We start from the raw sequence: 132,393 nt of genomic DNA, 5'->3' as shown, positions 1-132,393 counted from the left end.
ATATGCCTAAAGTGGTGAGATTTATGGGATCGTCAGACATTATACAGCAGTCCAAAGCATACTGCAAGGAAAATCATATTCTACCATTAGGTAATTAAACGAAATCTTATTGGACATTTGGATAATTATGTCTGCTATTCACGTCTTTGGCAAATGAGGAAAAAAGTGAGGAGAAAATTGTTTGAAGAGATGAAAAGCACCCTGGTATTTATGTTTCGGCACCTTACAACACCTTACAACATCAATTGAAAACGTCTTTTCGCCCCAGTATACATATACCATTAGCTTTGTTGTACACTTCGGGCGAGATGACTACATACACGAAAATAATTTGGACAGCTTTTTCAAACTATTTCGTCCCCAGTCAAGATTCTGGCAGTGCTAATTTCATTGGCCATCTTGACGTGACCCCTAAAGGGATGTTCTCAGATCCTCTTATCCAACGTGGTGATAATAAGAATCTGTGTTTTAATCAGATTGAATTGTTATGAACTGTTTACACGTTCACTTGTTTCTGAATGATTTTAAAAGGTGTACCTCTAATTGCCCTATCCGTGCCCACTCCTGCTATATGGACTTAGAGCCATTTGTTTGTTTATGCATGGATTGTAATAAAATTTGGTCAGAAATTGTTTGTTTGTTTGAGTTTTACAGCCCATCGACAACTAAGGTAATTTAAGGCCAAACTACAAGTCATGTATTATTTTTAAAGATCCAAATAAAAGATACATAATGCACATTCTAGTAAAAAAATAAAACACAGATTGCAAATTTTGATTTTTTGCAAAGATTGCTTTGGATTAAATAGTTTTGGTTAGAACACATGAGAAAACTCGTGCACAATGTTGATGAAATGAGTTGATTGGATAAGATGAAAAAAAAACGTTCGGATAGAGACATAATGTAGGGTTTGGAACGGAAGTGTATACTATCATGGCACTGATCCGCCTGGAGCAGAAGGTGTAGGCCCAAGTAGGAGCAAGTAACGATAAATCCTTTAGATCACTAGTTGTTTAAAGTTTTACATGAAATGTAGCGAACTTTGGTAATAAAAATCCTCTCGGAAAGGGAAACAAAGTTTGTATACGTCTTTACCCTGACCCTTCTGGGAAAGAAGCGACGGCGTAAACAGGTAAGTTCTCTAAATTACGTAACTACTACTGTAACCTTTGACCAGAAACTTCCTCTTGCGAAGTGAAGCAAAATTTGTATAATTCTGGCCTCACTTTTGGCCTTCCGTTGAGCGCTCGCCCCTGATAGGTAGGATCTGGGTTCATTCCCTTGCCGAGACACACCAAATTATATAATAATGGTCGTTTCTAATCCTACTTACGTTTTGCAGTATAATGTGACTTACGTTTTGCAGTATAATGTGACCGGATGGGGTCTGGTGCTTGGTGTTTTCGGCGGCATGCTTCAGTAATGTAGCATTATAAAACAGGCACAAGAACATAGTCATTCAGATCCCCCGCCAATGGAGATATCAAAGCTGAAGTAAGTTTGATTGTGGACTTATGTGTATGAAAAAAACCCGGAAAAATGAAGTTGAGCTAAAGAAAGATGGAGTATAATTCAAGTAGAGCGGGGCTGCAGTTGTTGAATCAGGTATACAGCCTTGACATTTATATTAGACTTTATGCACAAAGATGGGTGGAGTTTTGCAAAGTAACATTTGCCATTTACCTTGATATTTTCAGCAATGTTTCCATGGTAACGGAAAAAGTGCAAAAAATGAAAACCTAAATATAGAAAAAGGTACTACTTGACCATAAAAAGAATGTGTCTATGAAGTTTCGTGAAAATATCTCTGCTGGTTTTAGAGTTATGCTCCGGAAATGAACCTGCTACCGAAATATATATTTTCAGCAATGTTTCTATGGTTATTATCACTACGTTTGGTAAGAGATAAGAGTATTGAGCAGAGTGGTTATAAGGATCTGTATTTCAATCAGATTGATGCAACGTCGTACCATAACATTTAGGAGTTTCATTTTCGAGACGCGTAGTGATTTTCATGAAATAAAGTTAAAAACCAACATTAACTCAGGTGCGAAAATCTAGCATGGCTTGACTGAGAACTATTTCTGAACATCATAGAAAACGGTGGTCCACTTCCAGGAAATACCAACACGAATCACAGAACATTTGAAAATAAATTTAATTACTTAAAACCATTGTTATCAAATTAAATAGCCATCAAATCCGTTTCGATCATTTCCTGTTTACACGCAATCTGATTAAAATACAGATCCTTATTATCACTACGTTGGATAAGAGTGGTTATAAGGATCTGTGTTTTAATCAGATTGGTTTACACGTAGTATGTAAATCTGAAGGTAATATGGGTAAGCTTTGCATGTACTCTAGTATTATCACAACAGGCCTAGTTTAAATATCGTGTTTCAGCCGGAGCCATGTGGCCTTCGGCCTCTTGTTTTTTGTTTGTTTTGTAATTGATTTAAGGATGTATTCTGCTGAGAGGTCAAAAATTTCTTGAAAAAAACAATTTTTTCTCTTATGACTTTTTTGAAAGAGGGGTTATAGACAAACATATGATGCGAAAAAAATATATGTTGGTGTACTTATTTTTTCTGTATAGTATCTTGAAAATGTCTACTTCCATGAAAAAGTCTATAATGAACAATAATTATTAAGATAAACAAAATATAAGTTTCGGTTTATTTTTCTTCTTCCAATTTAGTCACGACTATGTCATAGACAAAGTTTGACCAAAAAAATTTAAATGAAAATACATGAGTTGCCATTTGTTTCTTATTTTCATCCGGGTTATGATTGATCATGTATACCTATCGCATGATTTAAATACATTATTTTAGCTTTTACTACTAAAATTTAACCAAATTGTTGTAAATACATCTCCAAATTTTCTCATATGATAAAAGAGAAAACCAAAAAATGACAGAGTTATCATCCCTGGCTCGATTAACCGAACTCTTTTTTTTAATTTATATCATTTTTCAGCTACAAATAGAGACAATGAGAATGAGAATCATATATAATTTTGCAACTTTTTTCATGACTGAAAGAACTACAAAGTACAGGTCTTACTGCTATTATATTAATATTTATTTTACATACTTAAAAATGTTGTAAGTTTGTTGAATATACTATTTTTTTTTAATTTTTATTGTATTTTTTTTTAAATTTCATCTATATGTATATGTATTTACCATTTTATTGTTTTCACAAGAAGAATGAATGTCGGAGAAGAAATATCCATTTCTGATGCTTCATAATTCCTTATCCAGTTCACTAGTATACAGAAATACTTAATTAACCAATGTTTTATTTACTTCACCTTACAGCTAACAAGTATATATATATATAAAGAGCCATTGGTCACGACACAACAAAAGCGCTAGCAAGAAATTTTGTTGTTGTTATTTTTCTTATATATAGTATACGTGTATATTACATATATGTACATATATGTACATTGCATGTGAGAGATACTAGATATCAATGATTTTAGCACCTGAAATTGTCTTCATTAGCAGGAATAAGAAATTAACTCTAGACTATTCCTATACATTTGTAATGGTTCTGGATCAGGATTAGGTACAGTAGTTTATCAGTAAATTTTTAGGTCATCTGACCCGAAGGGTCAGGATGAGCTTATGTCATGGCGCGGCGTCCGTCGTCCGTCCGTCCGTCGTCCGTCCGTCTGTCCGTCAACATTTCCTTTAAATCGCTACTGGTCATAGAGTTCTGCATGGATTGTAACCAAATTTGGCCACAAACATCCTTGGGGGAGGGGAAACAGAACTTGTATAAATTTTGGCTCTGTCCCCCCGGGGGCAGGAGGGGCGGGGCCCAATAGGGGGAAATAGAGGTAAATCCTATAAATCGCTACTTGTCCAAGAGTTCTCCATGGATTGTAACCAAATTTGACCACAAACATCCTTGGGGGAAGGGGAACAGAACTTGTATAAATTTTGGCTCTGACCCCCCGGGGGCAGGAGGGGCGGGGCCCAATAGGGGTAATAGAGGTAAATCCTTTAAATCGCTACTTGTCATAGAGCTCTGAATGGAATGTAACCAAATTTGGCCACAAACATCCTTTGGGGATGGGGAACAGAACTTGTATAAATTTTGGCTCTGGTCCCCCGGGGGCAGGAGGGGCGGGGCCCAATAGAGGGAATAGAGGTAAATCCTTTAAATCGCTACTAGTCATAGAGTTCTACATGAATTGTAACCAAATTTTGCCACAAACATCCTTTGGGGAAGGGAAACAGAACTTGTATAAATTTTGGCTCTGACCCCCCGGGGCAGGAGGGGCGGGGCTCAATAGGGGAAATAGAGGTAAATCCTTTAAATCGCTATTAGTCATAGAGTTCTGCATGGATTGTAACCAAATTTGGCCACAAACATCCTTGGGGGAAGGGGAACAGAACTTGTATAAATTTTGACTCTGGCCCCCCGAGGGCAGGACGGGCGGGGCCCAATAGGGGAAATAGAGGTAAATCCTATAAATCATTTCTTGTCCTAGAGTTTTGCTTGGATTGTGACCAAATTTGGCCATAAACATCCTTGGGGGAAGGGGAACAGAACTTGTATAACTTTTGGCTCTGACCCCCTGGGGGCGGGAGGGGTGGGGCCCAATAGGGGAAATAGAGGTTAATATTAAAATTCCTTCAGAAAAGAAACAATGAACCTGTATTCAGAACATTACTTGGCATTACAAACCAGATGACCGTTAAGGCCCTTTGGGCCTCTTGTTGGTGTTTCAAGTTTGTCTTTCTCCTAGTGTCACATTACAAGTGCACGGAGTCTATATTATCCTGCTAAAGACGGCTGAAAGACGTCAATCTCATCACACACATGGAAACTCGACCGACATTGTTTACATTCCCGGTCATTGCGCCGATATACGATATGTTGTCAAATGATACTAAAAGTATAATACAAATAAACACTTGTGACTTCATGGAAAATCATATTTAGTTTATTTTTAAAACAGTAAATACCTAAATAACAAAACCTATTTTAAACATGGTTCACGTCATCGTAATGTTGCTAAAGAGTTACGTCCCTTTACACGGATCAGTTCACGTAAAAATCCTCAACAGAAAAATACCTTATTTCAATCTACCGCTATAATATAAGCGCTAAAAATGCTTTTATCTATAAATTAATAAAAAGTGTTTTAGGGCTTTCCCTCACCATGTTCAGATCTACATTGACGGATCAAAAAATGGTGATAATGTTGCGGCAGCATGCTGTAGATCTAATCACTGCTCCTCTATCCGACTCCCGGATGTTGCCTCCATTTTCTCTGCGGAAGAACTGTGTGAAAGAACTTTGTTATATCATTGTCTTTGTTTTTGAGACGCTTGGAAGTATACGGTATTTACAGGCGTCGGCAAGATGTTGCACTATTTGTGTTGAACGCTGTGCTTTCCTTTCATGATTCATTTAGGCTATACTTTGGCACACAATGTATGCCAACATTTAGTAGCTGTATTTGTATTTAGAGTGACGAACGATGTAGCGCAGCACCCGCTCGCCAAAAAATGCAAGTCCATTAGGGATAACGTTTGTCCGTTTCCATATATCGTGATAATATTGACTACTTAACGATTTATTAAAAAAAAAGTTACATACAGGTCCTAATAACTGTCGTTTACCTTCTTTTGATAATTCACCACTAGTCATATCGGGTCTGGTTGCTTTAGAAGCATCTTTCATATCAATGGCGTACAACCTACACTTAATCCTAAACTGTCCAGTCGGAGAGACCGCAGAGAGGAAGTTGTTCTCTCTCGGCTCCTAACTGGACACACATATTTTACACATTCCTATCTATTGAGAGGGGAGGATCCTCCCACATGCCACGCATGTGATTCTCCTCTCACAGAGGAACATATTTTAGTGCACTGTATTGATTTTAAGCACATACGAGATAAGTACTACGATGTCTCCGACATGTACACTTTGTTTCATGCCGTGAGACATAATCGTATTTTTAATTATCTCAAAGAAATCGGTATTCTAAACAAAATATGAACGTTTCATCAACTTTGTGCATGAATTTTCTCATGTGTTTTAGCCAAAACTATTTTATCCCATGCAAAACTTTATTTTTATCAAATAAACGTTTACAATCTGTGTTTTAGTCCTTACCTGCCTTTTCTTACACTGATCTTTTATCCTGATAATAATGCATGGCTTGTAGTTTGGCCCTAAATGACCCTAGTTGTCGATGGACCGTAAAACTTAAACAAACAAACAAATGGCGTCAGACACGTCTTGGGGTGTGATATTGATTTCACCAAGTTTGAAGGTATGATTTTCATTGATATTTGTTAGAGTTTGATGTGAATTATCAAGTTCAGTTTGTTAGACAAAGTAGTCATTAATTATATTGGCTTTTTCTTTGGTAGTAGTGTATTCGATATTATTGTAAGTCAAGAAGGAACATAAATGGAAAAAAATAAGACATTTTTGTACCATAGAGTTAGTAAGATAAGTAATATTATTGTATATTCAACTTTAGTAAGGCAATTTGTTTTGTCAATTTGCTATCAAATCATTTTTAATTATTAATTATACAATGTGACAAGGCAATTGGATGCAACACTCAATGGCACTGCCAGAGAGTTGAAACAGGATTAAACAAGAATACTATATGAGGTAAGTGACTACATACAGTGTCGTAGTTAGAATTTCATTTAACCTGTCATTCACTGGCAATCGAGACACCATTGTGGACATTTGTGAGGACATGTCCATATGGTACAAGATCTCTCTCGCGACGGTTAGAGATCCTTTTACCGGAGAGATTTTTGATGAAAATTTTACCGTTAAAAGTCCAGGTTTGCAGGATCGTTTTGGATTTAACTAAGTTTCTAGCGTGAAAACATATGGAATTTCTAATCTTTGTGAGATCCTCCTTGACTACAATGTTCTTACAATCTGGAATATTCTTGTACTGTCTCCTCACCACCATGAGATTCCGTTTGGCCTCGCGACAAGCCAACCGAGCAATTATTTATCACAGTTTGTTGTTACAACGATTTGTTGTCCTCTGGTCCGAGACCAGTGCCAGGATTTTGCTGACTGTTTCAATTATCATTTCAGGTGCGTTCCCAACACCACTGCTCTCGTCAAAACCGGAAACATCTAACACATTCTTTGCGTTTGGATTGTTCAAGGTCATTTAATTCATGTGAAAGATGGTCATTTTCGGATTTAAGCACATTAATTTCAGCTCTGAGTGGCGTTATTTCGTTGTTGACTATAGCCTGTATATCAGGTAACATTATATTTCTGACACTGAGGGGAATTTGCTAAATATCAAAGTTGGACAACGTGAGTACGTGGGGCTGTGAGGCTGTTGTAGACATGAGTTGTGACTGTGTCTGGTTTTGGACCTGTGAGACACCTTGGGATGGGGCCAGCAAAGACGACCCTTTGAAATTGAGTTGCTGAGGCGGGATATAATTCTGTAACAGGAGAGGAGAACATGCCTGGAAAATAAACGAAAAACTAGTTAAGCACAAAGTAGAGCCAAAAATCTTAGTTTTTGCGAGTTTTGCCAAATACACCGTTGTTACCCTTGCCTTTATGAGTAAAACTTTCCACTTTAATTATTTTTTATATTTTTAACTTGAAGTAAACTTTCCAAAGGTGGTAATAGTGTAAAGTAAGTAACTTTTGTAACTGAAGAAAAATACTAAATCGTCTTCTCCTAATTTTGATAGTGAAAAAATACCATTTGTCGGCGGTGGAGCAACAAGACCTGGAGCTGAAATCAGAATCCCATTTAAAAACAAAAGCAATTATTCCTCAAGTTCCTGGACACCAAAATCTAGAATAAGATTGTTCACGCTTTCTGTTATAATCATATGCAAAACAATCAATAGTGAATTCGCCAAAAAAAAACAAAAAAATCTCATGTGTGACGTTATGCAGTTTATCTTTCCGACTGTCTGTCTTCAGAATAACCAGAGCGTTATCGGTGTTTATTTCTTCCGACTTACCTGGTTAATTGTGCCTGATAACCCTATTTCCTTCTTCTAGTACTCTCCAAGTGGAGCTTACGTACCGCTCTACATGGTCCCATGTCCCATACATATCCTGGTTGTCAAAATGACATCCATCATCGGTAACCAAATTGACAATAGCTGTTAATAGGACGTTAATTAATCAAACAAGCAAACAAACAAATCGGTAACCAAAGAAAGGCCTAATAGTAATGACGTTTAAAGGTAGGCAACTCAAGATTTCAAATCTCTAGATGGAAGTGGGCGTAGTAATTTCAACAGATAGTTCGCAACGTCAACCAAATAAAAGACTTTTGCAAACACATTTAAATCTTATCTTTTTATAAATCATGAAAACAAATATAATTAATCATCATTTATATGGCCCCGCAGGTAGGGCGTTAGAATTGTACCTGCTGCCCCTATTTAATGATCGTAAAAGGCGACTAAATTTAGGATCTTATCTTTTCCTTTCTTCCTAACTGACTTATATTTCCTAATGCCACCCTTGGCACTGCCTCACTTTTGGCCTTGAGTTGAGCGTTCGCCCCTGTGAGGAACGCTCTGGGTTCCCCCCTGGCCGAGACACACCAAAGTCTATATAAGTGGTAGTTTCTGGTCCTGCTTAGCGCTCAGCATACAGGGAGTGGGACGACTGGTTCGCCCGTTGTCAGTATAATGTGACCAGGTGGGGTGTGTTGTTTGGTGTCTTCGGCGGCATGCTTCAGTAATATAGCACTATAAAAAGGGCAACAGTTCCACTATACAATAAGACACAAAATGAATATACCGCAGTCTCCCGAAACACGCACCTCGCACAACATACATAGGAGGCCGTCCTTACATGACCATAGCTGTTAATAGGACGTTAATTCATCAAACAAACAAAAAATCATCATTTATAGCTTCAATTTTTAGATGAACTAAGAAAATCTACTGCGGAGGAATAGATAAAGAAGGCGTGTGTGTGAATTTCGGGAATACATAATATCTGAACTAAGATCAAAATTAAATAGTTCTAGTAAACATCGGAAAACATCACTGATTGCGTAATTGTCGATTATCGCTGTGACAAGTATTGTACATGTGTGTTTTATTATTTTTACCATCAATTAGGGTATGAAAGTAATAAAACAGTATTTAATTTTCATTGCGGATTCTTATTGTTTTAATGTGCTCAGGCTTACTTAGCGTACCTATGATTGCTGTTTCACAGCATCATTAAAACACGCCATCAATATCAATAGAATCCCAAAAAATGCTCGAGAATAACAATTTCGTTGTCAACCTTCATACTTCTTCCTCTTGACGGTTCTCTGAAGAGTTTTTTTGAATGTTTCTATATGCTCGCCCAATTACAGCTCGCACCACCGGCACAACTTTAAAAACATGGTCTATAAATGTGTTGCACACTTCTTGAGTGAGTCGATCTCGCCAGAAGACATGTAGGAATGAGATGAGCTCCTCCTTGGTTGTTGGCTTGCGTTCCGGAACGTCTCTCTTTTCAACGTGTTCCACACCATCTCTATTGGGTTCAAAGCACAACTCTCGGAAAAAAGAATAATGTTTTATTCATTTATGTAGAAAATGTAGTCTCTATGACAATTGTTATTACATTAATAATTAATCACGTTTTATCAAATGATGTATGAAAGTTATAATATCCCCCATTTAATGCGTCGAGTCGTGCATTTATTCAAATTGATCAATACGTTCAATATTTTTTTAGTCCAAACTAACACCAACCAACAACCCCCTCCCCCAACACACATACACTCTCCATCACGCACACTCTAAACACAATATACAAAAAAAAAAAAAAAAAAAAAACACTAAAATGTTCTTACCAGCTGGTCATTTTCATCAGTTGATGATTTTATCCGTCATCAATTGGCGGGCATGTAATGATGTGTGCTTAGAGTCGTTGTCCTGAACAAATATGTGGATATCGGCGAACTTCCTCTGTATGAACGGATGAAGGGTATTATAAAGGATTTCCAACACGTAGAAGGTCTTCTCCATGATCCCTTCAAATATAAGTGGTGTCTTACCTCAACAGCTAATTCCTCCCCATAGTTGTATCTTAAGAGATTGTTTCGGTCTACACTGGGGAGTAGCAATTCCGTTAATTGGTCTGTTATGTTGTCATGTAGCTGAATGGTCGACTCATCCGTGAATATTGCGTCACCGAAATTTTCATTTATCACGATCAATTCTAGGCAAAACTCAAATTGTTTTAAGTTATTTGTTTGTTAGTTATTTAGATTAATTAACGTCCTATTAACAGCTATGGTCATGTAAGGACGGCCTCCCATGTATGCTTTCTGTTGCGTGTATGTTGTGGAGATTTTGCAGCTGTCCAACCTGCAGCTGCGACGATTTCAGCATCGTCCTATCGCTGACCTTAAGTCCACTTTCTGGCAGGTTTTTGATCAAATCCTTTGAAGACATAGTAGATCTCCTCCGAGGTTATCTTGCCCATATCGGATATGTTCTTTTTGCAACTTGATTGAATTCAATTGGTCGCCCCTATATTTGTCTGACAGCATAAAAAAGTTCCAGTTTGATAGGTATTTATAACATTGAGCGTTCATATGGGTTTTCATTTTTCTTCGCGTTCTTGAGTTTACATACGGAATATCGTCGTCATCCCCGTCATCAGATCTGTTTGCATCATCCAGATTCCATACTTGGTATTCTTGGATTTCAAGAATGGTACAAGACTTCAAACAATCTGATTAAAATACAGATCCGTATTATCACTACGTTGGATAAGAGGATCTGAGAACATCCCATTAGGGTCACGTCAAGATGACCTTTGAAAATGGCCAAACAAATTGGCACTGCCAAAATCTTGACTGGGGGGCGAAATTGGAGGTAAATCCTTTAAATCGGTACTTGTCCTAGAGTTCTGCATGGAATGTAACCAAATTTGGCCACAAACATCCTTGGGAGGGGAACAGAACTTGTATAAATTTTGGCTCTGGTCCCCCGGGGGCAGGAGGAGCGAGCGTTCGCCCCTGTGAGGAAGGCTCTGGGTTCTGTCCCCTGGCCAAGACACACCAAAAGTCTATAAAAGTGGTAGTTTTCTGCTCCTGCTTAGCGCTCAGCAAACGGGGAGTGGGACGACTGGTTCGACCGTTGTCAGTATAATGTGAACCGGGTGGGGTGTGTTGCTTGGTGTCTTTCGGCGGCATGCTTCAGTGATATAGCACTATAAAAAATGGGGCAATAGTTCCACTATACAAGAAGGCATAACATGAATATACCGCAGTCCCCCAAAAAACACGCCACCTCGCACAACATACACGCAAACACACCGCATACATAGGATGCCGTCCTTACATGACCATAGCTGTTAATAGGACGTTAATTAATCAAACAAACAAACAAGGGGCGGGGCCCAATATGGGAAATAGAGGTTAATCCTATAAATCGCTACTTGTCCTGGAGTTCTGCATGGATTGAAACCAAATTTTACTACAAACATCCTTGAGGGAAGGAAAATAGAGTTTATATAAATTTTGGCTTTGACACACTGGGGCAGGAGGGGCAGGGCCCATTATGGGAAATAGCGGTAAATCCTATCCATATAGTTCTGCTTGGATTTTAACTAAATTTTGCCCAGAAGCATCCTTGGGGGTTAACAGAATTTGTATAAATTTTGGCTTTGACCATGGAGCAGAAAGAGTGGGGCCCAATAGGGGAGTCGGAGGTAAATATTCAAATTCCTTCAGAAAAGAAACAATGAACCTGTATTCAGAACATTACAAGGCATTACAAACCGGGTGAGCGATACAGGCCCACTGGGCCTCTTTTTTATATATAAATAATTCAGATATTTTCTTTCTCACTAAGCAATGGTCATAATATATATATAACTGCAACTTAAGTGCAAGCAAACAATATCTAGAAAATATCAAATATTTCTTTCAGATTGTACAGTTTAACCCGATCGAAGTTGAGTTTCTCTCCGTCAGGTTGGAAAGACAGATGTGTATGTATGGCAATTAGCAGAAGATATTTCCGAAATCAACTAAGATGGAATTACAACAGTTTTCCATTGTCCTTCAAAAGACTCCAGGGGAAGATTGGTATTCATTTCCTATATGATCCAGTTTTGTCAATCTTTATTGAATCCTGTTCAATGAGCTATATACTTTTGAACCAATCTGATTAAAATAAAGATCCGTTCAATAGAGGATCTGACAACATCCCATAAGGGGTTCGGAGGACATTTATATCATCTGAAAATCTAAATGCATTTTTTACACCTTGCTACGTCAATTGTTAACGACCGGGTGGGGTGTGTTGCTTAGTGTCTTCGGCGGCATGCTTCAGTGATATATTACTATAACAAGGGCAACAGTTCCACTATACAAGAAGACACAACATGAATATACCGCAGTCTCCCAAAACACGCACCTTGCACAACATACACGCAACACGCTGCATGCATGGGAGGCCGTCCTTACATGACCATAGCTGTTAATAGGACGTTAATTAATCAAACAAACAAACAAACAAAAGTCGGGAAGTTGCGCAATATCATTGGTACTAAACGTACACGGGACTATAAGGTCCCTTTCATGTCATAAAGAATTCTGACAATTTGTATCAATTAATTCAACGCTTAAAACATCGAAAACTTACCAAGATACAATATCATACATTGCTTTTCAAGATATTGCGCCAAATATATATTCGCTGCGGAACTAGTCTTTCCATGTGCATCGGCATTCATAGTACTTCAGAATGGTACAGTCTAGAAACCTCCGAACGATATTTCGCAACTTCCGGTCTAATGGAAGCTGGACAGGGCGGGATATTTGTAACCTCTCGTCAAAATTGCTTTAAAATGCGGTTAAGATCTTAGAACGAACACGAAACTACTGTGGATACAAAAACTAGAACATATAATGAAACAGTAGCAACAGTTTCGACGAAGAAATAACAAAAGTAAGTGTTGTTAATATTCGTTTGAAATTGGCGCAGCTTCTTCCCTTGTGTAATGTATGTAAATAGGTGTGACCTATCTTATATATATCATCAATAGTAACAAGGCCCTGTGGGCGAACCAGTCGTCCCACTCCCTGTATGCTGAGCGCTAAGCAGGAGCAGAAACTACAATTTTTATAGACTTTAACAAACCATAACCAAGTTATATGTGTCGTAACTGTCGTATGTTCTCATTTCAATTCACTATAGATGTAAATATAATGATTCCTGTCACTTTTTGTGAAAAAGATCTATCAAAAACCATTTTCTGCTCTTATTTATATATAATAGTAGTATTATTGAAAGTACTGAATTCTCAAAATGTTTGAAGGTTTTTGTGATGGATAACATATTAAAGCATATCCTAATAATTGACCATAAATAATACAACACATATAACTTTAATAAAATAAATAAACCACACATTAATAATTTATTAAATCACAACTGAACCATTGACATATATACACAAACTGTACTAATGATCTAAATACACGACAACTGAACCCTTTATAAATAGAAAACACGACAACTGAACCTTTTAGTAAAATAATGCCTATCATATTCTTTATGTATAAAGAAATATGTTATTTTCATGGTACAATAAGTAACCATCTTATTAAAGTATCCTAGACTAATACCTAGCGTTAAAAAGTGTCTGAGAAATTAAATGTGCACAATGACTTTTTTACCCAGTTGTTATCTAGCTCATCGAAAATGACAAACAATTTCATAGATTCAATAAAGATTGACAATATTGCTTCATTTATGAATTAAAACACCAATCTTCCCCTGGAGTCTTTTGAAGGACAATGCAGAACTTTCGTTATTTCATGTACCTCGACTTCAGAAATGTCCTCTGCAAATGGCCATACATAAGTGTCCGTCTTTCCAATCTGACGGAGGAAATTGACCTCGATCGGGTCCAACTGTACAATCTGAAATAAATATTGGATATTTAGAAATATAGGATATTTTTTTCAAAAATGTTTGATTGCACTAAAGTCACAGTTATATATGTATTTTGAACATGGTTAGTTTGCATACGAAAATACCTTAATTATATAGATATATATAAATATAACTAACAAGTTTGACAATGATTTGTACTCCATGAAAAATAATTATTTTAGTGTTAGAATTGTGTTCTCATTCATTAATAAAATAATTAGACTAAAGGCAACTCTCATATTATGGTAGCTTAAGGTATTATGCATATATGTGGGACCTGTTTTCATAATAAAATGTATGTTTTTCACTTACCTGTCCATAAAACAAAACAGACTTCTTTCCGTTCGTGACTGGAAACGCCACCTCCACAAAGTCATGAAGCCTGGATAGAAAAATTAAATATTAAATAAAATTTCTGATTAAGTAAAAACAAGTTCCTATTGGAAATTAATTCAAAATAAAATCACCAATAAAACAACCAATCTATATTAGTTATGATAATAAAACAGGAACAAGAATGTGGAATAATAATAAATTGAGCCGAAAAAATATCATTTTAACTTGAAATGTGACCATGCTTTCTATGAGACTTTTAAAGATCACTGTCATTGATAGCTTACTTTATTGTGAGTGTTTTGCTGGGGGGCCACTCCACACTGATCGTCATCTTCATTGTCACCTTCAACACCGTTGTCACAATCACCGCCATCATCTTCATTGTCACCTTCAACACCGTTGTCACAATCACACGTTTTCACCTTCAACACACCGTTGTCACCTTCAACACCGTTGTCACAATCACCGTTGTCACCTTCAACACCATTGTCACAATCACCGTTGTCACCTTCAACACCGTTGAAAAACAGGTGATAGAGGACAGGAAAAACAGGCTCAAGGAAACAAAACAGGAAAAAATGAAAGCAAAACAAAAAATCCAACAAGAAAAAAATAAAATTGAGCGCAGTGTTCGAGGAATGGGTGGGGTTGTATGATCTAGAAATGAGATAGATAGTCTTATTAATACTAGTAAAACAATCAAAACAAAAAAAGAAAGACTCGGATATCAACTGCTATTTTGTAAGCATTTTTTTAGATATACAAGTATCTACATATGAACATATGAATATATAATATGTATAGTGGAACTGTTGCCCTTTTTATAGTGCTATATCACTGAAGCATGCCGCCAAAGACACCAAGCAACACACCCCACCCGGTCACATGATACTGACAACGGGCGAACCAGTCGTCCCACTCCTTGTATGCTGAGCGCTAAGCAGGAGCAGAAACTATCACTTTTTATAGACTTTGGTGTGTCTCGGCCAGGGGACAGAACCCAGAGCCCTCCTCACAGGGGCGAACGCTCAACTCAAGGCCAAAAGTGAGGCGGTGCCAAGGGAGGCATTAGGGAAGATAAAGTCAGTTAGGAAGAAGAGAAAAGATAAGATCCTAAATTTAGTCGCCTTTTACGATCATGCAATAGGGGCAGCAGGTACAAATTTTAACGTCCTACCTGCAGGGCTCTCCCAAAAAGCGCATCCCGCACAACATACACGCCCAACGCACCGCATACATGGGAGGCCGTCCTTACATGACCATAAGCTGTTAATAGGACGTTAATTAATCAAACAAGTTTTTTGTCAAATAACAAGAGGCCCATGGGCCTTAACGGTCATCTGACTATTAGTACAATACAACATAGTCGTTAAAAGATTTTTAGCCTATTTGATCTCTGTGACCTTGATTGAAGGTCAAGGTAATTCATTTGAACAAACTTGGTAGCCCTTCATCCAAGCAAGCTACATGCCCAAATATCAGTACCCTTGGCCTTCTAGTTCTTGAGAAGAAGTCATTTAAAGATTTAGCCTATTTGACCCCTGTGACCTTAAATGAAGGTCAAGGTCATTTATGCTACATGCCCAATATCAGTACCCTGGGCCTTCTGGTTCTGAAGAAGAAGTCATTTAAAAGATTTTAGCCTATTTGACCCCTGTGACCTTGAATGAAGATCAAGGTCATTCATTTGAACAAACTTGGTAGCCCTTTATCCCAGCATGCCACAGGCCTAATATCAGGTCTCTAGGCATCTTAGTTATTCACAAGAATTAGTTTAAAATGATTTTAGCCTATTTGATCCCTGTGACCTTGAATGAAGGTCAAGGTCATTTATTTGAACAAACTTGGTAGCCCTTCATCCCAGTATCCTACCGGCCAAATATCAGTACCCTGGGCCTTCTGGTTCTTGAGCAGAAGTCGTTTAAATAATTTAGCCTTTTTGACACCCGTGACCTTGAATGAAGGTTAAGGTCATTCATTTGAACAAACTTGGTAGCCCTTCATCCAAGCATGTTACAGGCCCAATATCAGTACCCTGGGCCTTCTTGTTCTTGAGAAGAAGTCGTTTAAAGATTTTAGCCTATTTGACCCTCGTGACCTTGAATGAAGGTCAAGGTCATTTATTTGAACAAACTTGGTAGCCCTTCATCCCAGCATCCTACAGGCAAAATATCAGTACCCTGGGCCTTCTGGTTCTTGAGAAGAAGTTGTTTAAAGATTTTAGCCTTTTTTTACCCTCGTGACCTTGAATGAAGGTCAAGGTCATTTATTTGAATAAACTTGGTAGCCCTTCATCCCAGCATCCTACAGGGCAAATATCAGTACCCTGGGCCTTCTGGTTCTTGAGAAGAAGTTGTTTAAAGATTTTAGCCTTTTTGACCCCTGTGACCTTGAATGAATGTCAAGGTCATTCATTTGAACAAACTTGGTAGCCCTCCATCCCAGCAACCTACAGGCCAAATATGAGTACCCTGGGCCTTCTGGTTATTGAGAAGAAGTCGTTTGAATAAAAAGTTTTACGCACGGCGCACGACGACGGACGGTGCATGATGACAATAGGTCATCCTGACCCTTTTGGGTCAGATGACCTAAAAAGTCATTATTTGGTTACCTATTACAAAAATCCTTTGATGGTATGAAACACTGTTGCAAATATGTTATAGTTTGTTTGTTTTTATAAGGCTTTAACAAGTCGAACAGCAAGTGCTATGCAGTGCACTACGGTAATACAGTAATGAGGTTTAAAGGGAGGCAACTCGAGCTTATAGATTGGAAGATAATCTTAGTAATTTCATCAGATATAGTTCGGTTTACTACTGTAATATAGCAGTGTTAGGGCTGTACATGTTTTCAGAAATGGAATTAATGTGTACTAGAGATTGATGTAAAATTTCTATATGTATTTGTTTGATTTGATCTTAGTTAAATAATTAAAAGGTAGCAATACATAATAAATTAGTGCAATGAAAGGCCTAATATTAATGACGTTTAAAGGTAGGCAACTCGAGATTTCACATCTCTAGATGGAAGTGAGCGTTGTAATTTCAACAGATAGTTCGCAACTTCAACCAAATAAGACTTTTGCAAACACATTTAAATCTTATCTTTTTATAAATCATGAAAACAAATATAATTAATCATAATTTTTAGATGAACTAAGAAAATATACTGCGGAGGAATAAATAAAGAAGGCGTGTGTGTGAATTTCGGGAATACACAAGATCTGAACCAAGATCAAAATTAAAAAGTTCTAAGCAAAACATCGGAACACATCACTGATTGCGTAATTGTCGATTATCGCTGTAACAAGTATTGTACATGTGTGTTTTATTATTTTTACCATCAATTAGGGTGTGAAAGTAACAAAACAGCATTTAATTTTCATCGTGGATTCTTATTGTTTTAATGTGCTTAGGCTTACTTAGCGTACCTATGATTTCTGTTTCACAGCATCAATAAAACGCCATCAATATCATTAGAATCCTAAAATATGCTCGAGAATAACAATTTCGTTGTCACCCTTCATACTTCTTCCTCTTGACGGTTCTCTGAAGAGTTTTTTTTAATGTTTCCATATGCTCGCCCAAATACAGCTCGCACCACCGGCACAACAGAAGAAGGAATGAGATGAGCTCCTCCTTGGTTGTTGGCTGGCGTTCCGGAACGTCTCGTTTCACCATGTTCCACACCATCTCTATTGGGTTCAAAGCAAAACTCTCTGAAAAAGATTAATATGTTTTATTTATTTATGTAGAAAATGTAGTCTCTATGACAATTGTTATTACATAATTAATTAATCACCTTTTATCAAATGATGTATGAAAGTTATAATATCCCCCCTTTAATATGTCGAGTCGTGCATTTATTCAAATTGATAAATACGCTCAATATATTTTAGTCCACAATAACACCAACCAGCAACCCCCTCCCCCAACACACATACACATCCCCATCACGCACACTCTACACACTCCATCACGCACACTCTACACACAATATACAAAAAACCACTAAAATGTTCTTACCAGCTGGCCATTTCCATCAGTTGATCCCTGGCCCTGAAGATAGGGCGTTAGAATTGTACCTGCTGCCCCTATTGCATGATCGTAAAAGGCGACTAAATTTAGGATCTTATACTTTTCTATTCTTCCTAAAACTGACTTTTTATCCTTCCTAATGCCTCCCTTGGCACCGCCTCACTTTTGGCCTTGAGTTGAGCGTTCGCCCCTGTGAGGAAGGCTCTGGGTTCTGTCCCTGGCCGAGACACACCAAAGTCTATAAAAGTGGTAGTTTCTGCTCCTGCTTAGCGCTCAGCAAAAAGGGAGTGGGAACGACTGGTTCGCCCGTTGTCAGTATAATGTGACCGGGTGGGGTGTGTTGCTTGGTGTCTTTCGGCGGCATGGTCCAGTGATAAAGCACTTTAAAAAGGGCAAAAGTTTCCACTATACAAGAAGACACAACATGAATTATACCGCAGTCTCCCGAAACACGCACCTCGCACAACATAAACGCAACACACCGCAATACATGGGAGGCCGTCCTTACATGACCATAGCTGTTAATAGGACGTTAATTAATCAAAAACAAAGATTTTATCCGTCATCAATTGGCGGGCATGTAATGATGTGTGCTTAGAGTCGTTGTCCTGAACAAATATATGGCTATCAGCGAACTTCCTTTGTATGAACGGAAGAAAGGTATTATAAAGGATCTCCACCGTATAGAAGGTCTTCTCCATGATCCCATCAAACATAAGTGATGCCTTACCTCGACGGCTAATTCCTCCCCATAGATGTATCGTAATATATTGTTTCCGGTCTACACCGGGGAGTAGCAATTCACGTTAATCGTCCTGTTAGGTTATAGGTAGCTGAATGGTCGACTCCATCCGTGAATAATTGCCGTCACCAGAAATTTTCATTTATTCGCAATCAATTCTAGGAGCAAAAACTCAAATCTGTTTTTAGTTAAGTTGTTTGTATATGTTAGTTAGTTAGATTAATTAACGACCTATGAACAGCTATGGTCCATGTAAGGACGGCCTCCTTCCCATGTATGCTTTTCTGTTGCAGTGTATGTTGTGGGAATTTTGCAGCTGTCCAACCTGCATTGGGCGACGTATTTTCAGCATCGTCCTATCGACTGAACCTTAAGGTCCCACTTTCTGGGCGGTGTTTTGACCAAATCCTTTGAAGACATAGTAGATCTCTTCTCCGAGGTTATCTTGCCCATATCGGATATGTTTTCTTTTTTCAACTTGATTGAATTTAATTGGTTTTCGCCCACCCTTTAGTTTGTCTGACAGCAAACCAAATAGTTCCTAGTTTGATAGGTAATTTATAACATAGATTATATTCTTAGAGTGAAACATTCGATCTAAATGAAGTATGATGAGGTTGGTGCGAATGAACAAATCTCACTCATGGCGTTAATTGAACACGTCCAAATATACCCATGAAGGCACCTTGAAATAATTTTCTTCTAAATCATGATGAAAAAGGATATTGGGACTTTAATAGTGTATACCTTTGTTTGATTAATTTAACGTTCATTTCAGGTATTCACATCCTTTTCTATCCTCAATCTGACTAGTATGTATACCTGAGCCACGATATTAGTTAAATTCAAGGAAAAACATTTCATGGCCAGAGGGCAGAATTAGTGTCCAGGAGCGGCTAAATACACATACAACCTAATTTGATCGCGATCAAAACACGGGATTTCCACCTATGTAATGATATAAGTACAAAGATATTCTGAATAAAGTTGTTGTACTTGAAGCCTTTTACCAAACTACAGTTGTGTCATGGACGTGAGGTTGGGTTTAGGGAACTCGCTCTACATGTCTTGATTCTTCACAACAACAAAAAAACACATATGTTTGTTATGAAGATCTTCGACCAATGGAGAATAACTCGTACAATTAGATGACGATTATCTCCGTTTGGCCACATAATGTAAGCTCATCACATTCGTACATTCAACGCACAAAATCGCCGAAAGGAGCAATAACCGATCGAAATAAAGAATGGCGGGACGAATAACTTAGATGAATGATGATTACAAAACTATATATATCCAGTTGCATATTGGTAAACACGTATCCTTCCTTCTATCTGTTAAAGTAGTCTTGTGAAAAATTCAAGTTCCTATTTAGTGGGATTTTAATTGAAAAGTTTTGGTGTATTCATGTTATGTACATGTATATATTTGAAACTAACATAAACTGATTTTGTCATAGCAATATGTACTTGCTGGCGGATTAGGTTTTGGTACATGTACATGTACAAGTAGACAAAAAGGGACAGGAGAATCAAAACCAAAAATTGATTTTTGAAAATCTCCTTTTTGGGTAAAAAAAAATTCATATATGGAATGAATGGATTAAAAAAAAATCATAGCGGATATGAATAGCAGAGGTTTTCTACATATCTCATGGTGCTCATTAGCAATTTATCTTGTGATTTATGTCGTACCGACGTTATCTTGGACAAAGGGAAATAACTCATACGATATTGTCGTATTGATAAGCTGATCAATTCATGAGAATGTAATATTCATAGTGTCTTCAAATATAGCGATGTGAATGTTTTGGAGTGTGCTGATTGGATATATTCATTGTGCATCAGTTTCAAATTTTAATGTTTAATGTGTGGGTTAGGCAAAAAATGTACATGTAGATGTAAAATTTGTAAAGGAATTTTGAAATAATTGTAAATCTGTTTTCTGACAGGAATCTCGAGATTCCAAATAATTTTGGCTTTTAATAAGTATTGTATATTAATATTGTGTCGCATAGGTTCAAAACCCCTGTGCCTGTAATTCACAACGCGGCCATGCATGCTCCCTTGTACAAATTTAGTCTATTACCTGTATATTTCAACTTCATTTTATGGATATCCATCAGTCATATATGTATCAACAAGCAGCGGCGTAGGAAGCGGAGGGGGGGGGGTGCAATTAGCTGGGTGCGGGGCGTGGGCGCGAGGGAGGGGGGGGGGGTGCTACGTAAATATTGAGGATCTTTGCCCCCTTCCCCCCATTACGTTTCATCTTCTTTACACCACTGACAAGAGTTAGGACCTATTCTCAGAAAAAACTACCAAGGCGTAATGCTCGACGTACATGTGTCATTGAGTAATACTGCCACAAAGATAATTTGGCGAAATCACATAATTAGCGATTATCGATGACATAATCAGGTATATCAGTATTAATTCTAAACAGTATTCAATGGGGAAATTATAAGAGTGCATGGGAGTATGTGAGCCTACATCCTAAATAGATACTCCCGAGATTCAAAATTTCAGTTTAAACAGTACTGAGATTTTAGTTCAAAATTTGTTTTATGATGACCACATCAAAGTAACTTTGGGATGGTTATCCCGATGTACGGAAACGTAACTCTCTGTTTCCGCTGTGGTGCAATCATTGTAACAAAAAATTCCAATACCCTTCAGACAGAATTGATTTTTCTCATCGTAGTATGTCTTCTAACAACACATTATTCAAATGAAAGAACAAACTAAAGAAGTGAATAAGATAACTATACAAGTATCAATTACTACAAATTCTGGAGATTTCTTCTATTCGCATTCAAAATGCCAGTCAAGTGTAGCTTTTCTACTACATTTGTACTTCAACTACAATTAGAAGACAAAGCGAAAATGTCCAAGATTGAAAGAAGGGGTGGGGTTGAGAAAATCTTGAGAACCCTTGCCCCCTCATTACGTTACAACTTTCCTGCGCCACTGCTATTTCAAATTACACGAAAGTATATATTATGTGATTGGCGAAAAACAATTTCTAGGGATATTTAAATTTTCTTATCGCTTCCTATTGAACGTTTTACGAAGTTATAAATCTACTTTGTATATAGTGGTGCCTTGTCTTACGTGACGATGATTGTTTCAAAGCTTTTTATTTGTTTAATCTGTAACTGTATGCTAACAAATCTTTGGTACAAAATGTGTCAACAAGTCACACCTGTAGGTCCGTTTTTGAAGTTGATATTGTTTGCGCTCTCTATGAAGTCAACATTGTTTGCGCTTTGCGCTACACCCCTACACATGGGAGTCAAGTTTTTGGATATCGTTACAAAATGCTATTTAGCATTTGAGGAGGAGCTTGAATACAGTTCACTGTATTTCGTTACCAAATTGATCATAAGTAGGACTATTTATCATTTTGATGATTTCAGTATCAATTCATATATTTATTACTAGGAAGAGTAGATCCGTGTGACTTGTACGTATTGTTATATACGGTACACACATAACATGTCTGGGGTTTGAAAATCTAAAGAAACTAGAACGAAAAAAAAAATGAAATTCTGTAAATGAAATATTGAGAGTAAGATCTAGCACCCATGATATCTAATATTTTTATGGAGGCGTGTATACGTTCCCATGATCACCGGAACACCATACATGTACCTTGGCAATCCTATCGACAATCTCCATAACATTGTAACGCACGTTGTGTATTGTGCAGAAGTTACACCAACTAGTTTCTGGTATAAAGGTACTGCTAGTACCGTTAGCTTACAAACAACGAATCTAGTTGCATGGGCGTTGAAAGCGGATGGGGGGCAATTCCCCCCGTTACCCAGGATGAGGGGGCAAACATGTCTTTTTGCCCCCCCCCCCCATTTTCGCCGAGTGAAATGTTATAAAAATGCACATTTGAAAGAAAAAGGGGTCCTCCTGCACATTTTTGTACGTCATTCTAGAAAATTTTCCGCTGCGCGACGCGTTTCCTTAAACGTTCTAAAATCATGTAATGTTCAAACTTTTAATAATTAAAATTCAATACACTCGAAATATTGTGGACCTTTGCCCCTCCCCATAACGTTTCATCTTTCTACGCCACTTGGTTGTATATACACTTGATTGTTAGCGAAATTAATCTGATCCACATCATAAATGTATATAATTGCCGACATTCAAACGAATATGGAAAGAATATAAGATTCTGCTTCAGGCATCGCGGTCATTTTTACAAAATGTCATCTAGCCAAACGTTAACAGCTCAGAAGATTAATCAGCACAAGAACGTGGATCCTTGATCAATATAACATTCTACGACCAAATCTGATTATATAGAGCTATTTTTTTTTATCAATATCAAATATCTACAGTTACAGTGCGCCTAATATTCATCCTATTGGAAATAGATACATGTAACAGTTAAATCTATCATAGCGTCCCACTGGAACAAATTTTGAGATAAATGGCCACGATCTTTTGACTGTCGACTGAGTCAAGCAGACGCATGTTTTATGCATCAAAACTATTAATTTTCATTGTAGTGAATGATAATAATAAAGATACTGCCAACTTACGCTGAATCAGTGTGGACAATAAAATTGAGTGCTTGCAAACGAATGCAACTTCAGTATTGTAGGGGAGGTAACTCTAAGTTCAAATAGGGTTAAAGTTGAAAAAAAAAAGTTTTAAAATATATACTATGCTATAATAGATAACAAAAAATAACAAATCAGCGTAAAACAGAATAGATATACATATCATTTTTTTGGAAAATATTTAGAAATAAAATAAGATTTATAAAAATAAAGATTGATATTGCAAGTTATTATTTCATACCTTGTATTTTTCATTTATAGTTGGAGCCAAGTGCATGCAATTATTTTAACAGTCATTTTTAACATTTTTCATGAAAAAGAGAACGATATATAGATCTTAATTGTGGTTAAGCAATACAGTGATTATCACCGCGAGATCCACATAATGCATTTGGTCTAGGCCTAACATAGGTACTCGACACATTATTAGTATATATAACTACATATATAACATAACTATATAATATAACGTACAGTGTACAATGTATAGTCTGCTTGACTTACAGTTAGTAAAGCGCGGCCATTAATGAGCATTCCTTACAATATATTTCAATTACTTATACTTCGAATTACTTGGTAATTAGTATTCACACAAGTTTTTAACTTTAGGCATTGGGCATTTTTTCCGTTTTAAAAGTGATTTTGAGCGCAAGTTACGCGGGAACCCATCTTAAATTGTTTTCTATATGATGCTGCCATCTGCGAATAATCTTATTGTGGTGGACTGCATGTATGAGGAAGAGAAAATTAGGCCCAAATATGTTTCCTGAGAGGTAAAAATCATTTTAAAATGTAGGAAGGGAAGCAACTCTCATAGGCGCTACATCCGGAACTCCTCTAGTTTTGTTAACAGTCTTGAGGTAGTCCGAATAGGTTTTGCCCACTTCAGACTCATCAGCGCCATTTTTGCGAAACATAACTGCATATTCATACCTACATTGTAGCTTCTAGGCTACTAGTCTACACTGAGACGATCTTTTTAATTTGTCTTTCCCAAGAGCCGACATTATTTTGGAAAAGGATAGCTCCATTATATTGGTTAGTATTTTGTGACACTGGTTGAACATTTTTGCGATACAGTCATACTCGTGCCCTCGTGCCATGTTAAAGCTACCCGATTCATAATTACCTCAGCCCCTATTAACATTCGGCCTACATGGCATCGTGCAGTGCTCTTTTTACCCGACTTAGGCTACAGGGCGTCGTTCCCAATGATAAGATACGTGTAAAATAGACGTGACCTATATATAGTATAAGCTTAGGCTATCTAGATAACGAGGCCATGTGACTGAATTCATGCCTCTGTTTTCGTTGCCCCTTTGTTGATGTACTGTAGTACATGTTTACTAAACTACTGTAGCAGGTTTTAATTGTACATTCATATAGTGATATGATTTAATGTTTAAAGTGTACCTCATTTCTCAGTAATGACACCAATGATGCATCATATATTGCTTCGTTTTATGCAATTATTTCTGTTCTTGGTCTGTTACTTGGTCTGAAATGTGTGAATCCCTGGAAATGTGTGTGTGCAACAAATACTGTTTATGCTATAATGATTAATCATGGTGTTTTTTTAAGGCGTAAGGCCCCCTCAAAGAAAATTTTATTGAATAATGAAACTTAAGATATAAACACTCAACAGAAATAGAAAAAATATAGTTGCCTCACATCAGGCATGGGGTAATCGTAATCGTGTAATCGTAATCGATTGTAATTAATTACATTTTCTCAAGTAATCGACAGTAATCAGTAATCGAAGGCTTTTTCAATTACTTGTAATCGTAATCGATTACAGTAAAAATTTACTGTGTAATCGTAATTACATTTCGATTACTTTTCAATTACATTATACCTATTATGAAGTTGAATTTAGCAGCCAGTATACTAAGTTTAGAAAGTGTAAAGTTCAACTTGTCTGCTGTAGTTCAACTAAAACTGAAGATAGATGTAACAGAATACAAACAAATTGTCTATACAGGTACACTTTAAAGCTAATTTTAAGTTTCACCAGTGTGCCCATGGGCATTAAAGCATATTGTATTAAAAAATGGAAAGCATTGTTTTCATAAAAGTCAACAGATATTGACTGAAATCAATTCAGTTGATTCAGGGAGTATGTCCTCAGATTTCCAATGAGCTTGTTGTTTTAGGAAACAATAAGAAATCAATTCTGTTTGATATTCCCAGTAGCTGTTCTTTTTACCTGTACAGTCAACCAAGATTTATCTGTTTAACTCAGAAGCATAAGTCACATTTTTGCTTTAAAAAATCCTTAAATAATATACTCGATTCATTTTTATATATTTAACATGCATTGCATTGTAAATGAAAATTATAAATATAAGAAAAATTACGCTACTACAGATTTCCGCTTTGTCACTAGAAGAATCAAGAATTAGATTTCAGGTTTAAAATATCTACTTGTTGTGTTATACTGTCATCTGCAAAATGCAGGTTATCAATTAACCACATACGAAACATGCACATGGTCATTTCTAAGACACACCAGTTTAAAAAGCATGATGTGGGACAGGTGTGAATTTGAAACTAAATTAATAATTTAACTAATTCCAATGAAAATATTTTATATAAATATAACTGGTCTTGGAATGCTATCAATTCATAAAAAGGAAAAAAACTGAAAATATTGTGATAGAAGATAAAATTTAATAAATCAACTAAATGTAATCGAATGTAATTGAAAGTAATTTCAATTACTTTTTGTGTAAAGTAATCGATTATAATCGATTACAGGTCAATGGTACCTGTAATCGATTATTAATCGATTACAGCATTTTCTCCCAAGTAATCGACTATTAATTAATTACATTTTGAAGTAATTGTGCCCATGCCTGCCTCACATTATCTTTTTATTTAATCTGATATCAGATGCAAATTGCTCTTTGTTAAGGCTTAGTTAAGTGATATTTCCCCATATTAATTGTTTCTGGTATTTATACTTTTTTTCTCGCTGGGTATCAATTTCAGTACACATCATGTGATGAAACTAGAAGTTGCGACATACACTATTAATCATTCCAACAGGAAAATGAACACTGTAATATTACAAAAACAAAGCATCAAAATAATGTTTGTATGCACTTCTTCAAAACAAAAACAAAAAAAACAAAAAAAAGTTGACACCATCATGCAAGCAACAAATGCCATATAAGAGAAATCTGTGTTTATTGATATCAATTTAACCACAATGATGTTAGTATATATTATATGCTATACAATATCAAGGATCTAGATCCTTGATAATATTGACAGAAAGTCAAACCCTATATATATGCTGCTGGTGCACAGTCAATTAGACATCAGATAAAATACAGTCGACGGTACATGTACTATAATTTCAACAACAATATTGCGTATTGAATCAATGGACACCATTACTTGTTTCAAGATGGCCACAAAACAATTTCTGTGGTCAAGAATTAGTAATGTATAGTGCAATATTATCTTGCCATTGACAATTTCTGGTCGCTGGTTTTTTAGCTCACCTGGCCCGAAGGGCCGGTGAGCTTATGTCATGGCGCGGCGTCGTCGTCCGTCCGTCCGTCCGTCCGTCCGTCCGTCCGTCCGTCGTCCGTCCGTCCGTCCGTCCGTCAACATTTCCTTTAAATTGCTACTAGTCATAGAGTTCTGCATGGATTGTAACCAAATTTGGCAACAAACATCCTTGGGGGAGGGGAAACAGAACTTGTATAAATTTTGGCTCTGACCCCCCGGGGGCAGGAGGGGCGGGGCCCAATAGGGGTAATAGAGGTAAATCCTTTAAATCGCTACTTGTCATAGAGCTCTGAATGGAATGTAACCAAATTTGGCCACAAACATCCTTTGGGGAAGGGGAACAGAACTTGTATAAATTTTGGCTCTGGTCCCCCGGGGGCAGGAGGGGCGGGGCCCAATAGGGGAAATAGAGGTAAATCCTTTAAATCGCTACTAGTCATAGAGTTCTACATAAATTGTAACCAAATTCGGCCACAAACATCCTTGGGGGAAGGGGAACAGAACTTGTACAAATTTTGACTCTGGTCCCCTGGGGGCAGGAGGGGCGGGGCCCAATAGGGGAAATAGAGGTAAATCCTTTAAATCGCTACTAGTCATAGAGTTCTGAATGGAATGTAACAAAATTTGGCCACAAACATCCTTGGGGGAAGGGGAACAGAACTTGCATAAATTTTGGCTCTGACCCCCCGGGGGCAGGAGGGGCGGGGCCCAATAGGGGTAATAGAGGTAAATCCTTTAAATCGCTTCTTGTCATAGAGCTCTGAATGGAATGTAACCAAATTTGGCCACAAACATCCTTTGGGGAAGGGGAACAGAACTTGTATAAATTTTGGCTCTGACCCCCCGGGGGCAGGAGGGGCGGGGCCCAATAGGGGAAATAGAGGTAAATCCTTTAAATCGCTACTAGTCATAGAGTTCTGCATGGATTGTAACCAAATTTGGCCACAAACATCCTTGGGGGAAGGGGAACAGAACTTGTATAAATTTTGACTCTGGCCCCCCGAGGGCAGGACGGGTGGGGCCCAATAGGGGAAATAGAGGTAAATCCTATAAATCACTTCTTGTCCTAGAGTTTTGCTTGGATTGTGACCAAATTTGGCCATAAACATCCTTGGGGGAAGGGGAACAGAACTTGTATAAATTTTGGCTCTGACCCCCTGGGGGCGGGAGGGGTGGGGCCCAATAGGGGATTTAGAGGTTAATATTAAAATTCCTTCAGAAAAGAAACAATGAACCTGTATTCAGAACATTACTTGGCATTTTAAACCAGGTGAGCGATACAGGCCCTCTGGGCCTCTTGTCTCCAGGTACTTAGGCTTTCCTCCACCAACAAACTTGGCAAGTCCTTACATGACCCTGGCCAGCGCTGTTAACAACTTTATAGGGTGTTAATTAAATTAATAGACCCAAACCTATATTTTTTAGTGGATTTTGAAAGTTAATGTGAAATGATTCTAATTATACTGAAACTTGTTCAAGATAAACTTTGTATTTATCAAAACTCTTCAAGACAAAAATTGTGGAGACATTTTCTGTGATTGTGTAAAAATTATGGGTAGTCACTTAGTGACTAATGACTAGTCACAGGGAATAACCACACTACTTGATACATTTATCATTATGTACACTGAGATAAGTCTTGTACTGGTAATATGTCTTTGACAATGAAAAATAACCTGTTACAGCATCTATAGTGTACCGGTATTGAATATTTAACGACACCCTAAAATATTTCATATAGTTTTTGTATTTATAGACAAACTTCTGTTATTAGTAGTATGAAATGCCTATTTGCGAAAAACTGTGATCAAATTTTGATTTTTGAAAGGTTGATGTTGATGTTTTTATCTTAATTAAATGTTTCAGAGTTTTTGACATTACTTACATTCTGAGTTTGAGGAGGACTCACTTTCTTGGTAAGATTTCTTCTGTCATTGTATAATTTCGGAACTAAATACTATATTAAATAATAACTTGCTTGCCGAATTGATTGTTATAATTAATATTCATTTCATATCATACGATTAATACATTCTATCTCCAAGGAACTAATTGATAAAGTCTTGTGTTATTCATATTACTCCAAGCCTTATTACTGCACACTACTAGTAATAAGTGAAAAGGAAATAAACGGACACAGACAGGCATTTGTCTCTATATCCATATCTAAATTACTCTAACAGAATTTGATCTAATAATTTTAAAAGTTTGTTTTATTTAAATTACCATATTCTGATATTGTGTCCGAAAACAACATATGAAAAATTCCTTATTGGTCCTTCATTTATAGTTATCATTCTAGGAAAGTGAATGAGTTTCCTATTCCATGGTGGCCCCCGAACACGATAGATATAGTCTTCTGTTTCAAATGATAATACTAATTTATAAGATATTGATACATTGTTTCAAAATGTTTGTTTATTGGTATACCATATTTCTCACAATAAATAAATGACTAGCTGATCTATACATCATCAAAGTACTATGTAATACTGCAGATTCATATCCTTCATAGAAACAGATGAATAATAAGTCAAGATATTACATAAAAGGTGAATGGTTTGAACCATGTTTGCACTTTTGTGCTTCAGTAAACAATCTTTATTACACATCATATCTTTTTGTTCTAATTCCAGGTTTATCGGTAAGCATTTCGGTCTGATGCAGAAATTATGGTTCGTATTGCTGGTAATGTATGATCAATATTCAATTTTAATTGAAAATTGATTGCTTTAAAGATTATGAAAGGTAACAGCCTTGGTTGAATGAGAAAAGTTCAGATCCTTTAATCGACCCAATAAGCGCCCTATCCCTATAAGTACCTCTCCGATTTTTTAGGCTCCAATTTCACTTACTTTGAATTAAATTCATGCTCAAAATATGAAAATTTTGTTGGTTTCCTAACTGATTTCTTTTGCAGATTGATACAGGCCCTATGGGCCTCTTGTTTATAAAAGTCTTGTCAATTTGTTTCTATTAAGAGGCGACTTATTTGCTTCATTATTTTAGGCGCTCTGGACACTTATTTGGTCGAATATGGAATTTGTATGTTACAAGTATTTTTAGCCAATCATCATCAAATCACCTTTCGTCTATGGTTTATCTGTCTGTAAACACATTATTGTAAGTATCCCATGTCAAACTGAAGTGCTAATATAAGCAGTTATTAGGCAGTTTTGTAGCAGTCCCACAATTTTTAGGCAGTTATTAGGCAGTTCTCAGCAGTCCAGATTTAATCATGTTGATGTTTTTATCTTAATTAAATGTTTCAGAGTTTTTGACATTACTTACCAGTAATATCAACATTCTGAGTTTGAGGAGGACTCACTTTCTTGGTAAGATTTCTTCTGTCATTGTATAATTTCGGAACTAAATACTATATTAAATAATAACTTGCTTGCCGAATTGATTGTTATAATTAATATTCATTTCATATCATACGATTAATACATTCTATCTCCAAGGAACTAATTGATAAAGTCTTGTGTTATTCATATTACTCCGAGCCTTATTACTGCACACTACTAGTAATAAGTGAAAAGGAAATAAACGGACACAGACAGGCATTTGTCTCTATATCCATATCTAAATTACTCTAACAGAATTTGATCTAATACTTTTAAAAGTTTGTTTTATTTAAATTACCATATTCTGATATTGTGTCCGAAAACAACATATGAAAAATTCCTTATTGGTCCTTCATTTATAGTTATCATTCAAGGAAAGTGAATGAGTTTCCTATTCCATGGTGGCCCCCGAACACGATAGATATAGTCTTCTGTTTCAAATGATAATACTAATTTATAAGATATTGATACATTGTTTCAAAATGTTTGTTTATTGGTATACCATATTTCTCACAATAAATAAATGACTAGCTGATCTATACATCATCAAAGTACTATGTAATACTGCAGATTCATATCCTTCATAGAAACAGATGAATAATAAGTCAAGATATTACATAAAAGTTGAATGGTTTGAACCATGTTTGCACTTTTGTGCTTCAGTAAACAATCTTTATTACACGTCATATCTTTTTGTTCTAATTCCAGGTTTATCGGTAAGCATTTCGGTCTAATGCAGAAATTATGGTTTGTATTGCTGGTAATGTATGATCAATATTCAATTTTAATTGAAAATTGATTGCTTTAAAGATTATGAAAGGTAACAGCCTTGGTTGAATGAGAAAAGTTCAGATCCTTTAATCGACCCAATAAGCGCCCTATCCCTATAAGTACCTCTCCGATTTTTTAGGCTCCAATTTCACTTACTTTGAATTAAATTCATGCTCAAAATATGAAAATTTTGTTGGTTTCCTAACTGATTTCTTTTGCAGATTGATTTATGGATTATTTTCTACAATATTTTTTTATAAAAGTCTTGTCAATTTGTTTCTATTAAGAGGCGACTTATTTGCTTCATTATTTTAGGCGCTCTGGACGCTTATTGGGTCGAATATGGTATTTGTATGTTACAAGTATTTTTAGCCAATCATCATCAAATCACCTTTCGTCTATGGTTTATCTGTCTGTAAACACATTATTGTAAGTATCCCATGTCAAACTGAAGTGCTAATATAAGCAGTTATTAGGCAGTTTTGTAGCAGTCCCACAATTTTTAGGCAGTTATTAGGCAGTTCTCAGCAGTCCAGATTTAATCAGTCAATGAAAACTGCTAATATTGCACAATACAAGATTTGAAACTGCTTGTTGAACTGCTAACTATATTTGTAAGCATTCAGTGACTGCTTATCGTAGACTGAAACTGCTTGTCATTGACTGCTTAAAGACCTTAGCAGTTTACCAGAGCAGTTCGGAAAAGGAAACAAATTGCATGGCAAAGTAAAATTTAAATAGTTTAGTGATTTTGCAACTTGTTATTAATTGCAAATGAGTAATGCGCATGAATGAAGATACTTCATTAAATTGTCGATTTCAAATGTGTGATTAATTTCTACTTTAAAATTTTTATTTTTATTTAACTCACCACAAATCATTTAATTGAATTCAAAGCTAAATGAAGGTCAGTTTAATCAACATTATCACATGTATTCATGAAATATCAAAGTCCTTTTACAATTTCTCATATTATTGATAAATATGTGCCAATAATACTACTTTGTACATATATACATAGATGTCCCTTATCTCTAACACCCTGGGGAGGCAGCTACAGCCATGGGTCATTATACACAGAGATGGTGACCCCCACATGTAGTGTTGCTTTGAACCTGTATAGTCTCCCTCCAAATTCCAGCGGTCAGTTTGAACAGTTTGGTGTGAGGAAGCATGTGCACGTGCACAAATAATCTACATAATTTGGACCATTTGGTGAATATTTTGGACATCTAAATAATTATAAGTGAGGTGTAGTTTTCAACATGCAGTTATACATGTTTAAATTGTTAATATAAAGGGAATTGTAGCCATGGAATGGAAATGGAAAAAATGTTTCAGTTTTTGATTTCTGCATTCTTATGTTGCATTGGATTATAACCCTATATTTGGCTGTATATACCCCCAAAGTACAAGGTAAGATGCATGAGCTTGCAATCTATGTGCATATATATATATATAGCCGGATGGGAACCATACATTTAAATATCGAAACTTATATGTTAACTACTCATAATTTAATTGATTAAACTCAAATTCATTTCCCATTTGACTCTCATACACCCCTAGTATAATAATATAGATAATGTGTTTTGTTTTAATATTTGTATGGATGACACAAAATAAACATAATACTTAAATAGTTTATGTATATGTCTTGGATTGCTTTATATTCCACCCTTATATTCTTTAATCTTTTATTTTCGGAATTTCTGAAAAATGAATACATGTACCAGTAAATGCATAATTGTAAGGCAGGTTTTTCAAAAACTGCAATGTTTGTCTTAGAGCTAGGGTAGTGTTTTAATTTTTCCATATAATTGAACATATAACAGTTCCTTGAGCTTATATATATATATATATATATATATATATAAGTATTAAGCAGTTTTGGTTCATATATAAAAGCAGTCGCATGCTCCATATTTGGAATTTTTTAGCAGTTTGGTGAGCTATTTATAGATATTAAGCAGTTTTGATTAGTACATTAAGCAGTTTCTTGTGCTATATTTGGACATTTTAGGCAGTTCATTTTGAAACAGACTGCCTAAGAACTACCTAAAGTAAGCAGTCGCATGCAAGATATTTGGACATTTTTGGCAGTTCATTTTAAAATAGACTACCTAAGAACTACCTTATAATTGCCAAAAAACTGCCTAAAAACTGCTAAGAAGCAACAAACGGTCTACTATGCATACAGATGCCCAAACAACAACAGTTACACTACCATGCTGATAGTGGCAGATGTACAAACAGTATTCTGAATGTAATGCAAAGCTTGCATGCAGGAATGACATATAAATGTATTTATATATAATGCAACGCAGTAGAATTAAATTGCAGAAGCATTGAAGCTGAAATAATTGAATGATATATGTATTTCTCAATGTTTATACCAATTATTAATGTACAAAATATTGTTAATATTGTATTTTCAGAGATGCCACGAAAGAGCAAGCGCTCACTGGCCATGGCTGCCATTGCTAGGAACAGAGGGAGACTCCAGGATGGTGATCCACCAGTAGATAGCCAGGGGTCAGTGCCTGCAGGCCTAGGAGAGCCTTCCCCCACTCTTGGGGGTAAATCTTCGTGTGACCAATTAGTAGGTGACCACGGGTTGTCACCTACAGGCCTAGGAGAGCCTTCCCCTCTCGCTGCGGGAAAACCTCTGAATGCCTTGAGGTTAGATCATCCTCAAGGAAGTCTGTATATCCAGAAGGATATCTCACCGCAGTCTGACTCGCCACCGTGCGTTTGTACAGCACCGACTGTACCTTCACCATTAACCTTCGGTGTCGCAGGACAGACGCAGCCAACTAACTCAGTGCAGAGGGACGTTGGTAGAACTAAAAAAGATCAAGAAACAATATACGAACTATATACTGAAATACAAACTAAACCATATACTGAGTCACAAAACAAGCCATGTGATGAGCCACAGAGCAAGCCATGTAATGAACCACTGAGTGAACCATTTGCTGAAGGATGCAGTGAACCATGTGCTGAACAATGCAGTGAACCATGTGCTGAACAACGCAACAAACCAGGTAATGAGTTATATACTAAACAAAACAGTGTAGAATGTAAGATATGTAACGAACCTGATAGTGTAACAAGTACCGATTTAGTTCATAACAAACCAGGTAATGAAATGCACATCAAGCTAAATGAGCCACAAAGTAAACCATTTATTGAATCTAATAAACAAACCCCTTGTAGCAAACCAAATGAGGAAAATCATTGTAACAATCCAAATGACAATGAGCAAAATTGTTGCAACAAGCCAGATGAGCAAACGCGATGTAAAAAACAAAGTAACAAAACAAATGAGCAAACTGAAAGCAACGTTACAGACATGATACACAATAAGAAATCAAAACCAGGAAAACACATGCTATTTGTAGAAGTAGAAAATGACCAAAAAACAAATGATCAGAAAAAAAGTAAAGATAAGATCAAAGCAGAAAAGAAAATGCCACTCTTATCAAGTGAAATGAAAAGTAAAATAGAACATAGAATGAGTCAGCTTGAAAATGTAAGCAGTGTGAATTCATTAAGTTTTTCTACTGTAAAGAACTTGGCAAAAATGACAAAGGGAAGTAAAAGTGTTAAACAGAGAAAAGTAAAGAGTAATAAGGAAACTTCTGAATCAGATGTGGTATACAAAGGGGAAACAGGGCCAGTGGTTTATACGTTTAATGTATTAACTGAAAGTACACAAAAAAAGTTGGCAAATACCCTGGGTATAAATGACAGCATTACCAAACCAAGAGAATCCATAAATGCTAGGCCACTTGGAAAACCACTACAAACACAGTGTATTGAAGGAGATGGTAACTGCTTTTTCCGTGCTCTATCATTCAGTGTATTTGGTGATGAATGTAACCACAGAAAAATGCGATGTGCAATAGTGAACCATATGCTCAAGAACTCGAACAAGTATGTAAGCCATTTAAGATCAGGATACAAATCTGTTAGTGAGTGGGTAGAAAAAAAGCAAATGTTCAAAGCTGGAAAATGGGCAACAGAAATAGAGATTTTGGCTGCTGCTGATTTGCTCTCAACTGATATCTATATATATGAGGACAATATGGCTTCATGGCACAAATTTTCTGCTACTCAAGTAGACAAAAATGCTTCAGTGGAAGAGGAAGCTATCTACCTCGTACATCAATTCCAAGCACATTATGATGTGGTAACTTCAGTTGGTGATGTTGAAGAAAATGTGGTAACATTTGCTGGAAGTAACAGAGCAAATTATGGAGACACTTACATAGAAAGAGAACATGCTGCAATTTGCACACAAGATACACATATAGTTCGTAAAGCTTTTGAAGACATTTCACTGAAGTGTTCAAGAAAACATTCTGTTATATCTGAAAGTGAGAATAATAGAAAAGATGATAGACCTACTGTCGCAAAAGATGGGAAAAGGAAAGTAAAAACATGTAGAGATAATGTAACGAAGGTTACCTTAAACTGTAATGAAAATACAGAGATGGAAATAGAGATAAACAAGAAAGATTTGACAATATTAACACCACATGACAGCAATGACCATATGACTTCTGCAGATGTAAATGTTAGTGATCAAAAACATGATAATGCACCAGGAATACCACAAAACATTGACGAGCAAAATTGTTCAATCATTAAACATGTGGAACATAAGGAAAGAGAAGTTCAGATGCCATTGAACCGTCCTGTAAAAGGAAGTTATCATCAAGGTCATTCACATTTTATGGAAAATGCAGGTAAACAGTGTGTACTGAATAGCTTATCAGCTGTTTTATATAGCCAGAAAAGAGACATGAAATTATGGACACCATCAGATTTAGACCATGTACTTGAAATCGGCAATGAAATGTATGGCCATCTCAGGAACAGCTCAACCATGAGGAATGATTATATTGCTATTAGTGAAGTGCCAAGATTGATTGATTGCTATGGTAAAATTTTTGATCTGAAATTTCAACATTCAATATCAGGAACACTGGGTAATACAAACATTGACAATGACCTTTATCAATTTCACACATTATATGCAGCATTACAAATGGCTCTGGATCAAAGAGAAAGTCACGCAGCCTTTGTAACCTTTAAAGGTAATACATTTATTGTTGTGAAACAAAATGCTAGATATTTCGTGTTTGATTCACATTCCAGAAATACAAATGGTATACAAGTACCCAATGGAACAAGTATTTTGTTAAATTATAACAACATAGATGATGTATACACACATTGTATTCATTTGGCAACATCAATGCATTACAAACCAGCAGATCAGTTTGAAGTAACAGCAGTTTTTATATCTGTTCCGAGTGATATGGACGCACAAGACCTGACTAATAGTGATAATTTAGAAGAAAACTGTTCAAACAATGATCATGAAATAGCAGGAAGTGAAATTACAAATGCTTTTTACAACAATACATGTGGCACAGGTATGCAAGTTCTACCAGATATGGCAATGTTGAATTCTAATGAAGATGCAATGTTTTCTGGGACAGGAACTTCGAAAGCAACTGAAAATGAGAAAAAGAGATGTAATATTGATAAAAAATTGGTAAGGCAAAGACGGCCAAAATCTGTAACAAGTAGACGGAGAATTCAAAAAGAGCTCATGAGGATAGTGCATTTGAGAAAATCTGCGATGAAAGTCAGAAATGTAGATGGATCAGAAAGGGTAAACAGTGGAATCAGTAGTACATGTCAGAGAGATAAAGAAAGGTACCACATGAATGAAAACCGTAGGGTAAAATTAAAAAGAGCATCGTGTTTAAATTACAAAACAAATGCAACCTATAGAGAAGCTGTAAAAGAAGCCAGCAGGAAAAAATATCATGAGGATATTGTGCATAGAGAAAAAGTAAAGGAGATGTTAAAGAAAAAATATGAACAAGATGACGTAAATAGGGAAGCAAAACAGCAAGCATCAAAAACAAAATACATGTGTGATGAAAAACATCAACAAAATTTAAGACGGGCATCCAAGAAAAAATACGAACAGAATGATGAGCATAGAGAAAGTGTCAAGCAAGCATCTAAAAGAAAATATGAACAGAATGATGAGCATAAAGAAAGTGTAAAGCAAGCATCTAAAAGAAAATATGAACAGAATGATGAGCATAAAGAAAGTGTAAAGCAAGCATCTAAAAGAAAATATGAACAGAATGATGAGCATAAAGAAAGTGTAAAGCAAGCATCTAAAAGAAAATATGAACAGAATGATGAGCATAAAGAAAGTGTAAAGCAAGCATCTAAAAGAAAATATGAACAGAATGATGAGCATAAAGAAAGTGTAAAGCAAGCATCTAAAAGAAAATATGAACAGAATGACGAGCATAAAGAAAGTGTAAAGCAAGCTTCTAAAAGAAAATATGAACAGAATGATGAGCATAAAGAAAGTGTAAAGCAAGCATCTAAAAGAAAATATGAACAGAATGATGAGCATAGAGAAAGTGTAAAGCAAGCATCTAAAAGAAAATATGAACAAAATGACGAGCATAGAGAAACCAAAAAAAGAACTTTAAAGATGAAATATGAAAATGATGAGGAATATTCTAACAATGTAAAAAGTAGAGTGATTGCTTCAAGGAGATTAAAGAATGAGCAGAAGCACAATATAGAATTTGTGACAGCACATTTTAAGAAAGAGATAAGTGAGTATCCTGATCATGTATGTTCTGTTTGTCGCAAGTTGTTGTTCCAAAAGCAAGTTGTTCATTGTAATAAAGAAACATACAGAGAAAAGGGAAAAGAGATATATGATCTTGCTGAACTGTGCATTTCTGATGATTATTTAATTCCCTGTCCTGAGACAGAAACACACAACTGCACAAGTAGATGTAAACTATGGATCTGTTACACATGTCACAGAAAACTCCTTGCAGGTAAAGTACCATCAGAGGCTGGAATAAACAACCTTAAATTAAAAACGATTCCAGAGGAACTGAAATGTTTAAATGCAGTTGAAAGACATTTGATCTCTGTCATTATACCATTCATGAAAATGATACCACTGCCAAAAGGAGGTCAGTTTGGAGTTCATGGACCTGTTGTATGTGTTCCAACAAATGTAAATCAATCCATCACTGTCTTACCAAGGACTGAAAATGAAAACCAGTTGATACGTGTGAAATTAAAGCGGAAATTATCATACAAAGGACACTATAAGTATGAATTTGTAAATACAGCTCGACTTAAAACAGCAATACAATTTTTGAAGGAAACAAATAAGTGGTATAGAGATGTAGAAATTGATGAATCATGGGAAAATCCTATTGAAAAGATTTGTGATTATGCAGCAGAAGACAATGTTGCTGTTCAAGATGATAGCATGATTGACAAAACAAGTACAGACAATAATGAGCTGACAGAAGATGAAGATGACACGCAACATGCCATGCCACTAGATACATGTCTCCAACCTGCAGACATAGCTCAAGAAGTCTTAGATCAGTATTTTGATAAGGTTTTTTCTGTTGCACCGTGTGAGAAAAATAACCCAATTAGTATTTTGATGGAGAAGGGCATAGAAGCAAAGGCATTTCCTGTACTGTTTCCTGATGGTGAGAATGTGTTCAGTGATGAACGTGACACAGTGATAACATTAAGTAGATATTTACACAATAGGCTGATGAATGTTGATAACAGATTTGCTCAAGATACTAATTTTCTGTTCTTTGCTCAATATATATCTGAACTACAGCAAGTAATATCAAGTGTCTCAATAGCTTTAAGAAAAGGTGAGAAAATTGGAAAAGATGGTCAAAGTATAAACGCAGGCATACTACAGAATCAGGAGCTTGTAAAGGATATCTTGAAAAAAGATGATGGATACAAATTTCTTAGACCAATTAGAGGCACTCCCCCATACTGGCAAGCTACACAGAAAGATCTATTTGCTATGTTGAGACAACTCGGGCTACCAACCTGGTTTTGTTCATTTTCTTCAGCTGAAATGAGATGGACAGATATAATTGAGTCTATTCTCAAGCAACAAAATGATAAGAGGAATGTTAATGACCTTGATTGGAAATCAAAAAATGATATTTTAAAGAGCAATCCTGTGACTGTTGCTAGAATGTTTGATCACAAGTTTCATAAATTTTTGAAAGAGGTTATAATGTCAAATGCAGAACCCATTGGTAAAATCAAAGACTACTTTTACAGAGTTGAGTTTCAACAAAGAGGATCACCACATACACATTGCTTATTCTGGGTAGAAGATGCTCCAAAACTAGACAAAGATGATGATAGAGAAGTTGTGGAATTTATAGATAAGTATATCACCTGTGAAATGCCATTAGATTGTCAATCTGAAATGTATGACATAGTATCAAGTGTGCAACAACACAGTAAGAGACATTCTAAAGCATGCAAAAAGGGAGATAAAGAGTGCAGATTCAATTTCCCGAGACCAGCATCAGAGAGAACATTTATTTCACGCCCAACAAGCCAAAAAGAAATATTGGAAGAAAATGTGTCAGATTCTGATAAAAAATGTTGCATGAACAAAGAAGAAGCTAAGGTAATCTTAGATAGCATTTGGAGAGAAATGTCTAATGGAAACAATGGGTCAACAACTCAAGAAGTATTTCAACAATTAGGAATAACACAAGATATTTTTGAAGATGCATGCAATGCCCTAACAGGAAAAATAGGTATTACATTGAAAAGAAACCCTGACAGTGTTTGGATTAATCAGTACAATCCCCATCTACTGCGTTGTTGGGATGCAAACATGGACATACAGTATGTAACAGATGCATATGCTTGTGTGGTGTACATTGTTTCCTATATATCAAAGGCAGAAAGAGAAATAAGTCAAGTTCTAGAGCATGCTCAAACAGAGGCCAGAGATGGAAATACAGATGCTGAGCAAGCTATGAAAAAGTTGGGAAGTGCATATCTCCACTACAGAGAAGTCAGTGCTCAAGAGGCAACATATAGAGTGTGTAATCTGAGGCTAAAAGAAAGTTCTAGAAAGGTACAGTTTATTCCTGTGGGGGACAATCCTATTAGAATGAGTCTACCATTGTCAGTTATACGTCAGAAATCCAATGTTGATGACAGTGACATCTGGATGACAAGTTTAATAGACAGGTACAAAGCTAGACCTAAGACTGAGGAATTTGAGGAAATGTGTTTGGCAACATTTTGTTCAGAATACAGAATACTGGCATCTACTGAGGCTTCAAGAGCAAAACATCAAAGTAATGTGTATGCATTGCAAAATGATTTAGGTTTCATAATGAAAAGAACACGTACAGATGCAGCTGTGGTACGTTACCCAAGATTTTCGATGACTCGAGCCCCTGAAAAGTATTATCAAAGTATGTTGCAACTATTTCTACCATATAGGATAGACATTCAATTGAAGCCAAATGAATTTAAAAGTTATGAAGAATTCTATCAAAAAGGTTGGGTCAAGTATAATACACAAACGGTGCTAAAAGAAGTGATGGAAATTGTTGAAAACAATCGTTCAGTATATGAAAAAGATATTGAAGTACTAGCAGAAGCTCAACAATTATTTGAAGAATGTGGATTGCAAGAAGATGCATGGTCACAGATTTGCCCAGAAACAGAATGTGAACGAATTGAATGTCAACAACAAATACCAAATAAAAATGAAACGGATGAGGATCTTGGTGGAATTCCAGATTTATTAACAAATGATAGAAAAATCAACATCGAAATCTGTCCAACAGTTGTATCAAAACAAGAAGGGCTTGGTTTACTACGATCAATGAATGAGAAACAGAGTGAAGTATTTTATAGAATACGGAAATGGTGTTTAGACAAAATCCACGGTAAAAATCCAGATGCTTTCAAGGTTTTTGTTACTGGTGGTGCTGGTACTGGAAAGTCACATTTGATAAAGACTGTGTTTTTTGAATTGACAAGACTTTTTGCTCCAACATTGTCTAATCCTGAAGATACTTCAGTAATACTTGTTGCTCCAACTGGTGTCGCAGCTTTTAATATAGGTGGCTCTACTATTCATAATGCATTATCAATACCTGTAGATGCACCACTGACGTACCAACCTCTAGGTGATGAGAAGATCAATTCTTTGCGCACAAAACTTGGCCAGTTACAGCTACTTATTATTGACGAAATATCAATGGTTGACAAGAAATTACTGTCCTATATACATGGAAGACTGAGACAAATTAAACAGACAGGTGACCACTCTCCATTTGGTAATGTTAGTATACTTGCTGTAGGAGACTTTTACCAACTTCCTCCTGTTAAAGGAAAGGCTCTGTTTACCAAAGAAATCTGTTATGATTTATGGAATGATAATTTTTCTATAGTGCAGTTAGATGAAATCATGCGCCAGAAAGAAGACAAGCAGTTTGCTGACACACTTAATCGTTGCCGAATCAAATCTAAGAAGGACACTTTACCTTCACAAGACAGCAATTTACTATCTGGTAGAGAAACTGGGGAGTTTAGTGATGATCTACATATCTTTCCACGTAATGACCAAGTTGATCAACATAACATAAAGGCATTACATTCGATGTGTGAAAATCCTGTATGTATAGAAGCAGAGAATTGGATAAAAGATGAACGAAGTGGGAAAATGACTAATAGAGAGGTTTCTGGAAATAAAGGATCTTATTCTCTCCAGCAATCATTATGGCTTGCAATAGGAGCACGTGTCATGCTTACTAAAAATGTAGATGTAACAGATGGATTAGTAAATGGGGCATTTGGTATTGTTACACAACTTGTCAGTGATACTTCAGAAACACTTTCAAAAATAACCCACATTGAAATACGTTTTGACAACAAAAAAATTGCATTACAACAGGGGAGAAAAGTTGGAAATGAAGTGAGAGTTATGATAGACCGTTATGAAGAATACAATGGACGAAATAAAAGATACATCAGAAGACAATTTCCACTTAAACTTGCATGGGCATGTACTGTTCACAAAGTACAAGGACTTACAACAGAAAAAGCTGTAGTTTCACTGGAAAAAGTGTTTGCACCAGGACAGGGATATGTAGCATTAAGTCGTGTTACATCTTTGAATGGACTGACAATACTTGGTTTTAATGAAAAAGCAATTTTCTGTAACCCCAAAATTAAGGAAGCGATGGAAAACATGCCTTTGTTTCTATGTGACTCGGCTGGAGGAAACCAAGATGTTACTATTATTTATCACAATACTGAGGGTATTTTAGCACATATCAGAGATATAAATGTCAACAGGCAGATACAAACTGCAGATTATTTATGTTTCACAGAAACATGGTTACAGGATTTTACTGGTTATGATATAAATGTAAAGAATTTCTCACTAGTACATAGTCAGTCCAGACGAGAATCCTACAATATGACACATGATCTCCACAGTCAGGAGCATGGGGGAGTAGCAGTATTTACCAGGCATAATGACAAGATGCAACACATAGATTTTGAAATAGAAAACATAGAGTATGTGGCATTTGATGTGAAAGGAGTAACTATAGTTACTATATATCGTCCTCAGTCATACTGTGTCACAGAATTTAAGACCACTCTTCATCAGTTGATACAAAAAGTAAATAATCACAGTAATAGGTCTATAGTATTGGGTGATTTTAACCAGAACATTTTACTTATTGCATCCTCAATACAAAAAGAAATGGAAGAACTTGGTTACATGCAATATGTTACAGAAGCAACAACTGAACGTGGAACTCTTATTGACCATGTTTATGTAAAGGGTGTTGATATTGAAAATGTTGAGGTGATACCGTGTTACTACAGTTTTCATGAAATGGTTGAAATAAGGTTTCACTTTTAAAAAGATTTGAAAGTAAATAGTTATTTGAAAGTGATATTTACTGTAGTTTCATTGAAACTTGAAAAAGAAAATGTTTCAGAAAAAAACCCCATAAATATAGATCTTCATGAAATTTTGTTATCAAACTCGGAATTGAACGAATAAGGCGATAAACCTATAGAGAAGGATATGTTTTTCCATCTTAATAAGAATTTATGTTATCAAAATAAATGAGAGCCAGTGATTTCTATGATGCTTATTGATAAACTATATAAGAGAAGTTTTGAACCAGTGTATTGCAATAAGATGTGAATAGAACGTTGATGATTTTCTCTAACAAAGGTATTTTTTGTTGGGCTCTACTTGATAACTTCAACATCTCTTATGATTAAGCCCTGCAGCTAGGGCATATACAATTGTATCTGCTATGCTGTCCATGGCATTATCATAATAGGTGAGTAATTTAAGAAGATAATCCCTCCCTACTTTTCTCCCTGTCTTTCTCGGTCTCTCTCCTTATCCCTTCCCCTCTTCCTCTCTCTCTCTCTCACATTCATTTCAAGGTAGATTCTAATTCTGTTTTACCCTAACCAGGGGTAAAAGCTGTGATTTGTTTTGTCTGTTGTCAATATGATTAAGGTCAGTTTCTCTTGGAAGAATGTTTCTTTACGGATAGATATATACGTGTATACAAAACGCAATGCAAAAACGTTTTTTTGAAATATGTACATATTATCATTACAGTGTAATTATAAAGCAAAATCTACCTGATCACTGCAAACTTACTTAAGTATAAAATTATTAATGCATAGGAAATTCAATAAACAGATAAATGTATCTAAAACCTATATCTCAAGAAGATCTGTGATACATAATATGTTATTTATAATGAAAATTTTATTTTTTCCAGACCATGCACTCAAAGGCCACCTTTTGCTCATGATTCCCAACTGATATAGATCGATGAATTGCCTTGTCATCGCTTCCTGCATTTCTTTAATATACTGAAGCTATGTTGTGTTGCTGACTTCTGACCTCTGTGACTTGGTAATCACGGCTGTGGAAAGGTATCTATATTTATTTTGATGCAATATTTGTTGTTGACAAAAAACCAAGATTCAAACACATTTGTTTTATATGTGGTGATAATTGTACCATATAGACTAACTGTGAAACTCTAAACCATCCAAGAAAGAATTAACCAATTATAATTCCATGTGTTACTTATATGATATATGTCAGAAATAGATGTATTGTTGAGTGGGTATTTTAGTTTAAAACATATGTACGTGTGCTGTTATGATGGATATTAAGAATCTGCTTATTGCAGCATTAGGTCACCTGACTATAGGTCATGGTGACCTATTGTGATAGTATTTTGTCGGTCGTGCGACATCCTTGAGAAAATATGAACCAAGCTTAATGAAACTTTGTATGTAGACTATTATTGGAAATATCTCTAACAAGTATGCAAATCAATGTAGGGTGGAGATTCGAAATTGTACAAATGATGCGGCTGACCCCCGGGGTCCTGAGGGGCGGGTTAAAAAAGGGGTGAATTTGGCTATTTCTATATAAACAACTTCTTCTCTGAAACTAAGCATGGGATAGCACTCATAATGCAATGGTAGCATCCTCATAGGGTGGGGATTCAAAATTTTACAAATAATGGGGCTGACCCCCTGGGGGCCTGAGGGGCAGGGTCAAAAGGGGTCAATTTGGCTATTTCCATATAAACCACTTCCTCTCTGAAACTAAGCATGGGATAGCACTCATAATGCAATGGTAGCATCTTTATAGGGTGATGATTCAAAATTGTACAAATGATGGGGCTGACCCCTGGGGCCTTAGGCGCGGGGCCAAAAAGGTTAATAAGGCTACTATTTTCATATAAATTACTTCCTCTCTGAAACTATGTATTGGATAGCATATTCGTATGGTATCTATAGCATCACTATATGGTTGGTATTCAAAATTAAAGAAATCATGGAGTCAAATTTGCTATTTTTTCTAATTGTAAGAGTCTTTGTGATTTTTGAATCACTTATTACTAAATTACAGAATTACTCAAAAAAAAAAAACAAAAAAAAACAGGTGAGCGATACAGGCCCTCTGGGCCTCTTGTTTCTGAAAACATGGACGGCCGTTACACTGCTATATTACTGTAGCTAACCAAACTATATCTGATGAAATTACTAGAGATGTGAAAGTTGGAGTTGCCTCCCTTTAAACCTCATTTCTATATTACCGTAGTGAAAGTGCACTGCAGAGCACTTGCTGTTCGACTTGTTCAAGCCGTGTTTAAACAAACATACAAAACATATTTGCAACAATGTTTCATAACATCAAAGGATTGTTGTAATAGGTAACCAAATCATGACTTTTTATTTGACAAATGTATCTGGCCATGATTTATAAGTCAAAAGTCGGCATAACAAAGTGATATACTTGCAAGCAGCTGTTAGTCTTTCTAACAAGGAAATCACTACATAATCCGAAAATCGCAATATTTCTGTTGTTATTAAATGGATATTAAATGATTAATTTCCTTACTTTTAAAGAGACATTGATAATTTCAATAATTAATATGCGTATATCGATTACTTACATGCATTAAACGAAAATGGCACTAAGTTTTTTACTAGATTTATTGGTTTAATAAATCTACTTATTTTAGAAATAAGAAATTTTAATATATAAAATATATTTCAGTCATTAACCTATTTAACCTATGTTTGTTGAATCAACTTAAATTATAATAAAATAATAAATATCTTTTGTTTAACTCCAAAATTTAACATTGTACATTATTAAAATACAATACTCTACAATGTGTTAACTAATTTTATATAAATGATAAACCGATGCTTTCATTCCTTTGTTGAGTCCTTCATTCACAGCATCTACGAGTGGCCTTGGCACTTTGATTATATTTAAAGGTTGAAAAGCAGAGGAAAGATCCCTCATTTCCAACAATTCCAATGTCATAATAACTGTTGTAGAAGATCCAGTAGAAGCTGCCATTGAGTCACAGCATTGTGAAATCCAGACATCAATTCATTACATCACAATAGATTTCCTGCATGACACAGCCAACGAAAATGCTCCAGGTAATGATGTTAAAATTATGACATGGGCAAAATCATTGAATATGATTTCATTATGTTTCGGAGAATTCCAAAGGGAGATAATCAGAATTAAATAAAGAAATGTCCTCTTCAGGAAGTTTACGTAGCATTATCTTATGAATCATTACTAAAATTCAAATTGATAATTTGACATATTAATAAAGAGAATTGATAATTATGGTATTTTCAGTTTCTAATGAAAGCAATATCTAGAAAATTAAATATAAATCAAATAGTGTATATACTGAAAAGTTTAACCTTCACATTATTATTCTTGGTTTTGAAGATACCCTCATAGCATAAATACAAACATTTGTTCATAGACAGGTTGTGAGCTGAGATTTAAAGGAGATGGCCCTTTAGGAAAGGGATTATGACTGGATTGACTGCCTAGAAAGAATACCTTTAGCTCAATTTATCTCCTTATGGAAGAGTTGTTCACTCAAGTTGGAGCCAGTTTAATTAAGTATTGAAGATCGTGTGAAGTAGATTTGCCAGTAACTATCTATTCTTTTTTGATTTGGTTGATAATAAGAACTGTGAAACCTATGCTATATAATAATATACATATAATTATCATTTAGTCATGTCCATTTAACTTTATTATGCATTCATCCCTAGGGAAATAGTGTTTATAAACTTGTAAAATGTATAAAAAAAACCTAGTTTTTGAAATAATTAGTTACATACCAAAACAAATCCATGACACTGTGCCCTATATTCAATGAGGTACTGATTGTGCTGACAAAGAAATCTAAATAAATGATTTAAATGTTTTTTGGTGTTAATTAGACACAATTAAATATCAATTATTGTTCAAATAATAAATATTGTTTATGCTTCGTCAGTATATTTGTTTAATATACTCTTTTTTTTCTGCAAATATTGTTTAACTTTTTTTAAAATAGACTTATTAATTGATAAATTTGATTAAAATTACCGGTTTTCAGAATTGTTGCTGTTCAAATGGTAAGATTTTTTGTTAATGGACATAATTCTGAAAAAAACCCAATTATACAGAAAAGAAAACATGCGTCATAGAGATCATTTATTGGTTGGTGTTTAGGTCCTTTTTCAGTCTTTACAATTTGATATTGTGTACAATTTAACATTTTTATTTTTGTTTGAATGAGACACAATGAAGGTATAATTGTTCCTGATGTGTTTGTGATATTAATTTGTAACTACCAGTCAATTAGATGTACTGTCCATATGAAAAACAATTTCTAAATCACCAAATTCTGTATATTCATGTCCTTCGCATATCTTTGGGTCATGATTTTCTATACCCTGTTTATACACTGTTAATGACAAACAGGTAGAATAGTTAATGAGGTGTATCAATCTGGAATTGTCAGACCCATGTGGGTGGCATTTTTAGATAGAGCGAGTTTTAACTACTTTTGTGTTGTTCTTGTTGTTACTGAAGCCTCTGTGTATCACCATTTGTATTTTGATATGAACAGGGTTTCTTCTGGTTCTCCATAAATACCAGTATTTTACCTATGAACTATCAGTGTTATATTTTTTTCAGAAAAAAAACCCATTTTACACCAGCTGCTATAATTTCCCTTACCACAACTTTCAATTTTTCGCCTGGTAAGGGTTATGTTATGGCATTATTGGTTTCATACATAGGCTGAAAAAGCCTTTAATGTATTACTTTATCTATGTAACTTATATTTTCACATTTGAAAATCGTAAAATAGTCTCAATTGTATAGTCTATGATTGGCTGTCTTTTTGTCATAGAAAAAACATTTTTTCTGCCTCTCTTAAGTTTTAAACTTTCCATATTTCCAGACTTTTGTAAGTTCTTATATATCACTCTTTCTCACCAATATTGGTCACTTGGTAGGACACAAGAGGCTCCGGTCTGTACAGGTATTGCAGATGTCCGTCACATGATCCAACCTGGTTGTTCCGATATTACCCAAAAGTTGTTAATACAACGTTGAATTGAAATACATGACATTTCTGAATGGTATTTGGTGCTTTTATGGATCTGCATCCATATCGACACATTGTATATTTTACAACAGTTTGTTGGAGTGAAATTACATGAAATAAGTTCTCTAGTCACTGACTTTAAAGAACTTTTAAGTGACCTTTTGTAGTCTAACCAATCAAAATTGTAATTATGTTTTATGAGGTCATCACCCCTAAGGAAGTTGTGGAGCGACCCAAAGCTTTCCAATTAACAAAAAACTCCCAGGTGTTGTAGAATTAAAAGCCTTTCAAAGATTGAATAGTCGTAATATCACCAAAATTGTGAATTTCTTTCCCCACAGAATCTCCAGTCCTTCGCTTTTTCAAAGGGTGTTAAGTTTTATCAAAACACATTTTTTATCATTATATATTTGTTTCGCTTCTTAGGACAGGATCAGTTTGATATAGTACTTGACAAAATTATGGACCAACTGGTCAAAATGCCCCCCACTGTTAATTATCCTTATCGGTTTTTTTTTGGATTATGTACAACAGTATGGAGTACTGATGTTAAAGACAGATTTTTTTTATTTGTTTAATAGATGTCTGTGACAAAAAAAAAGTATGCACTCTGATTTGTGTTATTTATAGCTCCATAATACTAAAATCTGTGTAAGGTTTTCCACACATGGTGTCAAGTATGTAAATTTCAAATATTACGCAAGTGTCTGTATGATTTATACAGTTTTTTGTTTGTACCACCTACTATTGAGTCTAAAATCCATATTAATGCTTTACTACTATAAGCTTACATACTGCTGCTTAATAATATTTTAGGGCTTTCGTGCCAGACATTTTATTAGTAAAGCAATTGATATGAGTGTGTGAATGCATCAATGTACTGACCTGTTTAAAATAATAATTATAAAGGTGTGCCAATATAAGTATGTTTACAGGATTATTATAAAAAAAATACTTAATTATTCTTCTTTTTTAAATTCCTATTTAAAGACGCTACACTGCGTTTGAGCTTCTTATTTTACTTGAATATAAAAATATTAATTATCATAATTGATTGTGCATGCAAGCAAAAAAAAAATTATATGAACTTTTGTGTTAATTTGACACATATATAAACAATTAATCATATTAAAGTTATTGTTCAAATGATTAGTATCGTTTATGCTCTGTCGGCGGTGGAACATCTATAAAGAATTATTATTAATAAATTATTCGTGTGCTTATGAACAACCTGAATGTAATCAAGTGTTGAATTCTTTCTTGAACATTTGGCAATCCCTATCCTTACAGGCCCATCACTTTCCGGAAACAAAAATTAAAAGTTTCTTAAAACAATAGTAATGGAAGAAAATATATATCGATGGCCTAAGATCAGGTTACAACGTTAACCCTGAAGAAATGGAAAATTTCTTGAGTAATTTACATTTTGTATGTTATATAAACGGTATAGATACTGGAGTTGTATTGTGTTTCAATATATGTGAGGAGTAAGAAGCACAGATTATGTGTTTATATTGGTTTTTGTAATATGTGTTAGAAATAGTATGGTATGTTAATATGATAAATTAAGAGGCTGTGGACATTTTAGTCCACTACCATCAGATGTTTAACTATTCCAATTGCCTTTCGTCTGTGGTCCGTCCATCTGCTAACTTCACATAATAAGATCTTTTTAATAATTTTTTAATCTGAATTTTAAATTGACTCTTTGGTGCTGCCTCTCGGGCACCTTTTGATCTTCTATACAAAGGTATTCCGAATAAACTATCTGGTGGTACTTGAAGCCTTTTACCAAACTACAGTTGTGCCATGGACGTGAGGTTGGGTCGGGGAACTCGCTCTACATGTCCTGATTTTTCACAAAAACACATCTGTTTTGTTTCAACTCCACATTAATTCTCCTTTCTTATAAATCAATTCAATTCAATTCATTTATTTGCATTTATACATCCACAAACAAGGATCGATAGTAAATTACAAAGGTAACATTACATGTATAACACAATAATAATAAAACAAGAACAACTTATGCATTCAGCAAGCCCGCTTTCCTCAGTTCAAACGACTTTTTAAAGAAGAGGCCCAAATCCTGCAGAAGTTGTGGTTCATTAGATGACAATAACTTTATTAAATTTTCATAGTCTGTGAACATAGAATTAATTTTGTACTAAGATAAGAAAGTTTTTCTTTCAGTAGAATTTACTGTACATGAAGTGAGCTTCTTCCTCTATAATATTGCAAAATTTGCATAACTGGTGCTGGCGATATAAAGATCTTCGCCCAATGGGGAATAACTCGTACAATTAAAGTTAAGATTATCTCCCCTTGGCCACATAATGTAATCTCATCGCATTCGTGCAACTACATACACAACATCCAATGCATAAAATAAAATCGCCAAAAAGAAAATTGATGTCCTATATCTCCGCCATTTTGAATCATATGACCTTAAAATTGGTCATTATATGTGTTTGAGAGCATGCTCTTTCACATCCAATTCAAAACATTTCTCTTGGAAATTTCACAAATAACGGTAAAATTTACGTTAGAAAATGCACGAAATGCCATATTTGGAGAGCTATATTTCTGCCATTTTTAAATTCCTGACTTTGAAATTAAAACCCTTTATACCAATGTCTAATTTCACAAAAAAATCAATACCGTACATTTAATGATAAAGGTGCTACGAGCTCACAAATTACGGAAGAAAATAAGGAAATGAAACAAATTGACATATTTGATGAGCTATATTTCCGCCATTTTTCTATATAACCCCTTAAAAATCAATAACTTTTGAAGACAAAAGTTCATTCAACATAAGTATGAAAAATCAACACTGTACATACAGGTTTAAAGGCGCTGAAACGTCTGCCGCAAGGTCAAATATAACCTAAAATTTCGATCTTTGATGACCTATATCTCCGCCATTTTGAATAAGACCTTGAAATTAGTCATTTTATGTGTCTGAGAGCATGCTCTTTCACATCCAATTCAAAATATTTCTCTTTGAAATTTCATGAATTACGCTAAAATTTACGTTAAAAAATGAACGAAACGCCATATTCGGAGGGGTGTATTTCCACCATTTTCAAATTCCTGATTTTGAAATTATAACTCTGTACAGACAATATATCAATGTCTACATTTACATAAAATCAACACCCTAAATTAAATCATAAAGGCCCTACGAGCTCACAAATTACGGAAAAAAATAAGGAAATGGAACAAATTGACATATTTGATGAGCTATATTTCCGCCATTTTTCTATATAACCCCTTTAAAATCAATAACTTTTGAAGACAAAAGTTCATACAACATAAGTATGAAAAATCAACACTGTACATACAGGTTTAAAGGCGCTAAAACGTCTGCCGCAAGGTCAAATATAACCTAAAATTTCTATCTTTGATGACCTATATCTCCGCCATTTTGAATCATATGACCTTGAAATTAGTCATTTTATGTGTCTGAGAGCATGCTCTTTCACATCCAATTCAAAACATTTCTCTTTGAAATTTCATGAATTACGCTAAAATTTACGTTAAAAAATGAACGAAACGCCATATTCGGAGGGGTGTATTTCCACCATTTTCAAATTCCTGATTTTGAAATTATAACTCTGTACAGACAATATATCAATGTCTACATTTACATAAAATCAACACCCTAAATTAAATCATAAAGGCCCTACGAGCTCACAAATTACGGAAAAAAATAAGGAAATGGAACAAATTGACATATTTGAAGAGCTATATTTCCGCCATTTTTCTATGTAACCCCTTAAAAATCAATAACTTTTCAAGACAAAAGTTTATACAACATAGGTATGAAAAATCAACATTGTACATACAGGTTTAAAGGCGCTGAAACGCGTGCCACAAGGACAAATATAAACTAAAATTTCGATTTTTGATGTCCTATATCTCCGCCATTTTGAATCTTATGACCTTGAACTTGGTCATTCTATGTGTCTGAAAGCATGCTCTTTCACATCCAATTCAAAACATTTCTCTTTGAATTTTCATGAATGACGCTAAAATTTACGTTAAAAAATGAACGAAACGCCATATTCGGAGGGCTATAATTCCGCCATTTTCGAATTCATGTCTTTGAAATTAAAAACCTGCACAGACAATAGGTTAAAGTTTACATTTACAAAAAATCAACACCCTACATGAAATGATAAAGGCCCTACGAGCTCACAAATAACGGTAAAAAAAATAAGAAAATGAAACAAATTGCCATATTTGGAGAGCTATATTTCCGCCATTTTTCTATATAACCCCTTTAAAATAAATAACTTTTGAAGACAAAAGTTTATACAACATAGGTATGAAAAATCAACATTGTACATACAGGTTTAAAGGCGCTGAAACGCGTGCCACAAGGACAAATATAAACTAAAATTTCGATTTTTGATGTCCTATATCTCCGCCATTTTGAATCTTATGACCTTGAACTTGGTCATTCTATGTGTCTGAAAGCATGCTCTTTCACATCCAATTCAAAACATTTCTCTTTGAATTTTCATGAATGACGCTAAAATTTACGTTAAAAAATGAACGAAACGCCATATTCGGAGGGCTATATTTCCGCCATTTTCAAATTCATGTCTTTGAAATTAAAAACCTGCACAGACAATAGGTTAAAGTTTACATTTACAAAAAATCAACACCCTACATGAAATGATAAAGGCCCTACGAGCTCACAAATAACGGTAAAAAAATAAGAAAATGAAACAAATTGCCATATTTGGAGAGCTATATTTCCGCCATTTTTCTATATAACCCCTTTCAATTAAATAACTTTTGAAGACAAAAGTTTATACAACATAGGTATGAAAAATCAACATTGTACATACAGGTTTAAAGGCGCTGAAACGCGTGCCACAAGGACAAATATAAACTAAAATTTCGATTTTTGATGTCCTATATCTCCGCCATTTTGAATCTTATGACCTTGAACTTGGTCATTCTATGTGTCTGAAAGCATGCTCTTTCACATCCAATTCAAAACATTCCCTTTGAATTTTCATGAATGACGCTAAAATTTACGTTAAAAAATGAACGAAACGCCATATTCGGAGGGCTATATTTCCGCCATTTTCGAATTCATGTCTTTGAAATTAAAAACCTGTACAGACAATAGGCTAAAGCTAACATTTACAAAAAATCAACACCCTACATGAGAGGATAAAGGCCCTACGAGCTCACAAACAACGGACAAAAATAAGAAAATGAAACAAATTACCATATTTGGAGAGCTATATTTTCGCCATTTTTCTATATAACCCCTTAAAAATAAATAACTTTTGAAGACAAAAGTTCATACAACATAGGTATGAGAAATCAACACTGTACATACAGGTTTAAAGGCGCTGAACGTCTCGGGCAAGGACAAATATAAACTAAAAATTCGATTTTCGATGTCCTATATCTCCGCCATTTTGAATCTTATGACCTTGAACTTGGTCATTTTATGTGTCTGAAAGCATGATCTTTCACATCCAATTCAAAACATTTCACCTTTGAATTTTCATGAATTACGCTAAAATTTACGTTAAAAAATGAACGAAACGCCATATTCGGAGGTCTATATTTCCGCCATTTTCAAATTCATGTCTTTGAAATTAAAAACCTGTACAGACAATAGGCTAAAGCTAACATTTACAAAAAAATCAACACCCTACATGAGACGATAAAGGCCCTACGAGCTCACAAACAACGGACAAAAATAAGAAAATGAAACAAATTGCCATATTTGGAGAGCTATATTTTCGCCATTTTTCTATATAACCCCTTTAAAATAAATAACTTTTGAAGACAAAAGTTCATACAACATAGGTATGAAAAATCAACACTGTACATACAGGTTTAAAGGCGCTAAAACGTCTCGGGCAAGGACAAATATAAACTAAAAATTCGATTTTTGATGTCCTATATCTCCGCCATTTTTGATCATATGACCTTGAAATTGGTCATTTTATGTTCCTGAGAGCATGATCTGTCATATGCGCTATTCAAAACTTTTCTGTGACAAATTTCGTTTTTGACCTTTGTTTGACCCCGTAGCGAACTCTTGACCTTGACATAATCTCTGATAACATGGCATGGGAAAAGCACGCGCAATGTCAAGATCTGTCTGAATAACTAAACGTGAACAATGTACAGCGTACGGTAATGAAGTAATGAGCGTTTAAACTTCGTTCCGAAAAATTTGTTTTTTACGTCTGTAACCTTGACCTTGAACCTTATCGTACAAAATCGAACTTACGTTTCAAGCTCTCATGTACATACATAACGTGTCCAAATTTGAGCGTCGTACCTTGTTCCGTTCGTGAGAAAAAGTGTTAAGATGGTTTCGTGGAAATAAAAATAAAATAATAATAACTAGATTTGATCGCGATCAAAACACGGGATTTCCACCTATGTAATGATATAAGTAATGTTAGCGAACAGACGATTGCTTGAACGAACGGACGATCTCACTCAATATTAATCAGAAAGCGTTTCTTACGAAAGCAGTCTGGTTCAACCGAAAAACAGATTTAGGGGAATCCCCCTTTGGGCACAAGATTTCATAGAGAGGTGAATATATAGGAGCCTGCTGATTGGATATATTCAGGGTACACCAGTTAATGGTTTATGTGTGGGTCGGACAATACATGTAGATGTAAAATTTGTAAAGAATTTTGATAACTTCATTTAACCTGAATAGTAGCAAACGTTAACACGGTCCTCTATAGGTTCTGTGATCTCAAAACGGCCGGGTAGTTTCTCAAATTGAACCGGTTGTGTTTGAACATCCGGTGTCACAGGTGACAGCTCTGCCACACACATAAAAGGTTTTTAAACCTGTCAGTTATTGGGTTTGTGCATTACTTTTGTTGTTTGTTTGTTCAAATGTACGTCCTATTAACAGCTAGGGTCACGTAAGGACGGCCTCCCATGTATGCGGTGTAGCTACACATGTACGTGTATTTACGCAAACATGTGTACATTGTTCATATATACGTGTACATGTAGAACTTAAAACATCCCGAAACTATTCAAAACTAAATGAAAAAAGACCTTCGAAACGGCCCGTGTGTATATAAGATTGAGCCCAGGACAGAATTTTAACCCGGCCGCTGATTGGCTGGCTTACTATGAATTTCAAAATTAAAAATGTTTTCTGACAGGTAATTATTCCTTGATAACCGTGATATAAATTTGGAAATTCAGATTGAGATTTAGGTTCAAAATATCAATTTTGATAATGAATAGGTAAACACATTAGAATTTGAGGTTTTTTAAAAGTGCAAAAATTCTCCTTTTCTGATGAAGATCTTGGACCAATGCGGAATAACACGTACGATTAGAGTTTTAGTATTAGATACCGATTATCTCCCTTTGGCCACATGCCACATCATGTAATCACAACTCAAAATCGCTGAAAGTTCTATACCTCCGCCATTTTGAATCATATGACATTGAAATTGGTCATTTTATGTGTCTGAAAGCATGATCTTTCACATCCAATTGAAAACATTTCACCTTTGAATTTTCATGAATTACGCTAAAATTTACGTTAAAAAAATGAACGAAACGCCATATTCGGAGGTCTATATTTTCGCCATTTTCAAAATTATGTCTTTGAAATTAAAAACCTGTACAGACAATAGGCTAAATCTTACATTTACAAAAATTCAACACTCAACATGAGATGATAAAGGCCCTACGAGCTCACAAATAACGGAAAAAAATAAGAAAATGAAACAAATTGCCATATTTGGAGAGCTATATTTCCGCCATTTTTCTATATAACCCCTTAAAAATAAATAACTTTTGAAGACAAAAGTTCATACAACATAGGTATGAAAAATCAACACTGTACATACAGGTTTAAAGGCGTTGAAACGTCTCGTGCAAGGACAAATATAAACTAAAATTTCGATTTTCGATGTCCTATATCTCCGCCATTTTGAATCTTATGACCTTGAACTTGGTCATTTTATGTGTCTGAAAGCATGATCTTTCACATCCAATTCAAAACATTTCACCTTTGAATTTTCATGAATTACGCTAAAATTTACGTTAAAAAATGAACGAAACGCCATATTCGGAGGGCTATATTTCCGCCATTTTCAAATTCATGTCTTTGAAATTAAAAACCTGTACAGACAATAGGCTAAAGCTTACATTTACAAAAATTCAACACTCAACATGAGATGATAAAGGCCCTACGAGCTCACAAATAACGGAAAAAAATAAGAAAATGAAACAAATTGCCATATTTGGAGAGCTATATTTCCGCCATTTTTCTATATAACCCCTTAAAAATAAATAACTTTTGAAGACAAAAGTTCATACAACACAGGTATGAAAAATCAACACTGTACATACAGGTTTAAAGGCGCTGAAACGTCTCGGGCAAGGACAAATATAAACTAAAAATTCGATTTTCGATGTCCTATATCTCCGCCATTTTGAATCTTATGACCTTGAACTTGGTCATTTTATGTGTCTGAAAGCATGATCTTTCACATCCAATTCAAAACATTTCACCTTTGAATTTTCATGAATTACGCTAAAATTTACGTTAAAAAATGAACGAAACGCCATATTCGGAGGTCTATATTTCCGCCATTTTCAAATTCATGTCTTTGAAATTAAAAACCTGTACAGACAATAGGCTAAAGCTTACATTTACAAAAAATCAACACTCTACATGAGATGATAAAGGCCCTACGAGCTCACAAATAACGGAAAAAAAATAAGAAAATGAAACAAATTGCCATATTTGGAGAGCTATATTTCCGCCATTTTTCTATATAACCCCTTAAAAATAAATAACTTTTGAAGACAAAAGTTCATACAACATAGGTATGAAAAATCAACACTGTACATACAGGTTTAAAGGCGCTGAAACGTCTCGTGCAAGGACAAATATAAACTAAAAATTCGATTTTCGATGTCCTATATCTCCGCCATTTTGAATCTTATGACCTTGAACTTGGTCATTTTATGTGTCTGAAAGCATGATCTTTCACATCCAATTCAAAACATTTCACCTTTGAATTTTCATGAATTACGCTAAAATTTACGTTAAAAAATGAACGAAACGCCATATTCGGAGGGCTATATTTCCGCCATTTTCACATTCATGTCTTTGAAATTAAAAACCTGTACAGACAATAGGCTAAAGCTTACATTTACAAAAAATCAACACTCTACATGAGATGATAAAGGCCCTACGAGCTCACAAATAACGGACAAAAATAAGAAAAAGAAACAAATTGCCATATTTGGAGAGCTATATTTCCGCCATTTTTCTATATAACCCCTTTAAAATAAATAACTTTTGAAGACAAAAGTTCATACAACATAGGTATGAAAAATCAACACTGTACATACAGGTTTAAAGGCGCTGAAACGTCTCGTGCAAGGACAAATATAAACTAAAATTTCGATTTTCGATGTCCTATATCTCCGCCATTTTGAATCTTATGACCTTGAACTTGGTCATTTTATGTGTCTGAAAGCATGATCTTTCACATCCAATTCAAAACATTTCACTTTGAATTTTCATGAATTACGCTAAAATTTACGTTAAAAAATGAACGAAACGCCATATTCGGAGGGCTATATTTCCGCCATTTTCACATTCATGTCTTTGAAATTAAAAACCTGTACAGACAATAGGCTAAAGCTTACATTTACAAAAAATCAACACTCTACATGAGATGATAAAGGCCCTACGAGCTCACAAATAACGGACAAAAATAAGAAAAAGAAACAAATTGCCATATTTGGAGAGCTATATTTTCGCCATTTTTCTATATAACCCCTTTAAAAATAAAAAACTTTTGAAGACAAAAGTTCATACAACATAGGTATGAAAAATCAACACTGTACATACAGGTTTAAAGGCGCTAAAACGTCTCGGGCAAGGACAAATATAAACTAAAAATTCGATTTTTGATGTCCTATATCTCCGCCATTTTTGATCATATGACCTTGAAATTGGTCATTTTATGTTCCTGAGAGCATGATCTGTCATATGCGCTATTCAAAACTTTTCTGTGACAAATTTCGTTTTTGACCTTTGTTTGACCCCGTAGCGAACTCTTGACCTTGACATAATCTCTGATAACATGGCATGGGAAAAGCACACGAAATGTCAAGATCTGTCTGAATAACTAAACGTGAACAATGTACAGCGTACGGTAATGAAGTAATGAGCGTTTAAACTTCGTTCCGAAAAATTTGTTTTTTACGTCTGTAACCTTGACCTTGAACCTTATCGTACAAAATCGAACTTACGTTTCAAGCTCTCATGTACATACATAACGTGTCCAAATTTGAGCGTCGTAACTTGTTCCGTTCGTGAGAAAAAGTGTTAAGATGGTTTCGTGGAAATAATAAGAATAATAATAATAATAATAATAATAATAACTAGATTTGATCGCGATCAAAACACGGGATTTCCACCTATGTAATGATATAAGTAATGTTAGCGAACACACGATTGTTTGAACGAACGGACGATCTCACTCAATATTAATCAGAAAGCGTTTCTTACGAAAGTAGTCTGGTTCAACCGAAAAACAGATTTAAGGGAATCCCCCTTTGGGCACAAGATTTCATAGAGAGGTGAATATATAGGAGCCTGCTGATTGGATATATTCAGGGTACACCAGTTAATGGTTTATGTGTGGGTCGGACAATACATGTAGATGTAAAATTTGTAACGACTTTTGATAACTTCATTTAACCTGAATAGTAGCAAACGTTAACACGGTCCTCTAGGGAATTTATTTGGTTCTGTGATCTCAAAACGGCCGGGTGGATTCTCAAAATAACACCGGTTGTGTTTGAACATCCGGTGTCACAGGTGACGGCTCTGCCACACACATAAAAGGTTTTTAAACCTGTCAGTTATTGTGTTTGTGCATTACTTTTATTGTTTGTTTGTTCAAATGTACGTCCTATTAACAGCTAGGGTCACGTAAGGACGGCCTCCCATGTATGCGGTGTAGTTACACATGTACGTGTATTTACGCAAACACGTGTACATTGTTCATATATACGTGTATATGTAGTGTGATAGAACGGGTTTCTATCATTGTTGCATTTATTTCTACAGTATGTATATTTGTTATTGCACTCTTCTAAGTCTTCACTTCAGTGATCTGTTTATGTATATTTGACCCAAATTCAGGGGAACACCGTGAGAACAGGTCTTATCTAGGGTGTGTTTGCTGTTTAGCAGTCACATTCATCAACCTAGTTGTCCTCATGATCACCCCGATGATGACCGCTGGCCGGAGTACACGTGTGGTACACTTGGGAGGTGTTTATCAGTCAGTTGAGTCTTGTCTGTTTTAAGCGGAAGTTATATTTAGTGTGTAGGTGGGTTGTTGTAGCAGCGGTTTCACCTAAATATGGTGCTCTGTCCGGACATCCGGACATTGACCAATCAGTGGTCACTTTGGGGTACTGGGTTGATGAGTTGTTATAAAAGGGGCTGCTTCTAAGGAAGCTTTGGTCTTGACTTAGGGAATAGGTAGGGAGCAGAGCTAGTTGGCTCCGTAGGGTGTTAGGCTTTGTTTAGGGAACGTGGTAATCACACAGGACTGAGCTAATTAGGCCTAAAGTTTGGCTATAGTTAATCTTGGATACATTGTAACTGCTTCGGCACTTATATCTCTTATTGTTATCTGTCTTAACGGGCACTATTGTGAATCTTCTATGTAATACTTAATCTACTTGTCTTTTATATAATAAATAGTTATTTGTACCTGTATTTACCTAGTTGACTTATTGGATTAGTGTCAGTGCTTCCGCTACATCCTAGAGATCGAACCTGTTGAGATACAGGCCTGTAACCTGTGGAGGAAACCGGATCCGTTGTATACTAAAAATACTATACGATCACGATTTGGGACTTATACATATAACGGGAGATACAGTCGGATCGCCCCTCCTGGTCTCTTGTGGAAAACCCTCCCTATTACAGTAGCACTTAAAACATCCCGAAAAGTATTGAAAACTAGATGTAAAAATACATTCGAAACGGCCCTTGTGTACCGAAGATTGAGCCCAGGACAGAATTTTAACCCGGCCGCTGATTGGCTGGCTTACTATGAATTTCAAAATTAAAAATGTTTTCTGACAGGTAATTATTCCTTGATAACCGTGATATAAATTTGGAAATTCAGATTGAGATTTAGGTTCAAAATATCAATTTTGATAATGAATAGGTAAACACATTAGAATTTGAGGTTTTTTAAAAGTGCAAAAATTCTCCTTTTCTGATGAAGATCTTGGACCAATGCGGAATAACACGTACGATTAGAGTTTTAGTATTAGATACCGATTATCTCCCTTTGGCCACATGCCACATCATGTAATCACAACTCAAAATCGCTGAAAGTTCTATACCTCCGCCATTTTGAATCATATGACATTGAAATTGGTCATTTTATGTGTCTGAAAGCATGATCTTTCACATCCAATTCAAAACATTTCACCTTTGAATTTTCATGAATTACGCTAAAATTTACGTTAAAAAAATGAACGAAACGCCATATTCGGAGGTCTATATTTCCGCCATTTTCAAATTCATGTCTTTGAAATTAAAAACCTGTACAGACAATAGGCTAAAGCTTACATTTACAAAAAATTCAACACTCTACATGAGATGATAAAGGCTCTACGAGCTCACAAATAACGGAAAAAAATAAGAAAATGAAACAAATTGCCATATTTGGAGAGCTATATTTCCGCCATTTTTCTATAAAACCCCTTTAAAATAAATAACTTTTGAAGACAAAAGTTCATACAACATAGGTATGAAAAATCAACACTGTACATACAGGTTTAAAGGCGCTGAAACGTCTCGTGCAAGGACAAATATAAACTAAAAATTCGATTTTCGATGTCCTATATCTCCGCCATTTTGAATCTTATGACCTTGAACTTGGTCATTTTATGTGTCTGAAAGCATGATCTTTCACATCCAATTCAAAACATTTCACCTTTGAATTTTCATGAATTACGCTAAAATTTACGTTAAAAAATGAACGAAACGCCATATTCGGAGGGCTATATTTCCGCCATTTTCAATTCATGTCTTTGAAATTAAAAACCTGTACAGACAATAGGCTAAAGCTTACATTTACAAAAAATCAACACCCTACATGAGACGATAAAGGCCCTACGAGCTCACAAATAACGGACAAAAATAAGAAAAAGAAACAAATTGCCATATTTGGAGAGCTATATTTCCGCCATTTTTCTATATAACCCCTTTAAAAATAAATAACTTTGAAGACAAAAGTTCATACAACATAGGTATGAAAAATCAACACTGTACATACAGGTTTAAAGGCGCTGAAACGTCTCGGGCAAGGACAAATATAAACTAAAATTTCGATTTTCGATGTCCTATATCTCCGCCATTTTGAATCTTATGACCTTGAACTTGGTCATTTTATGTGTCTGAAAGCATGATCTTTCACATCCAATTCAAAACATTTCACCTTTGAATTTTCATGAATTACGCTAAAATTTACGTTAAAAAATGAACGAAACGCCATATTCGGAGGTCTATATTTCCGCCATTTTCAAATTCATGTCTTTGAAATTAAAAACCTGTACAGACAATAGGCTAAAGCTTACATTTACAAAAAATCAACACTCTACATGAGATGATAAAGGCCCTACGAGCTCACAAATAACGGACAAAAATAAGAAAAAGAAACAAATTGCCATGTATTTGGAGAGAGCTATATTTCCGCCATTTTTCTATATAACCCCTTAAAAAATAAATAACTTCAATGTCATGTCTAACTCGGAAAGTAGACTTGTCTACAATGCTACTTCTAGTTATTAACTTTACAACAGGTGACCAATATACGCTTCCATACATTTAGGTGGGTCAATACCTGAAATAAGAAAATATCAGTTTGCGAAATTAATGTAATTGTATTTTTACGATAAACGTAATTCCGATTTTTGTCGTGTCTGTAAATCATTAATGGTAGTCATCTGTATAATATAATAAGTTTCATTTGAACTCATAAAATAAGCTACTCGTGTATGTACATGTATACGGTCAGTTATCTGCACACATGTTGGTCATATCATAATCCCTGATTAGTCTTGTGTAACACGGAATGGATACATTGTGTGGGCTATTGCGGTAGTAGATATCAGGTATTAGATAATATGGCCAAATACTGATGTGTAAACCTACCTGCTCTCTTGTTATATGTACTAACCATTATAAATAGAGCTGACCAGTGATATATCACGGAGACAGCTAGACAGGGCTAAAGAGAGAGGGAGCTAGACTGGAGCACACATCTTGTGTGTGGTCCTATTTTGAACCACGTAACCATGACTGTATTTTTACTGTTAATGTAATAGTAAAATGTATGTAAGTACACAGGAGTCTAGAAATAAAATGTCGACAGAAATTGGAGTCCACTCATTATTCATTCTCAACAACTACATGTACATGAGCCATGAACAACAAACTCTATAATCAACTATACAATCAACTACAACAACTCATAAAACAAACATCAAATATTTATTTTACTCTCTCTGCTACGTACATGAACACTTTCTATGTATTCATTTTAAATCATGGTTTTAAGTTCTTCAAGGATAAATCAAAGAGATAAAATCATACCACCGCTTAAATAAACAGGTTTCCTTCAACAAATAAGATCCTTATACATTTTTAAATTTGTTTCGTGGCGAATGGTATTTTACACTAACTCAGTGTTTCGCATAAAATTTCGACAGCTTTGTGTATCTCTGCTTTCCTACAGAACATTATGCGTACAAACATGGCCATCCACATTCATATTCAAAAACATTTTTATTTGTTTAAAGTTCTTTTCATTTTAATTTCCTCCCACGGTTTAATATCAATTCTTTCATTCAAACATCATCCTTTCTTCACTTTTAATCACATCTGCCTGCATTTTTACCCACTGTTATCCAATTTCATTTGCCCAATTTATTTGTTTTAGGTACTCAAATTAACAAACCTATTTTCTCCTTGATTTTGCATATCGCAGGATTTGCTTAACGATTATCTAGAACGACGAGAATTAGAGCGAAAAAAATAAACAGGGCTGACGGAAGCGATATTTTGAAACATATGCTTCAGGTTACAAGTATAGATTTGTAGATTGATAATAATCTGCTTCTTTTCCACACTGTCTGGCTCACTAATCATATATTATGTACTCATTTGTGAAGGATATTGCTACTATTCATTTTTAGCTATATATATTCACACCGTCCTGCCAAGCTAAATAATTTTTCTTCGCTTTATATGCCTTAATAAGCAATAATAATCGGCATACATAAGTAATTAATGTTATTTCTAATGGTCGTTATCGAAACGATTATTTCAACACATTATTTTATTTTCAAAGTATATAATCCTGTCAAAGTAAACCTGCTGAGTGAATTTGCGACCCACATTTTTACTGTATATTTTACTTAATATCTTATCAATATGCACAATGAAAATATGTTCACCAAATTTTACAGCAAGAAAAACACCCCAAAATTATGATCGCAAAATCACTATACAGTTGTACTTTGACATGCTACTCTGAAAAAATCGTATTATCATTTACATAATAGGATCGACAAGGTTTGAGCCCCCATGACCTGGATTTATAATTAAAAACACATAATTTCAAAGCTGCAATATGAATTCCCTTAAGAATGTTCCGAGTCGAATACATTTTCATTTATTTTTCTCATATATATTTAAGAAATTGAAATTACATGTACACAACTACCACAGTTGGTCATGGTAAAAAAATCGGTCTTATTTCAACCACGAATAATTCGAAGTCTCGATATTTCGAAGTTTTTCTGACGGTCTCTTGAACTTCGATACATCGAGGTTTGACTGTAATATAGCAGTATGAAATGAGAGACGTAAGGTGCGATAACAGAGTTATCGTTCCTTCGGAACGAATGTTAACACGACAATTTTTACCTATCAACACGCTTATAACCGCAAGTTGAGTAATAAGGAAACTGACAGATTCTTTTAAACGGTATTTTACAGTTAAGTAAATCCTGGCGTGATCTATCGACTTCATTTGAGTAAGATATTTTAGGTCAAACAGGCAAAAATCGACATTTTCATCGCTAGTTTCTGTTTAATTCTTCCTAACGAACAATGCTCATAGTTGACAAACTGAGATTCTACACATCATTAGTAAAAGTATTTCTGAACAAAACGGTATTTTTGGTTTTTGTAAATATTATACAGAACGACCACAAGACGGTCTTGGAAATTGGTGGTATTTCGCAGGTTCTCAGTAAATTTCCACGGCAGACGAAATTTCGGGACTTGTTGGCCGCCTTCCTTCAAAGCTTTTCTGACCGATTGAATCGACGGGTAGACCATTCACAAATTGGTTGTATTTATGAAAAAATCTGTTTATTTTATTATAAAATTACTTGAATTTATAAAAAGTTTTATAAATTTATCAATGATATCCAAATATATTTTTTGGATTTGCGTGCATTATGGAAATGGGTGCTGTTTGGGTCGTTCAACCGCACAAAGGAATGCAATACAACAGCGCCATCTTGTAGAAGGAATGTGCATGGTAACGTTGTGTCACTTGTGTAATCCGGTTTGAACCGGTTCAGATTGATGTTGAAAGTCGCTTCGCTTTTCAAGTTACAATCGGCAATAACGGTAAGTGAGCCTAGTTATGTATTTAAGTTGTTAAACCTTTAAATATCGGCGGGTGTTAGTATTATTCACTATCTAATATTTGAGATTGCTGTTGTTTATTATGATTGTTTTTCTTATGCCTACTGCAGTATCCCAACGTGTTGTGTTTTCGACGGTCATCAGTTTTCGACGTTCAAATACATCCGGGTCAAACGCGACGTCAAGGGTCATAATGGGGTCATAGAGGCCACGTTTTGATGCCAGTGCTCTTTAGCATTGCTGTCGTGATTTTTGTTCAGTTATGATGATTCGTATGATAAGTAGTTCTTACTGTTATCATAAGTTGTTGATAAAACCAAAATTTACATAATTCTTTTGATAACCCCTTTTTAAGACCCATAAAATTATCGCCATAGACCCCCAATCACACACAAAGATATTGTCTGCTTTGTTAACATCGCATGCCATAAATATCACGTGACGGAAGTGGGCAGAGACTCTGTTGGGAAGAAAAACATATGAAAACCCACATACGTCAGATTATAAGCGGCGTACTTGATTTGCAATATCTGATCAATCTATATTGAATAGATATGTATACCATTAAAGACATTCTTTAAGAATATCTATCAGAAATTATACTTATTTTCAGGCAAAGCCAATAGACAAACGACCCTATAATTCAAAATATGATAATGAGGCGTTATCGGACGCCTAATGTCTGCTGTTATGGAAACAAGAAAAACAGCAGAGAAAAATAAGTTATTTATGGTATCAAAACACGACTATTTCAAAAACTCGTTCCTAAATGTTTGAAAATACTTTAAGAGTTATTTTTTCGTGTGTTATCGTTTCAACTCATATAAAGACGCTTATTTTCGATGTGTTTACGACACTTATGGGCCAGCGTAGCCAATAATTGACACATTTAAATGACCGTCGAATTCTGATGACATAGTACACATAGGCCAAAGGTAAGCATCGGCGCGTACAATGCTTCGTTTAGTTGATGGAATTTATGAAAGATTGCACAAAAACATTATCAACATACTCCTGAAACATATAATTAACGATTTGAAATTAATATGTTTGGCATCGTGTGTAGAAATCTATTTTGGTCTTCCGCCGTCGAAAACCGATGACACCGGGGTACCAAGTCTAATCATGACAGCGATGAATCAATCGTTAGGCTAGGCAACACTGCATGGATTGAATTTAAAAACAACTCGTAAACAGACAGTCTATTGTACAGACTCTGAGACAGATACCGTTTTAATATGTTCTAATATATTGCTTAATTGTATGATTAAATTGCTACCTGTCCAACTAGTACGTAGTTAAACCTTACCCATGATCAGATGACATGTTTTGTTGATCATTTGCAGTCTAAAAATAGCACCGACTATCAGCTGTACCGTGATGAGATCAAAGCGATGTTTCTGATGCGGCAATGTCAGGCAAGGGATAGCCGTAAACAAACCTGAAAAATGGTAGGTTGACAATGGATATAATCAACATTATTACATGTAATTGTCGATATGCACTGCAGTTTTACATGACACGTTGGCCTAAGCTTAACATATGCAATTTTTACATTACCTTTAAGTTACTGAACACTTAAGGGGAGGGGGGCATAGAAACAACAGGTTTTTAAAAATTAAATGTTCTGTATATCAAACAATCAACAGTCTCTTCAGTTTCGGTTTTGAGCATTTCAGAGACCTTTTAATTGATAATTTTTTTTTTTTTTTTTTTTTTTACATTTTTTATATTTATTCTAAAAACTGTTCTCTACTGGGACCCAACCAGTAGTCGTGACGGAACAGTAGTCGTGATTATGAGCATATACTACTGTGTGTCCAGATTTACGAATGTCTGGAGCTGCTGACGAATACATGTACTTCACCAAGGTGTTGTTTTGTTTATATGGAAATAATATGTTTCATGAGATGCAAAGAATTATTTTTTCCCAAATCACGACTACAGGTAGGGTCCTAGTAGTTTGTCTAAAACATGTCTCGGACTCCCAGTCAATTCCTGAACAAACTAAATATTTTATAATTTTTAAATAATAACTTTTGGGAATATATCTAGAAAAAAATGTATTTCTCTAATTATACATATACATTAAAAAAATTAAGTCATATCAGTTAAGGTATTGTACCAATAAAATATTATTAGCTTTCGAAACTTTTTTTTAATTACTTCATTCTTTACATATTCACAGATGTTTTATTCACTGGGATTTAATAAAGAGAGGTAATTTGCTTATTTGTTCATTTTCTAGGTATATTTTCTAGCATAAATAATGCTAAAACACAATTAAAAATATTCAAAATATAGAAATGTATGTACTATTCTAATAGATTTCTTGTTTAGCGAGATCGATATTGTCTATTATTACCATTTTCTTATATTTACACTTGCCAGGCTTGATTACTATACACAAGTACTAGCCGATTTTGTTTACCATAACTGCATGGTAACATTGAACTTTGTATGAAAATATTCTATGCAACGTAAAGGGGCTACTGTTTTTTAAAGAAACACATGGCTTTGTTTACATTTTGACGCATTATTACGTGTATATTCTTGTTTTTTCATAGAATTTTGGAAAATGTAAACAATACATATATTAACGCGCCCCATAGAATATATTTTTAGAGGAATTGCTCCATACAAGCATGGTTAATAACATAAAAGCGAAATTCAATCCCTATATTAATATGAGAAAAAAGTTTCTTTTTGATAAAATAGGGTTAGCGGAGACTTATACATCAGTGGGTTTTATTAGTTTAACATTCTATTATCAGCCAGGGTCATGTAAGGATGTGCAGTTTGTTGGTTGGGGAAAGCCGGAGTATCCGGAGAAAAACCAGTAACAAGAGTGACCCAGAGGTGAGCTAGGCTTGTGGTAATATGTCGAGACATCTTAACACTAGTGGTGCTGAATAGTTCTGAATAGAGATACCCCCAGTGCTGAATTGTTTGATTTTTTTTTTTCAAAAATCAATATTTTTTTTTTCATGTTTAAATATTCTAAGGAATGTGATCTAAGTCCTAAAAGTCATTTTATGACCGACATTTGCATAAAACTTAATATTTTCTTACATTTAGTAAGCAGTATGTGTTATGGTTACTCTCAAATTGTGAGTCATAATTTCCATATATAAAACTGTCTTAGTTTTCAACATAATTTGCAAAATCATTCTGAATTTGAATGATTATTATATCCATTGGTTAAAAGAGTGAAATGTAGATATAGTGATGTATTGGACAATTTATCTTAGTATTCAGGCCAAGTTCCCAGCATGTATATAATGAAGTAGGGGAGATAACTCTGTATGCTGAAAATTCAAGGCATCAAATATTCATTCATTCCGCTCAAAAGACATACCTGCTGAAAGTAATCTTCGTATCCTAGAGGTTCCACAATTCCGTAAAACAATATGTAACAAAATCCCAGGACTTTAAGTCTACCGTTAATTAATCAATTGTGCAATATAATGTAAAGAAACATTTGGTGAAACATATATACACTGATGAAACTTCTAATGAATTATTCTTCCGTGTTCGGCTGTGCAGATTTTTGGTGTTGATAGGCCAAGATGTAATCTGACTTAGTGTGGTACAACTGAAAGCATGGCTCGATACACATTGGAAGATGGCACTGACTGATAGGAAGTTTCACGCCCTGTTCTTTTAGGGAGAGGGATGCCTGGATTTGAAGATCTGAATATGTCTGCTTCACCTGGTCCACACACAACACATTGTCTTCGTCCATGACTTCTCTTACTTGTTGATGGCAAATGAGTAATAAAATGTCTCCCTGATAACCTCTGAAGGTTCTCTACTGACTTGGCCTTTCTTCCTTTCTGTCCTGTTGGTGGAATATCAGCAGCCTCAATCATTTGGCCCACTAGCTCCCTCCTGAATACCCTTTGTTGCACAGGTTGACGGGCTCTGTATTTGTATAGCAGGTATGAATTCAGCACTGCAAGACCAATCAAATGGAAAAACACCTTTTTCCACCATTTCAACGTTCTCCTGTCGAAGCCACCGTATGCAACCATTTGGTCGCAACGATCAACTGCACCCATGTGGCGGTTATATGAAAGAACACTGTCGGGCTTTCTAATTGGATTGCCGTCGTTATCACGCTTCCCAGTATCAACCATGTTACCTAAATGCAGGATAAAAGTATTGAACCATATAAATATTACTAGATTCTAGCTTATGTTACTGGAGAACATGTAGTAGTTTGTTTGTTTGTTTGTTTGATTAATTAACGTCCGATTAACAGCCTTGGTCATGTAGTTTGTCTTTGTTATAATGTTAATCCACAAAATGTAAATAAATAGTTTCATGTCAAAAAACATGAATTGTGAACATTTATTCAACAATATTAATGTTATGAGTACGGCCACCTTGCAGAGATTGACCGCGGAGAATTGCAGGAATTTACGTCATACCTATTTTTTAACTCGATGTTATTCAAGTAAAAAATGTATGTAATATATTCAGCAAAAGCTATTGTACGTACTGTGTACCATTATATAATGTTTTGAATATATGAATTAAAAATGAAAATAAATGTACTTGAATAGTGAAAGTGCTGTACATCTTTGAACTGAATACAACAAGATGATAATTAAATTCATCAGTTTACCTTCATGTATTGTAGTCATGAGACAGACATCCTTCTTATCTGCATATTTCATAGCAACTAATGTGCCATTGTTGACAACAAATATTTCCCCTTTAGCAGGCTTTGATGATTTCAAACTTTGTGGAATTCCACGACGGTTACTTCTAACGGTTCCACAGGCAAGTGTTGCGTTTAGATACAAGTTATAAAACAAGTGAGGGGAACTAAAGTAATTATCCATATACAAATGGTATCCTTTGTTCAAATAGGGACCGACGAGGCGCATCACCAAGTCGTATGTAATTCCGTACGAACTTTGTGGAGCCAGTTGTCCTTCCCGTCCTGTATAAAGTTCAAGTCTACAACAATATCCGTTGCTAGAATCGCACAGCATATATACTTTTAGGCCATACTTTGTAGGTTTATCTGGACTGTACACACGGAAGTTCAGGTTTCCTCTCCATGGAATCATTCCCTCATCTACAGCAATGTTTTGTCCAGGATTATAAACACGTGTAAAATTGTTCCAGATATCTAGGGATCAACCAACTAAATAAAAAAAGACCTTCGAAATGGCCCCTGTGTATACAAGATTGAGCCCAGGATAGAATTTTAACCCGGCCGCTGATTGGCTGGCTAATTATGAATTTCAAAAGTAAAAATGTTTTCTGACAGGTAATTATTCCTAGATAACCATAATATCAATTTGGAAATTCATATTGAGATTTAGGTTCAAAATATCAATTTTGATAATGAATAGGTAAAAACATTAGAATTTCCGGATATTTTAGTGCAAAATGCGCCTGATTTCAATAAAGCTACCCTGGTTGGAGTTTGAGCAGAAGGACCCAAACTTTTTTTTTCTATCTAGTGTTATATGAGAACCTAGACTTTAATTATAGAACACAATACCTAACTAATATTTCTTTGTTTTAATAATACAGTACAAAACTTTAACAAAGTTTAACACTGTGGTCTATGTAAAATCATTTAGTTGGTTGCTCTCTATGGGTTTCCTAATTTCTGCAACGGTGAATAGCCTTCCTGACCACGTTGAGGGGCCTCTCTGGGCATAACTTTACCAAAAAATGGTGTACTAATCACAGCATCAGTTGACCAGTAATCATGTAGGCTGGCTTGTTTAACAAGTCCCATTGCTATGGTCATGCCTAAGAACACTTTCATTTCTGCAATTGACACTGGAGTCCATTTTCTGAGTTTATATCTTCAACAACATCGGGACTGACAATACTTTCAAAATATTTCAAATAACTGAAGTCAGTTTGATCATGGTTTTGTAAATGCAATGCATCCTGAATTCCAGCATTTCCAGTAAAAGTGAAAGTAGATGGAATGTTGGACCCTTGATGCCAACTTTCTTCCGAAAAAACGTCATGATTATCTGGTTCTGATTCACAATCATCAGTTTCAAATCCTTCAAATTCGTCACTGTCATCATCAACGAAGACTTCTTCAAAAATATCTCTGAATTCTGGCAGGACATTATCGAGATCGGCGAGATCGCCGTCGTCCGCCATGTTGTTTACATTGACGATCTGATAGGCCTACCTGTCTACACGACACTAAACATCTAGAAAGTGCATGCAAACGATAATTGATTTCTTAGAACATGAAGAGCAAATACGAAAGGAAATATTTATGCATGATTCAGTCATTTATTTTCAAAGGAAATTACTTTAAAATGTGTAATATTGCAAAAAAGCCGGCCCCTGTGTTGTCTGGTATATTTCCCAATCACGTGATCTTGACGAAGTCGGAATCCCCATCTATGTTGAAATTTTAAGCCTTGCGAATAACGTAAATAATAAAAATTATATTCATTAATTAGTTTTAAAGTCAGTAATTTATTCATGGTTTTATTCAGCAGACGAAAATCGGTCTATTAGACCGGAGACATTTGACCTATTTTTCGCATACGAAGGGTATATTCCAGTCGGGGATTCCCATGTTACCGAATATAGACTAGCAGTGTGATAGGGCCGGTGTGATACGCATCGTGTTCTTATTACAGTAAAACAAAAAAGTACGAGCTATCAAAACAGAAAACAATGATTATTAGAATGTTTCAAAAATTTAATTTGTCAATCAGCATCGTAAATTGTAGTTATTCGAACGGTAAATCAACTTAGCCAAACTTGTCTAATATGCAGCATCACGTGGCGAGAATGATTTATCGACTGAAAATTTTAACGTTACTTTTTACATGTCATGTGTTTTAAATCACAAAAAAAGTAGTCAATCCAATTCAAATAGATTTGATAATTACTTACTTGCCAAGAAAAATACACATATCTGTCCAAAAATGACCCAATCAGTCAGTGTTTGCCAGAGCACCTGTCAGATAAACATGGGCTTCGGAGCTTTTTACCGCGCATAAAAAGAGTGTCATTTCCGGTGACGTAATGTCACACTAAAATATCTAACATTCTGCCGAAACTGTGCTTTCCAGTAAGTTCTTGTTTGTTGCAGCCAAACGACTCGGAGTTTGATTTTCATTTTTGCAATACAAAGAAATGAAATGCTAACGTTTTAACTTGTATCAATTGCATTTTAATATCTGTTTTATTTGACACAAAAATTATCGATCACAAATGGGGATTCCCATTTATTCTGAGGAACGCCAAATGGCAGGTTTAGCACTCGACCAGTAAAATGCCAAATGGCGGGAATAGCATCACTAGGGTTAATATAACCACTTGGCCACCGTGGCTCTGACTATTATATGATAATTATATACAAGACACTTAAAAACCGTTTATGTCATGCCATTATTTAAATTAAATATCAGAATCAGTATTTATTGCAGGGTCATTTAAGGAAATGATAGAAGAAAGCTAGAGTACCCGGAGAAAACCCACTAACCAGCAGTCAGTACCTGGAATCTACCCCAAATGGGATTCAAACTCATAAGCCAAAGGTAGAAGGCTTGTGGTAAATATGTTGAGACATCTTACCACTCGGCAAACCCCAAACAAGCTACTCAATCTTGTTCACCTTCTAAATAACCAATGCCTCCTAATAAGTGATTAATACTGATGAAAGGACGGAAAACGAAATTAATCATTAACTTGAAATTCAAGTGATTCTTGTTCTCTAAAATGTATGTATTTGTAAGGTATTATCTATCGTTACCAATCTCCTACTTATATGAGGAAAAACAGTGTCTTTTCGATAAAATGGGGGTAGCAGAGACTTTTACATGATTATTCATAAACATGCATATTTCCAGAATACATGTAAGAATACAAAACTTGTGATGTCATATACAATTTCCAAATCTTTTATACTGGGTATCATGTCATTATTTATATATCAGGATCTGGATTTTTTAATATGATTTGTTTTTCACATCTTTTTTTTTCATTTGGAAACTTGTAAAGCTACGCCAGTAGTACATTTTTGACTGATACAAAGCATATATTGTATAAATTGCACAGATTTTGACAAAGAATCACTCATTAAGCTATGTGCTGAAAGCAAAAATCAGACTAAATAAAGTTTTCAAGATTAAGTAATGTCTGCATGGTGCCCAAAATATCCTGCTTTATGGAGTTATCTCCCCTTACTGACAGATTCTTTGGACATACACAACTGTATATCCCTATATCCTTTCGCTCACTGAACATTTTTACAAGAATTCTTTCAAATTCGTTACACTTATAACATTATATAGTATTTATGATGCAGATAAACCTCTTTGAAATCAATAAGTTGTATAATGACATGATTTTAACTTAAAACATTTTGAAGTTTTAATTACTGAACTAGAAAATGCTATAACATCGCAAAAACCAACATTCTTCAATGAACAGTATGTACTGTAAAAGCAATCTAAAGTTGGTCCTTATAGGAAAATGTATTAAAATTAAAAACAATGAATTTCTCCATGACTACTGAAAACTGACTTTGAAAGGGTGTGCTTTCATTACCAAAGTCTTTAATTAAGCTGTTCTACCTCCATGACAGAAACCACATGAGAAGTTCTAATTTGGATTAAATAAATTCTTTAATTTGGTAATTTTTGAGCTATACAGTATTTCCAAACATAATGCTAAATATTTAATTGTATTATAACCGCTCCTCTTTCATAGAGTTATAAACACTGAAATTCTTAACACAACACACAAACCCCTAGCAGATTTTCTGTATAATAAAATACATGAAATACATTATTCACAAAAATGTGTGTTAATGAGTACATTCAGGTGCTTTTTGCTAGGAAATTAAAATATACTTTCGAAGATTAGGATGAGACGTGAAAGAATAGGCTACCTTCCAAAGAACTGGTAAGTTGTAATAGAATCGGACTATCTTCCCACGGTTAGGATAAGTCGTAAAGAAGCAAACTGCCAGTTTTGAATTGGATGGCTACCTAGTTTGTTTAAATAAATGGACCTGACCTTAATTTAAGGTCACAGTGTCAAATGAGCTTAAATCTTAAATGACTATCAATAATTGACTGGCTTGTAGTCATATGCATGGTATATGTAATAGTTTGCAGCATGCTGGGGTGAAGGGCTACTTATTATGAGTTTGATTAAATGAATGACCTTGACCTTCTTACATGTAAATGACTTCAAATTTTTAGGTCACCTGAGACAAAGTCTCAAGTGACCTATTCTAATCGCCTTTTGTCTGTCGTCGTGCGTCGTACATGTATGTCCGTAAACAATTTACATTTTCGACTTCTTCTCAAAAACCGCTGAAGCAAATTCAATGAAATTTTGCACAAACCTTCTAAGGCATAAGGCCTATCAAAATTGTAAATTATATGGTCCCCATCCCCCTGGGGCTGTGGGAGGGGCCAAAAGGGGTAAAATTGACTATAATTTCAAAAATCTTCTTCTCCACTCACACATGTGCTTAGTTGCTTAGTTTTACTAGGAAATGAGTCAAACTGGGTTAGAATTAGTAGCCTGAAATAGCATTTTAACACCATATCCATCTTGGTCCTGGCTGACCCACAGGGACCAGAGAGTCGGGGCCAAAATGGCTAAAATTTCAAAAATCTTCTCCTGAATTCACAGGTTTGATGGAACCAAATAATCTCCATAGATTAAAAAGTGAAATTTATAAACTCACTGACACTGACTGACTTCTAGTTTGGTTTTGTTGTTTAAAGTTAGCAAAGCAAATTGGAATTTTAAACATAAGGTTTGGTAACATAATACACTAACTATCAAAATGACAAACAAAAAATAAAAATTCTAATACAAAAGTTCAACTTTAAAGTTTATTTTAATTCGTAAATATTTTTTATAGATTTGAACCAACTTGGCAATGCAGCACTCAGGTGACCGTCAAGGCCTCTTGGGCCCCTTGTTGGATATTGTTTCCTAAGCTTATGAAACCGCTCTCTTTTAAGAGTAAAAGCAAGAATTATATCACGTTCGCGACACTCCTTCATACAGACAAAATAGATCAGAGATCCCTTGTGCGTTATTCTTCATTCAGTTTCCATACACGTTTGCACCGTATACATGTACATTTATATTCATAGCGCATACTTTGGAGATTATCACGAGTTATCATGGTCCTTTACGTCTCTCATTTCATATGCAACACCCCTTAAGGTGTTGCCCCACTAGGCCTAGTAAGAAAACTATTTTTTTCTTATATTCCAATTTCATATTACGATGAAGCAAGTACAAAATGTACGTTATACACATACCCGACCCGGTGTTAATTTAGTTAGATTAAATCACTACAGAGGAGTGAGTTGAAAAAGTGTTGTTTTTTTGTTGACAAGATTATGTTCTTAATAATGTAAACACACTACTGTCAGAGTGATCTGCGTAGTTTTAGACGAAAAAAGGGTATCGCTTTGGGCCGTTTTACGGCCACTCATTAATAAGCAAAGTATTTCCCATGATTATCTAATTTTTTCTGAGTCCTTGGTTATTTCAGAATTCAAAAGTCAAAAGGTGAAATTCATATTGTCATTGTTTAAATCCTGAATAATTTAATATTTAAATAGAGATGACATATTTTGCAATTTTTGCATGTGAATATAGGGTTTGTTAAGTTTAGTTAAGGAAACTATTGTGAAATTAAAAAAGTAGGTCACAGTGACCTAGTTAAGTATTTAGTTAAGTATTTGTTCTATTTAAGCATTAAAACCATAATACTTTTGCTGAAAACTAATATTTTTCAACGATTTGATAGCTTGAAATTGATGTTTAGTAATGCATGCAGATCTGGACATAACCTGCTTCGGATGATAAATCCTAGTGTAACATTGGCTAGGTCACGTGCATAAATTAATTCAGATTTAAGTAATGGTATCATCTGTCCATTAAGCATCCGGGATTTTTCCCATGTTTAGAGCAGGTTTTTAAACTATTAAGGCTTGTTTTATGAACTTATTTCAACAACGTTTTCACTGACCGTAGGATATTAGAATTGTGCCTGCTGTCCCATTGCATGATCGTAAAATTTCGAATCTAAATTTCTGAGATACAAATACTGTATTGGTTTCAACTATTTCAAATAATTTCCGATGCTTTTATTTAATCAGATTAGATAATCAAATATGTACTTACTTTTTGTAAAAGTTAATATATAGCGTAATTACATAAAGTAATTGACGCCAAAGCTAGCTGTCAACACGTGGATTACAAACGGTGCCTGTTTTTCAATACACATTATTGAAGTCTCAAAGAACGAGGACAAGAGACAAAAAGGCAAAGACTCGATCGTAGGACGAAGACAGACACAAAGGTAAAGTTTACATTTCACATTCATCACTTGGAACAGAAATGAATGAACTGCACTTTGGGATATTTTTCCTCGTTTCTATTAATTTAAAAAAAAGTTTGTATTACATCTAAATAAATATATAATTTTCCAAAATTCTATTAAAAACAACACTATAAATAAAATTTGCTTCAAAATGTAAACAAAGCCATGCGTTTCTTAAAAAAGTATCCCCTATACGTTGCACAAAACATTTTCATAGGCAAGTTCAAAGTTCAATGTTACCATGCAGTTATGGTAAACAAACTCGGCTAGTATTTGCGGCAAGTGAACAAGCCAGACAAGTGGAAATAAAATACTATAATGTAAAACATTTCATCCTCCTTTAAAACCGGTTTGTTTCAGATAAATACATTCAATTTTATTGCACCCCTGGACTAGATTGTCCCTTTAAATGACAACGACTCTGAACTTACTCCTGTTTCATCTTTGCGATGTTGATTTAGTTATATTTCATTTTGATATTAATTTGTAGAAAATTTTCGTGGCAAATATATAATTTGCGGTTGATATTTTTTTTTATATAAAAGTGATTCCGACATGAAACACTCAGATTTGTTTTTAATTCATAATTGGGGAAAAACATTAGCTTCTGAAGTATGTGTCATCATTTTATTAACATAAATACCTATAAGATTATGTTGTTGTGAGGAAACAACAGTGATCTTTCCTCTGCAAATATTCATTTTTCAACTGCGTGAATTTCGCTCACAAAAGAACCATATCCAAATTGGTATGTATCAGCAAGTTATGTAATCCTGTTATACATGTATGTTTAGACGGAATATAAAACGCGTGACCTTTTTTTACTGTGTATGACATCAATCCAAAAATATATATTTCAGTCTGATGTCACCGATCAAACGATTCGTGTGGCAATATGATTTCCTATCAACAGGGTATGAAACATATTTTGATATATATATGGAAATATTTTGACAGCATGTATTTTTATAAACATTTTGTCCAAATTTATTAAAATACTCTGATGACTACAGTGCTATCCTTTTTTCACATTCCACTATAGACCGTTGGACGTCCCAATAATCTAGTTATAACATGCTGCTTCATTATTCAAATTATGGGCGGTACGCCAACGACTAACTTGATTACATATGCGTTCATAACAGTAATGTCGAAAACAAGGCATTATGTTTCCCTGATCACGAAGACATTTGAAGCATTGCGGAATAATTATTTCTGTGTTTGTGCTTGGAATTTTTATTCGGAATCTTGTCCCTAGCACAGAGCAGTTATACGGTACATTCACAAAGCCACCATCCCGGCCGTTGATTACCAGGCATTTACCAACGACTACAGCAAGAACAATATCCTGTCCTATGCGCCATGTTTCTATTATGAAAAAAACAGACGACTTTTCACCCATAGGGTTTTTGAGTTTTCCTGGATCTGGAAACACATGGATGCGATATATGATACAACAATTTACAGGTAAGATTTAATTTCTTTTCTGATTGAACGTCGTGGTTTTCTCCCTATATGGAGTCGTTTTCGCCATTATTTCATTTCTACCAATTTTGTTGAATAAATCAAAATGATTGGGCAACAGGCTAGGCCTATTTAAGCCATCTCCTAGCCATAAACCATACAAATTAAATTATATACATATATAAAGTTGATTAAACAACATATTAATTAAACAAATATGGTATGTAGCAAAAGACTTTTATTAATATGCCAGGTATTATATTCCTACGAATATATTAGTTTAGGAATAAATTTCATATTGATATAAGTGAGATAAATCATTAATAGTCAGAATAATATTATAGTCGTAAGATAGTAATTAGTTATGTACTATAACACTAGTGAGCCACTAATACTTTTTTGATGTTTCCTTAGTTTTACAGCGCCGTTACAATAAGCGTACGTGTGACGGCCAGTCTAGTAGGTGGTTCGCTTGATTGGTATCTAGTCAGGTTGCATGGCAGCTAGTCAGTTTGCCAACGACATTCAATAAGCTATGTAAGCACGGCTCTTATAAGCTGTCGCTTCAATGCAGGGGCGGAGCTAAAACAGTTGGAAATGTCTGTTGTCGATTACTACATAAAATGATCGGCATCGTAAGCTTTATAATGTAAAAATGTTTCAAAAATACATTTTAATTACCTCATGTATAGAATCTAAATCAGCGCTAATCAGTGAAGTACGTATGGAAAGAGCTAGTTGTAGCGGAAAAGTCAGTCAGAAATTGTAAGGAAAAGAAATCACCTGCTTCTGACTAATTATAACTTTACCGCAAGGTGTGTGAAACCAAATCGGGTGCAATGGACATCTGACTATCGTGTCTTGTCAAAATATATTCCGATAATACACGGATTCGACACATACCTGGATGTTAGTAGGGGATGCTATTCCAGCTGTAGGCTTAGATTTTTAAAACTTTGTCACCAGTATTTAATCAGAGAGATGCATTTTAATCTAGTGTTGACAATTCATCGGCTAAAATCAACCTACATTTTGTAAACTAACGCCGCGCATGCGCCAACGTCCGAGAACATTACCACGAATATGAATCAAATTAAATTATAAATATTTAGGCTATGCATTCAAACTCAAAGTCTACTAGAATAACATCCCCTACTACATGTAATATCCAGGTATGTATCAAAATTGTGTTTGATCGGAATATATTCTTATTAGACATAATCTATTGTCAGCCGTACCTGATTTGTTTTTCCACACCAAACGGACCTTGCAGCGAAAAAGTCAGTCAGAAGGTACAGCAGTAGCTTTCGTTAGATTCGGCTGTGACATTACATGTAACATTAGAATGGATACAATTGATCTAAACCCAACACAGTAATAAACACGATGAAAAGTTTGATCCATTGGAACGTTGGTAGATACATAACGTTACGGTACAGTATGACTACTCCCCGAAGTCGAGAGAAATAGCCAATAATTTATGAACAAAACATCCTCAAAACATTCGCGTAACAATGGAAACAAAACAATTACCATTTTTTAATACAGTGATTAAATGAATACATTGTAAAAAATAAAATAGTACACAACCAGCCAACGTGTCTATCGAGTGAATGAATATAAACAGGAACACTTGTTGTAACGGCGCTGTAATGGGTACATAATCCAATTATTCTGCCTGTCTGGGACTACAAAAGTCCATAGCCTTGTTATTTGCAAACGACCCTAACACAAGCGAATACTAGATTCGCACACAATAGAACTGGAAAAATAAGTAATGCTTAATATGATCATGATTTAACATATACGATACATATGTTTTAGAGGTCTGATTGCCATCACAACCCACCATTGTCATACAGGAAGTTTATAAACAATAATAAGCATATATAGACATTTGGATAATTTTGGATATTTGGAAGATCCAAATCTAATAAACGGTCATTTAATAAGTCATAATTAAGATTACTAGCATTATTGCTAGTTGACAGAGAATGATGTTTATTTTTCTAGGTCTATAATTATGAAAAGTGATAGTTACTTTATATACCTTATTAATCTGTTTATTCGTTAGGTTTTTGAATTATGAAAGAGTTGGTGCATCAATAAGTGAAGTGACTAACTTATTGTAATCATTGAATGTAGATGGAAATAACTGTTAAAATAATTAGAGTTTGACATTTTATACGTAAGAGATAGTTTCTTTTTTTTGTCGTCTTTCGGCTTAAGTTTCCTACTGTAATTCATTATAATTTTTTGCATGTAAAGTACCTGTACATAAGCCAGTAATTATTCGGGCTGCATCTAATTTTATTGATTTTAAAAGTCAGTCTTCATGGTCTGTACAATTATCCCAAAGGTTTTCACAAGCATATTCTAAAATTGGCCTAATATAATTTGAATACATCATAATTAAATATTTTCTATCAAACTCAGTTTCTAAGATTTTGCACGATATTGATTCTTTTGTAGGTTTTATAATATATATGTTTAATATCTTCTCACAACTTTCCATCTTCACTGAAGGCTAGACCAAGGTGATTATGACATCTTTTAGTCGCTTATGGTTCATTTAGAAAGTCAATTGGTGCACGATTAATTTCTTTTCTTACGAGTAAAAATTACAGTTTCAGCATATAATGCATTAAATTTCAATTCCCACTAAATAATATGAAAGGTTTTCTGCTGCTTGAATTGGATTATTATCTATAATTACATATAATGATGTGTCATCAGCAGAGTTTGATGTTGTTATCAACTTGGTCTGTTATATCATTTATATATAAGAGAAACAAGAATGGTCCGATAATAGATCCCTGGGGGATTCCAGCCTTTAAAATGTTAAAGTTAGAAAAATGACCTTCAGTTGAGACTGTTTCTTTTCTCTCAGATAAATAGTCTTTAAACCGGGAAATAATTTTACCTTTGATACCATACGATTCTTTTTTGTGTTGGAGCGATGTATGCAATACCTATCAAAAGCCTTAATTATATCACAGAATACAAATCTTAATTAATTTCCCTTATCTAGATTACTGATGATTATTACAGTCAAATTATGGAGAACAATGGATATATATATAAATACTTTATATATTTTACAACGATTGCGACACAAATTATACAACGTATGTAAATCACTTTTGATGGCCTGGATAAAAGCGTGCGAGGGGTCTTAGAGTAGGAGGAAGCCGGACTGCCCGGAGAAACCAAAGTGATCGAGCAAGAAAACCCTGGCCTTTTGATGTCTGTGCTGGGGATTGACCCCAGCCGACTAGGTGAAAGGCAAGTGACTCAACCACTACACCACCCGATCATTCAGTAAATTCCAATGATAGATCACACTATATTAACATAATTCAATTTTGCTTGTTACGAGCATTTTCATTGGCTTAAAAAATACAGCCCATAAAGGAAAATTATGGGCTTCGCAGTTTGCAACGTTGCTTCTGATTGGCTGAGATGACGGCGTAATGATTTCATAGACAAATAAGTCCCATAATGAATTTTGAATATTGAAGAGATTATATTGAGTAAATTGAATTATAAGGATTATTTGAATATATTTTTTATGTTATGGAGATATAACACAAAATCTGAGTGTACTCTCATCATAAACCGCTTCGCAGTTTACTGAGTACACTCAGATTTTTGTGTTTTATCTCCATAACATAAAAAGTCTATTCAAGTTAATCCTTAAATAACAAATGTTTGGATTATCGATTTGTAAAACGAGAATTGAGAAGATAAAGGTACTATTATATGTGCATTATTATTGTTTAATTAATTAACTTTAGGCACTCGGAAAACATAATCATAATAATATATGCGATATAATATAACTGGGTAAAAAATTTGACATGTTTATTTTTCTTCTGCAATCTATTGCAAAATCTCCGGTTTGATTTAAATTAAGCTGTAAAATATTTGAATAGACTGACAAACATGTTTAGTGCTTTATCAACAAAAGTTATAACTTAGAATGTACACATGTATGCACTTTAAACATTCTTGTTTTATGCCTTACGTATGTTAAGATGAAAACTCACCCGAACAAATCACTTAAGAGCGGTTTACATCGCTGTGAAAATGTGTATGGAATTGTAGAGCACAACTTGGCTTCTTGGTTTAACCATGTGTACACATATCACTGCATTGTACAGGAAAATATGATGTTTGGCAATACTGCCAAAAATCATTTTGAGCTGTCATTTAATTTGTTTTAAATTACAACATGTGCATTGTTAGTATTATAACATACGCTGCTTGTGAGTATGATAAGTACGGCACCTACAACCTTAACACACAGTGTATTGAGCTATTGTCAGAGACTTGAGTCATAAATAACGCGATCGTAAATGATAAATACTTAATACGACTATCTATTCCGTCTTTGCATATTACAGAGTTATATACCATGTTGGTAGATTTCAATTATTACGTCATTCCTTCGTGAGCAAACATTACGTCACGTTCTCTGACAAAAATGACGCTGTACTCCTAAATACATGGCGTAACAATAGTACCTATCCATAAAGAACAGGTAACACTGTGGAATTCAAATGCAGAATAAGAGAAATGTAGAGTTGTAGTAGTCAACTCATACCTGACATCACAAGTGTCCCATCTACTAATGGAAGTACTTTAATTGATGGGCAGACAGAGTGGTGTTGATCATAAAGATGTAATATTCATTCATCGTATCTCGTATAAAAATATTCCCAAATGATTGGCGGAGAGCCGTCAAGCGGTGACCTTCTTACCATTTATAGAGAGTGTGTAAAATCAATCATAGTGCAATATGACGGCTATCGCCTGGGACTTGAAAATTAGGAAAATGAAATATAATACTATATCATTACTGCATTTTTGTAATACGTGTTGCTTTCCCTATCCCAGTTTGGAAGTTGATGACACAGTGAAATCAAGCGAATAAGCGTTTTCTTGACTTTGATTACAAAGTGATGAAGAGGTTCGTAAAGCTCAATCCTCACTCTTCAAAACATGTGTAGGCAGATGAATCATCAGCATGAGTTTTAGTGGTTATCTCAGCGAGAAGAGACTTTTTATGACACATGCAATAATGATACAACCAAGCTTACTGTATACCAGTTTCAAAATTGCTGTTGATTTTTGAATTATTTAGTTCATATTCTTCATGGCTCTTTTATAGTGTTGAGCCCAGTGAATCAAGAAAGAAATAGGTAAGCGTAGCTAAATCGTGTATGGTTTTACAAACAGCGATTGTTTGTATCTTGCATCGTTCATTACCATCATTCAAGAATATTTTCCGATTAGTAAAATAAATCGCGAAAAAATCAATGGTTCTCGTTGTCATAAATTCACCCATATAAATCTTACTGACTCTCTATGGTTTTTGCAGGAGGTTATGAACTCACAGCTAAGGTAGAATTTAAAACCATTGATTTTCGAATCCATGCCAGCACCACAAACACATAGCGTATAGGTAACAATCAATACTTACCCGCAAACGCATGTAATTCCCCAATATGCATATAAAAATCAAAACATATAACTCTACAATATATAAATGCAAATAAAATGGAATATCAAACAGGAAATCGTATAGCTTTAGTAGGTGAACAATACCGGGAAGCACTTTAATAGAGAGAATACTATTCATATATACTAAAAAACTTATCAAATCCATCATAACGTCAAGTTTAAGTCGAACTGTATTAGAGCTAGAAGAGCAAATTGCAGGTCTGAGTTTAAATGAATACCCTGCAGTAGACCATAACGAGATTTAATACTGATATGCCAGGTCGATAGAATCAATGTTAAACACAGTATAGCACTGTTCAAAATGAATGCATTGCTGACAAGGACATATCCTGAACATTAAACATGTTCATATTCACTAATTATGGCTATTAAGTTGAAAAAAATAAGTTGTGATCTAAGCTGAATTTTAAAGCACCTCTTTCACGAACAATGGAAATTTGTCCACGAACAAATTTTATTAAAATTAAATGTTATATGTAGCAACATAAATGCAAACCCTTGAAATCCGTTTAAAAAAATTCCAGGTAAAAAAGTCCCAGGGGCCTGTGCTATGGCCAAATTAATGTTGCCCAGTAGAGGTGTATGACAGGGTTCCCTTTTTTATCCAAAATGGTATCAAAATAATGTTTTATGTCATAAAACTGCATTATTTTCTGAAGAGTATAAATAATTACATATTATGATCACAAATATGTAGGCAAAATGTGACAAATTAAATTTTGGCTACATTTTAAAGACAGAAAATATCGAAATTTTGGGTGTTATTTTCGGCCAAATGAAATTCCATTGTTCGTGAAAGAGGTCCTTTCGACCCGTTTGGAAATGGGACTTAGTTCTGATATTCATTCACACGTATGTGTATGGGTATTATACCTCTCAACCATTTGTAAGATTGGAGTCCGTTTTAGGCCTGATCGCGTTTAAATAGAACAGAAAAAAATGGTTTGTATTTTAGAGAATATTTGGTCTTTAACTGTTAACGTGGATTATTTCGCGGGTGTTTAATTTCGCGATTTCTGTGTGTAAACCAATCTGATTAAAATACAGATCCTTATTATCACTATGTTGGATAAGAGGATCTGAGAACATCTCTTTAAGGGTCACGTCAAGATGACCTTTTGAAATGGCCAATCAAATTAGCACTGCAAGAATCTTGACTGGGGACGAAATAGTTTGAAAAGGCTGTCCAAATTATTTTCGTGTATGTAGTCATCTCGCCCGTAATGCACAACAAAGCTAATTGTATATGTATACTGGGGCGAAAAGACATTTTCAATTGATGTTGTAAGGTGTAGAAACAGCATTTGCTCTGAAACACACGTGGTATAAAGGTCATCTGGACGTGACCCCTTATGAGATATTGTTAGATCCTCTATTGAACGGAGTGGTTATAAGGATCTGTGTTTTAATCAGATTGTGTGTAAACGTTTCATTTATAACCTCTAAAAACATAATATAGAAATAGAAACAAAAATCTCACCCGGCTGGGGGAGGAGGAGCGGTGGGGGGTGGAGGTGGTGTGTTCGCGCTAAAACAGGCATTCACGTAAGTAGAGAAAATTCCCCTCACTTAAATGTCCATGTTTACAGTAATCGAACCATCCCATCAAAGAAAAGTAAGATGCGTAAATAAATAAGTAAAAAATAGTTAAATATAAAATGAAAATATATACAATGTAATACTTTTAAAATAACAGAAAATCTAACGCATATAACGTAGAATGTAATACAAAATATATGCCCTGCAGGTAGGGCGTTAGAATTTTACCTGCTGCCCCTATTGCATGATCGTAAAATGCGACTAAATTTAGGATCTTATCTTTTCTCTTCTTTCTAACGGACTGTATCTTTCCTAATGCCTCCCTTGGCACCGCCTTACTTTTGGCCTTGAGTTGAGCGTTCGCCCATGTGAGGAAGGCTCTGGGTTCTGTCCCCTGGCCGAGACACACCAAAGTCTTTAAAAGTGGTAGTTTCTGCTCCTGTTTCTCTACACTATACAAGAAGACACAACATGAATATACCGCAGTCTCCCAAAACACGCACCTCGCACAACATGCACGCAACACACTGCATACATGGGAGGCCGTCCTTACATGACCATAGCTGTTAATAGGACGTTAATTAATCAAACAAACAAACAAATACAAAATCTGTTTGATATAAATTTATCTTTAAAGATGCTCCACCGCCGACAGAGCATAAATGATATAAATCATTTTAACAATAATTGGTGTTTAATCGTGTACATATATGCCTAATTAACACAAAAAATAATATAAAATAATTTATTTCACCTTTGGTGCATAGGCAATCAGTACTTCATTCCATATAGGATATAGTGTCACGGAATTTTTTCGGGATGCAATTAATTATTTTTCATATTTTTAACTTGAAGTAAAATTAGAAGCTCAAACTTTTCAATGGTGGTAATGGTGTAAAGTAAGTAACTTTTGTAACTGAAGAAAAATACTAAATCGTCTGCTCCTGTTTTTGATAGTGAAAAAATACCATTTGTCAGCGGTGGAGCATCTTTAAAAATGTCTAATGAAAAATGTAGTAAAAATAATTATGTTTATCGTTTTTTTTTAAATATAAGATATAGCGAAAATATATTTAATACAATATATCTTTTTATGTCTATTTAAACATATGTATATGATTACTTAATTGATTGATATGTATGTATTTATGATCACTCCCGGTGCTGCCGACCGAAGTTGTACTGATCGCTGTTCTTGTCTCGCTGCTTTACATAAAGTTCATCACATCCCGTGCCTTGGTATCTTTCTCCTGTCAATCTGTTGCTTTCTTAATTACGTTTCTCTTCGGTCGCCAGCATCAGAAGGATATTAAGAAACATTTTTTTAATAGTTTGTATTATAAATAGTAAACATAAGAGGAGGAAGGAGGGGGGGTTTAAAAAAACCTATTACAGTCAGTTATATACTGTTGAGTGGTATGACATATTGTAACGTTATCTTCAAAAGATAAATCTGGACTTCCATGTAGTAGTAGTTGCAGGTCTAAAGGAATGAAGTTGTTTAATGTTCGAAATAATTGAAATCTCTGGTCAGCGTAATTATTACATGTAAAGAAGAAGTGATGGGCATCCTCAATGGGATGAGGATGCCCACATTGGCATTGCTGGTAATCTATTAAATTAGAGCGGAATAAATCATTTTTAGTCCTTAAGACTTGCAAAGCAAGGCTTCAGGGACCATTGTCAACGCTTTTGCCGGTGTACGCTTGAGCTATCTTGAAACATTATATCATCAAAAAGTCACAAAAACGTTTTTTGTTTATTTAAGCATTGATGTCACTATTTTTTAATTTTATCGGGGTATGAAAAAAAAATTTGTTTGCAAACTGTGTGAATCCGCGTAGCGGATTCTCACAAAAGTTTGCAAACAATTTTTTTTTCATAACCCGATAAAATTAAAAAATAATGACATCAATACTTATAATTAATTTTATACTCTATTTGATAAAATGAAGTATGTTTAAATGTAACATTATAGTGGTTTTTCAAGGGATTCTTTTTTCCGAATCAATACGCAACGTCAGTGTCTCTATTGTGACGTCACGAAAACGTCGGGGTTTCGCGCCATTCTCGGATTTTTTTTTTCATAGTCGTATGCAAAAAAAATATTGACCAATCAGAAAGCCAGATTTGGTAGTCACAAAAACGTTTTTTGTTTATTTTTGTTTGTTAATTTATTTATTGTAACGAAATGTTGATTTTTCATATTACTTATACAACTGGTATGTATTTTTTTAACTTATATCAGGTAATAAATATATTTTTTAGCAAAATGTTATACCTTTTACATTCATAAAATTGTAGTCTTTACAAAGTTGCTTTATGTACATACATTCATGCATTTGATAAACATCCTTAAACTTTATTTGGTATTTTTTTTTATTAAACTACCATGGGTTATTTACCAGTTCAATTATCAATAGTTCTTTAATTTTAACTGTATATCAAAACAAAATAAATCTTTCGTATCATATTCTTAAACATTCATTCATCTAATTAATTTTTTCTTTAAAACAGGACACCTTTTTAATAAAGTAAAGCTATCGCCATGACGTTTTGTTAACAAAATACTATTAGATATTAAAACTATTCACACACTCTGGTGAGAGCTACATGTACATTTAGTTATTACAACAAAATGTATAATTCCATATCTTAAGATATAAGTTTTACAATGTTTAAAACATGGCTATGATGTCATCTTTTGTTGTCATCCGTGCTTTGGTTGGACTATTGTTCTAAGTACTTTTTCTGTCTGTAGATAAGTACACCTTTCACTGTACATTAGGTTACCTGTAGCTGTAGATTAGTTTCAACTTATCTACAGGTCCAGATAAACTAATGTACAGTGAAAGGTAGAGAGCAAAACTATATACAGCATTGTGAAAAGACAGATAAATGACAAATAAATCAAATGAAATTCAATATAAATGAAATACAAAACTTCAATAATACATGTTATCACATATTTTCTGTTTCATATATTGATTCCTGGACATCGGCATAAATCCAATCATATCAACCACTACCAAAAAATGCTCCTTGTGTTGAAAATCAAAACTCTTTAGTACATGTATTTTGACAGCACAGATTAAAATGGTGTTTTGATTTTTAGTGGAAACATGCACTTTCTTTCATTGAAAATTGAATGCTTTCATTAAATTTCTTGTCCCAATAATTTCACTGTTTTTAAATTACTTCATTTCTTGAATACATACACATAACACATAAATCCACGTTTCCCGAATTGAATACTTTCGGTGATTGATTGTGTGATTCCTTATCCAAGAATCACACAAAGCCTACTGAACAAATTTGAAAAATTAAGCTTTGGCTTCTTTTTATCACTTTGCCGTTTTCACTTAATTCCAATGCAGCTTCCTGTAGAATTCACTCAATCTTGATATTGTGGTTTTCAAAAGGAACAATCATATTATTTAACTGTTGTTATTGCTTCATTTCATAACGTAGAACGGTATATTCAAAATTAATACGTTTCCATGGTAATCCTCCATACCTTGTGAATAGCCAACAAGTTATATCCAAGTGAATTGTCTGCTTCTGATATAAACAGCAGTTAAATTATCATATCACAAAATATACTCCCTTCATGAAAATTTGATAAATCATTTTAGATAGCTTGAATTAATAAAGATCTGATCTGCACTGACTGCCATGTTGCCTTTGCTCCACTAAGAATGAGGGAAATTCAAACTCACAAAAAATTATCTGGTAAAAACATTGGTATGGAATTTCATGACAATTTCATGCAATGCATGCGTGACCAGAGTAGACATTACACAATTGTTTTGAAATGTTTAGTGTCAAAGGTAGTTGAATGCCTTACCTGTACTGCTGCAGGGATTTTGTTCAAACTTCACATGGAGGGTCATCTTGGTCCATATTTGTGCCATACAGATTTTGAGGCTGATCGGAAAAACAAGATGGCCGCCAGGCAGCCATCTTTGATTTTGGCAGTTGAAGTTTGTTATCGATATTTCTTGAAATATTGTATTTTTGGACCAATCGGTGAACAAGATGGCCGCCAGGCCGCCATCTTGGATTTTGATAGTTAAAGTTTGTTATCGCTATTTCTCAGATTGTACTGAAGGGATCTGTCTCAAATTTCACATGTAGGTTCCCCTAGGGCCTTAGTTGTGCATATTGCGATTTGGGACCGATCGGTCATCAAGATTGCTGCAAGGCAGCCATCCTGGATTTTTATATTCAAAGTTTGTTATCGCTATTTCTCAGAAAGAATTGAATGGATCTTTCTCAAATTTCACATGTAGGTTCCCCTAGGGCCCTAGTTGTGCATATTGTGATTTGGGAGCGATTGATCAACAAGATGGCCGCCAAGGAGTCATCTTGGATTTTGATAGTTGAAGTTTGTTACCGCTATTTCTCAAAAGGTACTGAAGCGATCTGTCTCAAATTTTATATGTAGTATGTTTGAAAAAGTTTAAAAAGTAGAGAAAAGATCCATCTTTCCTTTGTCAGATATAGATCATTCTTTGGTGGGCGCCAAGATCCCTCTGGGATCTCTTGTATTGTTATATTAGAAATTATAATCCGCGTTCTGGATGTATGGTTCCATCTAAACATGCAAAAGTCATTAAAACAAGCTATTCATAGTGCATAAATTATGTGTTGTACCTAATGGTTATAAGATATCATATACGTTTGTCTGTCCATCTAAATGATTTTCACAGCCTAATCCATCACACTAGATTACTGAAGAAAAAATAACATGTCAAAGTTTTAGCCCAGTTATTGCACAAATAACTTTACGCCAAGCCCTGTCGTTATTTAGCTTCATATCTCATTCATCTCTATCAGCATGTGTTCAAATCCATTGACCGTTAATATAAAAATAAAGAATACATTTCGGCGTCTCTTCAAAGGTATGAATAGTGCTTTGTTGTTTCGATGTAAACCCGACAACACGGAATACTGAACGACTCGGATATCTGGCAATGGTTTACAAAAGATAATAAGAAACATTTGCGTGTTACTAGGTTGATAATTCTATGAGAATGCATATCATTTCACATTTTTATACAAATTAGTATCATTCCAAACAAGATCAAAATGTTTATAGACCTTATTCGAGAATTCTCTAAAATTAAATGTTAAAATAAAGGCATTTCAGCGATCTGCTAGTCAAATAGTTATATAATGCTTGTAGTCAAGTGATCTTGCTATTTAGAATGTAGCGTGAATTTGATATGCACTAATTACCGTCTGTCCACAGAAGGAATATAGTCATACGCTAATATGAATGTAGCATACACTTGTGGAGTCACTGCGTCTGTCTAGGGAATAGGGCATACCACATCAAAATGGAACGTCGTTGTTTTGCTGTGTCGCAATGGTCATTTGCATTTCTTCTAGGTTGCGCTATACTTAGTGTTCTGTGTCTGAATCTGGTCATCAACACACAGTACCTCTGCAAAGGATTTCATAACGGCTATGCTCCAAACAAGACCAGAAATCCCGAATTACTACCACTTCGAGATGCAGCCTGTCCTTTAAGACGCGTTTCTATTATGAAAAAGAAAGACAAGTTTCTAAGAGTTGGTTTACTTAGTTTTCCAGGATCCGGGAACACGTGGACACGTTTTATGTTACAACAACTAACCGGTAGGGCTAAATAGTATCTTATTTGGTATGACATGTAGTAGATAATTATACATAAGTATCATTATTATTCAATATATCTTGTAACGACCATTTCTATTGGCTTAAAATTTACTTAACCAGCATGTAAAAGCAAAAATGACAAATCTATTCGTAACGTCTTTTTTGATTGGCTGATTTCATAGAAAAAATATTCCAATTTAATTAAGCATTTTGACGCCATTAATATTATCCACAGTAAATTGAATATAATGAGGATTGCTTTGCACATATTTTAATGTTATGAATATATATTTTATTTCTTCTTAAATATATTGTAAAAAAAACATACTTTAGCAGTAGATTTATTACATTTTGTACGGATTTTCGAAAAGAGAAAAATGAATATGTTAAAAAAATGCATTGATTCTACATTAATTGGATCGCTTAAATAGCATGATAATTAAAGCTCCAAGAGCGTTTTTCTATCTTAAATTGAATGTACCAAGATAACAACGTTAAGCACCAATTGATGATCATTAAAAGTTATATTGCCATATTTCTGCCATTTGGATTTTAAGTCGACTGACGTTCAAACCTAAGATATTTATTTCAGAAAATGGACATGTAGTACGACTTGTCGGTAAAATCACCATGACAAATCGTATCATATTACCGCGACTGACTACCATGGGTCACCTCGTAATAACATTAAATGGCGTTGCAGGATATGAACAAAATTTCAATGATGTAAGTCGGCTAACTCGCATAGACATAGGCGTAGACAAAAATACGTCAACAATTCGTGTTTTAACTCGACTGAGTGATACTGTTTTATCAGCAAATGCTATCGGGGAAAAGTTACATTAAAAAGATAAGCCAAAGACAGCTGCACTTGGTCACCATAATGGTTACATTTCTGTATAGTTAAAGCTAACGATTACTGGATTTACATTTTAGTTTTCTTCTGGGAGCCACCAGCATATACAATGAACCGTGGTAATAGAATGGTTTATTTACCTACTAAGTACTTGTACAGACAAGTGCATGTTTGCCTTTGCAGATTGTAAAACTATATTTAAACATTGTGTTTCGAAATTCAAAGGTTTTGTATTAAATTCAATGGGTTCTATGTTTTTTAAACCTTGCATATGTCTGTGATAAAGGTTACAACCACATAATTCGATGTTTCACGTCTTTGATATGATTTAACGTTATCATATAAAATAGCTAGCTACATTTTGGTGGAATCGGAATGTTTTTGCGCATAAGTTGTACAAACACAACACTCTAAATGTAACTCTATCTTGTAATTTATCCGAAACTGCTTGCATAATACGATAGAGTCAAAACTGTCTATAAAGACCATCAACAAAGCAAGACAAAGTGGTTTCTATAACCAGGTGGTGTTTATACACAGGTCAAATTGTGTTATACATGACCATTTGTGATCCTAAGAAAGTGATCTGATTAAGAAGTTGTTTATGATACACAGTTGGTTGCTATGACAGGTTTCAAAGTTCCCCTTCATGCCTAGGTATTTAGTACGCTGGTAAGTCAAAGACCCACTATAGACTGATATATAGAGAAAAGTAAGAAACTCTTCCTTAATGCAAAATTGGGTAATTTAATTCATAGTGCTGTAAAAAATATCAAGACAAGATGTCTCAATAGTTTTGATCTTAAATAAAAGTTAAAATGTGCATTGATTAGTTCACAGAACGTGGTATAGCAGATTCTATTATAAGAATGTTCGTGAATATATAGTTTTTAACCAAAATTTGATAAAAAAAACCCGATAATGATATAAGAAAATGTAAATCAATGGCTTATGATAAGTTCACAACACCAAGCAAATGCAAGATTTTCTTCGTAAACTATGTTAACAGTGAAATTCATTTCGCAGTGAGAGTCAACTAACGGGCGATAAAAACACACATCAAAAGGTTGTATTGCCATCAACCCCTTCAAGCTGGTTTAGTGTGAAATGATTTTGTTTACATTGTTTAGTCTGTGAGGTGAGTGTCGTATTTAAAATAAAACTAAATATATCAATGTACCTATTAGCCCATTACATAGGGGGTGAATTCGCTGGCGGTTTTTTCATTTTTTTGTTCATATTGTCGTTTTCACTAAAATCCGCGATTTCGAACACAGGTAAAACAATAAGAAACTCATTGATGTACCAAAGAACTTTAGGGATCGGTGAACAGCGAAATTTAACCCCCGTGAATATGGCCCGCATAGAAAAACCGAGACATATTGAGTCCGCGTATTTAAAGTGCTTTACTGTATATATTTCCTAAATAATTTACGGTATTTTATCCAATTAGAGCCCCCATCCCTCATTTTAGGTTCCAAATTTTACTTGCTTCGACAAATATGCAGGCTGAAAATATGAAAATCCTGTAGGTTTCTTTGTTTCTTTAGCAAATTACTTTATGGCTTTCTTTATGCAAAATTAGTCATGAAAGACTAGATTAAATTTGGTTCTATTCAGCGCCACATTATTATTTTCATTTTGAATCTCCCAAGCGTGTACTGGTTGGTATTATGCAATACATTCATGTCGTCTGAGGTCGTATCCCAATTCTACTCATACAATACAGCCGCGGGAAGTCACGGCGTCAACAAAAACGCTGTTGTTAATTACAAGAGGCCCATGGGCCTTAACGGTCACCCGAGTTTAGATACAGAATGAAACAAAGACATGCATATTTAAACACTGTGTATTTGCCCACCAGGCCCTTGAAGTCAGTCAGTGATTTTATAAATTTGACTTTTTAATCTATGACGATTATTTGGTTCCATCAAATCTGTGAATTCAGAAGAAAGATTTTTGAAATGTTATCCATTTTGACCCCTTTTGGCCCCACCCCTCTGGCCTTTGGGGGTCGGCCAGGACCAATATGGATATGATGTTAAAATAATACAGAAAATTTGACCCCCTTCCCAGGGGAAAATCGGAAAGATCCCAGGGCCATGAAATTCACAATTTTTTGTAAAGGGCCTTCAGACCTTCCAATCTATCAAGAGTATATAGTTCCATCAAATATGTGAATTCAAAAAGAAGATTTTTGAAATTACCATTTTGACCCCTTTTTGGCCCCGCCCCTCTGGCCCCTGGGGGTCGGCCTTGACCAATATCAGGTGACCTAAATATTTAAGCCATTTGGACCCCACCGGGCTCCACCCCTCAGCCTTTTGGGATGAGACAGGGTCAAAATGACATAATAGCAAACTGTCCTCTTGTGGATATAATGTGAATAAAAAGGTTGAAGAAAATCCAGTAGAAAAATAAACAAAATATACCCAAGAAGCATTCAAAATAAACTATAGCATACTTAGCCCACTCCCCAGGGGCAAATAAAGAGGCCAAGGGTTATAAAATTTACAATTCTGATATTCATTTAAGCACCACAATATCTTTAGAACACAAGGTCCAATAATAGCATTATTACAAAGGACATGAACTCTATAATATAGTTACCGTCGAAAAATTCCCCTTTTCAAACTTATCCTAGATCTTGTTGATATAAGGCTACATACAGAATTTCATCAAAATCAGTTCACATTTACCAAAGTTATCTTGTTCACAAGCACAATGATAAAATCAGAACAAAGGGCAATACAGTACAGGCCAGGTGGACGGGCCTATTTCCAGTCTATCCATTGGGCAGAGCTGTCCACTCAAATATCCACCCAGTGGACAAGAGCGGACAGCTGTCCACTCCATAAAGTGGACAAGAGTGGACAGCTGTCCACTCCACACAGTGCTTCGTGACGGACCACCGTATCCAGTGGACCACAAATATGATGGTACAGTGTAGTCCACTGGACGCAGTGGACCACTATATATCGTGTCCGTTAAGGTAAATGTGTGTAGCATAGAGTATTGTACTATAAAGACCACAATCTCAGTTCTGATATCGGTAAAAAAAATTCTAACAATGCATTATTTTAATAGTGTCATGATACACCTGTCTATCTATTCCATCTATTTATTTTTATAACGTCAATGTATTAGTATCCATAGATAACTATTTTAGCTCTAGCATAACGAAAATCGTTTGAAGTAATAATTGATTTAATGTGTTATCCACCATGTATGTATAAAAGAGTGTAAGTAAATTCCTTTGCAGACTTTTTGAAGCTCTCTCTCTGATGGGGTTCAGCGGTATTTTAGGCAGTTTTCTGCTGCATGTACATGTATGTACCTTTACCAATGGGGACAACCTACGTCACCGGAATTGATATCGGGCACACAAAAACAATGAAAAAACGCCCGCTTCAAGATGAAAATCGGCTGAAATTATGACATAAAAGCAATGCATCTTCTAAACCTATCGTGCGTCAAAGACAGTGTATTGTTAGAGATTCTATGAAGCTATTAAATATGGTCAAACTAGCTCAGATAATGCAAACACCTCGACACAATATTTTTCGACAGCAGGGATATCGGTCACATTTTATTCAACAAGAGGCCCAGAGGGCCTGTATCGCTCACCTGGTTTGAAATGCCAAGTAATGTTCTGAATATAAGTTCATTGTTTCTTTTCTGAAGGAATTTGGATATTTACCTCTAATTCCCCTATTGGGCCCCACTCTCTCTGCTCCAGGGGGTCAAAGCCAAAAGTTATACGAATTCTGTTAACACCAAGGATGTTTCTGGCCAAATTTGGTTACAATCCATGCAGAACTCTAGGACAAGTAGCGATTTATAGGATTTACCTCTATTTCCCCTATTGGGCCCCGCCCCTCCTGCCCCCGGGGGGGTCAGAGCCAAAATCTATGCAAGTTCTGTTCCCCTTTCCCAAAGGATGTTTCTGGCCAAATTTGGTTACAATCCATGCAGAACTCTAGGACAAGTAGCGATTTTAATAAAATCTACCGTCGTGCCAATGTTTTAAATATTTTATTCATAAATACCGTTTCGTCCAGTTTGTTAAAAAAACGTTCCTTTACTTTCTCGGTTCCGGTACAAATGCATCCAATGTCGTCACAAGAGATGATCTAGGATGGAGATTCTGTAATGTGAAACAAAAAATAGAGGTGTGTAGGCTGTGGCTGACGACTAAAATAATTCATCAGTGGTCAAAAGGGAAATGGAGAAGCTGGGAATATTGGGTAGACAAATAACTTACCTAACGATCGTTGTTCGACTTCTATGTACCTATTCCTAATGTTAAACAGTGCCTTCTTAAAGCCTGGTATATATTTATCCAGGAAGATACAGCCGAATGATATCGACGACTATGGAATGACATTGGCCAAACAAATGTAAATAACCATATAACGTACAGTATGGTACATTTAAGAATGAACCATAAACAAATTTTAGCAAAATTTCGTTGTGGTAACCTAAGCTAAAAGTCGAAACATTTAATTACAGGATCATTTGTGTACTCTATATATGCTACAACACGAGCCTCACTATTTATATATTTGTAAAACGAGTTAATATAATAGCTATAGTTTTATCCGCTGCGCACGAACCGTCTCTGTTTCCACTGTGGTGGAATTCATTGTAAGGGATGCAAGGCATGTATACATATAATCCATTGTATGATGCGTTAGACACGGTTCTCGGTTTTACGATGGCCGCTGATTAAGTAGTTGTGCATTGTACATTTATAACTTGTGGGAGTGCATGACCGTTTACTTGAAGTAGATAAATGCACTACTTCAAAGTATATGGTCATGTACACTTCGTCAAGTTATAAATGTACAACTAGTTCTACTTCAATCAAAAGTAGTAATTTGACGGCTCAAACGGGCCACCGTACATTTGTAGTTTACCTGTACAGGATTTAAAATTGTGTAATGCATAGTTAAGAGAACACACCTTGAAATGTCCTTTACACATACCAGTCTCGATATTTGATCCTTTGTTTTTTTAGATGGAACTTAAAGAAAACGTGCTGTCACGCTACTGATCTTAGAATCTATGTAACTTTGTCTTCTTTCAAACAAAAATGAGATGAGTCATCATTGACACTTAACCTGACAAATAATAGATAGTTAATGTGACATTGGGCAAGTCTTATATAGTGTTACTGCACATTTTTTTTTCTTAAAGATGCATATGTCTGGAATTTCAAGCAACACATCAACATGCCGTGTCAGATTTTGACCCGAAGTGGAATCCAATATACATTTCTTTTTCTTCGTCACATATATCAAACGATGTTTTAAAATTCATATTTTAATAAATTTCTTTTGTGAATAAATTCATAGTTTGAGAAAATCAACTAAAAATCTATGCCCATCTTGATCTCACATGTGCTTGTTTTGTACCGATGAAGTTAAAGTTAGAAATTGTACCGTGCCGCGATTTCCGTCTAAGACATTATCTAATTTGTAGAGGCGATAGAAAACTTATTCTGCATGTTATGAATTACATATTTGAGTATTTTGACCAATGGATTCTCGGTTTTCTTGGCATGTATAGTAAATAGATATTTTTTTTGTATTAGGATTAAGTTTACTGTGTAGTACACAATAGACTTATTACATGTACTTAATCTACGAGAAAATTATTGTTTGAAGAGTGGATTTCTTTCAATATAAGTGGTCACACATAAAATTGACAATATCAACTACAAAAACTGTGAAATACAAGTATTAATTCTTGCTACTTGTTGCATATTTCGAGACACAATTTCGAATCTACGCTCCGGCGGTTACGCCGTCTGACACACGACGTCAACAATTTAAAAATACTCAGAATTAAGTTAGCATGATTTTTCAACTCACTGAAAGAGAACAAAGACGTTGCCAAATGAATTTTTGTTTAAGACAAAAGTTGTCGGTTATTTTCTGTGTTGTTTTACAACATGTTAACAGTATCCCGATAGCTCAAGAAATAAGGGAGATATTGCTATTTTCCTCAACACCGACATAAAAATGCGTAGAAATGCGTAGTTGGGAGTTAGGCCGTCCATTCTGCGATGTCATGCTACCGGATCCCGGTAAACATACTTATTTCTCCGTACCCCACTTCTGACACATGTACAGGGATCTGAGCATTAGTTACAAATTATATAATCATGGACCCATCAGAGTGTCGTAAGACCATTTTCAGACGTTTAAGAGGTCTAAATCAAAACACGGTGTTAAAATCATCATATACATGATACCTTATACGAGTAGAAAGGGCACTTTGGTGGGTCCATGATTACGTAATCTGTGACTAATTCGCAGATCCCTGTACTTCTGACATCGGTATTCGAGCAACTATTTCGTCTGAAAGCTTTAATAACCGAGTATCAAATTGACGTATACCAATCTAAAGGTGTTAGTATTTGCAGAGATTTATATTTAAATCTCTGGTATTTGGTAATATATTTATAGCTCTCGATTTCTTTAGCAAGGGCTTTAATTGCTTAACCGTTTATAAAGTTCTATTTTCTTTGAACATAAAATATGTAATTATGTGTCACGATCATACTAATTTGACATTCACTTTTTTTGTAATCAGAAAAGATGTCTCAAAACAAAATTCTCACCATTATTGTCAAATTCTATTGGCGACAGTATTTATATACGGGACACCTTCGTGCGAATATTACGCAGCTTATTTTTTTAATCGAGAATATATAAGTGATACGTCATCTACGTCCTTGTTTTAACATAGTGTTCGGAGATGGCTTTATGCTGGCATTTTAAGAAAGTTTCCGTTTTTATTTCAGTAATATATCAAATCAGTCTTCATTTAAAAATCGCATGGTAGTTATTTCAAGTAGCGCTGCAAATCTAACAAATAGGTTTTAAACTATAAAATACGTTTTTAGCTGTATTCGCATTCACTGAAAGTTACATATCACACTTGCTCTGGTTTCACAAAGCATATATTGTATCGGTTATTCACGGTACTTTTATTATATATCTACCTTGCATTTGGCACATACATTGTATACTTTATTATAGTTTTAATTAAAATTTATCTGTAATCGTAAATATTAAGGTAAATTTTGTATTGAATACAAAACAAAAACAAAAAACGAACTACCATATTTCACACCCACAATCATATATACATTTTTCATATATCATTACAAATAATCCTTGTACACATCTGCAGTTAGAGGGCACAGGCGTTGGTAACGCGGAGAAAATTCTACACATAGCTATATACGTAATGATATCATTCAGATATATATGATATGAATTGACTGGATGAAAATAAAAAGAAGTAATTATTCTTAAACAGATTGACAATTAAAATATTTGTGACAGAATTAATTTTGACTCGAGTTTAAATGCTATAGTTATCTGCAGCTTTTGCGTGATTTCAATAGATCAAATTTCGATAGGTATACCACCAAAAAATAAAATACATGTATATGAATCAAAATTTATTTCACAGCTTATGATTGAATATTTATGTCTACAATATTAATGTAAAACTATTAAGTCTCTGGTTTAAATATCGCCAAACACAAGGACGTACATTCTTGTAGATGACTTTTAGAATGCAAATTGGACTTATTGGTTTTTTTTTTTAAGTGAGGGGATCATTCTGAAGATTACGTAACGTAACCACCCACCCTAGAACGAATATACGTACCCGACCTAGTAACCTTTCGGCCGGGTACGAAATGGTGCCTATGTGTCGTAGTGAAGCACTACCTCAGAAATCACTCGGGCATAATTTTCTGTACTTTTTTTGTAGGTTTCTAATTATTTCAAACATACACATGCATTTAGATATTATTTTTGTGTCCAAAACAAACATAACGACCACTCTTAATATCTACTTTACCACTCATAATACATCAAATCATACTTTGTAGACATGACGTATAATTTTCATTCGAAAAGAGCATCATATTTATTGTGAAAAATGTCTCGCTGTATATTATACGGTTATTGCCGAGTAGGTAAGTGATATAAAACAAGTACAATAAAATGCATACAGACGTTTAATTTATGGTTTCCACAATCATGTCTGCTCCATTAGAAGAAATGGGCACCAACTGTAGTTCTACAGGCGACGCCTTTTATCTAAACTGTCTAAAAGACTATTCTATTAATAGAAAAAAAAACGGTTAACAAAAATAAAACACAGTCGGATTAGAAAATTGACGAAACAACCATCCCCGATCGCTAAAAATAGGTTTTCGAAAATCACAGGTAGGTATGTCGGCGCTGTATCACGGTGGGGAATCACGTGGTCTGTAGTTGGTGTGTTACACGATTACAAAATGGCGGCCGCCAGCAGTTCGGACAGAAAAGGAGGTAAGTCACTGAAAATACTCTTTATATCAACTTTTGATAGGGACGAGCATATACTATATACAATTCTGAACACACCGATGCATTAGTTGTGTTGCAACGCTCCGTATTTTTCTGTAACATTCTGACCAAAGTTTTGAATCGGAGCGACTTTGCTCGAAGTAGGATTGGTAGTATACACGAACTTTACCATTTTCGTACGTTTTCTGGGTTTAGCTTGCGCCGCTCGCTATAAATGTGATACCATCCGAAATGTAATAGTCTAGATTCAATTCTACATCTAACTTTTCTGACGGTAAACATCATTTTCATTGTTAATTCTTTAGTTTTGTAAAATGATGAATAAACACGCACTGTTTGTTATTGATGAGTTGACACGAACCAGTTCATGTTTATTTCTGTCAATTCGGTTACATGTTAATGTATGTAACATTAACTTATAGCTCGTACCCGTAAACTATGATTTATCGTGATGGTACAATAAACCTTAAACTTAAACAATAACTTATAGCAGGTACATATAGTATTACAAACAACACCATCCACATGTATTGTTACAAAAACTGTTTGTCAAGTGTTTTACAAACCAAAGACTGCACAAATTTACATTTGTAGACAGTCGGTTGGCACTTTATGCTGTTTTACCAATTTAATTATATTGTTCCAGTCGAGCAAACTTCCAAGGATCCATAGCGTTATTCTAAAAGTCCTATTTCAATAATTGTTTGCATCTCACGAAACACATTATTTACACATAAACAAAACAACACCATCATGGAGTATTCATCAACAGCTCCAGACATTCAGAAATCTGGACACACTCACACACAGTAGAATATGCACATAAGCACGACTACGGTTCCGTCACGACTACTAGTTGGGTCTCAGTACAACTTCGGTTAGCTGTTTAAGTAATTCGGAATTTGTAATCAGTGAAATGTTTCATACTTACATAAAAACCTTTACTACGTTTTAGTTCTAATTCTAACCATTTTTGATATTGGCTCATTCATTCACAATTGAAAATTACGTTTCTGTATTTCTTTAAGCTCAGTGATGAAGGGAATAGATGGTGACCACGTCCATCTCTGCTCGCTTTGCGGTAAACAATTCAAATCCAAATCTGGATATAGTGCCCACATGCGTGCGCATGATTCTCATAAAGACGCTCCCCACAAGTGTTGTGGTAAAAGATTCAACAGTCTCGCCAATTTAAGACGACACAGGTATAACCCATAATTTATGAAACATTTTACAGAGCTGATATATATATATATATGTCTTTTCTTTCAAAACCACTGACTTCATCTGTCCGTTGAAATTTTACTGCATTAACTACAGCATGTTAAGTAAATTATATAACGATCTGATTAAAAAATGGTTTTGGTTGCCAATAACAATGTATTGCCATCCAAATTTCATACACTATATTTTCAAAATCTACCAATTGTTCTATCTTTTTAGGTGCAACAAACATGGTGAAAAGGGGAAGTCGTGCGAGGTATGCCACAAAGAGTTTGCCAGTAATGCCGACCTTGATCGGCACTCTTCAGTATGGCACGCCGACTCGGCCTATGAGTGTGATGTCTGCGGCTCTAAGTTCAGAACAAAAGTCCGACTAGATGGACACAAAGACACACACACCGGTGCTAAACGATACCGCTGTGAATGTGGAAAAGTGTACCGGCACGAAAGTAACCTGTATAGACATAAGAAAACATGCCGTAAATAATTAAAGTCCAATTATCTAGGTTATTACATTTTTTTTACAGATCGCCTTTCGTTCATGGTCCATTCGTCAGTCCGTTTTCTTTTATCCGCTTTTTCTCAGAAAATAATGCAGGGGTCTCAATTTTCATATGTAGGTTCACCCTTGGTAATATTTGTGTATATTGAATTTTAGGACAGATTGGTCAACAAAATGACCAACAAGCCGCCATCTTGGATTTTAATACTTGAATATTGTTACCGTTATTTCTTATTAAAGCAATCTGTCTCAATTTCCATCTGTGGGTTTCCCTTAGTCCTAGTTACGCATATTGCAGTTTGAGACCAATTGGCAACAATAGGGGTCAACAGGCAGCCACCTTGAATTCTGATATTTTAAATTGTAAAAAGCAGAGAAAAGACCCATCTTTCCGTTGTCAGACAAAGACCATTCTTTAGTGGGCGCCAGGACCATTTGTTCATGTTACCATTGATTTCGAAACCGATCCGATTTCTGAGTAATCTATACCTGACATTTCTTAAAGTGATTTTATTTTTATTTACATTTCATAAAGTACATTGTTTAATATATAATTCGTGTATGGGTGTTTCATTAAGATTTGATCTGTTGATCTGTTGAAAGACTATATCCTTTTGGAAACCATGCAACCGGAGCTGAGCGAATTGAATCTTTTTCCCAACTTCTATTCAAATCGGCAGCCAGAAATACCATTGCCTCCATCGCCCGTTCACGGTTCAACTCGTAGAACTGTTTGGTTACCGCACTTATATTGTCCAATGATTCAACCATTTGCAATTTGCTAATAGATGGGACGAAATGAGCAATACCTTCTTCCTCCGAAGTTACAGAAGAAAACCTTCCAAGAAGTTTGATGCTCCCTGATTTTTCACTAATTTGATACATGATATCCATGCTACATAGAGCAGAGAATCTACATCCAGGGCCTCTATTTCAGACAGACATTGCAAAAGGTATCTCGCAGGAAATTTGAAGTGTACATTCTGCATAGGACATTTGATTTCCAATGCAAACCTGGTTGATGAAAAGTCAACATCTGTGCGAAGACTCCCATTTGGAGATACTACCATGACTGGTTTCCCGTTCTGCTCAATGGCAACGCATCCTTCTTCACAGAATATCAGGCTAGGGAAAAGAGCTGGTATGACTTTTGCAACGATTGTTGCAACAGCAGTTATTTCATTTTAAGTGCCATGTTGAATAGAGACATCAAGGAAGGCGACGGATCCTTTTCTTTCACATCACAAATCACTTTCTCAAAGTGATTCTTCATTTTGGCAAGTCAATCACATCGAACTGCTCCAAATAGTGTGCTTCCAGTAACCTTTGCATTCCGTCTAAATTCAAACCACTCCTCAGATCGTTGCTGCATTAACCTATTGTTTTCAGTTGATGTTTGCGACAATTCGTTTGCTATCACGCCTAAGCTTTTGTACTTATCGCTTCTTTCTAAGTTAATGCAGTTTCCAGGAAGATATACAGAGTTGTTGATAAAAGCTAAAGTCTTGCATATTTCCTCGTTTAATTATGTTGCCTTCTTAATGAAGTCGTTGATATCGTGGATAAATGCAATAATTGCGCTAATTGCGTAAACGTATTCCCTTCCCTCCAATCCACCGCACCTCCTCTTGCAACCAATTTTGCTTTGCAATAGTCCTTCTTTCTAAGCAGTTCATTTGCTTCAAAAAGATTCTGTGAAATGTTTTGAAGTCTTTTTGAGAGAATGTTTTTTAAAAAGGGAAGGGACGAGGCGATTCAGTCTGTGAAAGTTCACTCTCCCATTCCTCAATCATTAATCTTTCCTTTGCATCAGATATTTCCTGCAATGTGTTGTCGAGATGAGATTTTTTTTCCGTGTAAAGTTTCACCCAACTCAAAGCCCAAAAGATCCATATCGCCTGAGGTTTCATCAAGCCCTTGCTTCAATTTTTTTTCCATCGTAAGTCAAGCATGCAGATTTTGCTGGCATGTTTTCATTGAGACGAGACATAATATCCACAAAAATGCCAGGTCTTCGCTTCCCTGCAACAACATACGGGTCAAAATTTCTAAGAATCTTTTCATCTGGTACAGCAATGTTTATCTCTGAAGCATTTGGAGAATAATGTCCTAGATTGCATAACTTCTCAAGAGTGCTTTTGTGGCTTTTGTATCCCCCCATAAAATGTGAAAATCTCCCACCAAACATCCTCCATCTAAGCTTCCAAAAGAGTTTAGTTTCCTTCGAGTACCGCATCATAGTTGATGACTTACTGTCGAACCACTTTACTACTTCACACCACAACACAAACGCCATGTTATCCAGCGGAAATGCATTTTGTTTCACTTGCTGAAAGAATTTAAGCATTGTTTCAGGTAGCCCGTCGACTTTACAAAGCTCTTTCATCACTTCAGGTAATACTTTTACCATTTCTTCGGAAATATCTGCTATTTCTTTGTCATTTTCTTCATGGTCATTAGTAACATATTGTTCTGGATTTCGACATGATCACTCTCTGAATCTTGTCCAATTTCTGAAAAGGATTCATCTAAGTGGCTTGGTCCCGGAGAAAATAACCCCCTGGAAACTGACGCTTTGATTCTCTTAGGGGTCAAACATTGTCTTTGAATTGGAGACATTACCTTGGATGGAAACGACGCTTGTTTGAAGATGACAGGAGATCGTCCAACCTTTTTGTTACTTCTTTTGAAACTTTTTACAACTGAGAGTGGAGATAAAGTTGACCATTTCCGCTTGCGTCGTGGTGTACTTGCTGTTTTAGGTAGTTCAGGTCCAAAACGGAAGTGACAAATGATATTTGGTTTATTCTCAAATCATTTGTCACTTTTAAAATCCTTTTCATTCTTCTCTTCGATTGCAGGGACAGTTGTTTGTTTGTTTGTTTGTTTGTTTGTTTGATTTATTAACGTCCTATTAACAGCTATGGTCATGTAAGGACGGCCTCCCATGTATGCGGTGTGTTGCGTGTATGTTGTGCGAGGTGAGTGTACTGGGAGACTGCGGTATGTTCGTGTTGTGTCTTCTTGTATAGTGGAACTGTTGCCCTTTTTATAGTGCTATATCACTGAAGCATGCCGCCGAAGACACCAAGCAACACACCCCACCCTGTCACATTATACTGACAACGGGCGAACCAGTCGTCCCACTCCCTGTATGCTGAACGCTAAGCAGGAGCAGAAACTACCACTTTTATAGACTTTGGTGTGTCTCGGCCAGGGGACAGAACCCAGAGCCTTCCTCACAGGGGCGAACGCTCAACTCAAGGCCAAAAGTGAGGCGGTGCCAAGGGAGGCATTAGGAAGGATAAAGTCAGTTAGGAAGAATAGAAAAGATAAGATCCTAAATTTAGTCGCCTTTTACGATCATGCAATAGGGGCAGCAGGTACAATTCTAACGCCCTACCTGCAGGGCCAACACATGGTATCTAAGTGTAAAACATTCTTGACATCTTGGACCAGTTTTTCAGGTACAATGTACTTCAATATACAATGTACCTGTGAGTTGCTGTTACACATGGTATCTAAGTGTAAAAAACTCTTGGACCAGTTTTTCAGGTACAATGTACTTACAATATACCTGTGAGTTGCAGTGACGTGGACTGTCAATCAATCACGGTAGGTATTTCCCTGTGCTAAGAGGTATGACCCCCGTTGTCTTAGTCACACTACGATCTACCAGCGAAACCATGCACTGGTAATTGACATTACAGGATATGATTGTCACAATTTATATTTCCCTAAGTGATACAACTAACTAGAGTATGCAGAGTCATTTCATTATATGTATCGTCTTGTGTTGAAATAAATATTTCCAAGGAAGCGTATGAACATATGCTGAAATAAGTTTAAGATTTTTACGTTAAGCAGAGAGTCACTTGTTGGACATGGAGAAGAAATAGATATGGTCACAATCCCTGGATATGAATTAAAAATTAATAAATAAATGTTCTCCTTTTATTCACTAAAACACGTAACATGGATAAGAAGATTTCAAATATATCGGCAGATTTAGTTAATTAAAAGATATCGCTCATCGCTGTCTCTCTGGATCTCATTCGGACAAAAAACACAAAAAAATGCATGACATTATGCACATCTCAAGAAAAATCGTCTGGGTAACGATACCACTGTCGAAGTACCTCGCTCATGTTGACTCGCTGACGTACACGGAACTTTAAATTATATTTTGAAATGTTCTGTTTAATTTCCTGACAATGATGTCGAAACTACATAAAAGTCGGCCACAGTACCGAGATACCGCCCTCAAAATTGCTCAATTTGTACCTGTATATCGACTCATGTGACTGCTGATTTGGGGTAATAACCTATATTATATATACACAATTAGGATGATGATATGATTGTATGAATATATTACGAAGTATTGCAACTGAACTAATGCAAAAAATACATAGTCCAAAGGAATCACCTTGTATATGTAATAGTTGTGGACATCTAGGAATCTTGTTTACTTGAATACGTTTCTCTTTGAATATAAAGTTACTAGGCCTATCTTCATAATAAAAATTTATTGCGCAGTTCAATATACGCGATTTTCTTTCTTTTAAGAAAAAAAAATAGATAGTATATCATACTATTCTAAATCTCTCTTTTAAGCAATCATCTACAGAGTGATACAGTACGTTTATTGGTCATATAAACTATCATCATACATGTATGTATATCAAATAATGATCATATTGACCAAAACTCACAAAGAATTGAATATCCGAAATCGAGCAATTATCAGAAATATCATTTCTGACATTTTGCATTACTTTTGACAAGGATTTATTTGTGTTCATTATAATCATTGCTTTTGAATGGTTCTTTTTTCGATATGCCATCGTAAATAATGTTACTGTTTCTAGTATAAAAATACATCCGTATGATTAGACTTTCAAAATATTTATCAAGGATATATTTCAGTTGTCCGCAAATAAAGATTGCTAACAATACTAATGTTTTCTTGATTCTGACATATTCAGCTAATTTACAAATATTCACTATGTAATCGCAACATAAAACTTTATCAACTTGTACAAAGATGCGTTACGTGCCAATAAAGACAAGTTTTACTCGTTTTTTTCTTATAGTATGATAATTATAAGGACGTATATGAATAATCACTTATAAATCCTTGGATAATTACTATAATCAGAAACATATATACATATAAGATATATTTCTGATATAATATATCAACAGGTATTCAGCATTCAACATTTATTTATCGCTTTGCGGTCATGGGTTGAGCCCACCGAGCGTGACGTATACACTATGCAGCGAGGACCAATTAGATGTCTGTGTGGTTGTGAGTGACAGGTGAATATCAGACACCCACCAATCAAACGCGGACACCTATTTTGATTGACAGTTATTCGGGCTACGGTAGTACATGTACTTCACTGCTGTACAACTGATGTTTATGTTTGTGCCTAAATCCAGGAGTTGCTTTTTCCTGCCAATGTCAATTTTCATTACTTTTCTGTTGGCTTATTCGATATTTGTGTTCACCATTTAGTTTGGTGCATGTAGATAATACAGAGGGTTAGCAATCTTTGTCATTTATTTTCTTAGAAATTTTGACCCGTATTTTCTTTTTACTATATGACAACGTACACTTGTTTTACGCTTTGATAATACCTGTTATTATATCATTATTGTCTAACCGATGGGAATATGTCCATTAATCGAGAATTTCGCATGTTTTACTGCGGTTGAAAAACAACCTATGGTACAAGAATGATACAAGAGTAATATTTTAGATCACATTTCATACAAACTATAAAGATAATTATGTAATAATTTAGAAAAATAGGGCTTCGTGCGGTCTTGAAATAGTTATATAATACATAAATATATTTTTTTCTCATGTCATTGGATTTCAAGCAAAATCTCAAAAATCGTTGCACAATTTATACTTACAGTATAAAATACTGATACAATAGGAGAACATATTTACATATTTTACATAAACATGTAAGTAAATTTATCTTCGCTGGTATATGTAGATCACCTCATGATCATGCCACGGCCCATAGTTGGGGAAATTAATAATATTAATACGTAATTACCACAACTTATCTCAATAAGTACTTGTTAAAGATATAAATTTTGTTCTTAACTAAGTATATCTTCGTTTAAATGGGTGTTATAAACCACTGTGTTACGCGTACATGCAGATCTACATGTGTACATACACGTTTGGCTACCGATATCACGAAAAATAAAAAGGTGAAATCATTCTATTTCATGCTGTAGAGTTTTTTTTTAATTTTCCAGTCGCTGTTATTCCATGGGCTGCTATTCGAAGTCTCAAATTGAAGTGATATTACTTTAAAATAATTTGAATACATGTTAGATAGACTACATTTAGATTTATGAATATAGATTGTAGTACTGTAAATACCGACCAGGACACTTTGCGTATGGCTTCGAGAATCCTAAAATACTCGAAGCTTTGTTTTAAAATATGATAAAAAAGTAACTCGAAGCTTTGTTTAAAAATATGATAAAAAGTAACTATAAACTGACTCATTTGTATGTCAGAAAATAAATTCAGAAATTTCTGAAGAACAAGTTATCCAGAATACGTAATTTTGTGACTAAAAAAAAGGATGAAATTCGGGATCTCGGCAGTACTGTATACGTAATAATGGCTGCCGTGCGCTTTGGGTAATTTACGAAAGCAAATTTTACTTTGGTCATAATCACACATCGTAGGTGTTTTACCAAGTAATCGCTTATTAAAATGTCATTATGATATTTGGGAAACTTGGAATTAAATTTGTAATTTCAAGCTGATATTTGCAATATTCTGTCAATGCATATACATATGATATGTTGTATGTGACTTACTCTGACTGTTTTTCTTATACAAGAAATATGAAAGAACGATTCCTTTTGTATTCGATGCAAAAGCAGACATACAACTACCACAGCACCAATTTTCTAGCTTGAACACCTTATCAATATATTGTTTTGTTCGGTGTTGTTAATATATTGTTTTGTTTAGTTTCCCTTTTCTAATAACATACGAGATACAATGGACGTTGTGAAACGTTCCCGTTTTGTCTTCAGACACGTCCGCAAATTCTGCACAATATACATCAATATTTGAAGTAACGTTACATTCTGATTCCTGAAATTACAAATAAATATAACTAGGCACTATTAGATATACATGAAAATACATATTTGAATATTTCATAATTCATGAGTCCCTGACATTCGTTTCTTTAGTATGGAAAATCAATGGCCTCAAAATATCTGGCTATGTTTCCACTCTATTTCATCTGGACATCGTCAAACAACGACATCAATATTATAGGTATCATCAACTTTTTCCCTCTGGTACAGCGTATCGTGCATTAGACGTCCACTCTATACGGTGGACCGTCACGATCCGCTGTATCACGTGGATATATCCTAAATAAATGGATGCCCACCCAATACAGTGGACCACGGTGGACCACTGTATTTAGTGGACAGTAATGGATTGTAGTGGACAGTCCTGTCCACTCTATGTCCACTCATCAGTCGGTGGACGAGTGGACAAGCGCCCGTCCACTTGGCCTGTACTGTAACTTGTACGTTACTGTCGAATAATTTCCATTTTTGAACTCGAACGAAATCTTGTTGATATAAGGCTGCATACAAAGTTTCATCAACCTTAACATTTACTCAAGTCATCATGTTCACAAAGTAAAGTTAACGCACGATGGACAATAGGCTATTGCAGTAGGTCACTATGACGTATGGTCAGGTGACCTAAGAATAGAAACAGTGACCTTGACCTTGACCTGGCAATCCTGAAATTGTATCTTGTCGAAAATATTATGGTCCTTTAAATTTGTGTGACGTTTGATCAAAATCACTCAAGGAATGAAGCCGCTAGAGCACTGAAAAGGATTTTCTAAAAATAGTAACGGTGACCTTGACCTTGACCCTGCAACCTTGAAACTCAAACTTTTTCAGTCCTTTGTATTTGTGTGCAGTTTAATCAAAATCACTCAAGGAATGAAGCCGCTAGAGTGCTGACAAAGAAATTATCTTAAAATAGTAACCTTGACCTTAGTCTGGCAATCTTCACACTCAAACTTGTCCGAGATATTATGATCCTTTGTCTGTGTGAAGTGTGATCAAAATCACTCAAGGAATGAAGCCGCTAGAGTGCTGATAGGGATTTTCTAAAAAACGCGAACTCGTCTGAGATCTTGTTAATATTAAGCTACATACAAAGTTTCATCAATCTCGGTTCACATTTACTCAAGTTATCGTGTTCATCACAAAAAGTTAACGCACGACGGACGACGGACGACGACGGACAAAAGGCTATCGCAATAGGTCACCGTGACCTATGGTCAGGTGACCTAAAAATGTGAACGCAAATTTCAGAACCCAGGCTGATGCTTTTTTTTTGTAAATTACGCAAGCAATTTTCGTGTTAATTTATTTGCAATCGCATTTTCCTGTAACTTGTCTACAGAAAAATAATTAAAAATGGCAGGATATCTGTAAAAACAATGATGGAGTAGGAGTCAAAAATAACTTTTCAAATGTGGATGTGAATCTTTTGATCACATAATATTGTTAAGCTCTTGGGAAGCCTCGAGTTTTACTACATTTTGTGACTCTCGGTAGAATATCACTATCCTTCATATCCACATATAAAATAGTCTTATAATATTCATCTATTTCCAATATCGTATATGAAGTATTTTTGTCAGTGTCTATTTTTCGCTATTTTTACAATAACATACCGTTGCAAAATTAAAACTGGCGAACATACGTTAGGTAGGAGTAGGTTAGTTTTTATTTTCTAATACCCAAATGGATTTACGTAATCGATCTAACTATATGCAATCATAAAACTTTCGTTGTCATTACTATGCTGTGTTCAACGTATACAGTTAGCCTATCGGTTCACCTGTGACCAATCTGAACATTAATCATACTAAATGAAAAAATCACGCACCCATGCTGTTTTATGTAATGATAAGACACACGCCTACGTGCAGTAAGAGATGTCAATTATACTTCTGCTTCGACATTTCAACGTAGTTAAACGAAGCTCATGTAACACCTAGAAGCAATCTGATTGAAATACAGATCCTTATAATCACTCCGTTCAATAGAGGATCTGAGAAAATCCGATTAAGGGTCATGTTCGGATGACCTTTATACCACGTGTAATTCAGATCAAATGTATTTTCTGCACGTTGCTCTGTCAATTGATAACGCCATTTCGCCCCAACATACAAATACGACAAGGAGCCGCAAAGCTTGGCATTATCCCCCGCGCCCAGTTGTATTTTTTAATAAATTTCCATGGTAACAGAAAAAGTATTGAAAATGGAAGGTTCCCATTAGAAAAAGGCACAACTAGAGCACTAGCCTAACATGTACAGAAAGTTTCGTGTAGCCAAATTGAACGGTTTTTGAGTTATAGCCCGGAATAGAAAGGAAACTTTAATAATATGGTATTTTTTGAATAAGTTTCCATGGTAACAGAAAAAGTGTCGAAAATGAAAGGTTCCCATTAGCAAAAGGCACAACTAGAGCACTAGCCTAACATGTACAGAATGTTTCGTGTAGCCAAGTTGAACGGTTTTCGAGTTATAGCCCGGAATAGAAAGGAAACTTTAATAATATGGTATTTTTTAATAAGTTTCCATGGTAACAGAAAAAGTATTGAAAATGGAAGGTTCCCATTAGAAAAAGGCACAACTAGAGCACTAGCCTAACATGTACAGAAAGTTTCGTGTAGCCAAGTTGAACGGTTTTCGAGTTATAGCCCGGAATAGAAAGGAAACTTTAATAATATGGTATTTTTGAATAAGTTTCCATGGTAACAGAAAAAGTATCGAAAATGAAAGGTTCCCATTAGAAAAAGGCACAACTAGAGCACTAGCCTAACATGTACAGAAAGTTTCGTGTAGCCAAATTGAACGGTTTTTGAGTTATAGCCCGGAATAGAAAGGAAACTTTAATAATATGGTATTTTTGAATAAGTTTCCATGGTAACAGAAAAAGTATCGAAAATGAAAGGTTCCCATTAGCAAAAGGCACAACTAGAGCACTAGCCTAACATGTACAGAATGTTTCGTGTAGCCAAGTTGAACGGTTTTCGAGTTATAGCCCGGAATAGAAAGGAAACTTTAATAATATGGTATTTTTTAATAAGTTTCCATGGTAACAGAAAAAGTATTGAAAATGGAAGGTTCCCATTAGAAAAAGGCACAACTAGAGCACTAGCCTAACATGTACAGAAAGTTTCGTGTAGCCAAGTTGAACGGTTTAGGAGTTATAGCCCGGAAACGATACTCGGACGGACGGACGGACGGACGGACGGACGGACAGAGCCCAAATCAATATCCCCCGCAAACGCGTTTCGCGGGGGATAATATACGATTAGCTTTATTGTGTTCTTTGGGCGAGATGACTACGTACACGGAAATAATTCTGACATATTTTCAAACTATTTCGTCCCTTGAAATTCACTGTCAAAATTTTACCAGCAGCGATTTGATTGGTCAATTCTAAAGGTCACCTGGACATCACCCCTAATGGGATTTTCTCAGATCCTCTTATCTAGCGTAGTGATAATAAGGATCTGTATTTTAATCAGATTGACTTAGAAGCAACGTTGCATTTAAGTTGCAAAAAAATTGCTAATGCAAGTTTGGGGAACGTTTTTTGACAACGTCCGCTGAACGTTTTCATATAATGTTTTCACAACGTTTTGTGTTACGTTGTTTCTTTTCATTATTCTAGTATTTTGATGTACAATAACAAACAAATATAATGTTTATAATGTTTTAAGTATAATATTTTAATGTCTTCTGCTCATCCTGCATGAAATAGGTGCATCAACTTCAACCAAGGCTGTTTGTGTAGGCGCCATTTCACGTACTTCCGTGTGTAGTTATGTAAGCATTTTCATCTGTAAAAGAAAAACAGAATAAGACATTAAACGTCTATATATTGATTTAGACGATATATTTTCATAAACCGGTATGTTATTACATAGAAAACACAAAAAGGATACACGCATATCAGGGAATTTGTATACATGTAGATATATCTACAGTGAAACTCGTTTAAAACGAAATCGAAGGGACCGAGATAGAACTTCGAGTGATCCGAGTGTTCGATTTAACGGAGTTCTTATGTCTAGTGACTATCTCTTTACTTGTATATATAGAATAGTTCCATGTCGTAAAACGATGTGAACAAGAGAGATGTCAAAATCGACAATGGTAGTTGCAAAATTATAACAAGAAAACTTAGATATATGTTTTGAAATGCCGTTCTACGGCAGATTTATAAAAAAGAAATCGGCATTTTCGGCGATCCCATTATCCAAAAAATCTAATTTCGAGTTAAAAGAACAATTTATGGATGATTTTTGTCATTCGAACCCCAAATTTACTTCGTATTGTCAGAGTTCTTTCTAGTTTTCCGAATTCGAATTATCTGAGTTCTTTAAACAAAGATAAAAAAGGAATTCGGCCGGGACCTTCAAAGTACTTCGTATTAAGCAGGTTTGTCGAATTATCCGAGTTCGTATCAACCAAGTTCCACTGTATATGTGTATACATACCCATAATACTGACTACACACATAGATAAAAAAAACTTATCGTGGTAAGATATAACGGTCACCTGAGTTTGAATATATAATGAAACAAATTAAAGACATATTAACACTATATGCTGGTCCTTGAAGTTGGTCAGTGATTTATAAATTTCACTTTTTAGACTATGAAGAGTATTTGCTTCCATCAAACCTGTGAACTTAGAGGTATTTTTTGAAATTTTAATAATTTTGACCCTTTTTGGTCCTGCCCCTCTGGTCCCATAAGGGGTCCTCGAGGACGGATATGAATGTTAAAATGCTATATCTTAGGCTAATAATTCTTATCAAGTTTGACTAATTTCCTACGAAAATTGGGCAATAATGTTCACAAATATGTTTTTCCTATATAAACTAAAGTAAACTTGACCCCTCCCCGGAGGGTAACGTGAGACCCCAAGGTCATATAATTCACAATTTTTTATAAAACACCTTAAGACCTTTCCATCTATAATTATTTGATTCCACTATATCCAGAATTTTAGAAGATTTTTGAAGTTTTAGCCTATTTGACCCTTTTTTTTGCCCCGCCCTCTGCCCCCAGGGGATCGGCCAGGACCAATGTGGATATGATATTAAAATGCTATCTCAGGCTAATAATTCTAACCAAGTTTGACTCATTTCCTATGAAAATTGAGCAAAAAATGCTCATTAATGTGTTTTTCCTATATAAACTATAGTAAACTTGACCCCCTCCCCAAGGGGAAACGCGAGACCCTAGGGTCATATAATTCACAAATTTTGTAAAGGACCTTAAGACCTTTCTATTTATGAAAAGTATTTGATTCTACCATTTCCAGAATTTCAGAAGAAGATTTTTGAAGTTTTAGCCTATTTGACCCTTTTTTAGCCCCACCCCTCTGCCCCCAGGGGGTCGGCCAGGACCAATGTGGATATGATATTAAAATGCTATCTCAGGCTAATAATTCTAACCAAGTTTGAGTCGTTCCCAATGAAAATTGAGCAAAACATGCTCATAAATGTGTTTTCCCTATATAAACTATAGTAAACTTGACCCCCTCCCCAGGGGGAAACGCGAGACCCCAGGGTCATATAATTCACAATTTTTGTAAAGGACCTTAAGACCTTTCTATTTAAGAAAAGTATTTGATTCTACCATTTCCAGAATTTCAGAAGAAGATTTTTGAAGTTTTAGCCTATTTGACCCCTTTTGACCCCACCCCTAAAGTCCCTGGGGGTCGGCCAGGACCAATGTGGATATGATATTAAAATTCTATCTCAGGCTAATAATTCTAACCAAGTTTGAGTCGTTCCCAATGAAAATTGGGCAAAACATGCTCATAAATGTGTTTTCCCTATATAAACTATAGTAAACTTGACCCCCTCCCCCAGGGGGAAACGCGAGACCCCAGGGTCATATAATTCACAATTTTTGTAAAAGGACCTTAAGACCTTTCTATTTATGAAAAATATTTGATTCTACCATTTCCAGAATTTCAGAAGAAGATTTTTGAAGTTTTAGCCTATTTGACCCCTTTTGACCCCGCCCCTAAAGTCCCTGGGGGTCAGTCATAGAAAATTTGTTAATAGGATTAAATGGCCATCTCATACTGATAATTCTGACAACATTTGACTCATTTCCTATTACAAATGACCAAATAATCCGCAAAAATGTGTTTTCCCAATATAAACTATAGTAAACTTAACCCCTCCCCAGGGGGAAACTAGAAACCCCAGGGTCATATAATTCACAATTTTTGTAAAGGACCTTAAGACCTTTCTATCTATGAAGAGTATTTGATTCTACCACATCTGTGAGTAGAGAAGAAGATTTTTGAAATTTTACTCAATTTTACCCCTTTTGGCCCTCCCACAGCCCCCTGGGGGGTGGGGACCATATAATTCACAATTTTTGATTGGCCTTATGCCTAAGAAGCTTTGTGCAAAATTTCATTGAAATTGCTTCAGCAGTTTTGGAGAAGAAGACGAAAATGTAAATTGTTTACGGACATACGACGGACGACGGACGACGCACGACGGACGACGGACGACGACGGACAAAAGGCGATTAGAATAGGTCACTTGAGACTTCGTCTCAGGTGACCTAAAAAACTTATCGTGGTAAAGATATAACAAACACATTATTTGAAGACAAGTTTGTGCAATATAACATAGAAAATACGAATCAGCAAAGACTTACCTTGAAATAGGTGCCGGTATCTGGAAGCTATCCTATTTAGATGTTGTCGAAAGCTAAGAAATGTCATCCGCGTGAAGCACATGTGTACACAAAGTTTGAATGAACAAAAAACCGGAAGTGAAAATTACCGCGCAAATACCAAACAAATCTTTACGACTTTCCACTCCTATTTTTGTAGTGTTTGTTTGTTTGTTTGTTTGTTTCATTAATTAACGTCCTATTAACAGCTATGGTCATGTAAAGACGGCCTCCCATGTATGCGGTGTGTTGCGTGTATGTTGTGCGAGGTGCGTGTTTCGGGAGACTGCGGTATATTCATGTTGTGTCTTCTTGTATAGTGGAACTTTTGCCCTATTTTTATAGTGCTATATCACTGGAGCATGCCGCCGAAGACACCAAGCAACACACCCCACCCGGTCACATTATACTGACAACGGGCGAACCAGTCGTCCCACTGCCTGTATGCTGAGCGCTAAGCAGGTAAAGAAACTACCACTTTTATAGACTCTGGTGTGTCTCGGCCAGGGGACAGAACCCAGAGCCTTCCTCACAGGGGCGAACGCTCACTCAAGGCCAAAAGTGAGGCGGTGCCAAGGGAGGCATTAGGAAGGATAAAAGTCAGTTAGGAAGAATAGAAAAGATAAGATCCTAAATTTAGTCGCCTTTTACGATCATGCAATAGGGGCAGCAGGTACAATTCTAACGCCCTACCTGCAGGGCCTTTTGTAGTGTGCTGGGATAATATGTAATATGTCATATAAATAAAATGACAATGTATTCGTATAAAAAGACGATTTATTATAATGATAGTATTTTTGTTTTGTTTTAAATAAATAATACTGACCCCTAGCGGATCAGTTTTAAAATGAAAGGGGGGTAACACAACTCGGTAGTTCAGATATTGGACGTGATAATCGGTATGTAAACTTGGTATTTATAATCATACTTTTTGTTTTGTTCATTTATTCAATTTATATCTACATAATATCTGTAATTAAAAAATCCAAACTATTTACGAGTGAAAAAAAATGATTTATTATTTTTAATTAGTTAATAATTATTGAAAAAAGTATAAGGCCTACTTGTATGTATCACTTTTTGAATAGATTCATTCGCTTCCATTAAAAGTTGTTTCCAACAATTATACTTTTTTATTAATGAAAATGTCGTTAGGACGTTTGGAGGAAAACGTTTCTCACAACATTGTCCCCGACGTCGCAACCTAAATAAGACGTTGCCAAAACGTTTCCCGAACGTCGTGTGCCCACTGGGATAGGTAATTATATCAAGATAACAATGCTATGGATTTGGTGATCTTGATTGAAATTTAGTTTCACAATATAAATTTCGATAAGGAATAGAAAGGAACTTTAAAAGTTCAGGATTACTAGTGGAAAATGCTGGGTGGGGGCGGGGGGTGGGGTGGTGGTGTGGGGGGGGGGTGGAATCGGATTTCAAAAAAAACTGGATACTCTGGTTCGGCATGGTTGGAGGAGTGAAAACTTAAAACTGTTAAATTTAGCTTAGTGTTATAATGAGAAGCCTAACGCCGTGTAATTATTATTAGAATAAATTATCGATACTTAAATCCAGACTGTTAGTAATAGAAACACTACAACATTTTAACAAACATATAACACTGTTGCCAGTACTAATGCTAAAATCTATTCAGTTTTTTTTTTATATTTTTTTTTTTTGATTTTTTAATATAAACTGCGTCATCTTTAATACGGCAGAGAATTAAAGCCATGGCAGCATCTGAGTGCACCAACTCTGTGCACTTACATCAGGATTTGACCCAGCCAATGCTTGTATATGATTTGTACATACATATCAAGAGAACGATAGTGACATTAAGTCGAGTATCGAAATTCGAGTTAACTTTTTTACTATTAAGTACTAAGTAATGTTGATGGAATAGTTTTCGAAATAAAGATACAATAAACGATGTACAAAAAAGGTGTATTGAACTATGTAGAGCTCTAGCTAGGGGAAGTCTTGAAAATCACTCGACGACTTATTGTTTAAATGTGTGTGATATTAAAGCAGTATCTTGGTATGCGACAATAGACAAAGAAACAAAACGATTGTTTACTTGTCATCTGTATTGTTGTGGTAGTAAATTGTGTTTGGACATCTGTAAGAAATAAACTAATGAGTTATAACTAACTATGTGTAGTATTGTTGGAATAGTTTTTAAGGTAAGAACATTTTTTTAATATATATGGACGTGTTTTGTGGGGTCATTGTAGGTTCACATTTGGATTATGGGTTAATTCATCTGGGATCTGATGACTTGCAGTACGTTCGACTTTGCCGATCTGTTTAAACATTTGTTTCTGAACGTTTTTACTTTTTGCATTATGGGATATCACTATAGGTAAGAACTTCAATATATGTCTTAATTACAAACATTCATGTGATATGGAAGCCACGATTGATTTCACTTGAGTTTCAGAAATAATTTTGAAAGTTTCATTACAACCTTTTTGTGATAAATATATCCATGGGTGTTCAAGTAATGCATTCTTCCCACAGACTTCAGGTATATTACGACAAATGTTAACAGCAGGTGAAATCTATATAATAATCCGCGGCTTATATATACATATTTTTGGTATGAAATCCCAGGCATATTTTCAGGACTGGCCTCCTTTTAAGTCCGTCTTATTTTGGAAGCCATGTATCCTGTAAAGTATGATAGACTTACTAACGAGACCGCCTTTCTTTCGAAAATTAACCCCCAAAACATCGATATTGCTGCCCTTTTTATAGTGCTATATCACTGAAGCATGCCGCCGAAGACACCAAGCAACACACCCCACCAGGTCACATTATACTGACAACGGGCAAACCAGTCGTCCCACTCCCTGTATGCTGAACGCTAAGCAGGAGCAGAAACTACCACTTTTATAGACTTTGGTGTGTCTCGGCCAGGGGACAGAACCCAGAGCCTTCCTCACAGGGGCGAACGCTCAACTGAAGGCCAAAAGTGAGGCGGTGCCAAGGGAGGCATTAGGAAAGATAAAGTCAGTTAGGAAGAAGAGAAAAGATAAGATCCTAAATTAAGTCGCCTTTTACGATCATGCAATAGGGGCAGCAGGTACAATTCTAACGCCCTACCTGCAGGGCGCCCTACCTGCGATATTTTAAGTAGTTGAAAATGGGATATGAACACAAATAAGTAAACGACCTTTTCATTGTATATAATTGTAGTTTAATAGACAACATGACTTTGTAGCAGCTTGTTATGTGTGGCATTGTAGCAGCTTGTTATGTGAGGCTTTGTAGCAGCTTGTTATGTATGACTTTGTAGCAGCTTGTTATGTGTGGCTTTGTAGCAGCTTGTTATGTGTGGCTTTGTAGCAGCTTGTTATGTGTGGCTTTGTAGCAGCTTGTTATGTGTGGCTTTGTAGCAGCTTGTTATGTGTGGCTTTGTAGCAGCTTGTTATGTGTGGCTTTGTAGCAGCTTGTTATGTGTGGCTTTGTAGCAGTTTGTTGTGTGGTTTGTAGCAGTTGTTATGTGTGGCTTTGTAGCAGCTTGTTATGTGGCTTTGTAGCAGCTTGTTATGTGTGGCTTTGTAGCAGCTTGTTATGTGTGGCTTTGTAGCAGCTTGTTATGTGTGGCTTTGTAGCAGCTTGTTATGTGTGGCTTTGTAGCAGCTTGTTATGTATGGCTTTGTAGCAGCTTGTTATGTGTGGCTTTGTAGCAGCTTGTTATGTTGTGGCTTTGTAGCAGCTTGTTATGTGTGGCTTTGTAGCAGCTTGTTATGTGTGGCTTTGTAGCACTTGTTATGTGTGGCTTTGTAGCAGCTTGTTATGTGTGGCTTTGTAGCAGCTTGTTAATGTGTGGCTTTGTAGCAGCTTGTTATGTGTGGCTTTGTAGCAGCTTGTTATTGTGTGGGCTTTGTAGCAGCTTGTTATGTGTGGCTTTGTAGCAGCTTGTTATGTGTGGCTTTGTAGCAGCTTGTTATGTGTGGCTTTGTAGCAGATTGTTATGTATGGCTTTGTAGCAGCTTGTTATGTGTGGCTTTGTAGCAGCTTGTTATGTGTGGCTTTGTAGCAGCTTGTTATGTGTGGCTTTGTAGCAGCTTGTTATGTGTGGCTTTGTAGCAGCTTGTTATGTGTGGCTTTGTAGCAGCTTGTTATGTGTGGCTTTGTAGCAGCTTGTTATGTGTGGCTTTGTAGCAGCTTGTTATGTGTGGCTTTGTAGCAGCTTGTTATGTGTGGCTTTGTAGCAGCTTGTTATGTGTGGCTTGTAGCAGCTTGTTATGTGTGGCTTTTGTAGCAGCTTGTTATGTTGTGGTGGCATTGTAGCAGCTTGTTATGTGTGGCTTTTGTAGCAGCTTGTTATGTGTGGCTTTGTAGCAGATTGTTATGTGTGGCTTTGTAGCAGCTTGTTATGTGTGGCTTTGTAGCAGCTTGTTATGTGTGGCTTTGTAGCAGCTTGTTATGTGTGGCTTTGTAGCAGCTTGTTATGTGTGGCTTTGTAGCAGCTTGTTATGTGTGGCTTTGTAGCAGCTTGTTATGTGTGGCTTTGTAGCAGCTTGTTATGTATGGCTTTGTAGCAGCTTGTTATGTGTGGCTTTGTAGCAGATTGTTATGTGTGGCTTGTAGCAGCTTGTTATGTGTGGCTTTATAGCAGCTTGTTATGTGTGGCTTTGTAGCAGCTTGTTATGTGTGGCTTGTAGCAGCTTGTTATGTGTGGCTTTGTAGCAGCTTGTTATGTGTGGCTTTGTAGCAGCTTGTTATGTGTGGCTTTGTAGCAGCTTGTTATGTGTGGCTTTGTAGCAGCTTGTTATGTGTGGCTTTGTAGCAGCTTGTTATGTGTGGCAGCAGCTTGTTATGTGTGGCTTTGTAGCAGCTTTGTTATGTGTGGCTTTGTAGCAGCTTGTTATGTGTGGCTTTGTAGCAGCTTGTTATGTATGCTTTGTAGCAGCTTGTTATGTGTGGCATTTGTAGCAGCTTGTTATGTGTGGCTTTGTAGCAGCTTGTTATGTGTGGCTTTGTTGCAGCAGCTTGTTATGTGTGGCTTTGTAGCAGCTTGTTATGTGTGGCTTTGTAGCAGCTTGTTATGTATGGCTTTTGTAGCAGCTTGTTATGTGTGGCTTTGTAGCAGCTTGTTATGTATGGCTTTGTAGCAGATTGTTATGTGTGGCTTTGTAGCAGATTGTTATGTGTGGCTTTGTAGCAGCTTGTTTGTGTGGCTGTGTAGCAGCTTGTTTTGTGTGGCCTTGTAGTAATTTGTTATGTGTATATTTGAATTAGCTTGCTCTGTGTGGCTTTGTAGTAGCTTCTTATGTGTAGTTTTGCAGTAGCCTGTTATGTGTAGTCTTGTAGTGCGCTGTTACATTTTGTATGTGTAGTGTAATCTCGAGTAGCTTGCTATATGTATTTTTGTTATAACTTGCTATATGTATTTTTGTAGTAGACTGTTTTGTGTAGTCTATCATTTACTCTGTTCAGTTGTAGAGTAGTTTTATTAATCACTATGACTCGGTTTGGTTTTCAATACTTATTACTGTAAAAATATGTTCGTGATATGCGGGTATATACATGTATGTTCTTTGTATAAAGAGCTAAAATACTTGTTTTTTATTGTAGGTTACTGTACTGGCACCGTTTACTGTAATGGCCTTTTAAATGCCACTGGATTCCCAGGAGAATGCGTATTTCCTGACAATAAAAACAAAGGCGTGTTTATTCTACAAAAGTCATTCAAACGTTACAAGGGAATTGGGAGCAGTTTGACAAGGCAATAATTCTGGTTAGAAACCCATATGATTCGATAAGGGCCTTCTTTAACTGGCATTATGGTAACATAAGCAAGACAAAGGGGAATGACCATAAAGCCGAAGTCGATAGATCAACTTACAATTCATCGAGTAAGTGTATATCATACGAGTTTTTGTATTTTCGATTGCACATGCTTTTTATTTCTTTTGTATTTTTTTAAAAGGCATAAAGGGCCTAAAATCATGTTTTCTAACAAAGCATTGGTAAGTGGAAAAATGACTCCTTGTTTTATTTTATTATTTTTGTTATTAAAAATACACCATTTCTTAATGTATACCTATTTATCATGACATGTATTAATTTTTTTACTACAAATTGATTTTTCAAGCAATTCATTTAAATATTTTGGCAGAATAAAAATTGAGAATATTCGTTTTTGCTCTACTTATAAAACAAGAGGCCCAGGGGGCCTGTTATCGCTCACCTGGTTTGTAATGTCAAGTCATGTTCTGAATACCGGTTCATTGTTTCTTTTCTGAAGGAATTTGAATATTTACCTTTTATTTCCCTATTGGGCCCCGCCCCTCCTGCTCCTGAGGGGTCAGAGCCAAAATTTATATAAGTTCTGTTCCCCTTCCCCCAAGGATGTTTGTGGCCAAATTTGGTTACAAGCCATGGAGAACTCTAGGACAAGTAGCGATTTATAGGATTTACCTCTATTTCCACTATTGGGCTCCTCCCCTCCTGCCTCGCGGGGGTCAGAGCCAATTTATACAAGTTCTGTTCCCCTTCCCCCAAGGATGTTTGTGGCCAAATTTGGTTACAATCCATGCAGAACTCTAGGACAAGTAGCGATTTATAGGATTACCTCCATTACCCTATTGGATTGTTTTGTTTGTTTGGTTTGATTAATTAGCGTCCTATTAACCCCGCCCCTCCTGCCCTAGGGGGGAGGGGGGGTCGAGCCAAAATTTATACAAGTTCTGTTCCCCTTCTCCCAAGGATGTTTGTGGCCAAATTTGGTTACAATCCATGCAGAACTCTAGGACAAGTAGCGATTTATAGGATTTACCTCCATTACCCCTATTGGTTTGTTTGTTTGTTTGTTTGATTAATTAGCGTCCTATTAACCCCGCCCCTCCCCCTGCCCAGGGGGGAGGGGGGGGGGGTCGAGCCAAAATTTATGCAAGTTCTGTTCCTCTTCTCCCAAGGATGTTTGTGGTCAAATTTGGTTACAATCCATGCAGAAATCTAGGACAAGTAGCGATTTATAAGATTTACCTCCATTACCCCTATCAGGCCCCGCCCCTCCTGCCCCTGGGGGGTCAGAGCCAAAATTTATACAAGTTCTGTTCCCCTTCACCCAACGAAATGTTTGTGTGCCAAATTTGGTCACAATCCATGTGGAACTCTATGACTAGTAGCGATTTAAATGAAATGTTGATGGACGGACGTACGGACGACGGACGACGCCGCACCATGACATAAGCTCACCGACCCTTCGGGCCAGGTGAGCTAAAAACATGCTTTAGAATCTTATAACATACTTATCCAAAAAAATTTAATCCGGGAAAAAATGCATTTGATAGTCTGAAATGTAGCCAGGCTTATTGCCTAAAAATCAAAATTTGCCATAGATGATTAAAAAACATTTAAAAAATGGTATTTGTATTAAGATCATAGGATGATCCAAAATATATTTTCCGTTAGCGACTCAAACACAAAAGATACAAATTCAGCTAAGTCCAGCTCGCTTATGAAGATAAAAATCTATCACAAATTGAACAAGATGCTTCAGGGCTCCTTAATGGTTATCTGACAATTGGTACCATACCGCAGATCAAATAATACTGTAGGTGCAAACAATTAAGGCAATACAATAGAACTCTTTTATTAGAAGAAGTTCAGGTTCTGATATATTTGATGAATTATACCATAAATGTAGGTCTCTTGATCCCAACCATGCTACAAATCCAATATCCTGTCTCTAGGCCTCTTAGTTATTTACAAGAAATCGTTAAAAGATTTAAACCTATTCAACCACTGTGACCTTGAATGATAGTCAAGGTTATTCACTTGAACAAACTTTGAAGCTATCCGTCCAAGCATGTCACAGGCTAAATATCAGGTCTCTAGGATTCTTAGTTATTCAGTAGAAGTCGTTAATTTTATTAGCTTATATGACTCCTGTGACCTTGAATAAATATCAAGGTCATTCATTTAAACAAACTTGGTAGCCATTCATCCCAGTATGCCACAGGCCCAATTGCAGGTCTCTATGCCTCCCAGTTATTCACAAGAAGTTATCTACAATTGTAGCTTTTTGACACCCGTTACCTTGATTGCAGATCAAGGTAATTTATTTGAACAAACTTGGTAGCCCTTTCATGTCCAGCATGCTACAGAACCAAAATCACCCTCTCTATGATCTCTTAGTTATTCTCAAGAAGGCATTTAAAGATTTTATCTAATTTGACCTTTGTGACCTTGAATAAAGATCAAGGTCATTTATTTTAACAAACGTGGTAGCCCTTCATCCCAGTATACCGCAGACCTAATATGAGTACCCTGGGGCTTTTGGTTCTTGAGAAGAAGTGATTTACATTTTTTAGCCTTTTTGACTCCAATTACCTTGAATGAAGTCAAGGTCATTAATTTGAACAAGTCGGATAAATGATAATTTTATGCACAGGGTACGGGTGGACGGCGGACCGGCATAGGAGACGAAGGACAATGAATGATGACAATAGGTTCAACCTGATCCTTCGGGTCAGAACGACCTAATAAAAAATATATAAAAACTAAAGATTAAAATAAAAATAAAAAATTAAATAAAAAAAGACGAAACAGAGTTGATTTGATTTTCAATATAAATATGTTCAATCTTTAAAAAATTCCAGCACGATAAGGGCTACAATAGGGGGGGGGGGGGGGGGGGGGGGGGGGGGGGGGGGGGGGGAAAAATTTCGACCAAAATCAGAGGGCCTCTTTGATTTTGTTACTTGACAAAAATGCATTTAGGATCTTATCTTTTCTATTCTTCCGTAACTGACTTTATCCTTCCTAATGCCTCCCTCCTTTGGCACCCGCCTCACTTTTGGCCTTGATTTGAGCGTTCGCCCTGTGAGGAAGGCTCATGGGTTCTGTTCCCCTGGCCGAGACACACCCAAAGTCTATAAAAGTGGTAGTTTCTGCTCCTGCTTAGCGCTCAGCAAAAAGGGAGTGGACGACTGGTTTTCAACCCGTTGTCAGTATAATGTGACCGGGTGCGGTGTGTTGCTTGGTGTCTTCAGCGGCATGCTTCAGTTGGATATAGCACTATAAAAAGGGCAACAGATTCCACTTATAGTCTCCGCCGAAAACACGCACCTCGCACAACATACACGCAACACACCGGCATACATGGGAGGCCGTTTACATGACCATAGCAATAGGACCAAACAAACTATTAATATTTATAATTCAACCAATCATAGAGGCCTTCCATTTTGTTTACATGGCAACCATTCTTCTTGAAAATGATACCATGTTATTCAGCATATTTCATAGCCCTATACCAGTTTTCACCCGAATCTGACATTGTTGAAATTTCAGCCAATCAGAGGCCTTCGTTTTGTTACTATGGCAACAAATATTTTCGAAAGTGCTACCATGATATTTAGCATCTGATATTATTACTTTCACTTACATCGGACTTTGGAAACATGACCTGTAATCATATAGCTAGGTAAACTAACAAAGCTTCCTGCACTCGTTGTTTTCAACAAATGTCAAAAACTGTTTTCCCAAATTTTGATTTCAAAACTAATTTACACATAGACAGAAAATGCCTCAATTTTTTATAAAAATATAGAATATTTAACAAAGGCTAAACTATTTCGGCATGTTTATGCAGGTAGTTTTTATGAAAATGATTTCGAAGAATTCAGGTCCTTTAGGCCTTTTTGATATCACTGATTCTGTGGGATTTTTAACATTAGCCTGATCGTCACCTTTGCATGAATCGCGAAAAAATCGCGAAAGTAAGTCGCACACGAAAGAAATGTGGTCTTCAGTTCAGAAATACATCACTATCGATAGGCGTTTAGGTTTTTTTCTTTGAACCATACATATAAATGATATCTATGATAAAAAGTATATTCATATGTTATTGTAAGTATAAACTGTGCTTAAGTATGTCATATTTTAAGTTCAAGCTATGAAAAGATATCAAAATGTTGTGCATCAAGCGCAGAACTTTTTTGACACATTAAATAAGATGTTTGATAATATGATTATGATATAAAAAATATTCTGTATTTGCATATAGTTATCTGCCCTTGTGTGTAGGTGTTGATTGTAACGTCATGTGTTTTCAGGCTTAACGTTATCGTTTTATGGGAATAAAACAAAGTAAATTTACCTCACAAAGTAATAGCGTCCCAATGGATACATAACCCAAGGGAGGTAAATCTTTAATAAGCAAAGACGATACATTTATTGTTGTTTTATGTTGTAGAATGGAACTCATGGGTTAAAGATAACTTGATTGGTTGGAAAACGTCATACTTAGTCTGGCAGAGGATGTTTGCAAACCGCTCTCTAGTTGTTAGATACGAGGATCTGAAAGAAAACCTTATACCGACGTTAGTGAGCATCGGCAAATACCTTAACGTGACATCAACTGCCCGGGACTATTTGTGTGCTGTTGTGAACAAGGAAGGCAAGCATCACAGGGTATATAAAAAGCCAATTAGGACTCCCGATATCTTCTCAAGGGACCAGATTAAGATGATTAATAGCGTGATAAAAGGTGTAACAAAAACAACACGAAATGTTTACAGGTCGAAGGACTACATTTTTAAATAATACAAACTTCTTTTTTTTATATATTTTTAAAAAATATTTTTTATATTTTGTTTATTTTATTTATATAATTTCATCATCTTTCTATTACAAGATTAGCCATCTATACGGGAACACTTATAAATTCTTTTTGCATATCTGAAGCCAAATGGTTAAAATATTCTTTAAGTTAGCCACGTGCATGTGATGATAGTATGCGTGTTCGTAAATAAATACCATTTGCTTAAATTGATGTTTGAAAAATATCAAAACACATTGCATCAAATCGATGATTAATCCTATTGTTATGTTTTAGTTAAAAGTCAAATTATAGTAAAAGTGTTTGCTAAATTATCCACGTTCATGTAATAGTAATTACATACATTTTGCTGTTATATTCAAATATATGTTATAGTTTGTTTTATAAATACAACATGCTTCACTTTGCAATTTTGAAAGTGGCATATTGCATGTTTATGTTATGAAAAATATACAAGCACAGTGGATACAAAAGAGTATTTTAACTAGAAATAGAGTGTAAATTGTCATTTAATTATGCGGAATTCGTGGATCTGAACTAGAAAAGAACCGTTTATGACAAGTTATACCATGTATTGATAATTATATGGGATATCATCAGCGCATGATTTAAGCAAGGACAAAAAGTGTTCAAGATTGAAAATGTGTTCATTCTACAGATAAGGGGAATAAAATAAATTATATATTAGATATTTATAAAGAATACTCCCTACCGCCAAATTTTAGAAAATTGGATGAAAACCCAACACGTTTTATCTATTTAATATCAAAATGATTTCAAAGCACTCATTTCATTACAAAAGACATCCTGTTATCTTATTCATACATGGAAGTGATCATTGATATTATAAATGCCAAAAAAAAAAAAAAAATAAATAAATAAATAAAAATACACGATGTTGAATCATTTCACAATGCATTACAATACAATCCAATTAATAATTATTTTACACACATTTTAAAATCACAGTATAAATAAAGATCCATAGCATAAATGATCAAAAGCTTTATGATGTCCAGTAGTATTCGGTTTATTAGACGCTAAAATAGCAGTAAAAAGTATCCGCGATACTTTACATATCACATAATATACTGCTGTTACCATAATTTGCATACAGATAGTGGTTGCCTTTGAATAGATATAAAACTGTAATGTGAAATTGTGAACATATATAATATTTCCTCTGCATTTATATTGAATATTAATTGGCGATACTAAACCAGCTTGTGCAATAAATCCGAAGAGAAATCATTATAATATTATAATCATAAGGGAAATAATGTCTCTTTCTATATAGTTAACCAGTCACCCAGCAACACACTTCACCTAGTCACATTATACTGACTACGGGAGAGCCTATCGTCCCACTCCCTTAACTATATATCTATCTACGCATACGCTTCTTCATCATATTATAAAATGATTTAGCTAACATACTTGTTTACTGAAGTCAGTCTGCCTGTGTGTCTGTCTGTAGAATACAATATTATTTTTCTCTTGCTAAGAAATATAGCATTACATTTTTCTTTAAATACTGACTTTTTGATTGTAGTAACATCTTGATATCAGAGAACAATTGCGTTTCTAACACGAATCTGTTCAGCCTATCATCCAATAATTACGGAACGGATTTTTTTACGGAACGTATGGTCCCTTTCTGTAGTCCCAAGATGTTAAATCGTCCTATGAAGTCGTTAATCGAAGTCAATAAGGTAATGAAATATGATGTCAAATCAGACTTTACCCTTATAGACCATGGGCAAGGAGGGTCCCACATGCACCCCCAAACCGCCGAACTAATATTTTTCTGAACCCTTCTGACCCACTGATTACAAATCAAAATGTTAACATTGCATAAGTTGGGATGAACTTCCGGTTATGACGTCATCAAGATGGCCGCCATCACGAATTTAACTAAAAAATGAAAAATAGTCATTACATTGACATTTTTCAACCGAAGTAGACTAATAAGGTATCAAAATGACCAAAATAGAACAACAAATACATATCAGGACCAATCCAATGATAATCCAGTATATGTAGTGAATTCAACGCAGGGAAGGAAGTAAAAAAAAGGATTTTTTAAAAGATATTTCAAAAGGGCAGCAATATAACTATGCAATTTGCAGAAATAACGTCAAACCTACAATAATCAATTGTAATAAAAGATTTTTTTTCGTAAGTATAAATAAAAAAAAGCTCATTAAAAGTAAAAAATCGATATGTTTTTTGCTTCCCAATCCTGCACACATCCATATTGAAAAGAGTTCCTCCAATACATATCGGTTTCTATATCACAAAAAGACGCGGAAAAAACACAATTTACCATCGATTAGTCCCATGCATCTTCCAGTGATTGTGACGTCAAATTTTGAAGTGAGTTTGGTAACGTCACTATCGACCGGGAGGTGGGACTATTCGACGGTAATTCGTGCTTTACCAATATCGTTTTGATATCTATCGAATTCCCTCACTACGGCATATCTGTTTCCATAATTAGTTTAATGGGAAATAACTTATTGGCCTATTGTTTTTGTTTAAGAAAGATTATACCAACTGTACAGTTCCTTGTTAGTTACACCGTATCTTAGGCTATTTTGGAAGACTTTAGCTCGCATACTTTCAAATCGAAAGCATAAACATTTTGATGAACTTTTTAACATCTTAACGACAATGTACTCTATGTTGGAATAGTGGATAACAAATTAGATTTTTTGCTGGAGTTATACCACAATAACCTATTAAGTTGTTAAAATCAATATTTTTTATCAATAAACGTAAGCGATGAAATATCATATGCTTATCCGTATACATTATACGTATCATAACTGAACAAATATACGTTATTTTGTCTTCAAGAATTTATTGAAAACCATCAGGTTTGACGAATTAAGCTGTGATCTATTGGAGAAAATCGATTGGACAGACAGACATGTATGCCTTAAAACAAAAGCTATAAGACACATGCTTTATGTATGTTTGGATGAAAATTATTTTTTATTAATTTATACTGCTTGCTTTATGGGCTGACCGCATTTTACTACACTGCATGATATATAACTGTGCTGTCAGCTCCAATTTGTACTACTTTGCATTTTAAGTACATGTATATATGTATTGTAATTATCAAAATGTATGTAACTTTTTGGCCGTGAATAAAATATTTCAAAAAAGCTCTTCTTTATTCGCGAGTATGAAAAATTACAGCACATTTTACTTCTTGAAGTTTTTGCCCTTATCAGTAATACTTTAGATACTGTCCGCGAGAGACGCTCCATAGTCCATAGCATGAATATTTTCTGATTTTAACATTTTAATGATGTTTTACATTTATTTGTATGTATGGTGTGTTTGTTACCCGAATGGGCGTGTGTGATATACTTCAATAAACATTTGATAAATAATTCATTCCATTTCATTGTCTTTAAAACTCATGAAGTCATCAATCTATCTATTCAAATATATATATTTAAGCATTGAGTTTAGATTGGATAACAATGAGCAATGGACTACAGTACAAACTGCCAGCTTTATCGACTACCTCTCCATAAAGATCATCTGCTTAATAAGACCACATTACTATTGTTCTAATGGAACAATTTTAGCTATGTATAAATACTATTTGGTTGTAGCATCATCATTTGGTGGTCGTTTTAGACAGGACTGGTTGCAAGGAAAAGAATTTACCAATCAGAAAGTCGCATTTAGTATGAAAAAGTAAATAAAAAATACTTATTTAATGATGCAGCATCAACATATTTTGGTAGATTATCCTCATCGCGATAAAAATAGATGAACAATTAGGGAGCATATTCTGCGTGAGACTTTGATATGTGCTTCTAATAGTTGGGTTCAATAAAGTCGATTTTACTACTCAATTATTTCATCTAGTTTTATATAATCTGCCTGATATCCTCGTAATTACCCGTGTAATATTTTTACATATGTCACAAATGTAATAAAACCTGTAACGCTTTTCCATATTAAAATTCAATATGACGTAATGGTTGACGTCAGTAAACAATGATGACAAAATGACGTAATGTTACACATTTTAACGTTTAAATAAAAAAAAAGAATAATATTTGACATAGTTCTAAGCAAAACATTTTGACCTTATAGCTGTAATATCCATATTTTCACGTTTGAAAAGGTAATGAAATTCATCTCCGATATAAACATGACATAAAATTACGTATTCTATTCGTTCCCCTCGTTTAGAATACAAGTCATTGCCTAGTTTCAATTAGGAATTTTATATTAGAGGTACGGAATTAATGATTCGGTTCTGTTCCGACAATTTTGAGTAAAATAACTTTCGAAAATATTTTTTTTTTAATTTTGAGTAAAACCGACTTTTGGAAGAGGATTCTTTGTTTGGAAAACTATTTTCTGTATAACTATTTTTGTATAAAAAAATGCTGCTGGTACATATGTATTTCACTGTCATAACAAACTTATTTGACAACATCTAAGAATCCATCTAACCAAAACAAGAGGCCCAGAGGGCCTGTATCGCTCACCTGGTTTGTAATGCCAAGTAATGGTCTTGAAACATGTTCATTGTTTCTTTTCTGAAAGAATATGAATATTTACCTCTAATTCCTCTATTGGGCCCCATCCCTCCTGCCCCCAGGGGGTCAGAGCCAAAATTTATACAAGTTCTGTTCCCCTTCCCCGAAGGATGTTTGTGGCCAAATTTGGTTACAATCCATGCAGAACTCTAAAGCAAGTAGTGATTTATAGAATTTACCTCTATTTCCCCTATTTGGCCCCGTCCCTCCTGTCCCTGGGGGCTCAGAGCCAAAATTTATACAAGTTCTGTTCCCCTTCCACCAAGAATGTTTTTGGCAAAATTTGGTGACAATTCATGCAGAACTCTAGGGCAAGTAGTGATTTATAGGATTAACCTCTAATTCACTATTGGGCCCCATCCCTCCTACCCCCGGGGGTCAGAGGCAATATTGATACAAGTTCTGTTGCCCTTTCCCCAAGAATGGTTGTGCCCAAATTTGGTTACAATCCATGCAGAACTGTATGACTAGTAGCAATGGAAATGTTGACGGACAGACGGACGGACTGACGGACGACGGACGCCGAGCCATGACATAAGCTCACCGACCCTTCGGGCCAGGTGTGCTAAAACCTAATTTGGCAATGACGATTTAAAATCGCCATTCATCTTTATATTAAGGTATTATTTGATTTTCACAAAAGTTTGTTTCGAAAATTCAACATTCTTATATTTTCCTGTTTCTTACCGGACTACACATTCACTGCATTGCCATTACTGCATAGCAAGTTTTGTATTTGAAGCAACATTCGAATGTTATTATGATAAATTTAAGCCATGTATTCCTGTAAATAAATAAACAAGAGGCCCAGAGGGCCTGTATCGCTCACCTGGTTTTTCGTTAGTAATTATCACAAGACTCAGACAATTAGAAAAATAAGCAAAATTGACTCCCAAAGTTTAATTTTGAATCACAACCATCCAAAGTTTTTCCCGACATCTCCCATCATTTTGTCAGCAAACGTCATGTACCCCAATGGCGGTGATCCGGGTTGTTGTGCAACATGAAACGATGGAAACGCTCCAACTGTAGAATTATAACAGGTCTCGAACCCAGGAACGGGTGGCCACGGCGGAGGATGGCAGTCGGGGGCCTGGGTCCACGGAGTTGCGTTCACGTAAACCTGTCACGCAACGACATTTGAGCATTGAGCGCGCTTGATGTTGGATTTGCTTTAGCCCAATTATAATATATAAATGCTAACTGAAAGACTATCAATGCTTATATTTACATTTGGTTACAATTTTATGTTGACATACCAAGGGATTTTGCATCTATAATAAATTAATCATTCGTTATCGTCAAGGATGGAACAGCCATTTGAACAGCCGGTTTCCGTGATCGCTGGCACGACAATGGTGACGTTCCAATGATAATGATATAATAAGCGATTGAAGTTCATAGTCTATATGACTGCCAACTGCGCTCTGTAAGGTTACATAGTGGGACTGCAGTAAAAATATAAATATATAATGAACGGTCGTACAATGCTTGAAGTGTCCTTAACATTGTATTTTTTATTTTGGGTCATGAGAATGAAGCAATGATATTTATTTGCGATTGAACTAACGACCCAGTCACGAATGAGATGTGGTAGCGTTTTTTACCTATTTACCATGAAGGTGCTTCTAATGTAATGTTTAAATATGAATAATTCAATTTTGCTTGTTACGAGCATTTTCATTGGCTTAAAAATTTACTTTATCAGCCCATAAAGGAAAAAATGGCGTCGCCGTTTATAACGTTGCTTCTGATTGGCTGAAATGAAGGCGTAATGATTTCATAGACAAAAGAGTCCAATAATGAATTTTGAATATTGAAGAGGTTATCTTTAGTAAATTGAATTATAAGGACTAATTTGAATATATTTTTTATGTTATGGAGATATAACACAAAAATCTGAGTGTACTCTCATCATAAACCGCTTCGCGGTTTATTTAGAGTACACTCAGATTTTTGTGTTATATCTCCATAACATAAAAAATCTATTCAAGTTAATCCTTAA

General features: G+C 35.3%; 2 protein-coding genes, 3 long non-coding RNA genes and 1 pseudogene across 5 annotated transcripts; 4 read left to right on the top strand and 2 right to left on the bottom strand.

Moving 5' to 3' along the window:
* Positions 1 to 33,235: 33,235 nt before the first annotated feature.
* Positions 33,236 to 49,621, top strand: LOC138308932 (uncharacterized). The gene is made up of 4 exons (XM_069249988.1): positions 33,236 to 34,339; positions 43,994 to 44,150; positions 46,086 to 46,193; positions 46,535 to 49,621. Exons 1-2 carry the CDS (start codon positions 33,667 to 33,669, stop codon positions 44,035 to 44,037), a joined length of 717 nt encoding a protein of 238 aa, XP_069106089.1. The 5' UTR covers positions 33,236 to 33,666; the 3' UTR covers positions 44,038 to 44,150; positions 46,086 to 46,193; positions 46,535 to 49,621.
* LOC138308930 (uncharacterized) lies at positions 37,623 to 43,987 on the top strand. Its single transcript, XM_069249987.1, has one exon. The coding sequence runs from the start codon at positions 37,831 to 37,833 to the stop codon at positions 43,102 to 43,104; it is 5,274 nt and encodes a 1,757-aa protein (XP_069106088.1). The 5' UTR covers positions 37,623 to 37,830; the 3' UTR covers positions 43,105 to 43,987.
* A 16,629-nt stretch (positions 49,622 to 66,250) lies between the features above and the next one.
* Positions 66,251 to 68,594, top strand: LOC138309755 (uncharacterized). Its single transcript, XR_011206322.1, has 3 exons — positions 66,251 to 66,361; positions 67,685 to 67,769; positions 68,474 to 68,594. It is a non-coding gene; the product is annotated as an uncharacterized lncRNA (long non-coding RNA).
* On the bottom strand, positions 67,798 to 71,813 carry LOC138309751 (piggyBac transposable element-derived protein 4-like; annotated as a pseudogene).
* A 5,473-nt stretch (positions 71,814 to 77,286) lies between these two features.
* On the top strand, positions 77,287 to 127,872 carry LOC138309752 (uncharacterized). Its single transcript, XR_011206320.1, has 3 exons — positions 77,287 to 77,748; positions 120,819 to 121,099; positions 125,449 to 127,872. It is a non-coding gene; the product is annotated as an uncharacterized lncRNA (long non-coding RNA).
* LOC138309753 (uncharacterized) lies at positions 86,989 to 95,817 on the bottom strand. The gene is made up of 3 exons (XR_011206321.1): positions 95,574 to 95,817; positions 95,359 to 95,456; positions 86,989 to 90,354 (listed from the first exon to the last, which is right to left on the bottom strand). It is a non-coding gene; the product is annotated as an uncharacterized lncRNA (long non-coding RNA).
* Positions 127,873 to 132,393: the final 4,521 nt, after the last annotated feature.

Source organism: Argopecten irradians, chromosome 15 (genome assembly GCF_041381155.1).
Source record: "Argopecten irradians isolate NY chromosome 15, Ai_NY, whole genome shotgun sequence".
NCBI lineage: Eukaryota > Metazoa > Mollusca > Bivalvia > Pectinida > Pectinidae > Argopecten > Argopecten irradians.
This window is presented reverse-complemented; position numbering and strand designations above follow the sequence as displayed.

What these genes read in the sequence shown, in the direction of transcription:
- LOC138308930 (XM_069249987.1), top strand. Translation starts at nt 37,831, where the DNA reads ATGAAATATGAAAATGATGAGGAATATTCTAACAATGTAAAAAGTAGA.
- LOC138308932 (XM_069249988.1), top strand. Translation starts at nt 33,667, where the DNA reads ATGTATTTCTCAATGTTTATACCAATTATTAATGTACAAAATATTGTT. An exon ending in TGAACAACGCAACAAACCAG is followed by an intron (nt 34,340 to 43,993) that starts GTAATGAGTTAT and finishes TATTTTTTCCAG; the next exon opens with ACCATGCACTCAAAGGCCAC.